The 144,179-nt window shown below is 41.9% G+C and overlaps 1 protein-coding gene and 2 pseudogenes across 1 annotated transcript; all 3 read right to left on the bottom strand.

Moving 5' to 3' along the window:
* Positions 1-35,822: 35,822 nt before the first annotated feature.
* Positions 35,823-35,940, bottom strand: LOC124597717 (annotated as a pseudogene).
* A 29,114-nt stretch (positions 35,941-65,054) lies between these two features.
* LOC124596410 lies at positions 65,055-69,663 on the bottom strand. The gene is made up of 2 exons (XM_047135542.1): positions 69,531-69,663; positions 65,055-65,586 (listed from the first exon to the last, which is right to left on the bottom strand). Exons 1-2 carry the CDS (start codon positions 69,577-69,579, stop codon positions 65,129-65,131), a joined length of 507 nt encoding a protein of 168 aa, XP_046991498.1. The 5' UTR covers positions 69,580-69,663; the 3' UTR covers positions 65,055-65,128.
* A 10,527-nt stretch (positions 69,664-80,190) lies between these two features.
* Positions 80,191-80,309, bottom strand: LOC124597362 (annotated as a pseudogene).
* Positions 80,310-144,179: the final 63,870 nt, after the last annotated feature.

Raw genomic sequence — 144,179 nt, forward strand, 5'->3', positions numbered from 1 at the left:
ACATATTCCGCCCTCACAATTACACTCTGCACATCAAGACGCTTCATTCGAACCCAAACTCGATAAGATAAAGTCAATGTTGTATGAATTCATGTAAACGATACGCAAATGACAAGTGTGCACCAAGGTTGAGATACTCGAGGCTGGCGTACACACACACACATTCAAGACGTGACAGTAACAAGAGCTTTTAGTTTGAGAGAGGCGGACCACAAGACGAGAGGCCGGTCCCTTCAGAGGGCGATTCAGCCTACCTACGTCGGACGGCGACCACCCGTGGAGCGGACAGCGTTTCCCCGAGTGAAAGGGGAGAACAACCCCCTGTTCGGCTGAAAAGCAAATTCCGCTACATTGTGTGGGAGCGCCCAGCCTATGCATTCTTTAGAAAGATAGCACGCAGTTTCAGAGGCTTTCACAGGGAGACAGAAAACGCCAAACGCCGATGCTACAGATTTCCGGATTAGTCGCCTTAAACAAAATGTCATTCTCCCGTTTTAGAAGAGCAATGTTGATTGGCAGACGATATTCCTGACACCTTGAGCTGAAGGAGTAATGGAAGAGACCAAAAGATATACCCCTTCACGTCTGGCGTGGAGAGGGGCTGTTCTGTTGTCACTCTTGGAGCGAGAACACGTAACGAGAGCGTGTGCGTTCGTACGTGTACTCAGAGAGCGAGGAACAAGTCTCTCCCCAGTACTTCATTGGGAGAGCGCCTCTGCCGAGAGCGAATCGGAGTGCGACTCTATATTGAGTCCTTGCTATTAAGCATTCGCCGCCACACTTATTGTGCGGTGTGAAGGGACAGAGTTTTAGTTAAACGCCAGCGAGCGAATTTTTGAGTGGCATCGCGGTGGACTGGTTATCTGACCGGTGTACCACGCCAATAGTTAGACTAGGGGCGAACAGGAGTTCTTAACTTCATCAAGGTGTAGGGAGAGTTTGATTGGCAAAGGTCAATCCAGATAGAACGAGAGTTATCTTATTTGTCAGCAGCGAGCGGCGCAGACAGCAGTCAGCGCAGATTACGGTATTGTGCGCTACAGCTCTTGCGAGCCCGGTATTTCCTCCACAACAATACACTTCACTGCATTTCACACACGACAGCCTTGACTGTACCTAGCAACATTCTAATGGATAATTATTCGAATTGAGTAGGTGCGGTTCTCAGTCATTCTGCCAAGTCAATAACGATCTTAAACTTTGTATAGAAATTGCATTAGCGAATCCTATCTTTAAGAGGTAACTTCACATTCCGAAAAGAACCTGGAAATAACTTGTTCAGTTCATAACTAAAAGTGCCATTGTGATTTCTCAAAATTTTTGCAAAATAAATAATAATTTTCGTTAGTTTCGTGTTTTTCTTATACTAACTAGCACTACTCCGGTGCGCAAGTATCCCACTAGTTACGTGAGAAATTTTGTGAATTTTTGTGTTACTTTCTTACAGTAGACGACTTCAGAAGTTATTTATTGCTGAAAGTTTTTCAGGCATTTCTCTTTAGAATGTTAGGAGCGTCTGTCTGACTTCTGTAGTAGTGTGGGGGTCAAAATTCCATCTTGCAGGAGCCACAGGGTAAAGGGCACATCTCAGATTAATCCGTTGCACAGAATGACAGAGTAGCACCCACACGCTCACAAGCATACAAATTACAAGAATTAACAGGATAAATCATAGTAGATGTTACATTTAACTTACGTTATACCTGTAAGAAATGTTGTGGATGCAGTATCACAGTGCTTAAGCAATCATTTGAACTACTTCCTAGGGATATTCTTATATTAAGAGCACCAGTTCTAGCATTCGATAGACGGCCAGTAATTCTTAAAAGCAGAGTGTTAAACCTAAGTGAACGCTCACAGCATTTAATCTTTCAAACAGCTCGAAGATGGTGCGTTCATTTCACCACGAATCATGTTGAAATGTGTAAAAAATTGCATTAAAACTTTTTCAATAAAAACTATGTGATTAGCAACGGTTCCTTGCATATTCCTTAATACAATTATTTCATTAGACATGTTAATTGACATCGTACTAGACTGTTGTTCGAGGGCTAAAATGCTGTCTGTAACGTCCAATAGATCTCGCCTTTTGAAAGTACCAAATACAGTACGAAGCACACTTCCTCCAAAATCAAACCAGGCACGTCTGCACCAAATCAAGTTTTTGTACGGAAAAAGAATTAGGAAACAGTTAACCTCTTTTTCATAATTAGCATATATGAGCTCTACCTGCATTTAGACAATAAGACGTTCCCATTTCCAAAATGGTGTCATTACCTTTGAATGAACGAATTAAATCAATTCGCTTCTTAACAGAATTGAATTTTTGTTGAATCTCACTCAAATTGCATCTTAGTACAAGCTTAGCATTATTTGTTGAAACTACCTCTTCTCCGTGATACTACTATTATAGCATTAATGGAACAAATTGCCATAGGAAACATTAGAATTACACTAAACATGACTAATTAGTTCTAAACACTAGAGTTAAACAATGAATACAATACAAATCAGTGTCTTGTGATAACCTGTGAAATAAGATAATAAGATTTAGTTACATTTTCGCACGCTACACTTTCGCACTTTATGTATTAGCTGCAAACTATGTTTGCACAACACATTCACATGTGCACATGGCTGAGAAATACACACCTGTTTTACACTCATTCACTCTATACACGTCTACGAATATTGGAGGGGTGTCTGGAACTGGATAGCTCTGTGTATGGAGACGTTTCGGCCTGGAAGTACGGATTGCGACCTCGCACTGCTCGTGCCTTGGATTTAGGTACAGCTGGTCAGTCCGTACGTCGGTCCTCGTTGTCGTCTTGCGATGCTACAGGAAGTCTTCACAGAAATGACTTTACACGAATGACTTGAATGCCAATCGAACGAAAAGGCAGCTGGAGCTTAAGAGTGACTGGCGACTACACCTCCAACATCGGATAAGGTCCTTTCCAAAGCTTCTTAAAATTTTTTACCAGACTTTCCTTTAACACTACATTGCTCAGGTAGACAAGATCTCCGACTCGATATTGTGCGCAACAGTTTGACTTTTTTGTTTCGCTTGCTGCAGAAAAAACTGATAATTTCGCCGTTTCACTCCCTTCGATGCCTCCTTTAACTTATGCTCTAATTCCTTTACATGTTCATTGCTGAGCCCAGCGGTTGATCGTGCCAGATCCTAGCGTGAATGCATCCTTCTTCCATATTCAATTTCATATGGACTTATGCCAGTTGACGTGTGCATTTTTGCGCTGTAAGCGCTCACGACGTTCGGAAGACAAACATCCCAGCTGTAATGCCTTTTGCTTACGTAATAGCTAACCATCTAAATGACTTTTCTGTGAACTCGTTCAATGCGTCCACTCCCTTCAGGTTGTGCCGCTGTAGTTCTCGACTGCGTTATTTGCATTAGCTTACAATTCAGTTTACGCAAGTCACTCATGAAATTTGATTCTTGATCACTGATATACATAACGGTGGTCCAGTCTTTAGAATCCACTCTTTTACAGAAATCTTAGCAACTGTCTCCGCACTCTGATCAGGTGTTAGCATTATGAGAATACGTCTGGAGAAATGACCTAACTTGGTAAATATGCATTTGTTCCCATCTTTAGTCTTAGGCAAAGGTCCAGCGACGTCAATGCCTACTCTTTCGAATGGTTCAATAGTCTCTGGCAGTTCCATTAGTGGTGCCCTAGCTTTTCCCAAATTTTCTTTTTGTTGCAGGAATCACATTGTGAAACATACTCAAAAACGTCAGCTTTGCGTCTTGGCCACCAATAAACCTCAGATATTTTAATGTTTGTTGCTTTTTTACCACAGTGACCATAGGTTAGTTTAGGTTAGGTTTGGCTAACATAACCTAACCTAACCAGATAATGCAGAATCATGTTGTTGCTTCATGATTTCCTCTTCTTGCTTCTGGAATAACTAGGCTGTTTCCTTTACTAGTGATCTTGTACAGCAATCCATCTATTTCGACAAAACGTTGACCATTTTTCCGTATTTTGCATTGTGGATCCTCCTACTAAGCTACTTTTAACTCTTCCTCACAACTTAATGTTACACCAACACGCAACTTTCGGCTCATCGCGTTAGTGGTTACGTGTAGTTTGTCATGTCGGTGAATAACTTTAAACTGTAACTCTTCCAGTCTCAAGGCCCACCTTGTTAATCTGAAACATGGGTCGTCTAATCTCAGCAGCCATTTAAGAGTGGCATGGTCTGTAATCACTGTGAATTCTCTTCCTGTCAAAAAACATGTGTTATGTGCTATACCAAAAACCAAAGCACAAACCTCTTTTTCTGTTGTGTAATTACTTCGTGCTTTATTTAATTGTCTAGAAGCAAATGATACTGGGTATTCATGCTCATCAATTTCTTGAGACAAAATAGCAAAAAAATGGCTCTGAGCACTATGGGACTTAACAGCTGTGGTCATCAGTCCCCTAGAACTTGGAACTACTTAAACCCAACTAACCTAAGGACATCACACATATCCATGCCCGAGGCAGGATTCGAACCTGCGACCGTAGCAGTCGCGCGGTTCCGGACTGCGCGCCTAGAACCGCGAGACCACCGCGGCCGGCAGACAAAATAGCACCAACAGATAAATTTGAAGCATGTGTAGAAAAAATTAAGGGATTCCTGAAATCTGAATAGACTAACACAGGAGCTGTGATTAGGGCAGCTTTAAGTTCTTCCATTATCTTTGTGCATTCTGTCGAAAAATTGAATGTAATTGTCTTTTTCAGCGGCTGTGTCAGTGGCTGTGTCATTCTCTTTTTCAGTGGCTTTGCTATATTTGCATAACCGGCTATGAAACGCCTATAGATATTTGTTGACCCCAAGAATGGTTGTAATTCATTTAAATTCTGTGGTTCCGGAAAAAATCTTGACAGCTTCAATTAATTTTGCATCAGGACGGACGCCTTCACTAGCTACGATATGTCCAAGGTAGTTCGCTTAATTTTTTGCAATGTGACATTTATCTACTGACAAGAACAGATTTGCGCCTCTCATACGCTAGAAAACTGCTTACGTCTCTCAGTACGCTACTTCATGTTTCACTGTAAACCATTACGTCGTAGAGGTATACAATAGCTTGTGTTGGTGTGAGCCCTCGTAAAGCGGAATCCATCAGGCGCTGAACGGTGGCTGGCGCATTGCAAAAACGGTATACTCAAGTATTTGTACACTCCTGGAGTAGTAAAAACCGAAGTTTTCGCTCAATCATGCGGATGCACTGTCAGCTGATGATATCCGCTCTTTAGATCAAAAACCGAAAAAATTGGACATGTGCACAAGTAATCCATGGTTTCTACCAGGTTTGGTAAAGGGTAAATGTCTGGTGTGGTTACTGCATTCAGAGCACGATAATCCACTAGAAAACGGAACTGTGGTTCTCCGGAAACACTTTCTTCTTAAGAATGACAGCCGGTGAACACGAAGCTCGATCTGCAGGATCTCTTGGTTTTATAATTCCAGCTTCCAGTTGTTCTTTAACCATTTCTTCTGGCAGCTCTCTTTGACTGAATGGTATTCCGTAAGGTCTGAGTGACAGGTGTTGCATTTCCAGTATGTATGCGAGCTGAACCATGTAATCTGAATGCTCTCGGAAAAGGTCTGCGTTCTCTAATAAAACATGCGCTAAAATCTTCTGCTCTTCAACTGTCAAACGTTCTATTTTCTGACAAATCTTGTTCTGTGTTCATTATCAATTTTGACTCCTGACTGCAGTTTTTCGGTTTCAGTACAAAAATCTGTCTTCCTAGCTCCGACGTTTGAAACTTCATTTAAAATCTGTATGATATCACTTTTACTTATGCTCGACACTTCAGCTACTTTTGTTCCTCGTGGCAATACAACGTCTTCGTTGCTTATGTTCGTTATTGTTATTGGGACTCTAGCTGCACTCTGTCTCATCATTGTAGCTATCCCTACGCTTCTGGCATCATAACAATTTATTTTGTCCAGTAACTCACATTTATCCGACCGCTCGGTTAATAAGAGTTCCCTCTTTGCATTGGGGTGACTTGACGACATAGATTATTTTTCCTGCTCCCTGAGGAATTTGCTGAGGCTGATTAATCTGTTCATCGACTCGGTGGGTTTCAACGGATGCATCTGTTGGGTTGATCGATCCCACGACGTCAGTGCTGTTGCTCCTTTCTGTGCGATCTGTAGAACGATCTTTTAGGTCGTAGTCTCAACGGCCTAGGCTCTGAGGGACAAATATTTGTGCCCCGGTAGCGGGGAAGAAATCAAAGCCAAGTACACTGTCGTACCGCGTTTCATTCTTTGTAACTAGTTGCACCCTTGCTGTGTATTTTTCTTGGCCTAAACATAGCTCTACGTCAACCTCTCCGTGGTTACGTAAATTCCTTCCGTTTAACCCCCGCACCCTTAGCTGTGGCGGTTTTAACTTATCCCTTCCGTCAATGTAAAACCACACATTACGGAGGTCTGCGCTCCTGTGTCAATAAGTAGCTTGATCTGTCGTCCACGAAATACAGCACCTACCACAAAGTCATTGTCGATCTGATTTTCTGTGGAGCTAACAGTAATCACTGCCACGTGAAGGGGGAGGACAATGTGGTGGCCCGTATGCCCCCGTACTCGTTTACCGATCTGCCGAACTCTCCGTTGCTTGCATTACTCTGTGTTTTATTGCCGCAATCTTTCGATACGTGGCCCTGTATCCCACAGTTTTAAAAAAAAATGGTTCAAATGGCTCTGAGCACTATGGGACTTAACATCTGTGGTCATCAGTCCCCTAGAACTTAGAACTACTTAAGCCTAACTAACCTAAGGACATCACACACATCCATGCCCGAGGCAGGATTCGAACCTGCGACCGTAGCAGTCGCGCGGTTCCGGACTGAGCGCCTAGAACCGCGAGACCACCGCGGCCGGCCCCACAATTTTAGCAAAGTCGTTTTTCCTTACAGTCTTTACGTTTATGACTAGGCTTGTTGCATCTGTAACATTTTGCATTTGTGTTGTATACGCGAAGCTCTTCTTTTCGTATATCATTCGGTGGTCTTAATACTTCCACGATGCTGACAGCTGCTTCTACTACTTACTGAAAGGTCTTACATCACGCCAATCTGACTGCTTTGCTTACTTCCTCGCCATACAACCCGTGAATGAATGTGCCTAAAGCTCTCTGATCGGCTTCGAACAGCTGAATGCAATTCTCATTTTCGTCTTCGAGCAGCTCGTACGTTAGTCCGTTAATGTTTCGGATTCTGTCAGAAAACTGGTCAATAGAATCGTCCCGTCGCATCTGCCGACTATAGAGTTTCTCTCTGTAGAGTCTGGTAGCATTTTTGCATTTGAATCTCTGAAAAATTGTAGCTTTGAATTCATTGTAATCTTCTGATTTCACGTGAGTGGGCTCCGTGCTGATGAAATGTTGTGCGGTTCCCTGAATTCTTAATTTAGCCACTGAAAATTCATCTGATTTAGTCCACGAACCCAACAAGGCAATTTCTTCGAGTTTACGAGAGAATATTTTCACGTGTTCCCCGGGTTTACTGCTGAAGATTGTTACTGATGGCAATAATGAGAAATTCTTTATCCAGTCAGTACTGCAAGAGTTATCATTTGACAATTCTTCTAGGTTCAAATGGCGCTGAGCACTATGGGACTTAACATCTGAGGTCATGTCCCCTAGAACTTAGAACGAATTAAACCTAACTAAGGACATCACACACACCCTTGCCCGAGGCAGGACTCGAACCTGCGACCGTAGCGGTCGTGTGGTTCCAGACTGAAGCGCCTAGAACCGCTCGGCCACTCCGGCCGGCCAATTCATGTAGGTTGCGTTCATTTGTGTCTGCTTTTAACCTCTTTCCCCAAATCGTTTGTAACGGTTTGGAGATCGACCGTGTCGCCCGGGGTTAGATTGTGCCACACTGATTTATATACGCCAACAAAATCACTTTATTACAGCAAAAATTTTACAAATCCATGACTACCTTTTGTATTGTAACCAAGTTTGAGTTGACTAACGTTAATTTCAGTCCGCCGCTCGTGGTCTCGCGGTAGCGATCTCGCTTCCCGAGCACGGGATCCCGGGTTCGATTCCCGACGGGATCGGGGATTTTTACCTGCTCCGAGATGACTGGGTGTTGTTGTGTCATCTTCAGCATTATCCTTCATCCCCATAACGGTCGCAGGAAGGCAACGGCAAACCACCTCCATTATGACCTTGCCTAGTACGGCGCTGCGGCTCTCCCGCATCGCTTCCCTTAGCTCTGTCAAGAAGCATGGGACTTCATTTCCATTTCCAACCTTAATTCTAGCGTTGGGTGACCCCTTGTTGTCAGATGATGTTCATGCTGCTGCTGCTGACACGCTATGGAGAAATGGCAGGAACTGAGAAATTCTTGAAAGTCCACACATCGCTGCCTCTCCTCAGAACTGCAGGATTTCCACAATTGATCCTAATGCTGAGACCACTTCTATATGGCTGTTACGGTTTACGTGTTCTCAGCTGAGGACCTCATTTGGCATTTGTAAGGACTATTGCGGGCACTGGGTCATGGAGGCACGGAAACAGGCGAGCTACGAGTTATTAACCATTACAACTTTACGTATGTAAGGACATTTATAAAAACGCTCTCGCTATGGCGTCCCGTCATAACTGTCCGACGTCCTGATGTCCTACCACGAGCAAAAACGGATTTTTCAAGACGCCATTGGGAGCCGAAAAAGATATGAATTCCGCATGGAAACCACGCGCGTTGGAAACAGTTCTGTCTGTGAAGGCGTCTAGACGGCCAGCAACACGACGCGACTGCTGTGTGCTTGTAGGCGCTTTGTGGCCGGTGCATACTGACACCGAGGTTCGTCACATTGCACGATAACGTCAACTGACACTTTTACTCGCACGTAGCGGCCGCGGCATAGCCTATGGCCCTCATACATATTAAGTAAGTTTTTCAAGTCCTTGCTTTATGGAACCAGGACACGTGGTACTGGAAATTCGTTACTCCAGCACAGGTTTAAAATTCTATTGTCCGACTTCTCTTTTAATTGGAACGTATGTGTGAACATTTATCGCGTGTTTATGTGTTTTAATTCTTCTACGTTTCATTTCGTTTTAACATTATGATCGCGCAGCTTTGTTCGAACGATCGAGGTGGTAATTTCATTGTGCGCAATTTCAGTTCCATCTTTGAACCATCAATTAGGGTGGTTCACAAACAACAACTCATGTACACGTGTTATTCCAAAACGTTATCGTGGAAGTAGGGCCCAGGAGGTGCTAGTGAAATAATACATGTCCTTAGGTTAGTTAGGTTTAAATAGTTCTACGTTCTAGGAGACTGATGACCTCAGATGTTAAGTCCCATAGTGCTCAGAGCCATTTGAACCATTTTTCAGCCCATGAAGTTTCATCCAGGGGAGACGGAAGGCAATTTTTATCTCTATTTCGCCAATGTTATTTCACCCTTTGAATAGGTAGTCTTTTCAAAAGAACTTTAAGTTTCATTGTGCGCAATTTGAGTTCCATCTCTGAACCATCAATTAGGGTGGTTCACAAACAACAACTCATGTACACATGTTATTCCAAAACGTTATCGTGGAAATAGGGCCCAGGAGGTGCTAGTGAAATAATACACACTGCTAAAGATAACTTTTTATTTTAAAAGACTTTCTCAATAATAATTTTTTAAGTCTGGTATTTTTTTAAAAACAATTTCATAAACAATTTCCAATAGCTGACAAATTTTCTTTATGAAAAGGAGATTGCAACAAGTTAACAACTTCCCAATAATAAGATTTCAAACTGATATATATATATAAGAATTTAAAAAAAAACTCTTTTAAATAGCTGGCAAATTTTCTCTATGTAAAGTATATTGCAAGGTATGACGTTAACAACTTCCCAATAATAAGATTTTAAACTTATCATATATATGAAAACAATTCCTCAAAAAAAAAACTTTAAGTAGCTAGTTTGTACTAAAGATAAAATAGTTGTCTCTTGCCTATTAAATAACTTATATTACACATCTCAGTTGATATAAGATAAATGTAAATAAGCCAGCACACAAACCTTCACATTAAAGGCAGTTCCACTTGCTCCACCTCCCACCAGAGGTCGGTTGCGATGCAAACAGTACGCCAAAGCGAGAGCGCCACCGCAAACGTTAGACGCGAAGCGAAAGCACTCCGCCTGGCGCGCTTTTCGAAGAGCCGGACACAACTATGAATCAATCATGTACAAGTTTATTCTTAATTCGCTGTGATACTTTATTGGTCTTTGTGTCTATACGCTTGACTTTGGTGTTCTTGAAGTATTCATGAATCTCACTAATTTTTCTTTGTTGTTGAATGTCTACTGCATTTGCGAGTGTTTCACACCAGCGTGCATTAGTTTCATGTGGAATATGATACTGATAAATTTCTTTGTCAGAAACTATTCCATTGTGTTCTTATTCATAACAATTCCATCATAGCGACAGGGATGGAGCTCTGACCACTTCACTTACTGTGATGGGCACAATTCTTTTTATCTCCACTCTTGTGTGTGCTGTAAGTGTTTTTGTGAACTTTCCCCATGAGCACCTAATATTTCCTTCTTATTTATAACCGCAATATACCTTAGCACTCAGTACAATAACAATGTGAGTGGGTTAAATAATTAAATAACAGGCAACACGACAAATCGTAGTTTGAAATTACTTTGCGAATTTTTAATATGATATTTTATTCATTAAACTGCGTTGAAGTGTGTTTCTCAAAGAAACCCGTCACCTTTTGTAAGATTATTTTAATAATTCCAATCTGGAATTTCTGAAGCGCAAAATGCTTGTCTTATAATTTTCGATTTTTGTCTGATTTTCTTATTTTTTTCGGGGCTTAAGCTTCTGTTTGCTCTGAATTATTTATTATATATACTTCAATTGTTCTCATATGCTAATGCCATTTATTATTTTGTTTCTTTTTACTGATGTTAACATGTTAGCATTGCTTACCAAATCATTGAATAATTCAGTTTTTATACTAAATTTTCTGAATTTGAATTAAATTGATTGGCGGCCCAGCTAAATTTTTTGACCCTCACGACTTACAGTAGGCTGTAAGAGTTCCACATTGGCTAACTTCCCAGTTCCCGTTTACAAATCACTTTCCAGATAACAATTCACTCACTAAAAATCAGTTAACGTATTTTCGTTAGTACCAGTACCGGAGGCGTTTCAGGGTCATAAGAGATCAGGCTGCACTAAAATGGTTTCTACGATTAAAGTATCTAACCAGTAGGCTAACCCGCTGATCCTTATGGCTTAGCGAATTCAATTTATAGGTAATGCATCGTCCAGGAAAGTCTCATGGTAACGCTGACGGATAAAGTTGCAAACTTCGCACTGTAGAATGCGTCGGAATAAGCACAGAAGAGATTAGACAGTCGACCCCGATTGTCAACGATAAGCAAAACACGCGCAGTTTAGCTCTCATGACGGAGTGTTTGACAAGCAAACACGATGCGGCCGCCGTCTCATTGAGCCAGCCTGTTTACGGAACGAACTACTGAGGGGAGCCCATGATTCCATCTTAGCTGGGCACAGCGGATGACAAACCATAGACCATCACATTGCGAAAATACAGAGAAAACACTGCATCGAGCGCTATGTGAGAAACTGTATCCCTTGCGCTCAAAGAGCGAAAACGAGTCGACAGCGAATACCAGCGCAAAGGCTGCCTGAGGCAGAGAAACCTCTCCAGTTTATTGGCCTTGACCTTCCGGGCACTTGCACAAACATCTGCAGGAAACCGTTATGTACTCACAACAACTGATCGTTCTTCGCATTACTTGGCCATGACCTTCACATCCAACCAACAAGCGGACACAGTGGCTCATTCTTTCGTTATCCATTGGATACTGAAATTCGGCACACGTAGAAACAATATTAAGAAATGAAGGCACGAACCTTATATCTGAATTGTTTAAAAAGCTATGTCGATTCTTGTGCATTAAGAAGTTACGAAACAGCACCCTTCACCCACAAGTGAGCTGTAGAACAGAGTGAATGTGTAGAACATTGAGCAAAATCCTAAGTCATTATGATAATTGGGACATCCTATTACAGAATGCCGTTAACACGTACAATTCAAAAATCCACGAAAACACGGATCTTTCGCCCTATGAAGTTGTCTTTGCTAGGAAAATGCCCTCATCTTTTGAATTATGTCAACCTACTTCAGGGGAGGTTTTGTTTGTGTTCGGGAGTTTACTAAAAGTTAAAAGTGATACTGCGTCAGGTGAAAAAAATTAACACCAAGGCCATAGAAAGACGGAAAATACTCACAATAAAAAAGTGGAATTACCTATCAAGTCCGGTAGTGCGTTAAGTTGTAGGAGACTATGTTAGTTAATGTCAAAATACAACTCCCCACCCGAACCATGGTTGACCATATGAATAGAATCCGCCTGTTTCAAGGAGAATCAGAAGCCTTGCTTCAATTGCTGGCATCTCCTTCCCTAGAGGTAAGGGAAGTAAGTAAAGAAAACAGAAGGAAGAAAGCTAGAAATAAGCCAGTGACCCCGAGTGTACCTGAGATTATTCAAACACATCCATACACCTTAAGACCATGAGGTGGTCTCACGAGCTGAATATTTGTAAGTAATAATCAGTTACTCAGTATTATGGTCATATTTATGCTGTGTTATTTCTATGAGAAGGGTTCCCGTGGAACATTTGCATATAGGTAGCAGGTTAGAGAACTGTTAACAGAACGTTAGCGTGTCTAATTTGAACCAATCGTTTTGTTTTGTTTTTCTGCAGTTTGCATAGAAGTAGACAAGAGTGCAGAAAGTGAGTCGGTAGTAAGTGAGAATGAGTGAATATATGTCAGGGATTGGTAACGAATGATACCCAGTGCGACATTTATGATCACACTTTCCCGTTACCTGCCGTCGTTACCACAACCACAACTCTAAACAGCTACTCGTTACCTTACTTACCGGATGTGTCTTTAAGAATACTGCCCAAGGAAAATCTGAGTTTCCTGAATACCACATTAGATCCAGTTCCTCAGGACACACTGAACCACATGATAGTAGCACAAAGTCTTTATTTGGCGATGGAACGTTCACTCAGTCATATACATTGAGGTTACAAAAGCAATCCGATAGACATATGCGCATACACAGATGGCGGTAGTATCGCGTACCCAAGCTATCAGAGGGCAGTGCATTGTCGGAGCTATCGTTTGTACTCAGGTCTTTGATGTGAAAAGGTGTCCAACGAGATTATGGCCAAACGACGGAAATTAACAGACTTTGAATGCAGACTGGTAGTTGGAGCAAGATGCATGGAACATTCCATTCCTGAAATGGTTAGGGATATTCTTATTCCGAGATCCACAGTGTCAACAGTGTGCCGAGAATACCAAATTTCAGGCATTACTTCTCACCACAGACAACGCAGTGGCCGACGGACTTCACTTAACGACCGAGGGTAGCGGCATTCGATTAGTCAGTGCTAACAGACAAGCAGTATTGGATGAAATAACCGTAGAAATCAAAGTGGGAGGTATGACGATTTTATCTGTTAGGACAGTGTGGAGAAATTTAGCATTAGTGGGTAAGTCAGCGGATGACTGACGCGAGAGCCTTCGGTAACAGAGCGACATCATCTGCAGCGCCTCTCCTGGTCTCATTATCATATCGGTTGGACCCTTGACGACTGCAAAACCGTAGCCTTGTCAGGTGAGTCCCGATTTCGGTTGGTAAGAGCTGATGGTAGGGTTCGTGTGTGGTGCCGAGCCTGCGAAGGCAATTACCTAAGTTGTCAACACGGCACTGTGCAAGCTGTTGGGGCTCCATAATGTTGCGGGCTGTGTTTACGTAGAATGGACAGGTTCTTCTGGTCCAACCGAACTTATCATTGACAGGAAATTGTTATGATGCGCTACTTCGAGACCATCTGCAACCATTCAAGGGCTTCGTTTACATGGAGGACAACGAGCCATGCCACCAGGCCGTAATTGTTCGCGACTGGTTTGAAAAACATTCTGAACAATCCGAGAGAATGATTTAGCCATCCAGTTCTCCCGACATGATTACAATATAACATTTATGGGGCATAATCGAGAGGTCATTCTGCACAAAATCCTGCACCAACAACACTTTCGCAAATACAGCCGGCTATAGTGGCAGCATGGCTCAATATTTCTGCAGGTTAATTCCAACAACTTGTTGAGTCCATGCCACGTCGAGTTGCTACGCCGGGGAAAAGGAGATCCGATACGATATTAGTAGGTACCCATGACTTTTGTCACCTCAGTGCACGAAAACGTCGGAACCAACAACGCAACCAACTCATAGGACTCCAACATTAACCGCTTGTCTAATTCAGAGGATAATAAGTATTGTACCTTTACCTTCCTGCAACTTGCGGGTCCACAATAGTCATGCCCCTTATCTTCCTCCAACCTGCAGGTCCACAACAGTCACGCCAGGCGTCGGACCTGCTCCATACGTTTCGTCATGGCCTCCATAAAGGGGGACTTCCGCCAGCAGGACCAGACCGTCAGCTAATCATCACAGCTGAGCCATCCGATGACGCACAACCTACGTCGCTCATCGCCGCATCGGTGACACTGCCTCCGCCGGAGCCGGCCGGAGTGGCCGTGCGGTTCTAGGCGCTACAGTCTGGAGCCGAGCGACCGCTACGGTCGCAGATTCGAATCCTGCCTCGGGCATGGATGTGTGTGATGTCCTTAGGTTAGTTAGGTTTAATTAGTTCTAAGTTCTAGGCGACTGATGACCTCAGAAGTTAAGTCGCATAGTGCTCAGAGCCATTTGAACCATTTGAGCCTCCGCCGCGCTGCGAATCAATGACCGCTGGCCGAGAGTCCAACTTGGGCACAGGGACACGGCCTCGTTGACGTACCGCCTCCCTGCAGCCGTCAGCCGACACCTATCAGCATGCTGTGGTACCCGGACCGCCGCTACCATCCATGGGACATAGCGTGTGTGCACGCTCTTATCTGTGTGCCGCGGTCTGAGAATCACGTTCCGTCGCATGTGGTCTGTTTAAGATGTGCTGAACCATGTCTGTTTATGTTCATCCCTATGGTGTTCTACGAACTGACTGGTTGCCTTTCTTGCCTGCTCCACCACTATCCTCCAGTAAAGAACCACTCGATCACTTCTGCCCTGCCGTATACCCCTTTACATTACAGGGAGTTTCAGAAAGAATAACCTGATTTCAGAACTCCATATTTATTGATAAGATATACTAGAAACACTGGATGAATTGCAAAATACTCACTAAATCTTACAGATTTAGTTATGCTATTACGAACGTTCTGTGTCAACCACCACCAGCAGTAGGGACAACATCAAGACGATAGCTAAATTCGTCATAAACATTACACAATTCATCTGCTTTTACTGAAGTTATGGTAGCTGTTATTTGTTCTTCACTTCTCCTGTGTCACAAGATAAAAGGGGCAGATGCACACCCTTTCTTTCAGATATCCCCACAAGAAAAATCGCATGGGATCATGTCTGGTGGTCTTGTAGGCCAAGAATGTGGGCAGTCTCGGGGTGCCGTGTGCCATGTGCCCTAGCCTAGATATCATCAAATGCTGCACACTGGAGCCCCACAACGCTGGTACAATCAAGTACATCAGTTTCTCAGTGTCACTCTGGCTCAACGCTGGATAGGGTGCACTGGACCCCGAGACACTGCCCTGCATTCTTGGCCATCAAGCCCACCAGACACGACCCCATCCGGACTTATTTTGTGAGGATATGTGAGGGAAAGTGTGACCATCTCCCCTTTACCTCGTGACATAGAAGAAGTGAAGAACAGAATAACGGCCCACAATAACTTCTGTAAAAGCACATATACTGTGGAAGCTTATGATGAACTTAGCTATCGTCTGAATGTTGTTTGCGCTGCTGGTGGTGGACACATAGCTAAAACTTTACAACACGGTGTGTAAATTGTGCTTAAGGGGCTCCGGAACGCCCTATACTTACAATGTTAAAATAACGCTTATAAATTACATCTTTCCTCACAAAGTATTTGAGGTAGGAAGTTGAACTTTTTACAGATTATTTATTGGAATATGGGCTACAACTTAACACAGGGATTTTACAAAATTTTAGTTCAGTTATTAAAGATGATTTTTTTCAATTGTAATGAAAATTCACAACATTTTTTGCAACTTTTTATTTATATATTCAAAAATATACAGTTTTTTGGAAAAAGGCTGTGTTAAATTATGCAGAAGGTACTGTGTAACATTTACTGGAAGTTTGAAACAAATATGTTTGGAAGATCCTTAGAAATCATGTAATTAGTATGAGAAAATAAAAGTTTTGGGAATCGAGCGACAAAGATTGGATTAACTTTTTAGTGCATTCCAGGTCCATAGGATGGATTATCTTCATTCTCTGCAAACTCCTCCTCCAGCTTCCTCTTGTTCCTCCTCCTGTTTACTCTTGCTTGTATTTCTAGACTCTTTACTGCCCTGTCTGCAGCCCGAAGGCGTTCCTTGTCTAAAGCAAGCATCACTCGTTGTTGTAATCGTAGATTTTGCTACCATTTTCTTCAGTTGCAGTTACTGCAACACTGTTCCAAAAGGTGGTCATGTACGAACACTTATCACATTTCAGTTGTATTTCACTAGCAAGTCCTACGTGCTTTATTATGGAGAGTTCCAGACCAACTTCACTACAATGAATACATCTTACACAGTTTGAAAAAATTCCTTTGAGAACCGACATATCAAATATTTCATTCACATCCGATTCGCCCATAAAACATTCATAGTTTTCACTCATTGAACCAAGCTTCTTCTGTGAAGTATTTTCTTTCCCACTTTGACTGCTATGGGCAGGTGTACTTGAGAGGTTAGGTTCACTCACTTGGTTATCGTCTTTATTGTTTACAGTAATAACACATACCTTTGGCTTTCCAACATTTCTCCTTTTCTTAAAAGCCTTCAGAGGATTTCTAATAACTTTACTTTTACTCATTATTATACTTCAACAAAACAGAGACTCAAGAAACAGAATTAATTACGAATATTTTCGAGATAACGACAGAGTAAATAAACAAGAAACAATCGACAATCACACCAGCGATATATATTGAACCATCACAGGTTAGCCACAACACATACTTTATCTCACATCACTAAAATGTACCTGATGAACACGGACGTTAATAATAACACCTTTTGACAGCAGTTTAACAGCGCCACAGTGGGTCACGCCCATGTAGAACACATTTCAAAAAAAATTTAAAAATAGTTGTAGTCTTCGGAATTGAATAAACTACATATCTATTAAAAGGTAATAGTCTGCAGATTCAGAAAACGCAAAAAGTAAAAATTAAACTTTTCATGATTTTGAGCCTTTCCGGAGCCCCTTAAAATGCACTGACGAGAAAAAAATCGCAGAACCAAAAAGTAATTAATGTAAAGTAATGAAATTTTTGGAATGGATTTATCTAAGTAAGATATTTAAGTGGTTAACATGTTTGGATCACAGCTTAATGTAAGCGCGAGATAAGCTATTGCAAATGTGAAAGGCAAGAACAATAACAACCAGTGTAACCGCCAAAATGTTGAATGCAATCATGCAAACGTACTTGAATTGTGTTACATAGGTACCGGATATCAGTTTATGGGATGCTGGATGTCAGATTGTGGGATGGAGTTCCATACCTGTTACATTTGGTCAGTCAGTGGAGAGGAGGTTAATGGTGTTTATGCATGACGCTGCAGTTGTCTGATGATATCGAATAGGTGCTCGACTGGAGACAGATGTGGTGAACGAGCAGGAAACTCTGTGGAGCATGTTCGGTTAAAACAGCCGTATATGGGCGAGCATTGTCCTGCTAGAAACCACTCTGTGGAATGCTGTTCATGAATGGCAGCATAACAGGTCGAATCACCGGACTGACATACCAGTTTGCAGCCAAGAAGCGTGGGATAACCACAAGAGCGCTCCTGCTGTCACACGAAATCGCAACCCGGACCTTGAGTCCATGTATAGGTCCATTGTGTCTAGCACACAGACAGGTTCACCCTGAAAAGACCTCCTTCTAACGAACACATGAGCATCACTGGCACCGAGGCGGAATCAGCATTCATCAGGAAACATAAAAGACCTAAATCCTGTCGTCCAATGAACTCTCGCTTGATACCAATGAAGTCGCAAATGGTGGTGGTTCGGGGTCAGTGAAATGCACGCTATAGGGCATTTAGTTCAGGGCTGTCCTTGAAATAACAGATTTGTAACAATACGTTGTGCTACTGTGGAGCGAACTGCTGCTCAGATTGGTAATGCAGATGCAGTACGATGCGACAGAGCGATACACGGAACACGATGGTGTTCATTCCCGGTGGTGATACGCGGCTGTCAAGGGCACGGTTTTCTTGTAACCTTACACTCTCGTGATCACTGCTGCCAGCAGTCACGTACAGAGGCTACGCTCCTGCCAAGCCGTTCTGCAGTATCGCAGAAGGAACGATCAGCTTCTCGTAGTCCTATTACAAGACCTCGCTAAAATTCAGTGAGTAGCTGATTATGGCGTCTTTGGTGCCTTAATGGCATTCGTGACCATCTTCAACTTACCACGGCCGGTCACAAAGGTAGCTAATGCTCACGATCGTTACAGTGTCTGAAGAAGATCTGATATGCTCCCTGAGAGTGGTGCTACTAGTACCTCTCTTATGCGACTGGCGTGAAATTTGAATACATGTCATCTTTAGACGCAGAAACACACCTACCAACTTCCGTTTATGTTGCACAACTCCTTTTGTGTATATAGTTTGCTGACTAAAAGTAATTAAATGTGATATCTGTTTATTTTAATGCTACCTACTTCCAGTGCGGATAATTACATGACTTTCGTTATTGTATCGTATGTTACAGACTGAAACAAGCGAAGTCGGTAGATCATTGTGAAGAGATGTTATGACCGAACGCGTAATGCGTTTAGTCATTAATTTGCCTTTGCTCACAGCAGTCTGCGGAGATGAGATGAAATGCCGATCGTTTTAAAGTATCTTGCATCAATTTCATGCAAGAGATGTTACAAATGATTAGTCATTAGTGCGCCGTGGTAAAAATTGCTGTTTTGAAGAGCGCGCCACAGCGCGTAGTGTGAAGCAGTCGACCTCAGTTTCTGGCGGTGGCGCCACTGTGGCAGTCGCAGCTTTGCTGTCTCCCTCTGGTAGGAAAGGGGAAAGGTTGCCTGTTCACATGCATTAAAGGGGCGCTATGAGCTCGCCAGTCGGTCGGTTGGTTAGCCGGGTCAGTGTGGGGCAGTCAGTGTCTGTCTGTCGTCCGGAGTGCTAGTATGTGTCAGGCCGCCAGTCTGCTCGAGTTTGTTCAGGCTATGGTCATTGGCGGTTGGATCGATCGGCTGGTCGGTCGCGCACTGAGACACAAGATGACTTGTCAGTCTTGAGCGTCGGCGCATGTGAGGTCGCCACGTCAGTCCAGTGGGCCGCGACGTATAGCGAGGGGTAGTGGCTTCGCGGCCGACGCGAGAGCAACAGGAGTCAACCCACGACATCGGTCTGGCCGGGGCGAGCTGCGACGCCGTGAGACGGGAGATCGGCGCGCCTTCCTGCGTCCGTTGAAGCGGCTGCCAGCGGACGGTTCGGGAGAGCGTTTTGGTGGTGCTGCGCCAGGTCTTCGCCAGACATCGCAGTTTATTAGAAGTTTAGTGATTCGTGATATGTTGTTTCATTTACTTGTTAAATTCTACTTGTTTTTTTGGTCAGTCTCCTGTCCCCAGCTTGCTCGTCTGTCTCCCGTCCGCATTTGTTAGGCAGTTAGTGTCTGTCTTTCTGTCTCTCGGTCTGCCGTACGCTAATAGCTGCGGCTGTCAAGTTTGTCGGATTCGGTGTTAACGAATTTATACCTTGAACTGTAACGGCCGAATTCCTGAAATATGTTTTTATCTAGCCTATCATCTTGAGAGGCGCTATATGTGTAATGTGGAGCATGTTTGGCCAACCTTGTATGTTTTATGTAAGAAAGCATTTCATGGGTTTCTGTTTAAATGGTCATTTTAGTATATAAAGTTGCCACCCTTCCACCGTAAGAGTTTCTTTTAAAAATAATCAAGTTGCACTTTCGGTGGCAAGTTAATCTTTTAATGTTAGTGTCTTGTACCATTTCCATCCATCCTATGGGGTGCATAGTTTATGTGCTTGCATGAGTTGAAAGAAAGGTCCTTTATAATTTAGCTACAACATAGCAGGTCAGCAACTGGAAACAGTTAATTCCGTTAGTTATCCGGGAGTAGGCATTAGGAGTGATTTAAAATGGAATGATCATATAAAGTTAATCGTCGGCAAAGCGGATGCCAGACTGAGATTCATTGGAAGAACCCTAAGGAAATGCAATCCGAAAACAAAGGAAGTTGGTTACAGTACACTTGTTCGCCCACTGCTTGAATATTGATCACCAGTGTGGGATCCGTACCAGATAGGGTTGATAGAAGAGATAGAGAAGTTGCAACGGAGAGCAGCGCGCTTCGTTATAGGATCATTTAGTAATCGCGAAAGCGTTACGTAGATGACAGATAAACTCCAGTGGAAGACACTGCGGGAGAGACGTTCAGTAGCTTTGTACAGGCTTTTGTTGAAGTTTCGAGAACATACCTTCATCGAGGAGTCAAGCAGTATATTGCTCCCTCCTACGTATATCTCACGAAGAGACCATGAGGATAAAATCAGAGAGATTAGAGCCCACTCAGAGGCATACCGACAATCTTTCTTTCCACGAATAGTACGAGACTGGGATAGAAGGGAGAACCGATAGAGGTACTCAATGTACCCTCCGCCACACACCGTCAGGTGGCTTGCGGAGTATGGATGTAGATGTAGATGTAGATGTACATCGGCGCGCCTTCCTGCGTCCGTTGAAGCGGCTGGCAGCGGACGGTTCGGGAGAGCGTTTTGGGGGTGCTGCGCCAGGTCGTGTTACGTTGTTTCATTTATTGGTTAAATTCTACTTGTTTTTTTGGTCAGTCTCTCATCCCCAGCTTGCTAGTCTGTCTCCCGTTCGCATTTGTTAGACAGTTAGTGTCTGTCTGCTGTCCGCCGGTCTGCCGTACGTTAATAGCTGCGGCTGTCATGTTTGTCGGATTCGGTGTTAACGAATTTATTGCTTGAAGTGTAAGGGCCGAATTCCTGAAATATGTTTTTGTCTTGCCTATCATCTTGAGAGGCGCTATATGTGTAATGTAGAGCACGTTTGGCCAACCTTGTATATTTTATGTAAGACTGCATTTCATGGCTTTTTATTTAAATGGTCATTTTAGTATATAAAGTTGCCACTCTTCCACCGTAAGAGTTTTTTCTTAGAAAAATCAAGTTGCACATTCGGTGGCGAGTTAATCGTTTAATGTTAGTGTTTGTACCATTGCCATCCCTCCTACGGGGTGCTTGTGTGAGTTGTTAAAATTTTTAGTTTAAAGCAATCTGGTGTGTTGCTGATTTGCACCAGTGTAGCCTTTCAGAGGTTGTTGTGAGCGGTCGTGACTACGACCGTGACAATCGGAAGTGGCAAGGTTCTCAGCTCGAAAGTTCATACTGTCAAAATTTTGTTCTTTCTGCCTCTGAATAAATTGTAATTTGATATTTAGAGGGTGCTTTCTGACTATAATTTTAAATCTGTTTCTAAAAAAAAGGCTTTTAGGAATAAAATTTCCATTTGTTGAAAGAAATTTGATTTGTTTTCATCAGTTACCCACTGGCAACTACTGCCACGCTCACATAGTGTGATTAATTGTGTTAATGTTCTTGATGAATCGCTAGTAAATAAAGTAAATTCTTAAGAAAGGACCGAGCGGGGTGGCGCAGTGTTTAGACACTGGACTCGCATTCGGGAGGACGACGGTTCAATCCCGCGTCCGGCCATCCTGATTTAGGTTTTCCGTGATTTCCCTAAATCACTCCAGGCAAATGCCGGGATGATTCCTCTGAAAGGGCACGGCCGACTTCCTTCCCAATCCTTCTCTAATCCGATGAGACCGATGACCACGCTGTCTGGTCTCCTTCCCCAACCAACCAAACTTAAGAAAGGTTTTGAAAGTAAATTCACGTTTCAATTAGTATTCGAACAGTGATGCTGTCTGTCTTTGCCCATGTGATACACTGAATCCGTATTTAATAATTAGATGATCCACCATCTTAAAATTACGTGTCATCTACCTGTGAAATTAGAAAGATAAAGTAATAGTAAAGTAAATATTCGAATGCTGAAGGAAAAGGACTTGTATGACTAGAGATGAGATATTTTATACCACCGTATTCGTTTCACCAATGGAAGAATACTGACAATTAAAAACAGCAACAAATAGAAGTATTCTGTCTATGAATTAACAGCTCTTTTTCATCTACAGATTTGCTTGGTACGGACAAAATTGATGGAATCACATTAACGCAAATAAATAACAAATGGCTCTGAGCACTATGGGATTTAACACCTGAGGTCATCAGTCCCCTAGAACTTAGAACTACTTAAACCTAACTAACCTAAGGACATCACACACATCCATTCCCGAGGCAGGATTCGAATCTGCGACCGTAGCAGTCGCGCGGTTCCGGACTGAAGCACCTAGAACCGCTCGGCCATCGTGGCCGGCTGTAAATAACAAGGTATTGTTTTCGTTTCCACTTGTGAAAAGCACTTATAGAGAGATTAGAGATTAAGATCCTTATCAGAGGAACGGTAGCCTTGAAATCAGGTTTTAATTCTGACACAGGATGTGCGCAAGCAGTGTTATCTCGCTTAAGCTATTGACGCAAACTTCAGAGTGAGAGCCACTTTACAGGAGCCGCTGCTACTTCAGACACAAATAGTGGTATCAGATATTTACAACGGCTTTTTTTCCGTACCGATACGTTTCAGAGCGTTATCTAGAAGTCTAGGGACAAGTGGCATGCGAATAATCATACATATATGACTTGGATGTATCGATTGAAGAGATTACGATTGCTTTTAATTTACTGGCGTGGAAGATGTAACGGGCTCCCGATAAGATCAAGAAAATGCTCTCTGTGCTGTCTACCGGCGGGCAGGAGCAATGGCGCGTGTAGAGCAGGGATTAGTGGTGGCTAGCTTTGGCTCCTCGAAGATCGGCCAAGAGACGTGGCTGCTAAGAACCCAAAAACGATCCACCGTAAGAAATTAGGAGATAGTCTTCTACCGAGTAACGAGTGAAGAAACAATTTTTGTGTTGTGTGCTATGGAAAAAGTGCTTGCGGCACAAGATTGTGACCCGGAGAGTATACGGAATGAAAGTGTAGTACAGCCTTTCTTCGCCGCGGCACAAGGACAGGGAAGGTGGCGAGCCAACTCTCTTACCTCCTTTCTCATCTACAGATTTACTTGGTACAGACAAAGTTGATGGGATCACATTAACGCAAATAAATAACAAATGGCTCTGAGCATTCCAGTCCCTCCGACCTGGAGGGACTGGAATGACGAAAACTCCCCGTCCCCATCCCGGATTGAACCTGGAACCTCCAGGGCCAGAGCCTAATGCTCCACTCGCTACACCACCGTGATGAGATGTACTACAATACAACACGTTTTATAATCAATATTTGTTGTTACTGTACAATTAACGAATGTTGTAGAATAATGGAACATGTTTTGTGTTCTCGTATTATGACGTTCTTAGATAATACAAATCTCCTTCATCATAACCAACATGGATTCCGCAAACAGAGATCATGTGAAACTCAGCTCGCCCTATTTGCCCAAGAAATTCACAGTGCCGTAGACACTGGCGAGCAGATTGATGCCGTATTCCTGGACTTCAGGAAGGCATTTGATACGGTTCCGCACTTACGTTTAGTGAAAAAAATACGAGCTTACGGAATATCGGACCAGGTTTGTGATTGGATTCAGGATTTCCTAGAAGAAAGAACACAACATGTCATTCTTAACGGTTCAAAATCTGCAGATGTAGAGGTAATTTCGGGAGTACCGCAGGGAAGCGTGATAGGACCTTTATTGTTTACAATATACATAAATGACTTAGTTGACAACATCGGTAGCTCCGTGAGGCTATTTGCAGATGACACGGTTGTCTACAAGAAAGTAGCAACATCAGAAGACTCGTACGTACTCCAGGAGGACCTGCAGAGGATTAATGCATGGTGCGACAGCTGGCAGCTTTCCCTAAACGTAGATAAATGTAATATAATGCGCATACATAGGGGCAGAAATCCATTCCAGTACGATTATGCCATAGGTGGTAAATCATTGGAAGCGGTAACGACCGTAAAATACTTAGGAGTTACTATCCGGAGCGATCTGAAGTGGAATGATCACATAAAACAAATAGTGGGAAAAGCAGGCGCCAGGTTGAGATTCATAGGAAGAATTCTAAGAAAATGTGACTCATCGACGAAAGAAGTAGCTTACAAAACGCTTGTTCGTCCGATTCTTGAGTATTGCTCATCAGTATGGGACCCTTACCAGGTTGGATTAATAGAAGAGATAGACATGATCCAGCGAAAAGCAGCGCGATTCGTCATGGGGACATTTAGTCAGCGCGAGAGCGTTACGGAGATGCTGAACAAGCTCCAGTGGCGGACACTTCAAGAAAGGCGTTACGCAATACGGAGAGGTTTATTATCGAAATTACGAGAGAGCACATTCCGGGAAGAGATGGGCAACATATTACTACCGCCCACATATATCTCGCGTAATGATCACAACGAAAAGATCCGAGAAATTAGAGCAAATACGGAGACTTACAAGCAGTCGTTCTTCCCACGCACAATTCGTGAATGGAACAGGGAAGGGGGGATCAGATAGTGGTACAATAAGTACCCTCCGCCACACACCGTAAGGTGGCTCGCGGAGTATAGATGTAGATGTAGATGTAGGAATGATTAATAGTTTTCTTGGGAATATAATTCGATCAAAATCATCATCAACTGGTTAACACGGTAGCTTACATCACACTTCCAGCGCCGTGTGTGAAAAGTAACATACGTCGAAAACAATGACACGATGAATAGATATTAATAAACGATTCGTAGCCAGTACTTTGTCATTAAATTCTGAAAAAACTTGCTATTTGAAATTTGGAACTTGTAAGAGGTCTCCTCCAAAATATGTCTAAAATATGACTAGCGTTTACGACAGACTGACAGTACTAAATTCTTTTGAGTACAGCTTGATAATTACGGAGTATAACACAGAACTGCTGAAGCCCGTGACATAATTTTTGAATTGTTAGATATAAGTGTCTGAATAATAAAGATGACATATATCTCTCAATTTCAACCCATAGTGTAACGCAGAATCTTTATATGGGGCACTTTGTGAAGATATATAGTCTCAACTTTATCTACTATTTTTGTTGTCATTTTTTTAAGCTTATCCCTTAGTTCGTCTGCATGTTGGGTATCAATAGTGATGTAGCAACAGATGGTTGACCTGTATCCAGCATTAAAAAATAACTTTGCTCACTGACAATTCATTAAATGTATTTACAGTTGCGATTATGGACAACCAACAGCTATCTAATGGACTCGCACCCACGAGAGGTCACCTTAGCATTCTTTTTGCCAATGTTTTATTTCAAAAGAAGGATAGAAAAGTATTCCGATTATCAGATACTCCGAAAAAAGTATCAAATGAAAAATGCCACGACCAAGAATCGAACACTGACCACCAGGGTGGTAATTTAATGACTTGACGTTTCTTTTTTTATTACCGGACTGAGACTCGAACTCGGCACCTATGCCTTTTGTGGGCCAGTGCTCTACCAAATTCCGGTTCTATTGCTTGTAGCGGCAAGAAATAACAGATAGCTTCAGGCTGGGTGAACCAAAGGTGGGAAGAGGTCGAATACCGAGAAGTCACACTGTCTTCCACCGTGTCTTACTGTGCCTGTCCTAAACATGGTACCGGGCCCTTTTTTATTTTTTAGCTTTACTTATTTTTTGTTGAAAACCTTACAACTTGCTTCTCAAAAAGGAAAGAAAGAAAATCGGACTTAAGTCCACATGATTTCTGCCACTTAAAGAGAAAAAAATTCATTTACAATCGTGGCCTGTAACATTGTTTATTTTTCTTATTAATTAAACAAAAAGAGACAAAGATGGCCACAAAATGAAAATAAACTCTCTAAAAATACTCCCGAAAAGGGAGTATCATGAAAATATCAACAAGACCAGTTAACAACTTCCTTTTTAGTTTTTTTGTAATGTTTTCCAAATGCAAGGTAACAACAATTAAACATTTGATCTGAAAAGGAATTCTACACTTCACGTTAAAAGCTCACGATAGCGTCGCATCCCTTGCTATGTTCATTGGGCCGTAACCACTTATTTGTGAAGGGCACAAGGGTACGGGTCGTAGCCGCTTCCCAGTACATAATGAATATAATGCCCAACAAGCTACATAACCGTATGTTTCTTCGTTCTAGGAAAGAAGGTTGAAATGGTACGCAGGAGAATCTCACCAGAGTCTGCCGCTTCAGTCGTCCTGGCAATTGTCGGCGGAGCCATCTCCAATGTCTGTGTCCCCATGCGACCAACCGGAGACATAATGTGTCCATTTCATGGCAACGACTGCATAAGTTTGTCTCACTAAGACTAATGCGGAAAATTCGGACGATGGTGAGGAGAAGGTTATGGACGACTTGGTGTCTGAGGATACCACTTACATCGGAAAAATAGGTAGGCTGGCGTTGGACCAAACAGTCTTCCAATCTGTCTCTGGCGACAAGGACCCCACACCAAAAGTGCGATCTGGAAACGTCCAGCGACATAACAGCATTTTGACAGAGAGATGCAACTGGGAAAGAATGTCAACCCTCAAATAACTGACACCAAGAAAAAAAATAGCGAACATGCCTTAATTTATTATTTATCCTACCAATACCTATTGGAGGGGTCAAGCTCGCAGATTCGAGAGAGGCAAAGGCGAGCTGTAGGTGACTGGGAGATGCGAAGACATGTTAGAAAAAGTGTGTCGAGCAAATCAAGCAGAAGCCTTGGCCCGAATATCAGGGAAGCCAAAACTTCCCATCAGCCTCGGTCTCGCCATAACCTCATAGCGCACTCGAAAAATAGAGCTTTGCCAGATAAATTTGTCTGATAACCGTTGTAGCTTATGGGACGTCATCGCAGGAAGGGGAAAAATGTAGGCAACAATATAGCTTTACCCAACACATAAATGTCCAAGGTCCGAATCTTATGAAGTAACGAGAGGGAGCGACTTGAATGCTCCTAGTGATGCACTTCCAATTTTGCGCAGGCATCTTCATCAGATAGTGAACAATTATAGCATCCAACGATCGATGGCGGGCGACCGCCACAGCCAATGAAATCTCAACCGCATGAAATCCTCGCAAATTCTGTAACCCATATTTCCGCTCGTTAATCTGTGATCCTGTAACATGACAAATTGCATCAACACGTCCTTGGGCATCAGTATATCGTCATGACTACGAAGAAGTACCATAGCGTCATCGGCACTTGCGCGAACAATGAATCTTTCACCCAGTAACGAACGATCAGTCACTCAATCGAGAAGCTATGGACCGTAGTAAGGGTTCCAGTGAGCACAAATAACGACATAGAGAGGGAACTCCCATGCAGGACACTTCGACACACTCCTATGGGGGAGTAAGACGACCGTTCACGTCAATAGACTCCTGAATACCAGTAACTAAAGAGGTGAACATCCGTTGTGCATCATCATTAAAACCAACAGCCGTCAACTCTTGCAACAGAAATCATGGCTAGCTCGGTCAAACCCTTGATTAAAGTAATAGGAAGTAAAGCTCCCGACACAGGAACAGTGGAAGCAATCGAGATGAGATAGCGACATTCAGCAATGGGAGTCGGGAGAGTACAACCCAAAAGACAAACTGATAACGCGCGAGCAAAACTGACAAGCGGCTATTTAACGCCCGCACTATGATTTTATAACCAAAACTGAGTAGTTTCATCGGCCGGACTTGACCCACGAACCGTCGTCACGTTTTTTCAGAAATTAAACAACTTTCCTACCTTGAAGCTGGACGGGGTGTGCACCTCTCGTGCCACTTCACTCACCTAAGATGTTAGCGTATCTCCTTTCAGAGGCCGAAGCCGAACATAAAATTCTTTGGAAGGCCCATCCAAACTCAGCATTTTGCCGGAAGGAGAGTGAACTACTATGTCAGATATTTCATCACGGTGAAAAGCCGTAACAACCCTGTCAAAGAGGGAAGTCAAAATCAGCAGACAGCATATCGTGTAATGCTACTTCAGTATGAAGATCGGAAAAACACGAGGAAAGTTCACGCCACTCGAGTCCATCTGTAGAACGAATGTATATAGTAGCCTGTGTTTTTAGTTTGGCTACATTTTTAACAGTATTATTTAATTTTATTATAATTCCAGCCATCGACCAGAAATATTTACGAGTCAGAATATTAATTTTGGACAGTGATGACCATCTTCAAACCTAAAAGCATGCATTGAGTGAAAAGCATTTTGCGTGCTCCTTTCATTTAATGTAAGAATAACACAACAATTACAGGACATTGATGGAGCAGAATACAATAATAATGTTTTATTAAACTGAATTGGAGATACATCCAGACTTCTAACTAAATTCATGTGAAATACACTTAACTTGTGGAGAACTTCCTTGGTTTTTTCTATGATTTCTGTGAGTGCGTGGGAATGGGAAGCACGGAGGATCTGTGACACGCAAGGCAGCGACCAACCAAAACGGAAAGAGTTGTTCTCCGCCATCAGCACAGGTGGGCAGCCTCTGGTGTTAACTCCATAAAAGTCGCCACGCTTAGGCTAGCCATGGGGGGTGTCAGGTACTGTCCACTTTATCAGTGAGCCATGCCCTGCAGCCCAGCTGAGGCCAGGGAAGGGACTAAGTAAGTAGGAGGCCGGTGCTTTGTCATGTTCTGAAGAGTGTTTTCAGGGGATAACAATATTACAATTTCCTTAGTAAACATGGATTGCAGGAAAAAGAGCCTATCCTCGTGCTTAGTTTTTACTTTGAAAGGGCCTCTGATGTAACGCCAGCTGCTGGGCACAAAAACCGACGACTGGTAAAAATGTTTGTGATGTCACAGAGATGGAGCAGAAGCGGCAGCTTTTTGGAAGAAGAAGGGCACATCGAAAAGTCAGTCGCGTTTTATTACTGCTTGTTTTTGGGTGGGATTTTTGTGCATGAAGGTACCTCAACTTTGACTGGCTGACTGTTCATATTCTTTTATTTGAGGGCGGGTCCTGTTTTGCTGGAAGGAATAGAACGCTGTATGGTACAGCTAAAAACATCAGAGAGTTCGCTGGAAGATGGGGAGCCATGCGGATATCATTCTCAATGGAGGAGTTGGCTGGGAGATCTGGAAGTGTGCGCAACTTGTGGATATCAGTGGAGTTCATTCGGAGCCAGAGAGCAGTGCACATTTGGAGCACATCAAAAGCATATGGGTCAGGTTCAAAACGCATGTCCACATAAGCTCGACCCTCAATCCGTACCGCAGAGCCCCATACACAGTAGTGGCATTCTGCGCATATCATTCCGATTAATTACTATGAGCATAATTAGCAGCACTCTTGGTCCACAATTGCTCAAGTCATTGCGATCATGTCTAGCATTGCTTTAGCAGATTCATGGGTTTCTCAGTATATCTGGCTAACAGTCACTGTGCTTGATAAGGTAAAAATTTGTGAGTAATTCTCAGAACGTCAGTTATGTCTAAGGGGCATGTTTCCTTGTTAGTTCAAGTAATGGTGTAAACCAATAAGTTTACTTCGATGAATTTCGATAGGGGACATTTGTAAAATGAACTGAGAATCTCTCATAGTCACATTCATTTAGTATGTGTTTTAATTGAATAAATTAATATGCCAATACAAACCTTGTCTCTGTAAACAGCTACCACTCATTTAAAATCTATTTTTTTGTAACTTTGTGCTCAGGGATGCATAGCTAGGGCCGTAAATTCTTCATGTTCCACATTCCATTCCGCACAATAATCATAGTTTGTATCTTAAAGGTGTGTCAAGACCTCAAATAACTTCCTGGGTCAGGGTAAACATTTTAACACCCACAGTGTTTTGCAAAAATTGGCAAACTTGTGCCAGGACAGTATTTTTGGATTTTGGATTTTCTAGGAAACAGGGACATTAACGTCAGGGTGAATATAAAATGGAGCTTAAAATAAAAAAAAATGTATCTAACTGCAAAAATCGTGAATTTGAGGGAAATGAGTTTTACGTATACTCCGTAATTAATGGTCATAGTTGCACTATTAATGTGTTTTGTTTGAAAGTAAGCATAGTATGGGTGTAGCTTTCAAAGCAAAATACAAACATCGTATTGTAATACCACAAATCCGAGAGTTCCGGAACCTGTACAGACAGTTGGAGTAGAGATCAACATACACACCATTTCCGCTCTTTTTATTGCTCATGAAAACCACACATTGCATGTTGTACCACCATACAACGGGACCTTCAAATATGGTGGCCCAGACTGCTGTACACACCGGTACCTCTATACCCAGTAATACGTCCTCTTGCATTGCTGCATGCGTGTATTCGTCGTGGCATACTATCCACTAGTTCATCAAGGCACTGTTGGTCCAGATTGTCCCACTCCTCGACGGCGATTCGACGTAGATCCCTCAGAGTGGTTGGTGGGTCACGTCGTCCATAAACAGCTACTATCCCCGACATGTTCGGCAGGGTTCATGTCTGGAGAACATGCTGGTCACTCTAGTCGAGCGATGTTGTTATCCTGAAGGAAGTCATTCACAAGATGTGCACGATGGGGGCGGGAATTGTCATCCATGAAAACGAATCCCTCGCCAATAAGCTGCCGACATGGTTGCACTATTGGTCGGAGGATGGCATTCACTTATCGTACAGCCGTTACGGCGCCTTCCATCACCATCAGCGGCGTACGTCGGCCACACATAATGCCACCCTAAAACAGCAGGGAATCTCCAACTTGCTGCACTCGCTGGACAGTGTGTCTAAGGTGTTCAACCTGAGCGGGTTGCGTCCAAACACGTCTCCGACGATTGTCTGGTTGAAGCCATGTATAATACTCATCGGTGAAGAGAACATGATGCCAATCCTCAGCAGTCCAGTCGGCATGTAGTTGGGTCCATCTGTACCACGCTGCATGGTGTCGTGGTTGCAAAGATGGACCTCGCCATAGACGTCAGGAGAGAAGTGCGCATCATGTAGCCTATTGCGTACACTCTGAGTGGTAACACGACGTCCTGTGGCTGCGTGAAAAGTATTATTCAACAGGATGGCGTTGCTGTCAGGCTTCCTCCGAGCCATAATGCATAGGTAGCGGTCATACACTGCAGTAGTAGCCCTTGGGCGGCCTGAGCGAGACATGTCAACGACAGTTCTTGTCTCTCTGTATCTCCTCCATCTCCGAACAACATCCCTTTGGTTGACTCCGAGACGTCTGGACAGTTCCCTTGTTGAGATACCTTCCTGGCACAAAATAACAATGCGGACGCGATCGAACCGCGGTATTGACCGTCTAGGCATGGTTGAACTACAGACAACACGAGCCGTTTACCTCCTTCCTGGTGGAATGACTGGAACTGATCAGCTGTCGTATCCCCTCCGTCTAATAGGCGCTGCTCATGAATGGTTGTTTACATCTTTGGGTGGGTTTAGTAACATCTCTGAACGTTCAAAGGACTGTGTCTGTGATACAATGTCCACAGTCAACGTCTATCTTAAGGAGTACTGGGAACCGGGGTGATGCAAAACATTATTTTTTGTGTGTAGTATGGAAAACTTCCTGTAAATGGAAATGCAATGAAAAGCTGTATGTTGCAAAACTCAACAGTCAGCAAAAGACAATAAAAGTTCATTCTGCTTTTGTAAAACTGTATGTGGTCAATGTTGATCAGGTACAACATCCCTTGAATCAAATATTTCTTCTTTTCTTCACAGATGTGGCTTGTAATATCAGGCCATGTGGAGGGGTACCTTCCCAGGCCTCAGTTCCATTTAAGCTTCTCCTGGTCTTAACTACATGCGGCTTTGTTTGTCCAACCACAGCCACTGTACTCTGTATATGTTTAGATTTGCTGCGTTTATTTTACAATCTGCAGCTTTTCTCAAGTGTAAGAAGTCAGATGCATTTATACTACTGACGATAAATGGCTTTATTTGTCTTGATTGCTGTATCATGACCTGTACATCTGCTAACTCAACAATAAACATTCTGTCCAGTTATGGTATAGTTTATCGATCAATAATGAGACTTTCCTCCCGAGCTGGACTAGGTTTTGCAGGAATACATTTATTACTTTAACTTATGTTTTCATTTTTCAACATTTTTCCTCATTTCTGCCTCTTACGTTCTCCTTTAATTCGTCGTTTCTTTCCATTCACTCTTACATGTGCTGCCTCCACCATTTTATCTAACAGTACGGAGCGCGCGCTCGGAACATAGAGCATTTCATATGATAATAGAAGTGGCTGTTAAACCTCATATTGACGTGGCTGTTGAAGATAGCAAATCGATAGACGAGGTTTTGAAATTCACGTTCAAGAAATCTTTCACACAGGAGAAGGTACTAACATATTGTCATTTAACCATCGGACGGACTCCCTATTGACGACATAGTAATAAGCATTCCGTCGTAGAGAAACAACTGAAAGGTGTGAAAGCAAATAAGTCACCAGCTCCGGATGGAATCGCAATTCGGTCTTACAAAGAGTAGTCTACGACACTGGCCCCTTACCAATCTTGCTTTCATCGTGAATCTCTCGCTCGCACGAAGTCCTAAGCGACCAGAAAAAAAGCGCTGGTGACTCCTGTATGTAAGAAGGGTAAAAGAACGGACCCGCAAAATTACAGACCAATGTCCTAACATCGGATTGCTATAGAATTCTTGAACACAGTTTCAGTTTTAATACAATAAACTTTCTTGAGACTGAGAAGCTTATGTCCACGAATCAGCGTGGTTTTAGACAGCATCGCTCGCGCTCGTGCTAAACTGTGCTTGCCATTTTCTCACATGATATACTGCTAACTATGGATGAAGGGCAACAACAGATAGATTTCTTATTTCTAGATTTTCGGAAAGCATTTGACACGGTGCCCCATTGCAGGCTGTTAACGAAGGTACGAGCATATGGAATAAGTTCACAGATACTTGAGTGGCTCGAGGACTTCTTAAACAATAGAACCCGGTATGTTGTCCTCGTCGACAAGTGTTCGTCAGAGACAAGGATATCGTCAGGAGTGACCTAGAGAAGTGTAATAGGACTCCTGTTGTTGTCTATAATCATAAATGATTTGGCGGACAGGGTGGGCATCAATCTGCGGTTGTTTGCTAATGATACCGTGGTGCACGGTAAGGTGCAGAAGTTGAGTGACTGTAGGAAGATACAAGACGACTTAGACAAAAAGTTAAGTTGGTCTGATGAATGGCAGCTAGCCCTCAATGTGGAAAAATGTAAGTTAATGGGAATGAGTAGGAAGAACAAACCTGTAATGTTCGGCTACGGTATTACTAATGGCCTGGTTGACAAATTCGTGTAAATATCTGGCAGTAAGGTTGCAAAGCGATATGAAATGGAACGAGGATGTGATAGCTGTGATAGAGAAGCTGTCGACTTCGGTTTATTGGGAGAATTTTAGGAAAGAGTAGTTTACCTGTAAAGGAGAACGCATATGGAACGCTGGTGCGACCTTCTCTTGAGTACTACTCGAGTGTTCGGGATCCGTAGCAGGTAGGATTGAACGAAGACATCGAAGCAATTCAGAGGCGGTGTGCTACATTTGTTTCCCGTAGGTTCTAACAACAGGTAAGTGTTACAGAGATGTTTCGGGAACTCAAATAGGAATCGCTGGAGGGAAGGCGAGGTTATTTTCGAGAAACACTATCTAGAAGCTTTATTGAACCGGCATTTGAAAAAAAAAAAAGGTGACTGCCCAACGATTCTACGGCGGCCAACGAAAATGCACGTAAGGACCACGGAGATAAGATTAGGGCTCAAAAGGAGGCATACAGACACTACTTTTCCCTCACTCTGCGAGTGGAACAGGAAAGGAATTGAATATTAGTGGTACAGGATACCCTCTGCCACGTACCGTACGGTGGCTTGCGAGTATCTATGTATATATAGACCCAGATGTACATGTAGATACTATCATTTGATTGCCTTTCTTATTGCATTTTCATTCGTGGCAGTTTGAGCAATTTATACATTATTGGGCTAGGCATACAGAAGAATGCTGAGAGCACTTTTTATTTCAAGTCTTAAACTGATTTCGCGTTCTCTTTAAGTAACTTGGCAAAAGACAATACATATTACCGTGATGGTTTACAGTACTTTACTGGCGCTAATAACTAACACATGTAATTCGATTTCTTTTAGCTTCGTGTTCACTGTATCATAAGTTTTGTTTCATACCTTGTTTACTGGCGTTGCATATCAGCGTTGTGAAGTTTAGTAAGGGTTTTCTGTGTGTGCAAATGTCATACGAATACGATTGAATGTGTGCAGGAAACTAGAAAACCTTATAAGAACTTTTTGTTGTTGTTTTGAGGAGCGTCATTCTTTCGCGGGTGTGTTAGTAGAAAGATTATGTCACAATATCCAGTATTTCACGTCAGGTTAGTTTATGAGACTGCTCTACCAGATTTGAGCCAGTTCAAGGGGAACTCACTATCAGCAGATAATCTACGTCCTACCAAATTTACTCATTGTCAGTGTAGTCTGACTGGCCACGACGTGTCGTGTAATCAAGCAAAACTGGAACTTCGTACAACGTGCAGACAGTATGGTCACTCGGCACAGGAAATGTGAGTTGTACTTGGTTACGTACAAGGAGGGAGAAATGATGAGAGCTGTGAGAGATATAAAGTTGAGTTGATGAACAATATGAATTAAAGGAAAAGTTAGTAGTGGTAAAGAATTTTATAGTGTTTTTGTGTCGTATTTGTACCAGAAATCCTTACATCCAGAGTGCTGAGACGGAATCAGCGTCTGGGAGATCACAGACGAATCATAAGTGTGAGGAGTAACAGGAGTATGTTTTTTGAGGAAACAGATTTACGGTTGTTTAGAAGTCAAGGCGAGATCGAAATGTTTCACGCCAAACTGAATTATAGCAGCAAACAAGAAGACCACAGTAACCTTACAATATAAGGACAGTGAATCTGCCTCGTCGTAAATGTCGTATTTTGTACCACTGAAGCAAAGTGTGAACATATCAGTACAAATCTTTTGTATTCATAATATTCGTCATCCCAATTGCGTAATTTGGGCATACACAATGAGATACAATTTCCTGAAAGGAGTGAACAACCAGATGATACCTGACACGTACTGCTCAGAGATGAAGGGTGTTCATTGCATAAACGATGAGAAGGATGAAATTATTGGTGGCCGCATGTGTCAGAAAACGGATAATGCTGTAGATTGTCAGGACGATGTGCTGACGCTACCGGGCCATGATACAAACGAGGAAAACGCTACAAGCGAGACAAATACTTTGAATAAGGAAAATGTTCTGGGCGATAAAGAAAATAAAAGTGATCGTTCTGTTATTGCTGGTCACGGTAAAGATAAAGCAGCACTCCGTCTTCAGGCCACAAGTGGCCCATCGGGACCATCCGACCGCCGTGTCATCCTTAGATGAGGATGCGGATAGGAGGGGCGTGGGGTCAGCATACCGCTCTCCCGGTCGTTATGATGGTTTTCTATGACCGGAGCCGCTACTATTCGGTCGAGTAGCTCCTCAGTTGACATCACGAGGCTGAGTGCACCCCGAAAAATGGCAACAGCGCATGGCGGCCCGGATGGTCACCCATCCAAGTGCTGGCCACGCCCGACAGTGCTTAACTTTGGTGATCTGGCGGGAACCGGTGTATCTACTGTGGCAAGACCGTTGCCACGGCAAAGATAAGGGAGTAATTAACGAGTCGAGTACCACGGTCAAACCGATTAGAAAACAGATGTGAAGAATTATAATTGAGGACAACAAGAGGAGGAAAGGAAATGCGCAAACATTGACGACATTTGCAATTATGAAGAAGAAGAGAGAGCAGGACGTTATACGAACCAGCGAGAGATGTTACTCCATTATATTCACTTCATCTTCGGAAGACAGAAGTAATGAGCTAGAGATGATAATTTTAAGATCACAAAGTTTTTGCAAGCAATGCGGATGGAAAATAAGGACATAGGAGGAAAGATACCGAAAGAACTTAAGGACATCTTATACGTAGCAACCCTTGCGTAGGGAATTCTGAAAATCGCGGAGGAAACGAAGAAAATGGTCAGGAGGCGAAGAACGATGCGCAACAAGCGAGGAGAGTAGCAATGGAAGCGAAAGAAGATTGTAAGAACACTGAGAAGAATAGTCAGGTGATAATGAAATGGGCAGTAGAGTCGAAAGATTGGAGAAGTGACACGGAAAGAGAGACGAGCTGACATGTATCGGCCAACTCTAAGATTATAAAAGACAAAATTATAAGGGCCCATGCACCGATTACAGGTAAAAACCCTGAAAAACAGCAGAAGCGATACGAAAAAGGCATGCTGGTCTAAGCAGCACACACGTGAAGACCAAGATAGAATACAGGGTAATACGGTTGCTCCCTGCACTCAAACAACTGCAGAACAAAGCCAACCATCTTTAGAACAAGAAGGCAGGAAAGTCGCACGCGGACACTCTTCAATTCCAGACACAAAGTCTATGTGCATTAGAGGAAAGAATAGATGACGTTAGGCTAGTATATTGTGAGCAGGCCATGAACAAAAATGCAAACCAAACTTGCAGTACAAAATCAATTGTTAATGGCGTTTGGGTTAGCCTTGTAGATAATGGTAAGATGCGAACGGTCGAAATCATGAGACAGGAATAGAAGAAATGTCACGAGGAAAGGAAATGCGGGACAAAGAGGCCTACACATTCCCATATATTTTCAAACAGGATGGCACATCAGTACATCCGGTGGTCTGGGTGAGACAATTCGACAATTGCTTTGCTCCCAAAACTTCAGAACCCTGTCGCCTAGATTATGTGATGACGCACCTAGACACAGAGGCACTGGATAGACTACTCCGAGTTATTAAGAAATGCTTAAAGTTAGTGGCTTTCAGCGATAAACTTCTGGAGATCTACTGGTCATAAAAGCCTCAAAACGTGATTAAACAAAAAAATGTTAAGTTTATGCGCTATAAGAGAGACGAGATTCTGGAACTTACTCCTATTACTTAAAGAGCTAGGCAAGGAGAACATTTGTCTCGACGAACCAATCTCCAATACCGAAATCATTTGGTCGTGCCAGGTGAAGCTGACTAGGAGATATTGTTGGGACCTAACCGGTCAGAAGAAACAGATCGTGGATGAACTTAAGAGACGGCTAGAAGAAATCTGGCGTGTAGAGTGCTATTAGAGAGAAGAGAGATGACGAAGGCGATTCTGTACGCAGCGGTAGGGAGCACGAACGTGAGAAAATAAACAATTCAGTCATGCAAATCACGAACCGAGAGAGTGGTAGTACATAGAACAAGATTTAAGTGCTCGCCTGCGGACACTGAGCGCCATTTGAAGATCAGACACACAGAATTATTCGTAGAGAAAAGGGAGCATCTTGCTGTGTTTTGTTTGGGATTATATTTAGTACTTAAGTAATTAGAATAAGTGGTATTAAGTAAGAGTTACAAGTAATACATCACGACACAGTGAAAAGAATTTCAGGAAAGGTTGTTGCCGTTAGTATTAATTAGAATAATCAACTTTGATTCTAAAGGAACCTTCGTGCACATCGACCGTAGATTATCAAGTAGGAGAGACACACAGCAGTCAGTCGAGGTCCCAATTAGTTTTTGTTATTCTTGAAAATCTAGATTTAGGCTATAAATAGCCATCTTCAGTGCATTCCCCCCCGTTGGAGGTTCGAGTCCTCCCTCGGGCATGGGTGTGTGTGTGTTGTCCTTAGAGTAAGTCAGTTTAAGTTAAATTAAGTAGTGTGTAAGCTTAGGGACCGATGACCTCAGCAGTTTGGTCCCGTAAGACCTTACCACAAACTTCCAAAATTTCCTTTCAGTGCATTTGAGGTACAATTCAATAAACTCGCTGCAGTAAATGTCACAACATGTTGTTACAGGTGTATATTCAACAGAAAGGTGATATGTTTTCCTTCTGCTTACACACCTTTAAGAACATATGGTGACAGGTACTGCCGCGAGTCTGTTAAGCTGTAGTTAAAATGCATTGAAGTTAACTATTTATAGCCTAACTCTAGATTTAGAAGAATAATAAAAGCTAATGGGATAGAAACTAACTGCTGTGTGCTTCTCCTTCCTCAATTAGAATAAGTTGGTTAATCATGGTCATGCCTATTTGTGTGTCAGTTGTGTGTGGTTATTTGTGCATAATTATTGATGTGTCAGGACGTCCTTTCTCAAAGTATTTGTACGGATTGTAGCCAAGTACGGAAGTGAAACATGGACGATAAATGGTTTAGACATGAAGAGAATAGAAGCCTTTGAGGTGTGGTACTACAGAAGAATGCTGAAGATTAGATGGGTAGGTCGTGTAACTAATGAGGAGGTGCTGAGTAGAATTTGAGAGAAGAGAAATTTGCGGCACAACCTGACTAATAGAAAGGACAGGTCGGTAGGACACATCCTGAGGCATCAAGGGATCACCAATTTAGTACTGGAGGGCAGCGTGGAGGGTAAAAATCGTAGAGGGAGACCAAGAGATGAATACAGTAAGCAGATTCAGAAGGATGTAGGTTGCAGTAGTTACTGGGAGATGAAGAGGGCTGCACAGGATAGAGTAGCGTGGAGAGCTGCATTAAACCAGACTTGGGACTGGAGACCACAACAACAACAACGATTATTTGTGTATAATTATTATGTTTGATTATTGACTATGATTCACTTTATATGTTTTCATTCTCCTATTCCCACGCAGAAACCTGTACGTCTATCATGTTGTCTAAATTTAGCGTGAGGAATAGTGCAAGTGGTCTTAAGAAGGGAGCCCAGAACTGTGTTTGACGCCGATTGTGAATAGCGGGATATTTTGGTTCGTGCTGATGTAAGGATTGAGACATGTAGCTACTCTTAAAGGTGAACATTTTTCGTTTTCGTGTTTAAATGGCACACTGGTGAGAGAGGAAACAAAATGGATAAAAACTTATTAATTAAAAAGAATTACGCCAAAGATTATACAGAACTCTGTGCTTATATTATAACGACAAAGGGAAAGTAAAGTATAAATTACTCGTACACAGACATGTTTCAAGAGGAAATTAAATTAAGGATGGGGCCCCTCCACGCCCGCACCAACGTGGTGACCAACACAAAAGTTCTACTGTCACCTCCGTATGCATGTTAGTTTTGAATCAAGGCGTCACAGGATGCAGGCTGTGATGTTATCCATGCGTCTGGGTAAGGCTACTCATTAACATGGTCCATCAGGAGATAGTAGTGGTCGAAAGCGATCGAAGGGTAGCGGTTGTAAGAGCAGAGGAAAAAAAGTGCCAAGGCCAGCGCCAAGGGAAAAAAATCTCTGCGACAGTAGGACGGGAAGTAAGAGCAGTAGCGGTTTGCTAGCTGCGACAGAGCATGCAAGGTGAGGGGGGTTAGCGTGAGGTATCGTGCAACGTTACCCATGTACTGCGTGGTCGTTCGCTGGGTCAGTCCGGTGCCGCGGCTGGGCTCCCTCGTTGTCTCCTGGGCCGGCCGCAGTGGCTTACTCCCTGTAACACAAAAGTTCGGCGCGGCAGCGCGGCGACGCTTGCGCGATGAAGACTGCCCTGGCGGTTTTCTTCTTTGCACCTTTCACCTGCGGTGCTGCTGGGGCAACCGCTGGGACAGGCGCGCGAACGTCCTTCTGCGAGGTCGCAGGAGTGTTCTCAGGTACGACTGCACTGAGGCCTTGGGCGAAGACTGCACGCAGTTGCCTCAAGGCCTCTTCCTTCTCTGCAGCCACGGCGGCTGCGAAGGCAGCCCTCTCCACCGCCATTACGGCTTTGAGGGCTGCTGTGGCCTCCTTCACGGCGATGCCGAGCTCGAGGTCACATCTCTTCGCGGGAGGGCGAGCTGCGTCCTGGCGGCCCGTTTCCGAGCGGCCGTCCCCGCCCCTGGCAGGTGGATCTGCTGCTGCGCCGTCCCTCAGCTGCACCGGGCTGTTCTCCGCCCTACGCCGTTTCCGACGTCGTCTTCTCTTCTGCTGCTGCGTCGGTGCGGCCGCGGCCGCTTCGCCGCCCCCGGCACGGCTGCGGCTAGAGAAAGCCGCGCAACCGCGCCAGCTGGCGACGAGCGGGCCGCCACACCGGACACAAGTCGGCAGAGCGTTGCTGCCGCGGTCGCAGGCGCGGCTGTCGTGCTCACCTGAGCACTTGACGCACCGCGCCGCGTTGCGGCAGTACTTCGCAACATGGCCCTCGCCCTGGCACCTGAAGCACTGGGGCTGAGGATCCATGGCGGTCGGGAGAGCCTCCGTCGTAACCGGGATGCCCAGCAACTTCCGCATGTCGAAGATGTCGCTCCCGCCGTCGACCGTTTGCACGGTCACGGCATAGAGCGGCGCCCTCTTCCTGTTGGTCCGGCTGTGCAACCTTGCGGCTGCATTACCAAACCCGGCTCGCAGCAGCCCTTCCCGGACCGCTGCCTCGTCACAGCACCAAGGCAACCCCCTGAGGAGTGCCTTAGTCGTCTTCATCCTTCCTACGGAAGGTGCCTTCTCACGCGCCGGCGGCGCGTCGACGATGTGGTCGGCCACTGCGACCTTGATCGCCCTGTGGTCGGCCACGTTTGCGGCTCGAACGCAGATCAGCGAGTCTGTATCGACAGACTCGTAGACCACCTCGTTCCGAGCGCATTTCGTCATGGTGTCGAACAGCGCTGTCCACCCGCCTTTGCACTTGACGTACAAAGGGGGGACAGGCCGCGACTCGTCTTCACAGGAGTTCCTTGCACGGTCGGCAGACTCAGTGAGTCGCACAACCGAAGGACCCTTCGTAGCGGCAGGTTTCCTCTGCGCACCCTTCTTTCCCATGCTGCGAGGCGCGGAACACGACAATTTGTTGTCAAAACAACGCACGACAATTTGCTCTCCGCAGCGCCCACAGCACAGAAAACCTCTTCACGAGCTCTCAACGGCCGAGTAAGCGAAGCGCGCAACAGCAGCGATGCGCTCGCCTCGCCAGCTCAGGCCGCTGGTCTTCCAAGAGGAGTACAAGGTAACATGACGAGCATCTCAGTTCGGTTTCAGATACAGCAACTTTAAAGTCATAGAATAGCTTGATATGTATAATTCGTAGTAGGATATTGTTTTTGTCTTGTGAGATTTTTGTCGCCAGATAAACCTTGCAACGTATGAAGCTCTAATGAAGGAGATATTCTATGAAATAAGGATGAACAATGGCGAATAGACTCGTATGGATGGTACCATCCTACAGTGGAAAACCTTAAATGTATACCAATATCTTAATTTGTTTAATTAATCTTTATATATTGTAGTTTATTTTCATGATCTACCTAAATAAGTAGGTTTAATACGCATGCAATTTAACCAAGAGTGTTACACTTAAGGCATGGCATGAGTAGAATGTGGATCAATACCGATAAACTAACAACCCATTAACCTTGTACTAAACCCACACTTCACCTACACTAAACTCGCGTGATTCAAATGATGCAAGGATCACGTTGCCATTAGCGGCACAGTCAGCCAATTATAAAAGCAATAATAAATACACCTGTTTGCGAAAGTCATGAAATTTTTGATGTTTTAAAGAAGTTTGTATATTTTATATTGCTTAACATTACACTTGGACCTGAATTAGTGCTCATTTTTAAATGTACTGCCTCCTGTTAGAGTACCCAATATTTGCGTAGTCATTCTCACGAAGATATTCACTAGGTTGTACGTAATACTGTAATACACTCAGGCGACAGAAGTTATCGGATAGCGATATGCGTATATACAGATGGCGGTAGGATCGCGTGCACAAAGGAATAAAGGACAGTGCATTGGCGGAGCTGTTATTTGTACTCAGGTCATTCATGTGAAAAGTTGTCCGAAGTGATTATGGTCGCACGACGGTAACTGACAAACTCTGAATGCGGTAATCGTTAGGGAATTCAATATTCTTAGATCCATGCTGTCAGTAGTGTGCCGAAAATACCATATTTTAACCATTACCTCTCACCATGGACAAAGCAATGGCCAACGACCTTCACTTAACGTCCGACAGCTGGTTCAAATGGCTCTGAGCACTATGGGACTTAACATCTGAGGTCATCAGTCCCCTAGAACTTAGAACTACTTAAACCTAACTAACCTACGGACATCACACACATCCTTGCCCGAGGCAGGATTCGAACTTGCGACAGTAGTGGTCGCTTGGTTACAGACTGAAGCGCCTAGAACCGCTCGGCCAAGTCCGAGAGCAGCAGCGTTTGCATAGAGCTGTCAGTGCTAACAGACAAGCAGCTCTCCGAGATATAGCTGCAGAAACCAATGTAGGACGTACGACGAACGTATCCGTCGTTCGTACAGTGCGGCAAAACTTGGCGTAAATGGGCTATGGGAGCAGGCGACCTACGCGAGTACCTTGCTAACAACACGAGATCGCCTGCAGCGCCTCTCCTGGCCTCGTGACCACGTCTGTTGGACCCTAGACGACTTGAAAACCATGACCTGGTTAGATGACTTCCAACTGTAGTTGTCAAGGGCTGATGATACGGTTCGAATGTCGCGCAGACCCAACGAAGCCATGGCCCCAAGTTGTCAACAAGGCACTGTGTAAGCAGGTGGTGCTCCATAATGGTGTGGGCTGTGTTCATATGGAATTAATTTGGCCCTATGGTGCAACTGAACCGATCATTGGCTAGAAACTATTATGTTCTGCTACTTGGAGAGCGTTTACAGCCGTTCATGGACGTCATTCTCCGAAACAACGATGGAATTTTTTTGGATGACAATGCACCATTTCACTGGGGTACAGTTATTCGATTTTGGTTTGAAGAACATGTTGGACAGTTCGAGCGAATGATTTGACCACCCTGACTGGCCGGCATGAAGGCCATCGAACATGTATGGGACGTAATCAACGGGTCACAAGATCCTGTCCCGGAAACCCTTTTGTAGTAATGGACGGCTATAATGGCACGATGGCTCAATATTTCTGCGGGGTACTTCCAATGAGTGAGTCAATGCTGTGTCTAGTTTTTGCACTACGCCCGGAAAAAGAAGGTCCGACACGATATATGAGGCATCACATGACTTTTATCACTCTAGCGTACAATTGTGAACCGAGACTGGCTTTGAGGACTGTGCAGAATTACACACACGCCAGTAGTTGAGACTAGAGAGGCGAGACTGACGTGCTTCACTGCCCGATGTAACATGGGAGGTGAACGGCCGGCAAATAACCCAACTGGCGGCGGGTGCGGTCGAGGTCGCCCAGGTACGACAGACAGACTACTTTCACCGGGGCGATGACATAAATGATGTACGGAGAGTTCGGAGACTCGGCAAGCGGCTACCAGAAGGCGAGAGAAGGATGACAGCACACGTAACTCCAGTATATCCGACGGAGATGAGCTGCGGTCTGCGACGACAGAGCGGCCAAAGGTTCAAAATGGCTCTGAGCACTGTGGGACTCAACTGCTGTGGTCATAAGTCCTCTAGAACTTAGAATTACTTAAACCTAACTAACCTAAGGACATCACACACATCCATGCCCGAGGCAGGATTCGAACCTGCGACCGTAGTGGTCGTGCGGTTCCAGACTTTAGCGCCTTTAACCGCGCGGCCACTCCGGCCGGCGCGGCCAAAGGGATTCGGTACATGATTCTAAGACCTGTATGTGCTCAGAATGAGCAGCAGACGTTCGTAGCAACTTTTCAATAGACTCAGATGGAAGTAGTGCATTGATTCTGTCCCTAAGGGCAGTAACGTCGCGCTTATGCGTTTCAATAATATCCTGTAATTTATTGTCAGTTACGTCTTTAAATGTGTCGATAGTTTGGGTTAATTTCGGAATGTTACCGGTAAGGTATTCATCACGTTTTGCGTTGTCAGCACACAAAGCGTCTAATCGTCCTGCTAATCTGTTGTCACGTTCTGCATGGTCTGCACGGTATTGAGCAAATTGTTCATCACTCTTTGCGTCACGTTCGCTCAGTAGTCCAAGAAAATGATCTAATTTATCTTCAACTAGAGCTGGGGATATCACCTTAGGATTTGGGTGTTGCGGCTCATATTGCTGGGGAGGGTTGCTAAAAGCTGTTTGAGATTCTCAGATGGAGCAATTTCTCTGTCTGTGGAAGAATATTGCAAGAGAAATTGGCTGTCGGAATCAACCACATGGCTTTGTGAAGATTGAATTAACATGAACGAGTCATGGGAAACTGTTTCTAATTGGCTTACTACGTTCTGAGAATCTGAAGGCAGAAGAGGAACCGATGCGGAATTTTGTGACTCTGTGGCGTCATTACTTGCCGCAGCAGTGTTGTCAAATTCCTGATCAGCTTGTGAGGTAGGAGGATTACATGACAAACCTAGGTTCATTATCTGGATGTTGTTGCTTACGAGATTTTGAGGAATTGCGTATTGTAATTTATCACCCTGTCGATTTGTTTTGGACATCTTGAGGGAGACAATATGGCGGCCAAAAATTCAAAATGGTCGTAATTCACAAGACGGTATTTTGTACACAAAAAGTAAAAGAATTAGAATAGACACATAAAATCAGTAGAAGCAGAGCTAAAAGCAGCTATTCACAAGCGTAGCAGCAAACGCAATATTAGGCAACTAGCAACGCAGCGCACAGCTGAAACAGTGGTGGCGAAAGGAATGCTCGAAAACAAAGTCCACAGTTACGGAAAATATATCCAAGAACGTCACCACACAGGAAGTCGCCAAGTGAAAGTATCCAACCGAAATTGTTTCCTTATTAATTGGTGAAAGTATCAATGATAAAATTGTTCCAAATTAATTATTCAACAAACCTGCATCTGACTGCACCTGCAAACTTGTTTCTTGCACTCCTCCATTTTGCCAGTAACGCAACATGTGTTTGACTCAGCATTCAAGTTTAAGATAATAATGCCGTTTGTGCAATGGCATTAAGATGCTACTGAAAAATTAACTTTTGGCCCTGATGTTTACTTAAAGAAATTATATCTTGCCTTGAATAATGTCAGTTGTGCAATGGCATAAAATTTTCTATTTGAAATAACTTTGCTCCGATAACTTTAGTTATACCAAAATCGATTTCAAACCATGAACTGCACATACATTTTGCCTAGAGGCTTCATTTTCTTTACTTTCTTTCATTGGTGGATAACTTTACTTTACTACTCATTTTCATATTCAGTACAGGCAAAGGATGTGGATTATGATTCAGGCTGTTAGATTTAAACGTATTGTTGATCACAATATATATATTGTTAAAATTTTAAGTCACACATAAAACCTACCATTTCCAACATTTTTGTAGCACGAATCACTCTTACAAAAAATTTTATAAAACGCTTACTGCGTCAAACCTTGGACATACAAATCCTAACTGTGAACATAATTTAACAAAAACCCATTTTTGAAATCATTATATATCCTCTCTCCTTTTTGCGCTAAAGTTTGCTCAGTGTAACTGCGCAGCGAGCGCGTGTCCTACCTTAAAGCTGTCACCACACGTCTGCTTCCTCCGGGCACCTAGCTGCGACTCGCGAGTTTTTTACTGCACACGCCCGGCTCTCTTAACCATCAAAGGTCCTCCTACTCAAAGATATTATACCCATTGCACCTTGCGGTTGGCAACTACCGACTTTATTTCCTGAATCTACCCTGATCGGACCTTAGCACATACCTTTCACTGATAAGCAATAATTTTAAGAAATTTGTTATGGTACTTTGATCAAGAAAGGCTAATTTTTGTTTATTTATTGTGTTTACCAGACATATTATATACACATAAATACGGGAGGCTACAGTAATTAGTTTATTACGTTCAAATTTGCTGTTACGCTTTTCTTAAAAGATATGTACTTACTTTTTCGTTCACACAGAAACACACATATGTTTATAAATGTTGTAAAATAAAGGTTAAGGTAGAAAAATGCTGCCAAATAGATTAGCAGGACTACAGCCGGATAAGTTTCTCTGAACTTTAATTTTTCCTTCTGTGTAGAATATGGAGATTATTTTTGTTGGAGATACATTGACACAGTTATTAGTGTTTGGTGCTACTTGCTACACTATGCGTATATGGTGTGGCAGGTGAGGGTTTTGTGACGAAACAGCGAGCCAAAACTTTGAAGAACAGACGTTACTGAGTGCGCATGTATTTGGCAGCTCTAGGGTGAGGAAATAAAGGGCGGGAGGGGGGGGGGGAGGGGAGCGTCCTGGCATGTGCGAACAGGAAAGCGCCTCCTCCATCAATGTAGCAGATTGTTTTTAAATTATTCTTTATCAGAGGTTTTACAGTGGAAGTGAACTTTATAACACCCCACTGCTTCCCGGGATTTACGAAATTACAAGTTAACAATGACCGTGAATTATGAATTTTGACCCGCGTCGGGATAAGGAATCCGAAGTAAATAATGATTATTCCGCGGGGAAACAGGAGACGTTATAACTTGATCGTTATTGAATGAGTAATTTCATTCAATAACGATCGGTAAATGAAATAATGGAAATAATTTGGAAATGAATTTTGGCAGTGGAAATTTTGCCGAGAGAAATGATTAAGTTGTAAAAGCAATTAAAAAATCGGTCACCAGCTGAACTGATGAGCAACAGTACTGTTGAGTACGTGAATAATTGTGTCAAATATAAAGTTTACCTGTTTGTAGCGCAGCAGGTGGAACGGGAACTTTTAAGTAAGTGCTGTGTGAGGCTCAGTAGTCATATAAAACAATGTCATAACAATCTAACTACACTTATTTTGTTCATTATTTGTCAGCTAAGTGCAATGCTGACAACACAGATAATTATCTATCGAGATTTTGAATAATGGACTGTCATTCTGTCTTTAAAATGAGGTACTTTGCACAGTTTAATCTACTGATAAATGAAATATATTGCCAATAATTGATTAACTATGTTTGAATGATAATAATTCATTAATTGGGGGATTGTCAGGTGGAATGAGCTTTATAGTTTCATGAAATACCCTTGAATTAACTTCAGCTGAAAATGCATTGAAATAAATCTTAATAATCAAATTTATTACTTCAGTCTCTTATTACGTTACTACGGTTGGCGTAAGCTTATTAAGAGCAACAATTAACTACGATAACCAGTCTGAAATTTACTCATCACCGTCTATGCAAATAATTTGTTAATTAACATATTTTCTCTTGATAATGGCGTGACACGCTCGGTTCAATAAGGTAAGGATTGGGAGGAACCTACTTGGTGTTATTGTCGGGTGGAATGTAACTGGAACACTTCGATTATAAAGTGCTTGTTATTAATTGTTCAACTTCAGAGAAAAGCACAGCCACTGGCAAGCCTTCTACAATTTTATCCTACGAAAATTACGTAGATCTTACTTCCCTCGTTGTCGGTGGATCGACGGAAGTCCACAGCGGCGACACAACGTGGCAGTGGGCTTTTACTGTTACGACTTGGGCCCACAGTGCGCTTCACATTTAAGTCCTCGTTTCTTCAGCACCGTGCCCATTAGTCCATAATAACTTGCCCGGCCATGCTTCCAGATATGCCGACCATTACTTAGATCCACACACTAGCCGTTAGATGTAACACAGCTAGGACTAGCAGCACTCGACTGTACGTCTTACTCCGAGCACGGCGTCACTGCTACTACTGCCTGCTGGCGCGCTCCCGCGCCCAGAGACGCGACAAAACAATCTTTCTGATTTCAACGTTAACTAAATATGCCCTGACTTGCCAGTGTTAAATATTACATAATTTAAACATAGTATTTACAATACATATTTACACTAGACAATACATCGTATACAAACAGTTTCATGTGTTAAGTATGCGTAAAAATTCATAAGAAGGACTGCGTTGTAGCGTCACAACTTTAAAAATTAGTATCTCCCAATGCCTAGCGTGACTTCTTTTATTGTGTCCACGGACAGGGCTCACGAATATCTATCGGAACATCCTTGTCGAACTTAACAAACACTGTTCACTAGCTGACACAAGGGACATTGTCCTGTCCAAATTCCAATAAATTTTTTTGTGATAGTTTTGTGTGAATTTGTGAAAAGCCGTTGGAAATGTGTAAACAAAGTAAAAATTAGAAAAAAACGTATTTCTATATCTATTAACTATTGTGGCCATGGATATTCGATTTGGGGAGGAATACATTCAGAAGTACGCCGATGGGAAATTCATAAGCAAACTGCGTTCTCACGCATTTGTTGCGCCAAATGAAGTAATTTGAAAGCAACTGCTGTATTTCTGGATTTGTGTTAGGTAATGGGAGGAATCTATTACTTTTCCAGCAAGCAATGAGCGCAATGGCTCTGGAGGCGGGACCAATGGCGCCAATTTGCAACGCAGTCCACGGTTCTCGTTTACGTATTTCAGTACCTTATAATGTGCGCACGCAACGATCATCAATCCACTAGAACGGATTGGTCTGCACTATAATCCATTGTCACGCCGTAACGGAATGCAGCTCGATGAGTATTCAACGCAACATTTGTTTGTCACAAATTCATTGTTGGCTTTAACTGATCGATGACGTCGCATTCGATGGATATCACATCCGTTCGCATTTTCTCTTTCTTCTTGTGTAAGTGCTGAAAGTGTTTGTGGAAATCGATTCCATTCAATTTAATTTCCTTCATCTCGTTGCACTGCAGTCCGATCACATCCAAAATTCATTTGGTTTGTAGCGTTGTGGGTTCTGAGGCATAACTTGCTCCATCTTACTGTCTGCATCGCAATGTGATTAAATAGTGTCACTTCAATTCAAATAGTGTCGATTGCGACACAATGTGCGATGCGACTAATCGCAGTCCAATTAAAACGAACAACTGATTCACTTCGTTGTTACTGTATACCTGTCTGTCACTTCACAATTCACAATTTGGCTGTCAGCTGTCAAACTACATTTGCGCACGTAGTAACGAAATAAATCGGAATTGGGTATTTTAATTTAGGATGGAACGCGTTTTCCCAAATTTTTGTCTAGATCTTCCACAGGTTTTGTTTCAACTGAAAACATTCAATGGAGTAATTTCCATCCCGGGAGCATAGCGAACACAGTAAGGAAGAATCAACCAAATACATAGTTCCTTATAGTCAGCTATGGCCGAACATTTATACGAAACTTACGATTTTTGATTTTCCGACTTTCCCTTCTAATTTTCCTGAATTTTTCCTCATACCTTTTCCAGGACCATAACGAACAAAACAAAAAAGAATTACGCGTATCCTTCGTTCGAATCGTGGATTATGGTCTTGAATTCATACAAAAGTTTCGTAGAAAAAAACACTTTCAGGTTTTCCCGAATTTTCCATTTTTTCGGCAACTTTTCCAATTTTTTTCACTAAAACTTTATTCTGACTATTACGAACACTTAAAAAATTAATTTTAAATTAACAACAGCCTCATTTGCAACTGAGGCTATTGTTAATTTATAATTAATATTTATACAGTAGCTGACAGGGTCGCGAAATGTTGAAAACTTAAAAAAAATAATCAGATCAGTCGAGCAGTTCTAAATGATGCGCTTACCAACGAACAACATTTAATATTTATTTATGTTGATTTTAAACTACGTGTTCGTATATGTATTCTGAACATAAAACGGCCTTTTTTACGCAGTATGATTAATAAAATAATGAAAGTAGCAGCAGAATACGAGTTTAGATATTTACTTAGGTATTTATGTGTAAATGAAGCTAGTTCTATTTGTTTATAATTTTTTTGCTGCAAAACAGGCTAGAGCAGCGCTTGCTTACACGTACAAGAATTTGATTACAGAACTAACTAGTGAACTGGACCAAAAAAAAAAAAGACAATGTCGGTAAATTGAGAAAATTCCCGTCTAATCTGTTGTACATGTGTATAGAGTAAGATAAATAGTAGTTAAGAATGTATGGTAAATGTATGTATGGAGATTTTCGTAAACGCTGTACGAGGGCATAGAAGGACGTAGGCTGACTTGACCGGAGTTATTCGTATGCAAGAGCTGGAGCAGTGCAAACGTATGTATCTATGGACGATGATTTGGTAACGTTTGTAAACTGTTCAGAAATTTTTTGTTTACGAATCGCTGACTTGTAAAATACGCGTGGATCGGTGGCTCACCCCTAGGATGTCTACGGGCACATAGTCGTGTGGACTCATAAAGAGTCAGCAAGGTGAAAAGTGTCTGAACTTAGAAACATGTCCTCGAGTTTACAATCGTTTTCGACTAATTGTTAAACTGGTTAGCTAGTGTGGAGCTTTCAGTGTGAACAGACTCGGTTGAACTTAGAAACATTTTCAATAGTTCACTGGGACCCATAACTGGCTTACGAAGTGTACTGCTGTCGTTTATTCATTAGCTTTACTTGCTATATTTAGGTTGATTCAGTGAAGCAAAAGGTTTAATAAACTTCTTCGCATCTTAATGAAAGTTTTAGTGTGTGGTTAACATAATTTTTCACTCCACACTACCCTTCTGTCTGCATTTTATTAATTTTTTGAGCAATTGTATGACTGATTGTCTGAGTATAGCAGCAAGCGCGTTGGGAGCCAGGAAAATAACAGCAAACAACGGAAGGTACAGGTTCCCATGTCCACAAGGTGGTTAAATATTTTTTGGCTGTTAACGTAACTTTCCATTCGAGAGATGCTTTGTGTGTGTGAAATAAAGCCGAGTGTACCTTAACTCATATTATAAGTTGAAGTGTAATGAAGTATCTGGTATATGGGAGAGAAACAAGGGTGCCTTCGTAGCCAAATAGCCAAAAGCTACCACGCTTCCTGAAACACAGGAACAGTTTAACTAGCTTTCGCTTAATATGATCGTTATGTTTCACTTTAAGTTGAAATCGCGCAGTCGCAAAATGTTATTAAGACACGAATTCGTGTCAGACCGCATCAAACCTGTCACAAGTTTGATTACTAAAAAACAAGAAGTATCTGACATGCTCTGATATCAGTGGCAGATACGAAATGTTATTCACACGTGAACGCGCTCCACTCTCTGCCGCAGCTACCACATTGTTATCGATGGCCACTCTGGCATACCTGACGTCAAAATTGGCCTCTCTTAGTTGTATAAAAAGCGTTGTCAAGCTCGTGGCTCTACATTCAGTCCCTTCTTAGTCGAGACAAGAGATCCAGATGTTCATCATGTTAAAGCAGACGGTGTCTCTGCTGTTGTTGATAGCGTGTGCAGGTAACTACACCACCTGATTCCTATCTTCCTTCCAGATGCAGTCTCTTCACAAGTGTATCAAATGACGTCACCACTGTCTCACTTAGTTTATTTTCCTCCTCTATCTAACGTTGATTTCCAGATTCACGGCCGTCTATTAAGATCGTTACAGGGACAAATTCATTACGAGTAACTGTATTTCTTGCATGCAGGTGACTGGTTTAGGCACTGGATGGTCATCATATGTATTGCGTGTCAGTTTCTCCGTGTTGCGCAACATTTACACAAATCTGATGGCTCTAAGGAATCTAATCACAATTTGGGGGCTTCGTGTAGATATCGCATACCTGATGTAGGATGTCTTCCTGTGTGAACTGAGGTCAAAGTTAGAGCCGGTGTTGCACGGTGTCTGTGGGACGCCTCCTGGGGGTAACTAATTTTTTTGTGTCGTGAGATTACGAAAAGTTTGACAGGTGTTTGCACAGGTTATTTCGGTGAGCACAGCAACTGAACGAATAAAGGTAAAACTGCGGACACACCTTCGTCTTTCTACCATCCACGTGCCATATACTGAAGTACACTTCAACGTGTAGTATGAACAAAGAAACATTCGCCTTTATTACGCACAGACAAAGCATCTCACCGGTGGAAAGTCACGTTGTCTTCCAAGAAAAATTCAACCGTCTTCTGGACATCGGAACCTCTAACTTTGGTTTTGTGTGGTTATTTCGTTAACCACCAAACCAGTTGATGGGAGAAACTGTAGTCAAATGTTTAAAGGAAAAGTTCATTGGTTGACAGTTGCTACGGAACAACCGATAATTGTCGTGGAACAATCGATAATTGCTACGGAACACCCGATCAATGACAGGAGAAAATGTGGAGACCTGGACGTGGTAGCTGCAGCGAAGCCTATCCAGAAACATTTTCTATGCATATGACAGTTCTTGCCGTACTCTGTTTGACGAAGGTTGTTGTAGAACCAATTACTCCAACATTCCGTGTGGTACGGCAACAAGTCTGCAACACATCATTTGAGTGCTTATGATCGCGGACGAGCAGCCGGACGGCTCGAAGCCAGCCAAAGTGTCACTACTGTGGCCACAGTAATCAATGAGTCCGAAATAATTCAAATGTGTGTGAAATCTTATGGGACTTAACTGCTAAGGTCATCAGTACCTAAGCTTACACACTACTTAACCTTAATTATCCTAAGGACAAACACACACACACCCATGCCCGAGGGAGGACTCGAACCACCGCCGGGACAAGCCGCACAGTCTGTGACTGCAGCGCCCCAGACCGCTTGGCTAATCCCGCGCGGCATCCGAAATCGTGATCTCGCGATTAAAAAGGCCGATGCCGGTGTAAATGTCATGCGGAAGCATGCTCGTGGCCTTAGACGAATCACCACACCGCAAGAGGATCGATACATAGCCTAAGTGGTGAAAATGGATAGACGTCTCATTCCTAGGCAGCTGGCTGCAAACGTTGCAGCAGCTACCGGTACACATGTCTCAGCCAAAACCATTTCTAGGCAAATTAATCAGGCTTATTTGTATGCTCGGAAACATGTTAAATGCATCCCACTTAAATCACTTCATCGTCGAAAAAATGTTCTAGGTATATGCTGCTTGGGGTCTGCAACGGTGGTGGAGAGTGATGTTCTACGACGAATCACGCTTCACTGTGACAAGTGACTGTGGCCACAGATTAGTGTGGAGAGAGGGGAACACGTACACTCCACAGTGTCCATGAGCGTCGTCGGTATGACCTAGGCGTTATGATGTGAGCAGGCATTACGCACAGTGACCGAATACTGCTGCATATCTTTGCACAAGGTAAGGCTCCAGAACGGTGGTATTGCAGGGAAATTATTCTAGATAATGTTGGTCACGACTTTCTCTTTATGGACGACCAAGCTCGCCCAAACAGGACCGCTGCGGTGTAACTGGATATTGGAGATACTGAACTTACGATGTGGTCTGCGTAATCCACAAATCTAAACCCTAAAGAGCATACCTGGAATGCTCTGGTGAAACGTGTTTCTCAATGAACACCCTCTACATGAATCGTAGAAGAAATGCATACTGCCTTGAGAGCGGTATGGGACAATACCATCCGAGAACTCCTCAGCAGTGTGGTACCCAGCATGAATAGAAGGCGAAAAATGTGCATTCGTGCGCGAGGAGGGCATATTCCTTACTGAGAGTCAGGCATCGACCTTATGTTGCGAATCTGACCTGTGTCAAACACGAATGTTACGAACGCTATGTGATCAAACGTATCCGGACACTTGGTTGAAAATGACTTACAAGTTTGTGGCGCCCTCCATTGGTAATGCTCGAATTCAATATGGTGTTGGCCCACCCTCAGCCATGACGACAGCTTCCACTCTCATAGGCATAGATTCAGTCAGGTGCTGGAAGGTTTCTTGGGGAATGGCAGCCCATTCTTCACGGAGTGCTGCACTGAGGACAGGTATCGATATGGGTCGGTGAGGCCTGGCACGAAGTCGGCGTTCAAACATCCCAAAGGTCCGGTCAGGACTCTGTGCAGGCCAGTCCATCACAGGGATGTCATTGTCGTGTAACCACTCCGCCACACGCCGTGCATTATGAACAGGCGCTCGATCGTGTTGAAAGATGCAACCGCCATCCCCGAATTGCTCTTCAACAGTGGGAAACAAGAAGGTGTTTAATACACTCCTGGAAATGGAAAAAAGAACACATTGACACCGGTGTGTCAGACCCACCACACTTGCTCCGGACACTGCGAGAGGGCTGTACAAGCAATGATCACACGCACGGCACAGCGGACACACCAGGAACCGCGGTGTTGGCCGTCGAATGGCGCTAGCTGCGCAGCATTTGTGCACCGCCGCCGTCAGTGTCAGACAGTTTGCCGTGGCATACGGAGCTCCATCGCACTCTTTAACACTGGTAGCATGCCGCGACAGCGTGGACGTGAACCGTATGTGCAGTTGACGGACTTTGAGCGAGGGCGTATAGTGGGCATGCGGGAGGCCGGGTGGACGTACCGCCGAATTGCTCAACACGTGGGGCGTGAGGTCTCCACAGTACATCGAAGTTGTCGCCAGTGGTCGGCGGAAGGTGCACGTGCCCGTCGACCTGGGACCGGACCGCAGCGACGTACGGATGCACGCCAAGACCGTAGGATCCTACGCAGTGCCGTGGGGGACCGCACCGCCACTTCCCAGCAAATTAGGGACACTGTTGCTCCTGGGGTATCGGCGAGGACCATTCGCAACCGTCTCCATGAAGCTGGGCTACGGTCCCGCACACCGTTAGGCCGTCTTCCGCTCACGCCCCAACATCGTGCAGCCCGCCTCCAGTGGAGTCGCGACAGGCGTGAATGGAAGGACGAATGGAGACGTGTTGTCTTCAGCGATGAGAGTCGCTTCTGCCTTGGTGCCAATGATGGTCGTATGCGTGTTTGGCGCCGTGCAGGTGAGCGCCACAATCAGGACTGCATACGACCGAGGCACACAGGGCCAACACCCGGCATCATGGTGTGGGGAGCGATCTCCTACACTGGCCGTACACCACTGGTGATCGTCGAGGGGACACTGAATAGTGCACGGTACATCCAAACCGTCATCGAACCCATCGTTCTACCATTCCTAGACCGGCAAGGGAACTTGCTGTTCCAACAGGACAATGCACGTCCGCATGTATCCCGTGCCACCCAACGTGCTCTAGAAGGTGTAAGTCAACTACCCTGGCCAGCAAGATCTCCGGATCTGTCCCCCATTGAGCATGTTTGGGACTGGATGAAGCGTCGTCTCACGCGGTCTGCACGTCCAGCACGAACGCTGGTCCAACTGAGGCGCCAGGTGGAAATGGCATGGCAAGCCGTTCCACAGGACTACATCCAGCATCTCTACGATCGTCTCCGTGGGAGAATAGCAGCCTGCATTGCTGCGAAAGGTGGATATACACTGTACTAGTGCCGACATTGTGCATGCTCTGTTGCCTGTGTCTATGTGCCTGTGGTTCTGTCAGTGTGATCATGTGATGTATCTGACCCCAGGAATGTGTCAATAAAGTTTCCCCTTCCTGGGACAATGAATTCACGGTGTTCTTATTTCAATTTCCAGGAGTGTACATCAATGTAGGCTTGTGCTGTAATAGTGTCATGCAAAACAATAAGGGGTGCAAGCCCCCTCCATGAAAAACACGATCACACCATAACACCACAGCCTCTGAATTTTGCTGTTGGCACTACACCCGCTGGCAGGTGACGTTCACCGGCTGTTCGCCATACCCACACCGGATCGCCACATTGTGCACTGTGATTCGTCAGTCCACACAACGTTTCTGCACTGTTCAATCGTCCAATGTTTACGCTCCTTACACCAAGCGAGGCGTCGTTTGGCATTTACCGGCGTGATTTGTGGCTTATGAGCAGCCTCTCGACCATGAAATCCAAGTTTTCTCACCTCCCACCTAACTGTCATAATACTTACAGTGGATCCTGATGCAGTTTGGAATTCCCGTGTGATGGTGTGGATATTACACATTACGATCCTCTTCAACTGTCGGCGATCAGTCAACAGACGAGGTCGGCCTGTACGCTTCTGTGCTGTATGTGTCCCGTCACGTTTCCACTTCAATATCACATCGGAAACAGTGGACACAGGGATGTTTAGGAGTGTGGAAATCTCGCGTACAGACGTGTGACACAAGTGACATCCAATCACCTGACCAAATTCGAAGTCCACGCGGAGGGCCCTATTCTGCTCTCTCACGATGTCTATTGACTACATAGATCGCTGATACTGAGTACGTGGCAATAGGTGGCATCACAATGCACCTAATATGAAAAACGTATGTTTTTGGCGGTTTCCGGATACTTTTGATCACATAATCTATGTCTGTTATCTTCATTCCCTATGTGGTGAAATCTGTACCATTTTTTGTTATCTACATACTACTCCACCTCTGTTACGTATGTATTGTGTTTCATATCGTTCATCATAGCCTGTGATTAGTCCTGTCCAACAACGTCCCTGTTTCTTAGCAACTGTCAAACAGCGTATAGTTAGCGTTAGTAATGCCATTTTGTGAGCATGTATGTGTGTTTGCAGCCGCTTACCCCAAGGTGTCGATGCTGTTCCGGGATACACAGAACTATGTGGGCGAGGCGCAGTGCTGCGTAGGCATCTTCAACACGCCGCACACCTACAAGGACGTGTACAGGGTGACTGCTCTTTACCTCAGCTCCCACCTGCGCAACTTGGAGAACAACACGGTGGGCCCTATGCAACAGGACATCCACATCACCATGAGCCAGCAGACTTCCGATGGCGTGTGGCACGTGGTCTCCGCCTACAACTACACAGAAGTTGCGGAACCCCTCCAGCTCCTGAGGATACCCGTCGACTACACCACCAACACGCAGTCCGGGTTTATATTCGAGATCTGGTACGGCGGACCTCTCAGCTATCCGTTGTATTCGCCTTACAATATCGCCGTTGCTCCGTACAACACCTCATTCAACTACTTCATTCTGGGTATGGATTACGAGTACCTCGGTGTGCCTGTGTGAGAGATGACCCATACGTCAAACGTTTGCTTTCTGTCGTCACTGAGAATTATGTGCGTATCACAACTGTGCCAATCTGAATGTTTCCATGGAATAAAACATTAAAATAAATTGTGTTACAAACAAATTTTAACCTGTTTTCGGTTCACACATATTTGTCATGCATTCTGTCTAATAACGGTACTATTCCCTTTCTTTGTTTCGATTAAGAGTTAGTTGTTACATGGATATCTGACGAAATATTAGCACACAAAGCACAAAGAAGTCGAATTAAAAGATCGTCACCACACGATGAACTTACTATAAATTTCTCAGTGTCTACATTCATTGCGTAATGTTAAGAGGTAAATTAGACACTTCCAACCGACTAGTAAAAGAATAATTTAGCACAAGGTATTTAGAACAAAAAAATTATGCGTTCAGAGCAACAACTATACTACTCCAATGCATACACAGGAGTGGTACACAAGATATATAATTTATCCTTGTGCTTATAGAACCTAATTTGTACTGTTCCAAATGTATCGTTGTTTATTCATCTATCATTAACATTTCTCATATCGGCGGCAGACTAACAGTGGCCAGGTTACCGCTCTATATGATTTTGTTTATAAATAAAAGGAATACAGTAAATTAATTTTGGGATGGTAAAACAATGATGTTATACATAACATGTAGGAAGTTTCCTCTGTTGCTATGAGGGCTCTGAGCGTTCACGAAATGGAAACCATTGTGAAAATCAAAAATGTTTGATTTGTAACAGTTAGCTACACCTTTCAGCTACTTCTCTGTATAGCTGTCGCTCCGACATAGTCATTTATCGCAGCGTTGTACCGATTTTTCAGTACCCTCGTAAAAGAAGGCAGCCACCTGTGCTATATGTCAATTTTTTACGTTAGTTTACAGCTCATTGTTTGTGCCGAAATGTTGTCTTCGCAGCCAGCGTTTCATATGAGCAGAGATGAAATGCCAGGCGGCCAATTGCTGGCTCGATTTTGGGTGATCAAATACTTCCCATCGAAAACGCATCTTCATTGTCCCTGTGGAGTGTGGCCAAGAATTGACATGAAGAAGGAGACGCACGACAGTTACGTTATGTTGGCTGCATGACATCAGGCGAAATCTCTCACCAGGGCCTCAAACTTTGCGGGAACGCTATTTATCTAGGGATCTTTACATGCTCGCTAAAATGAAATGATCGTACGGCATTGTTGACTGGGAGACCCCAAGCGGGGTGTTCGGCCGCCGAAATTGCAAGTCCTTTTTAGCTGACGCCACTTCGGCGACTTGCGAGTCAATGATGATGAATGACACACAACACCCAGTCATCTCGAGGCAGAGAAAATCCCTGACTCCGCCGGGAATCGAACTCGGGATCCCGCGTGCGGGGAGCGAGAACGCTACCGCAAGAGCACGAGCTGCGGACTACATTCTCACTGTGGCCTCAGAACTGAAAAGAATGACGTCACGCGATCGACGGGAATACTAGAGACACTGCCTAACACGTTTGTGCAAAACGTCATCGTATTTTCACCGTGATTTCCATTTCACACCCGATAGGACCAAACAGTCCTCGTATTTGTCTGTAGTGCAACCTTGTATGCAAGTCAAATGTGGACATACAAACGGTTCAGACAATGAGAGACTAGATGCTTTTGAAATGTGGTGCCACAGAAGTACACTGAAGATGAGATTTGTTCGGATAAATAATGAATTTAGGAATAGAAGTAATGAATTTAGGAAGGAAAGAAATTTATGTCACAACTTGACTAGAAGAAGGAATAGGCTAACAGAACATATACCCTAAAGCATGACGGATAGCGCAGGCAACTGTGAAGAGTAAAAGTTATTGAAGGAGTACGTTGTAATTCATGCGTGAATTACAGTAGTAGTTGAGAGATGACGAGTACTGCACAGGACAGCCTAGAGTGGAGCCTATGAAAGCCTATGAAACGAAAAGCAAGCAAGGACACTTGTTTTTTTTCCGTTGAGGGTCTCCTGGCAACTGTTTGGTATGGACTTCAGAGAAGAAAGGTATGGCGCGGAATGTTATGTGAGGGTTATTCGGTAAATAAGGAGTGATCGGTCGCGAAATGGAAACCACAGTGAAAATCCGATGAAGTTTTTCACAGCTGTGTTGGTCAGCGTCTCTAGTACGCCTATCGATCGCGTTACGTCGTTCTTTTTGGTTTTGAGCGTACTGGGAGCACATAAAGATACCTAAAACAGTAGTGTCTCCCGCCAAGTATGAGGGCCTGGTGAGAAATTTCGCCTGAAGCTATGCAGCCAACATTACATAACTGTCGTGCGTTTTCTTCTTCAAGACAATTCTCAGCCGCATTCTGCAGGGGCAATGAACATGCTCCTGCATCGTTTTCAATTATAAATGTTTGATTACTCACAATACAGCCCGTAGTTGTCTCCCTCTGAGTTTCATCTCTGCTCACATGAACTGCTGGCTATTAAGACAACATTTTGGAACAGACAACGAGCTGTAGGACAGCGTAGAGAATTGGCGGAAAGCACTGGCGACTGCCTTCTATAACGAGGGTATTGGAAAGTTGGTACAACGCTACGACAAACGTTTAAGTCGGATCGGCGACTATGGAGATAAGTAGCTGGAGGTTGTAGCTAACTGTTGCAAATAAAACAGTTTTGATTTTCACTTTTTTTCCATTTCGTGACCTATAGTTCCTTACTTTCCGAATAGCCCTCGTACACCATCCTTCATGAAGGTATTGAGCTCTTTTTCCGATGATTGATACTAACATGGTCTTCTGGCGACTGTTTAGTAGGGACTTCAGATAGCGAAAGTATGAGTAGTATAGTCTACACTACCCTTCATAAGTATGGAAACACCATGTTGCATATTACAACGCAGCAAGGTGAGAGCGATATGTGTGAGTTATTGGATTAGAATACAGAATCGTATGCTGAAACAAAGATTAATAATGACACTTAAACAAAGTACATATACTTATTGTGCATATACGTACTGACTGGTACATATTGGTATTGCTTGACCAAACAGTCCTCACGTGGTGCCAGTAGACAGCACGACTGTATAGAGGTATTTCGCTTACAGTTCTGTTCAGATGTCGTTTCGTTTGTATGAAGGGAGGACACGCAGCCAAAGTAATTGAAAATGGTCCCAGAGTGCTAGATTCCCTGTGATTCACGAGATAATCATTTTACCCAAATAAGGCAACAGTGTCCGATAAGTACCAAAGAAATTGAAGATATCCTTCCGTAGAGTAGTGAAGAGTTCAAGACTATACACCGACATCGAGATACAGGTTCCTAAGGTGATAGTCGTCGCTAAGAGGCATGCAGGAAAATATCAGAACGCCAGAAAAAGTATTTGGTAGTGACCAGTAAACGTAACAGATTCAAAACTGTCCATGAAAGGACTGCTGAACTAAACACTACTGGGGATACACCAGTGAGTGAGTCAACAGTAAGACGGCGCCTGGCAGAAAACAATCTCCAGAGTTATGTAGCAACCAGGAAGCCACTGTTGCGCCTTTTAAAAGGAAGAAAAGGATTCAATGGGCTAGGACACACCAACTTTGGGCAGCAGAGGGTTCGGAAAGAGTCTTATTCACTGATGAATCCAATTTGGAAGTAAACTCTGTCAATTCTTATGCCATTTCCCCCATGTACACTTGAAACCTCACTGCATAATTGCAACTGTGAAGCAGAGAGGAGGTTTTGTGGTGGAATGGGGATCTTTTAGAGGCAATGAAGTCGGAGGTTTGAAGAAAGCAGACAGAAAAATGAACCAAAAGAATTATTATGCCATTCTTCAGCGACATGCCAAGACATCTGGTTTGCGTGTTATTGAGCTGCAGTAATCGCGGTGATAGGTGATAGAGAAGGATAAATGTATAAATTTAAGATAAGGGACCCTGGTAGGGAAATTACAGAGTCGAAAGTTACAAGCGAAAACCGTTCTTATACCTCTGACGTCTTATACTGAAAATACGAGGGCTATCCATAAAGTACATTACGTTTTGGAATTAAAAATAAATAAAGTAATGGAATTTTTTTTGTTATATACAGATGAAAGCCACACTTAAATACTACTTTTCTACATAGTTGCCATTTAAATCAAGGCACTTATCGTAGCGATGGACGTGCTTGGAAATTCCTTCGTCGTAAAATTCGGCCGCCTGCGCCTTCAACCACGTGGTTACCTCTTCTTTTGGGACAGAAAAGGTGTGATTTTTGTGGATTTCCTGGAAAGAGGCACTACAATAAACTCTCAAAGGTATTGCCAAACTCTGCACAACCTCAGAAGAGCAATACAAAACAAGCGCAGGGGAAAGTTGGGCTCAAAGATCTTGCTGATTCACGACAACGCCCGGGCCCACACGGCAAATGCCACTCGGGAATTTCTCGAATCTTTTAAGTGAGAGTTGTTTCCTCATCCGCCGTAGACTCCCGACCTGGCACCGAGCGACTTCCACTTATTCCCAGCAATGAAGAAGTGGTTGGCAATGCAGCGTTTTGATGACGACGCACAGCTTCAAGAAGAGGTAATCACGTGGTTGAAGGCGCAGGCGGCCGAATTTTACGACGAAGGAATTTCCAAGCACGTCCATCGCTACGGTAAGTGCCTTAATTTAAACGGCAACTATGTATAAAAGTAGTATTTAAGTGTGGCTTTCATCTGTATATAATAAAAAAAAATTCCAATACTTTATTTATTTTTAATTCCAAAACGTAATGTACTTTGTGGATAGCCCTCGTAAGTTTAACACTAGAGTAGCCACAGGTAAATAATTATACATAATTTATTCACAGATTCATACAATAGAACAGGTGTTTACATTCAGATGTTAAAACTATTAAAATACAATATAAATGAAAGGTCCGACAGTCTGCTGTAATTTTGTTTATTTAAGTCGATTAGAGACTCACTCAACCGCTTTACTTTGTCGTATGGTATAGGTAATTATTACACACACTGCAAAATAACAGTGGGCGTGGCTAGGCAAAGTTCTCCGCCTTCTTCAGTTGCTAAAAACTATCATCAATGATCGTAAGATGAGTCTTGATTTCAGTTGGTAAGAACTGGTGATGGGATTCGAATGTGGAGCAGACCCCACGAAGCCATGAATCCAAGTTTTCATCAGTGCACCGAGCAAGCTAGTGGTGGCTCCGTAATATCCGTAATCTAACGATAAGTTGAATCCACACCACTTCGAGTTGCTGCACTACGCTGGGCAAAAGGATGTCCCACACGATATTAGGAGGTACCTACATCTACGTCGATACTCCATGTTGATGTTAGATTTGACTATATTTGAGGGCTGATTGGAAGGACTCATCGTCTGAGTTCTCTCATTACATAGGTTGTTGTTACTAATAATGATTTTCAGTCATACTTCCGTTTTGGCCTCTTGAGTACCAAGGAAAATAAAGGTCGATGGTGACCGAGCACTGCACAACGTTGCTGCCGCTGGGGTGCAGAAAGTGTCCGCAGCGGTGGCCAACAGACAGCTGCGTCGCCTCAACGGCCTCCACCGCGTCTGCCTGCAGCACCTTATTACTTTTTTGTTAATTATTTATTCTACGGGCTCGATTACATTTTAAGCGTTCGAAGGTTAACTTACAATGTTATCTTTAGAATTTTATATTAACAAAGATACTATCACTTAAGCCGGTGCATCAGGTGCCTTACTAGCCAAATACAAAATTGGAGTATGTCAAACTTGGTAATTTACTTAAATGGCACATTTATATTTACAAATACAGATATTTGCCTTCAAGATACTTACAAGTAAAACTGGACATTGGAATATGGATGCTGAGCCGTGCTGGCCCGGCTTGTGCGTTGGTTTAACTTTTACTGTTACTCTGCATTTGGTTTCCCATGGTTATTGCGGTTATGCCGTGGTTCTTCCTCATTCTACGTGTGGCAGCAGTGGTGTGTATCGATATTCACACCTTGTACTATCTTTGGTCTGGTGCTGATAGTTTCTGGCTAGCCGGTGTGCGGCAGTCGGTCGGTTGGTGTGGATCAGCAAGGAAATCTTCCCGCGGCGCAGTGGGCTGTGCCCGCTGGCGGTCTCTACACAGTGTCGGAGTGTGTGAGAGCTGTTTCGATTGCTACGAGGTTCGTGGCTCACCCACCCACGACATCAAAGTTGAGTGGTGATTTAATTACCGAAGCCAGACTGTTCACATTGTGCTGTTGGTTTTCATGGTTGCCTGTTGGGGGTATTCCCATGATCAACAGCGAGTGTTCGAGTTGGCGAAGGTTTGGCCACGATCCGGTGGAGTTTAACTGTATTTTGGTTATTTCAATTCCAAGCGCACCAGCGGGATTTTCTGCCTTGTGGCCATTAGCCATTGACTGTCCCTTGGTTGCGTTGCCGGCGGCTCGGATGTAGTTGGGCCGACTACCTGTCTCCCCTAAGCGAACATTAATATTTCAAGTGCAGACCGACCCTCGGAAACTTCTGAGCGCCGCTGCCTGTACTGCCTTTTCTTATCGGTGTTTCATTGTGTATTTTAATGGCTTATACCCGATGGTTTGAATTTGTATTCTTATAGTTGGGCTTTCACCCACTTTAAAATTGAAAGTTCGTTACTTGTCAAGTCTTGCACTGTTTGCGCCTTCAGCCTCATTTAAAATATTTTCTTGGATAAAGCTTTGGGCCTTCTGCCTTTTGAAAATTTATTGAGTTTTTCAATAATGAGCCTTCAGCCGCTTTAAAATTTAAATTCCTTTCTTGTTAAATCTTAGATTGTTTGGACCTTCAGCCTGTGTAAAATATTGTTTAAGGATGAAACTTTGGGCCGTCTGCCTACTAAAAATTATTATAGTTGTTTTAAGTAATCGGCCTTCAGCCGTTTTCTAAATTAAAGTTCTTGTCTTTCAAGTATCAGCCTGACTAAAGATAAGGTCTTCTGCCTTGCGTTTTTTTTTAAATTAATTTTACCTGCTATCTTAAATAATGGGCCTTCAGCTGTCTTTAAATTAAACTTGTTTGCTATTCAAGAGAGATTTGTTGGCCCTTCAGCCAAGTTATAGAACTTACTTACGTGAGGCCTCCTGCCTTCTAAATATTCTGTTTTGAGTTTGAATTTTAAGATTTTAAGTTAATGGCTTTCAGCCGTTTTCAAATTTAAGTGGTTGTGCCCTTAATGCATAAGATAGTGTGGCCTATTCAGCCGATAACTAAGTTCAAAATTTTTGCTGTATTGTTTGGACAACTAAATAAAAGTTATATGTGTTTGAGTGTAACTGACAGCCCCCTTTTGGCCCCTTTCCACAATTCCAGCTACCTGTTCTGTCCTGAGGACTTAAGCAGGGCGTATCAGATATGTTCATTTTCATTATATTATTCAATTTAGTTACGGTGTCAGAGAATGCATGAGTTTTTATTACAAATTTGTTAGCCTCCTAACATACACCGAAGTGCATAAGAAGTTACTGTCGTAAACATACGTTTGTGATAGAATCGAGAACCTCACTGAGTAACAAAAGCCGTAAAATGCTGTAGTGAATTTATGTTCTAAGTCTGAGTCATTGATAGACCCCCCTCCCCCCCTTCCTCCTTTTCCAGTTACTTGCTTCCCGAGAGTGCCACTTCCAGGCTAACAGCAGGTAGTCAGGAGTATGGTCTGCTCCATTACGTGTGCACAGTGCGCCTTCAGACGCTCTGAAAAGTTTGTAATCGGGTTTCAGTTTTCCATAGACTGTTAACATGACTGCAGATGTCCATGATAGTGATAACTTAACAGTTCAACATTGACAGATCTCAGGAAAATATGGTTTTGTGTCTCCTCATGTTTCATTCAGATTTCATGAGATAGCAAGCATCTTGACAAGAATCTCAGAATGGACTCTAAGACTGCTGAGTATGTGGAATGAAAAGTTCAGGAAGAAATCCGCAGTATTTGGTGACGACTGAAAATCAGCTTTTACTCAAATTCCAACAAGAGTCTTTCAGGAAAATCAATTTTTAACTAGAATTAGTTTTTTATCTAAAAAAATAGTTCAGGATTCCATCCCCCCTTAACAGTCCAATAAATTTAAAGGACAGTGGGTCTGTTAATTAGAGGACAAGGTATTACTTTCAGGAAAGACTTGCAGTGAATAAATAACATGAGAGAATGATTTATTAGGTGTACCACATGGAAAACTACAACAGATAGATGCACATAATTAGTCTTACAAATACTCGTACTCAATACCGATTATAAAAGGATTGGAGTTGTATGTTGTGTTGTATGGGCCCGCAGATACATCCATGTACCAGTACACAGGGTAAGTGTAGCTCCCGTAGTAGATGATCTCGAACAGATAGGTTGCGTTTGGTGTCGTCTTGTAGCTGATGGGGACCCTCAGCAGCTGGACGGGGTCGGCGAGTTGCGAGTAGTTTCCAGTGCCGACGACGGTCCATCCGTCGGCACCCGCCAGCCACTCGCTCATCTTGATCCTGATGTCCTGCACCTCTGGGCCTATCTCCAGCGTCACGTAGTTACGCACGTGGCTGGTGAGGTACAGGGCGGTAACCTGGTATTCGCCATCGTAGCGGTGCGGAGTGTCGAAGGCGCCCATGCAGCACTTGGACTCCGCCTGGTAGTCCAAAGGGTCTTGGAACACCACCGTTATCTTCGGGTACGACGCTGCAATAGCACAGCAGAAACGTGATGTGTTTGATTACAAGCAGCACACAATTTTTGTATTGTTTAACAACGCTACCACTTAGATGTTCTTGGTATCCACAATATGGACTACCCTTTTTGTCACTGTTGTAAGTAATATGAAACTAGCGTAGTGACACATCAACTTGTAAAATTACAATTTTCGGCTAGGTTTTGTAAGATTGACAGAAAGGTATATCACCTGATTAAGGAATGTTTATCCCACCACCAGAGGCAACATGTAAAATGAGTCCTATGTACTGGTTCTATATGGCTAGCTTTCACTTAAAAAGAGCCAAAACTATGATTATTTGCTTCTAAATATGTATTTGTACCTTACTTTTGCAGCTCCCTTTGCTTTAGTCAGTTACCAACTAATCAGGACAAATACACGGAGGAAAACCAAACGGTTTTACATCCATTCCTTCTTGAAGCACTAATGATTCGCATTTATTTTTATGTTCTCTCTTTCAGTGTGGAGCAAGACAGTGACCTTCTCAACTAAAATTTGCAGGTATAGCTTCACGCTATGCTCGAATCTGTCTAATAGCATGTCCCAGGGGAACCTATTACCCTGCACTTGTAATCCTTCCGCGAAAACACCCATCATGAAGTGGGCAATTCCACTTTGGACGTTTGTTATGCTTTGTCATTTAGATTCGATAAATATCAGAGGAAAACATAGAATACTCACGTCTACATTACACAGTTATTCAGGATGCGGCCTCTGTCGCAATAATACTTTATTGTATCAAAAAATTCGCCATATCGTGCAGGAAGGCATCGTCCCGCCACACGATTATAGGATCCTTCATTCTTATGTACTAAGTCGGAATTACTGATTGGAGCTTATAACCTATAGAGAAGCTATGTCTGTTGCCTTGCTTCATGAATGACGTAGGCTGGGATTAGTTTCACTTTGCACAGTTGTCTCGATACATTAACCGACAACTATAGTGATGATTTATGGAGTCAGAGGTAGGTGGAACAATAGCGTCTGCACTGCCGTTAATTAAGTGAATCTAATGCCTGAGACCAACTCAGGTGCCATAGTCACTGTTTCAGTCACAGTTTTGTACGGGATGTGAAACACATGATACTCCATTACATTTAACAGCATCTAAACTACACTCCTGGAAATTCAAATAAGAACACCGTGAATTCATTGTCCCAGGAAGGGGAAACTTTATTGACACATTCCTGGGGTCAGATACATCACATGATCACACTGACAGAACCACAGGCACATAGACACAGGCAACAGAGCATGCGATACCCCAGGAGCAACAGTGTCCCTAATTTGCTGGGAAGTGGCGGTGCGGTCCCCCACGGCACTGCGTAGGATCCTACGGTCTTGGCGTGCATCCGTGCGTCGCTGCAGTCCGGTCCCAGGTCGACGGGCACGTGCACCTTCCGCCGACCACTGGCGACAACATCGATGTACTGTGGAGACCTCACGCCCCACGTGTTGAGCAATTCGGCGGTACGTCCACCCGGCCTCCCGCATGCCCACTATACGCCCTCGCTCAAAGTCCGTCAACTGCACATACGGTTCACGTCCACGCTGTCGCGGCATGCTACCAGTGTTAAAGACTGCGATGGAGCTCCGTATGCCACGGCAAACTGGCTGACACTGACGGCGGCGGTGCACAAATGCTGCGCAGCTAGCGCCATTCGACGGCCAACACCGCGGTTCCTGGTGTGTCCGCTGTGCCGTGCGTGTGATCATTGCTTGTACAGCCCTCTCGCAGTGTCCGGAGCGAGTATGGTGGGTCTGACACACCGGTGTCAATGTGTTCTTTTTTCCATTTCCAGGAGTGTATAAGAGGTGACATTCCACCTTACAATTTGTTCATGCACTTATGTCCTAGATTTATAAGGTTTTCACCTCAGCTGAGAAAATCAGTGGTCAATAACTTATGGATAATGCTACAATTCTGGCGAACACTCACTTCAGTACTGTGCAACATTTAAGAATGAGTAGCCAGACCAGGTCTTCACCAACAAATAGAGACAGCATTAACTGACCTGAGAAAGTGTGAGAATGAAAGGTGAGGAGATTTAGGGTGCCGTCGCATCACCCTCCAGGTAGTGTCGGAATGCTTCGATCAGTGCTCTACAAGGTGTCTATAAAGTCGCCATCCATTTCCATGAAAACGCAATTTTTTTCTCGTTCCTTCAGATACTGATACCCTAGTGTGTGTGTGTGTCTCTGAAGTCACTATCCATTTCCATGAAAACGTTAATTTGTTTTTCTTTTCTCTGCAGATACTGGTGCCTTCGTGCAAGACGTTTTCCACGGAAGAAGGGGTTGCAAAAATGGCTCTGAGCACTGTGGGACTTAACATCTGTGGTCATCAGTCCCCTAGAACTTAGAACTACTTAAACCTAACTAACCTAAGGACTTCACACACATCCATGCCCGAGGCAGGATTCGAGCCTGCGACCGTAGCGGTCACGCGGTTCCAAACTGAAGCGCCTGGAACCACACGGCCACATCGGCCGGCCAAGGCGTTGCAATTGTTTGTCCACGAGTACGCGAATTGTCATATGAAGACGCCAAAGCGAAATTTACCCGTAAATTGCACAAACGAGCCCTATCAACGGCACACATTCGTCTGTTCGTCTGCTTGTGAACAAATTTAAGCGTACTGGTAGTCTGTGGTGAGGCTTGGCATGGACGACCACGCGTGTCGGTAGAAACAGTGCAGCAGGTTCAAATTTCCAATGATAAGAGACCGAAGGCATCAACTCGACGCCTCAATAGGGAACTGAATGTCCCTCGCAGCACAGTGTAGAAAATCCTACGTTTCACTCTACGAAAACTTTCTTAATGAGGTTTTTGCACCACCTTGAGAACGAGGATTTCGCCTGTCATCAGGCAATGTGTTATGACCTCCTGGAATCTGTAGAGACCGAAAAATTAGTGGACAATATTTTATTCTCAGATGAGGCCGCATCCAGATTTGTGGGAAAGTGCACAGAAACAATAGCCGAATCTGTGCATATGGAGAAGCACAGGAGCTATCGTAGTTGGAACGTGAAACACCGAAGATCAGCGTTTGGTTGGGTATGACAAAAACAAAACTGCATGGCCCATTCTTCGTTTCCGAAAGATCAATAACAGGTAACAGCTATCTCGACATGTTAGAACTGCTCCTTGAACCGCTGCTTCAGAGGCAAGATGGATCGTCTCCATAATTTGCACACAACGTCCATCATTACCCGAACACAACCTTTCCAGGGAGCTAAACCCGTAGAGGGTCACCTCGGCTGTGGGCTTCCCGTTCACCGAACGTTACTCCTTTAGACTTTTTTTTTTTACATCGGGGTACATCAAGTGCAAAGTGTACACTTAGCAAAGTGAATGGTCCGCCTGATCTATGGAATTGTATCAGGGAAGCAGCAGGTCACATTATGGTTGAAATGTTAAGGTCTACGTTTCGTTCCACTACTGAAAGGTACAGTATATGTTTTGACGTAGATGGTTGTCATGTAGAAGGGCAGCAGAGTATGTGTAAAACTTCACAATAAAATTGATTTTTAAATAGCTATATTCCTTCAGTGAAATTGATAGTGTCTTTAGAGACACCCTGTATATTCATGAGCATCTCACTGAACCCAGAATTCAATCAGTGACCCCACTGGGACGCTATCAAGGACGATGTGTAACAATAAATGAAGCCAATGAAAGCTTTATAATCAAACGAAAAGTAGTACGCTGACATAATACCGAAATTTCTCCCAAGGAAAGGTCTCCTACGTTAGAGACTACTGTCTGTGCAATTTTCGTGGTATGATTCGAAAATATAATAACAAGTTCGTTTTCTCGGCCATGTAATAGTTAAGCTGCTAAATTTTCGCATGAAGTATGACAACAGGCTTGTGTAATTGCTGATACAGTATTGAGAGAATGGCGCACTTACCGCTGGCTATGACTGCCAGGAACATCAGGGTGACAGCTTGTCTCAGCATGGTGGTCGTCTCTGTCGGTCTGCAGAACTCTAGGAATGAATCCGGTGGCTTCCACAACTGTGCTACTGGGTTATATACCCGACAACAGCCGCCTTATCAACGTTGTTGATATCAGTTACACGAGTTACGAGTTGGGAAATCTCCATGAACTACGCGTCACTGCGAAAAACATGGTTTTTGTACCCACTTGTTGCGACGCGATTGAAGTACTTTAGGTTTGGAAATGTCGTTGACCGCGACCCTGCAGCGCTGTCTTCATCTGGCAACAGCAACTGCTTATCTTATCTTATTCTCGTTCGCCGCTCGTGGCCACATTTGCCTCGCTCAGCCACTAGCGGTAATACTGTCTCCTTTCCTACATGTGGCACCTGTGAGACCCCTTCGTACTCCGCTGTTGAACAGCCAACGACGAGCGATATTCCACACATTTATCAAAGACCAGATTTAGGACGTGTTATATGGCTGTCTCCAATCAATTCATCACCCTAGTTACCACACGTTCATTTGTAACATACTGACACATTCCAGTCTCGCCCATTTCGTCGGGCCGCGTACATGTGCGGCAACACACGGTCTCAATCAAAGAGAGAGATACTTTATAAGTAACAATTATTCTATGTAATCAAAGATTCTGTACCATTCACTAATGACCAACTCACAACTAAATTCACTTTCGAGCTTCCACTTTTACACTTTGGTGACAAAAGTTATGGGAAAATATACAGACGGAGGTAGTATTGTGTACACAATGTATAAAAGGGCAGTGCATTGGCGGAACTGTCATTTGTACTCAGGTGGTTCACGTGAAAAGCTTTCCGGCGTGATTATGGCTGCACGATGGGAACTAACAGACTTGAACGGTGGATGGTAGTTAGAGCTATACACAGACGACATTCCATTTCCAAAGTCGCCAGGGAATCCAAACACACTGTCAGGAGTGTAAGGAGTGTACCGAGAACCCAAAATTTGATGCGTTACTGCTGACTACGGACAGAGCAGTGGCCGACCGCTTTCACTTAACGGTGTTTGCGTAGAGATGTCAGTGCTAACAGACAAGCAACACTGCGTGAAATAGCCACAGAAATCAATGTGGGATGCTAGATGAACGCATCCATTAGGAAAGTGAGGCGAAATTTGGCGTTAATAGGTTATGGCAGAATACCACCGATGTGAGTGCGTTTACTAACAACATGACATCGCCTGCAAGGCCTCTCCTGGGCTCGTGATCATATCGGACGGATTCTAGACGACTGTTAAACCGTGGCCTGGTCAGATGAGTCCCGATTTCAGTTGGTAAGAACTGACGGTAGTGTTCGAGTGTGGCGCAGACACCATGGAGCCGTGGAAAAAAACGGTTCAAATGGCTCTGAGCACTATGGGACTCAACTGCTGTGGTCATAAGTCCCCTAGAACTTAGAACTACTTACACCTAACTAACCTAAGGACATCACACACATCCATGCCCGAGGCAGGATTCGAACCTGCGACCGTAGTGGTCGTGCGGTTCCAGACTGTAGCGCCTTTAACCGCTCGGCCACTCCGGCCGGCATGGAGCCGTGGACCCAATCATCAACAAGTCATCGTGTAACCTGATGGTGGTACCATAATGCGTGAACTGTTTTTACACGGAATGTACTGGGACCTGTGGTCCATCTGAACCGATCATTGCCGGCCGGGGTGGCCGAGCGGTTCTAGGCGCTTCAGTCTGGAACCGCGCGACCGCTACGGTCGCAGGTTCGAATCCTGCCTCGGGCATGGATGTGTGTGATGCCCTTAGGTTAGTTAGGTTTAAGTAGTTCTAAGTTCTAGTGGACTTATGACCTTAGAAGTTAAGTCCCATAGTGCTCAGAGCCATTTGAACCATTTTTTGAACCGATCATTGACCAGAAATTGTTATGTTCGGCTACTTGTTCCTAAACAACGATGGAATTTTTATGTATGGCTATGCACCATGTCACTAGCTCTAATTTTTCGCGTCTGGTCTGAAGAACATTGTGGACAGTTCGAGAGAAAGGTTTGGCCACCCAGATCGACCGACATGAATCCTACAGAACATTTACGGGGCATAACCGAGAGGTCAGTTCATGTACAAAATCCTGCACCAGCAACACTTTCGCAATTTGGGCAGCTATAGAGGTGGCATGGCTCAGCATTATTGCAGCGGATGGATTTCCAATGACTTGTTCAGTCCATGCCACGTCGAGTTGCCACACTATACCGGGAAAAAGGAGTTCTGACACTGTATTAGGAGGTATCGCATGAATTTTGCCACCTCAGTGTGAAATTTGGTACTTGCTCCACATCCCTCGCTACAATTTTTCTGTTAATTTGAAAAATAGTAGTCACACAGTGCCCCATTCATTCATTGCATTCGCAGTTTTTCGTAGCTTTTGATTTCTCCTATAATAAATAGCGTATTTATGCGAATCTAATGGGCCATTGAATGTAATGCGCATCCCAATTTTAAAAATTAAATTAATAAAAAACGAAATTTTGTCACATGGCTGGTAGGGTATTTTTGTATTGTTGAAATCTGTTTTGCAATGCTAACCTTATTTCAAACAATAATGAATGTACGCAAGAATTATAGAAAAAAAACAGTAATTTTTTTTAAAGTTTCTCATAACGGTAATAAGTGACATTTTCATTATTAAAAAAACGCATAACTTGATTACCTGCATGACATACAAAGAAACTTACTGTAAACAACAGGCGTTACTCATCATTACTCGCTAACGTCATCATTACTGAAATCCTCGGAAGAGTTTACATCAGAAATAGATTAATTTCCTCCTTCCCCGCCATCTTCGATGTCATTCCAGAGCGCATAATCTTGTGTCATCCAGAGTATTTGAAATACATCTACAACTACATCTATATCGATACTCTGCAAATCACATTTAAGTGTCTGGCAATTCTCTATTATTCCAATCTCGTATAGCGCGCGGAAAGAACTAACACCTATATCTTCCCGTGCGAGCTCTGATTTCCCTTATTTTATCGTGGTGATCGTTTCTCCCTATCTAGGTCGGTGTCAAAATATTTTCGCTTTTGGAGGAGAAAGTTGGTGATTGGAATTTCGTGAGAAGATTCCGTCGCAACGAAAAACGCCTTTGTTTAGTGAAGTCCATCCCAAATCTTGTATCATTTCAGTGACACTCTCTCCCCTATTTCGGGATAGTAAAAAACGTGCTGCCCTTCTTTGAACTTTTTAGATGTGCTCCGTCAGTCCTACCTGGTAAGGATCCCACACCGTGCAACAGTGTTCTAAAAGAGGAAGTACAAGCGTAGTGTAGTATGATGTATCATGCAGCGTAACTTGCTGTGACAGTGCGAGAGAGAGACAAAGATATTGTTTATTACTCTGTGGCGGTCAGCGCTCACATAATTATTTTTAGGATATAGTTTTTGTTTTGTTCTTGTTAAGAGTAATTTTAGGTGAGGATAGCCATTCTTGTGATGCAAAAAATCGACGCCATTGCGAAGTTTTGATTCACATTGTAAAATATAAGTGCATATGGAAGGAAATCAGTTAATAGAACAATAAAATATTGTTCATTTCAAGAAGGTACGTCTTATTTTACATCCAGCGATATACTGCTATTGTGATTTACTAATAAACAACAGCTGAGAACAGTTCCGACGGGAGCGTTCAGTTCTAGTGAAATAGTTCGATGTTTTCTTCGGAAAAGAAGTCACTTCATGGATCATTCAAATCCACAATAGTAACTGGACATTTCTCAGAACTGAAAGCAATCTGATTGCTATGCAACAGAGCCCCGAAGAATATTTCTCCAAACAACTTAAATCAGAAGTTAAAGAGATTAAGGAGAATATAGGAGATGAATTTCCTGCTTGGAAAGCAAAGATAGAAAATACATTAAAAGCATGCCAGCAAGGTCTAGTTAATACTAGAGGGGCACATACTACTTGCAGTTTATCAAAAGCAGACATTATTCCTGATGAAACCAGTGAAACCGAATCCATGCAACAATATCCATGTATTGGTGCATATTTACGTAATCAACCAGAAACAAATTATCGATATTATCATTCGCCGCGAAGTAGCCACCAGAATACGCCTGTGACTATGAATGAAGAAAAAATGCTTAAATATAGTCAATTCCAGATATTTATTCCCGAGTGGAAGTCGATCAATCCCGTGATATTTATCAAGCAATTTAAAGGGATATTGCCGCGAATGTGGACTGAGCAACAAAAAATTATGTACGTTGCAGGATTCATACATGGAGACGGATCGATGTGGGCGTCAGAAGCATCCGATTGGTGTCAAGATTATGACCAATTTGAACGCGCTTTCTTGCACAAATACTGGAATAAGGGAGTACAAGAAAGACTACGTAAGGAAGTTTTTGACCCACAACCTTTTTCTTTCAAAAATAGATCTTTAAGAAAGTATTTCGAGAAGTGTATAAATAAAAGCAAATTCTGGAATGAACCAATCCCGACGCAGGATATCATTCGAATATTAAAGGGCTAACTTCCACTTGAAGTTAAGGAAAAACTTCTACATGTGCCTGAACAACAAGTGGAAGATTTTCTAGCCACATTGGATTCAATAGACATTCTGTTCGAAGAATCAGGTGTGCGCTATAACCAGCCAAGTTACCAACCTAACAAATACAATAGTAACAACAAACAGTATGGAAACAAACCTTTTGCACACAATTCACCAACCCCACAGGTGAATTATTTCCAGAAAAACGTGAAATTTGGTAACGAAAATCCCGACCAGTGTAATCATGACCAACAATGTGAACAAACATATAAACGGAAATGGAGGAAGAATAATAAGAAGAGGAAAGGATACTATCAAGAAGGGAATTATCAGCAAAATCGCCGATATCAGCAACCAACCCAAGAATATCACAACCAACCACAAACTTAAGGTTGGGTACCAAATGATAATGCAAATGAATGGAGAAATCAACCACCAACAATAACCGACGTCACGGAGCAGACATCTATTAATAATGGACAATCGTCAAACTAAACTCGACTGTCAGAAGCCCCGACGGTGCAGTCGAGGAAGTTTTCAGGGGCGAAAATTCAAGCGTCAATTTCTTTCGGTACAATGATGGCAAATTATTAATAGAAGAACTTCAGCAGGATATGATACCTTGTCAAGAGGAACATATCACTGAACCTGTTGCGAAAATTCATGCGGCAATTGAAGGCATTACTGTGTAAGTTACTTTAGATACAGGAGCAGCAGTAAATGTCGTTTATGAGAAGTTATTTCAACGAATACTTCAGAAAGCAAATCCACCGATTTTTCCTGTTCAATGTTGTAGAATTGTAGGTCCTACTGGTCATAAGTCTTCACAGGTTAAAGTGCAGACTCAACTCCAGTTAGATATAGGAAATGTAGCTATAAATTGCACGTTCCTTGTAATAGGAAAATTGGTTGAGGACTGTATCCTGGGTATAGATGAATTTAGAGAGAGAAATTGGCATATCGATTTTTCTCTAGGCCGTGCCAGTTTTACAATAATGGATCAGAAACATCAAGTGAATCTTCTCAGGGAATATAGTACCCATGGAAAGTATTGTCAGGGACGAAAGCTGCAAATAAAGTGGGTACATAGCAAACCTGTACGGTATTACCAAATTAATTACTTGCAACCAGTTTTAAACCCTGAAGATATGGTATATGAAAAGGTACAAGAACCTGAATATTTGCAACAACACCAACGAAAGCAATTATATGATCTTCTACAGGAATATCATGAAGTCTTCCAAGAAAGACCTGGTGTAATCAAGGGATACACACGCCATTTAGATGTGATGCCACACCAAGTTTTCTGCCGTATTTTTTATCCAGTACCGTGGCACCAACGAAAGGCAGTTGATGCGGAAATCCACCAGATGCTTGAATGGGATCTGATCGAACCTTCGACGAGTCCATACTGTAGTCCGCTTCATGTTGTCTCGAAAAAGGGAGGAAAAGTTCGTCTCGTGCTAGACGCACGGCAGATAAATAAGATTATCGTGTCCGTGCGAACTCACCCGGAAAATATCAATGAGCTAATTCAAAAGTTCGAGGGGATGAAATACTTAACAAATATTGATTTGAGAAGTTCATTTTGGCAGGTGGCTCTAGACGAACCATCAAAAAGGTACACCGCACTTGTACATGCAGGTAGAAGCTATCAATTTAAGGTTTTACCTTTCGTGCTAAACGTGAGCTCAAGAGTTTTTATAAATGTTCTAGATTATGCATTGGGACCTGCACTTCGAAGCGATTTAACTTTATTTGCGGACGACATGCTCATAGCTACGACCACATGGAAGGAGCACGTTGATTTATTGAGAAGAGTGTTAGAACGTTTCAAGGAAGCAGGCATAACCGCAAATCTGCAAAAGTCCCATTTTGCTCGAGATAAAATCAAATTTTTGGGTCATCTTAGAAATGGAAAAGGCATCTTACCGGACTCCGAGAAACTAAAGGCAATCAAAAACTTTGCAGTTCCAACAACAAAAAGACAGTTAAAGGACTTCCTCGGAGTTGTCTCTTTTTTCAGGCATTTCATTCACGACCACTCTATTAATGCAGAACCGTTGTACAGCTTGTTGCGAAAAAATACTCCGTGGGTGTGGACGCAACAATGTCAGAATGCATTTGAAGCAATAAAACATGCCTTAGTCAGTTCACAAATATTATATCATCCAGATATGAGCCAAGAATTCGGTTTAGTGGCAGATACTTCGGAAATTGGAACAGGTTCATGCCTCTTCCAAGTAAAGATGATAGACAGAAAATCAACTTTCTGTCCAATAGCCTTTGCTAGCCGACTCTTAACTGCTTGTGAAAGAACATATACGACTACCGAAAGGGAAGCATTGGCCGTAGTCTGGTCATTTAAGAAATTTTACTATTACTTATATGGAGCGAAGACAACAGTGTACTGTGACCACAAAGCGTTAAGTTTTTTGCAACCATGTAAATTATTACATCCAAGATTAGCAAGATGGACGCTCTCACTCCAAGAGTTTCAATTTGAAATTAAATACCTAAGCGGACAGGACAATTTCATCGCTGATGCACTGTCTAGAATGCCAGATGGAGATTTGTCGACTATCAACATCACGGACAATCCGTCCGAATTTAATGTTCTTATTATGACTGATGGAATATACAGGAAACATTTTCTTGACATGTGTAAGAACATGGGAAAACTGCAGAATGAAGATCCTCGTTGGCATTCAATAAAGGAAACTTTAGCAAAGCCTGGAAACGATGATCTGAAGAGACTGTACAAAGTTGAGGACGACGTGTTATTTTTCAAAGGGCATCTTGATTCAGATAATTGGAAGGTGTGTATTCCCGAGAAGAATGAGAATGACTTAATTTTGCACACGCGCATCACTTGGGGACATTTTGGGGTATTAAAGTGTGCTCGGAAGATTCAAGCATATTGCTACTTCCCAAACATTCGCAGGAAAGTGCACAGACAGTTAAGGAAACGTAAAATTTGTCAGCTAGCCAAACCAGGAAATTTTTGTGTGAAAGATTTCCTACATCCTATTATACCCACTAAACCGCTGTCAATCATTTCGGTCGACGTCTGTGGTCCTCTACCATCATCAAGGGGAGAATGCAAATATATTGTAGCTTTTCTTGATATATTCACTAAGTATGTCAAACTTTATCCATTAAAATCAGCTACTGCTGCATCCATAGCCAAGAAGCTGGTCAAGGATTATATAGTCAAGGTAGGCAAACCAGAGGCTATTCTTTCTGACAATGGGTCAATGTTCACTGGATTTCGTTGGAGGCAAACATTAGCCAGTTGTGGTATAAAACAAATTCTAACATCAGTGTACCACCCTTCGGAGAATCCCGTGGAAAGAATTTTTCGTGAATTAAACCGGTTCATGAGAACATATTGCCACAACCAGCAACCCAAATGGATCGATTATCTTCACGATTTTCAGGAAATTGTAAACAATATGCCACATACTACGACAGAATACACCCCATACGAACTGATGTTTGGAAAACAGGACCAGAATGACTGGATTCGACCAATTCCTAAAGTAGCTATTAACAAAATAGACCTACAAAATAAAGTACGACAATCCTTACTCAATATAATGGACAAGGCAAGAAAAAGGAAAATATATTTTTACAATCGACTTGGAAAAATAAAAACATATAAAGTGAAAGACCAAGTTTTAGTAAAAACTCATCCTAAGGCTTCACTTATACAGAGGAAGAACACAAAATGGCAATTATTGTATCAAGGACCATTCGTGATTACCAAAATACCCCATCCAAGAACTGATGTTTTGAAGGATGTGAAGAATGGAAAGGTGAAAGGAATGTATCCTCATCACTTGTTAAAGCAATTTCATGATGACTGGAGATTCTGAAGATTGAAAATACTATTCTTATCAAATAATATTGATTAGAGAATTTTCAGTAAACCTATGAATAATACTTAGGATAGTTTCTTTCTTTTTGCAATTTAGTAGTTAGTTTTTCTTTTCAGGCATAATGTACGAGAGATATGCAGACATTATGTATTTGTTTTCCACTGTAAAGATAAGTTTTCTTTTCAGTATGCAGAGAATTTAGCTATAGTATGAATGATTTCTTTTAAAAAAAATTTTATGTTGTTGATAGTAAATTCAATCAGGTTTCACAATGCATAATGACCATGGGTTAGAGACTCAAATGAATCTGGTCTATGGCAAGATATTTTTTCTTATGTCAATTTAACAATCTCAGTGTATGTTTGTATTTGCTTTTTTACTCGTTGAGCTGAAGTCATGCTGTTCAGAAGGGGTAACCCGTTCTCAGTTTTAAAAGGACGCCTATTACTTTGTTTCAATCTTTTGTGATGAACATTCTCTTTAGAATTGTACTATTGTTGTAACATACCTGCGTATGTAAATTATGTTATATCAATTGTTGCTCGCGAAGTTACCAACTGAGCAAATGCCTTTCAGCTATAAGCACATCAACAAGTGTTAAAGTCCATCTGAAAGATGACGAGCATAAGTTGACACGGTGGCACCAGTTGTATTTGTGTATAGTGCATTCTAGGGTTGTTGATAGAAATGAAGAACACCTTACGACTTCCGAATATTTCGAATTCAGGACAGAGAATTAGAAAGAACTTTAGATTAGATTCTATTTCAGCTCAGCATAGATCAAACACCTTTTCCACGGAACTTACACTGACTCTTATTTTCGTGTTAACCTTATGCGGATAGAAGGCAATCGTAGATGGACTTAAACCAACGCGTCGACGGTTCACCTCAAGACACAGAAGATTAACAGTGTTGTGTTTCTTTTGTGAACAGTGTTTAAATTCATTCAAAAAAAAATCCATATTGTAAATATTTTTTTTATTTTCCATTGTAATTCAATTAATTTTCTTTGCAAATGAGAAATACGAGGATGGTAAATCTACCCCGAGGTGTTCCTTGGTTTTCCTTTGTGGGGTTTGGCCGAATGGCTAGATTATTCGTTTGAGACATCCCAAGGCGAGTGACAGAAGCTTTGAGTGATGATGAAAAAGGTTTCTGATCACATCTCATGCCATCCTCGACAAATGAATAAAAGCAAGCATGTAAGCTATGCATATAAGCTGCATCAGGAATTCAGCACAGGCTTTGTCAGCAGTATATGCACCCAAATCTATAATTTACATTTAGATAGTCATTCACTAATACCAAAATATCATAAGAAATACAGTGGACATTAATACTCTAGTGGACATTAATACAGCGTCATAAACAATCACCGATATAGTGTTGTGTGAACGCTCGTGTTTGTTTTTGCCCAATAACGTTCGTCCACAAGAGGGGCATATATGATGTATCATGCAGCGTAACTTGCTGTGACAGTGCGAGAGAGAGACAAAGATATTGTTTATTACTCTGTGGCGGTCAGCCCTCACATAATTAGTCTTAGGATATAGTTTTTGTTTTGTTCTTGTTAACAGTAATTTTAGGTGAGGAGAGCCATTCTTGTGATGTAAAAAATCGACGCCATTGCGAAGTTTTGATTCACATTGTAAAATATAAGTGCATATGTAAGGAAATCAGTTAATAGAACAATAAAATATTGTTCATTTCAAGAAGGTACGTCTTATTTTACACCCAGCGATATACTGCTATTGTGATTTACTAATAAACAACAGCTGAGAACAGTTCCGACGGGAGCGTTCAGTTCTAGTGAAATAGTTCGATGTTTTCTTCGGAAAAGAAGTCACTTCATGGATCATTCAAATCCACAATAGTAACTGGACATTTCTCAGAACTGAAAGCAATCTGATTGCTATGCAACAGAGCCCCGAAGAATATTTCTCCGTGTTTTGGTTACCACTTTCAGCTCAACACGGTATCTGCAGCATCTGGAGCAGATTTCAACAACAGCGGAAGGGTGTAATCGCTATCAGTTTCACACACCGCCCTGTGTACGCTGTATGTATTTACCCACAACAGTGAACATACAGCTACTCACACACATAGAAAGACAATACTAGGTGGTGTGGGGAAACATTTCAGTATAAAGGCCCTGTAGAGCTAAACAGTAATTAGCCAAGTAAGAGAAAGGAGTCTTTATATATGGCTGTGAGCCAACAGCATCCGGTGTTCCCAGGCGGTCACCCATCCAAGTACTAACCGGGCCCGATGTTGCCTAACTTTGGTGATCGGACGAGAACCGGTGTATTCAACATGGTATGGCCGTGCGAGCTCTGATTTCCCTTATTTTATCGTGGTGATCGTTTCTCCCTATCTAGGTCGGTGTCAAAATATTTTCGCTTTTGGAGGAGAAAGTTGGTGATTATAATTTCGTGAGAAGATTCCGTCGCAACGAAAAACGCCTTTGTTTAGAGAAGTCCATCCCAAATCTTGTATCATTTCAGTGACACTGTCTCCCCTATTTCGGGATAATACAAAACGTGCTGCTCTTCTTTGAACTTTTTCGATGTACTCCGTCAGTCCTATCTGGTAAGGATCCCACACCGTGCGACAGTGTTCTAAAAGAGGAAGTACAAGCGTAGTGTAGGCAGACTCCTTAGTAGATCTGTACATTTTCTAAGTGTTCTGCCAGTAAAACGCAATCTTTGGTTAGCCTTCCCCAACACATTTTCTATGTGTTCCTTCCAATTTAAGTTGTTCGTAATTGTAATTCCTATGTATTTAGTTGAATTTGCGGCATTTAGATTTGATTGATTTATCGTGTAACCAAAGTTTAAGGAATTCCTTTTCGCACTCATATGGATGACATCACACTTTTCGTTATTTAGAGTCAACTGCCAATTTTCCCACCATTCAGATATATTTTCTAAATTGTTTTGCAACTTATTTTGATCTTCTGATATCTTTGTAGGTTGATTAACTAAAGCGTCATCTGCAAACAACCTAAGATGGCTGCTCTGATTATCTCCCAAATCGTTTAAATAGAAAAGAAACAGCAAAGGGCCTGTAACACTACCTTAGGGAACCCCAGAAATCACTTCTGTTTTACTCGGTGACTTTCCGTCAATTATTACGAACTCTGACCTCTCTGACAGGAAATCACAAATCTAGTCACATAACTTAGACGATATTGCATATGCACGCAATTTCACTACAAGCCGCTTGTGTGGTACAGTGTCAAAAGCATTCCGGAAATCCAAAAAATACGGAATCGATCTGAAATCCCTTCCAACAGCACTCAACATTTCATGCGAATAAAGAGCTAGTTGTGTTTCACAGGAACGATGTTTTCTGAACCCATGTTGAATGTGTCAATAGACCGTTTTCTTAGAGGTGGTTCATAATGTTCGAACACAATATATGTTCCAGAATCCTACTGCATATCGACGTTTACGATATGGGCCTCTAATTAAGTGGATTACTCCTACTACCTTTCTTCAAAATTGGTGTGACTTGTGCAACTTTCCAGTCTTTGGGTACGGATCTTTCGTCGAGCGAACTGTTGTATATGATTATTAAGCATGGAGCTAATGCGGCAGCGTACTCTTAAAGGAACATAACTGGTAAACAGTCAGGACCAGAACACTTGCTTTTATTATGTGATTTAAGTTGCTTCACTACTCCGAGGATATTTACTTCTACGTTACTCATGTTGGCAGCTGTTCTTGATTCGAATTCTGGAATATTTATTTCATCTTGTTTTGTGAAAGCAGTTCGGAAGGTTGTGTTTAGTATCTCTGCTTTAACAACACTGTCTTCAATAGTATCTACATTGCTATCGCGCTGAGAAGGAATTGATTGCTTCTTGCCGCTATCATACTTCACATACGACCAGAGTCTCTTTAGATTTTCTGCCTGGTTTCGAGACAAAGTTTCGTTTTGGACACTGTTATAAGCATCTCGCATTGAAGTCCGCGCTAAATTACGAGCTTCTGTAAAATATCTTGGGGATTTTGCGTGTATTTAAATCTGGCATGTTTCTTTCGTTGTTTCTGCAACAGCGTTGTGACCCGTTTTATGTATCAAGGAGGATCAGCTCCGTCGTTTGTTAATTTATTTGGTATAAATCTCTCAATTGCTGCCGACACTATTTCTTTGAATTCAAACCACATCTGGTCTACACTTATATTATTAATATGGAAGGAGTGGAGATTGTCTCTCAGGAAGGCGTCAAGTGAATTTCTGTCTGCTATTTATGAATAGGTATATTTTTCGTTTATTTTTGGAGGATTTGGGGGTTACAATATTCAGTCTCGCTACCAAAACCCTGTGCTCACTTATCCCTGTATCCGTTTGATGCTCGTTATTAACTCAGGATTATTTGTTACTAAGTGTGTTTTCACAACCTTTTACTATTCGCGTGCGCTCATGATATAAATGCTCTAAATAATTTTCAGAGAATACGTTTAGCACAATTTCGGGTGATGTTTTATGCCTACCTCCGATATTAAACATGTATTTTCGCCAACATATCGAGGGTAAATTAAAGTCACCACCATGGTATGAGTCGGGTACGTGTTTGAAATCAAATTCAATTTTTCTTTGAACCTTTCGGCAACTGTATCACCTGAATTGGGAGGTCGGTAAAACGATAAAATTATTATTTTATTCCGGTTGCGAACAATAACCTCTGCCCGTACTAACTCACAGGAAGTATCTACTTCAATTTCGCGACAAGAGAAGCTACTTCTAACAGCAACAAACACGAAACCGCCAACCGTGTTTAGCCTGTCCTTTCAGAACACCGTTAGGTCCTTCCCAAAAATTTCGACTCAGCTTATCTCCGGCTTTAGCCAGCTTTCAGTGCCTCTAACGATTTGAGCATCGGTGCTTTCTATTAGCGCTTGGAGCTCTGGTACTTTCCCAACACAGCTACGACAATTTACAACTGTTATACTGATGGTTCCTGTATCTACGTTCTTCTTGTGTTCGGCCTGCACTCTTTGTGACTGAAGCCCTTCTTGTGTTTTCTCGAGACCCTCTAACCTAAAAAACCGCCCAGTCCATGCCACACACCACCTGCTACCCGTGAAGCCGTCTCCTGCGCATTGTGGACACCTGACCTATTCAGCGCAACCCGAAACCCAACCATCCTTTGGCGGAAGTCGAGGAATCTGCAGCTTACACGGTCGTAGAACAGTCTAAGCATCTGATTCAGACCCTCAACTCGGCTCTGTACCGGAAGTCCGCAACTGTTCCTATCGACTGTGCTGCAAATGAACAGCTCTGTTTTCATCCTGCAAGCAAGACTGGCAGCCTTTACCACTTCTGTTAGCTGCTCAAAACCAGAGAGAATCTCTTCTGATCGAAAGTGACACACATCATTGGTACCGACGTTAGAAACCGCCTATAGTTGGGTGCACCCTGTGTTCCTGTACTCTTCATAGCATCCGGGAGGGGTTTTCTTTCCCTTCTTGGCAGCCATGTCCTTAGGGGGCCACATAACGCTCCAAACGTTGGAGCTCCCAACTATCAATAATCACACCCTCTGTGATTGTCCGGATCTTGCAGGCTGAGAAGTTTCCTCTGAAATAGGACAGGTGACAGCATCTGCCTCAGTGACAGTGTCAGTCACAGACAGCACCTGGAACCTGTTTTTCAGACAAACAAGGGGGGCCTTACGTGCTGCCTCCTGGGAAATCTTTTTCCACCTGCTATGCCCCTTGGTGACCTCCCACTCAACAACAGGTGAGGGGTCAACCTCAGTGCGAGCAGTAAACAGGCTGGGCACCGGTGATGAGCGATCGAAGACTTCGACGTGCCAGACGTCCGTTGTATCCCCATTGCTGGGTGACAACAGCGGAGCCCATCCACTGCAGCTTCAAGCTGTATAACCGAAGCCAACACAGCCTGGAGCTGAGAGCTAAGTGTCACCAACTCAGCTCGCATCCACACACAACAATTGTAGTCCCTATCCACACTAATGCCGTGGAAAACTGAACTACCGAGATAGACTGACTATCGGCACATGCTGCGAAACTCTACTGCAGACTCTGACGAAAACGCAGGAACTGTGTCCAATAAATTAGATAAATTCAAAAACCGAACTACCGAAGCACTCAGGTGAAACTAAATAATTCGCCCCTGATTAGGAACTTGTAATATGTCACAAAATCGGTTTACTTTCCGACGCAAACGAAAACGCGAGAATTGTGGCTATTAGATTTTAAATTAACACGCAGAAACTCAAGAAACTAAACTATTAAGGCACACAGATGATATTATAAAATTCGCTCCTGGTTAGGAACTCGTGAACGTCACAAAATCGGTTACTTCCCTGTTGCTGCTTGTGTCTCGTCCGGCTACAGCATTTCTTCAATGATTTTGCGATCATTGGCGTTTCGATGTGTTTCCAGGCAGTCGAAACCCAGTCTGAAACAGTGGCAGATACAGAAAAACCTCAAGGAGGGGGCGCTAAAGATATCTTGAACTACCTTTACTTATACCATAATAAAAAAAATAATCAAGTCACATGCAAAGTTTAAGAAAGTTGAATTTAAAATGATTATACACATATACAAAGCAACACCATCTTATGACTCAAAAAAGTTACAATTGTGATTCTCTTCCTTAAATGACGAATTCTATGCGCCTATTCTTCCTGGAACATTGCTTAATTACATCGTCAGTAGGAAATTCAATGTCAGGGTGAGTGTTCTACAGGGTTAAGCCATTAAGTCGATCCTCTTTCATTGTCGTCCTCAGCCATGTCTTTGTACGCCGCAATGTTGAAAAGCTTCTTTCTACTGTAGCAACAGAGGCAGCAAATATTTTGTACAGCATGTGCAGAGTAGGATAGTCCGATCTAGGACAAACAGACAATGCTCCCACAACAGAATCACTATCGTTAAGGGCAATTATGCTCGTTTGCTTGTACTGACGAAAGAAACGAACGAATACGTGCAGGCTGACTGGCAGGGTCGACGCGGGTGGCAACGCACTCCCCCACCACACACACACACCCACATGTATCTCCACCACTGATGCGTAATAATGTAGGGTGCAGCAATTTTAATTTTTCCTGTCGAAGTCAGATCACGATATGGTTCGCAAAACCATTTTTCGCACTGTTCCTGAACGTAACCTTTGAAAGGTTTATTTATAATATCGTCCAGGGGTCGTAATACAGAAATCATTCCTCCAGGAACAACAACAAGATCACTGGGTAGGCTGCGGATCTTCTTTTTTACGTCGTAAGTGAGATGACCACAAAATGCACCAACACAATTGATTGATGTTTGCTTGGAAAGCCCACGAGGACGGAGTTCCCACACGTTTCGGAGCCAGTCAAGCATCATAGTTTCAGTCATCCATCCCTTCTCTTGATTCCGAACAATGACGTCATGAGGGAATAGGTTTTTATTCTTTAGAGTCTTAGGACTTGTTTTTCGCTTGAAGATTAATGATTACCAGCATTACTGTTACGCGCTGTTTTTCACACCCAGATGTTTTGATGGTAACTTCTTTTGTACCCTTCTCGTCAATCGTGTAATTAAGTGGCATATCAAACGAAACTGGAGTCTCATCAGCGTTGCGTATTTGGCCCATCAAAAAATTCTTCTCTTTCCCAAATGTGACAAAATTGTTGAAGTTTCTTCTCAAAATCCTGTGGAAGCTTTTGACATATTGTTGTACGGCGTCGCAAAGATAAGCTCGCTTGTTTCATAAAGCAATCAACTCATCTCCGGCTAGCCTTAAACTCTTGCTTCGGTATATTAAGAGCTGCAGCCACCTGTTCTGCTTTTTTTATTATGGGGTCACTGCCCAGAAGTGGCCCATTCTTCCTCCTTTCTCGGACGAATTCCAAAACATTTACTTCAACGTTAGGATGCCTTCCTTTGCGAGCTCCAGTGAATTTCTTTCTAGTAGCGGTAGTTGCAAGTAATCCCAATTTCCGCTTCTTCGGTAAACGAACGTTACTCTCAACTACATTGAACTCTCCTTCAGCATAAAGAATTATTTTACGCTTGAAAGTAGCTTCATACGATATTCTCCCCAGCTTGCCTTCTATTTCGTGACTACCTAATGTAGACACAATGCGAAGTACTGTAGTAGCGCACCAATAATGAAACGAGATTGAGAAGTGCAACAATGCGTTGTAACGTTCGGGGCAGTACCTAAATTTCAACGAACAAATAAAAAACAAAGAAAAAAGAATAGCGACACGTCGTATTTGAGCCGGCGAGTAAAGAAAATTTTCTCTGGCGCAATAATGGATTTCGTTCTGACGTCTGCGAACATAATTCAGAACTGGAAATATAAACCAGCTCTGTTAACCTCTTACCCGATTTAGTCTTCCTTTCTTTAACTAACGGATATCGTACCAATATTTTCTTGCTAGAGTTTAATAAATGTTTTGCTACTTCAGATGACATAGGGTAAGAAATACCGGGTTTGTACTCTAATCCAATGCACCATCGAATCTTATGCGCAACCCAATTTTGAGCACTGTGTATGGAAAAAAAGGCACACTAGATTCGGGTACGTACGGCAATTTAACTTCTGAAACGGGCAATTTTCAAATCGCCATCATTATGTGAGATGCACACGAGCCTACCATAAATGTACTTTGTCCTGGTTGGTCGAGAAGCCTAGCAGGCGCTATTACACAAAACCTTACGGCTGGTGTATACGTGTTTGTAACTGGCACATTCGTTAGATAGTTAATTTTTAATCATAATAAATAGAACCGTTAATTGTAGATGAAGTAATATTACCAGTAGTGGTAATAGTTGCAGTTGGTACTGTATTTCTCTGAAGTTAGTAAACCTATTTCTCTGCTAATTTTTTTTCTCTTTCTCTCTTGAATGACAAAGATACTGCACCTGTGTGTTTTTAAACGTACAGTAAACTACCATGTGAGAGGTTCACGTTTTTCATTTCTACATTACGTAAAGTCAAGCAGTACAATGTTTATCAGAGTGGAGAGGTACTGTATAGACAATGTAAAATGGGAATGGCCACAGAGTTAATCAGTAGAATGAGATTCAAACTTTTGCACGTGTGTTGGTCAACTTATATCCCCGAAAAATAATAAACGATTTTATAGTTCGCACTGTCCAAACGATCCTTCCGAATCTGTGCTATAAACAACGAAAAGTGATGTACTTACTGTTACAGAAAAGGTTTTTTAGTGCTCTGTAATGATGTAATGAAACAAGATTTCTTTCGAGTGCGCAAGAGGTCCTTATAATTTTTTATTTATTTCTCGCTGTCATCGATACTGTCACTTCATTAGATAAGATACGAATCCAGTGGAAACCAATTACTTTAATAGGCTAGAATAGCTTATGAATGTCGTCCTGTGATTATACGTATGTGATCGGAAGCGTCTTTTAAGAACTAATCGTCTACTACGAACATGGGAGACGTAGTGCTGCTCATACACTGGTGGACGCTCTGTGAGATTAGCAAAGGCATTACAGAGTCCTTGGTCAAACGACGCGCCGTCTTCTTCGCAGACGATATGAGAGATTGCATTGTCTTACATAGGAGAATTAAAGCATTCCGTTCTAGAAACTGCAGCTACTTTCACAAAGGATCGGAAAAGCTTTCGATAGACAGGTATAATCTGATAACATTATTGCTCAAAAGGCTTTGCCGGAAATACTCCCTAGTGTGCGTTATCCACGGGTACACATCTTTAAAATACTTAGAACATGGTTGCCCTCAAGTTTGCCTCCGTAGCTGAGAGGTAATGCAAAGGTCCTGGATTCTATTCGTGGTACTGCCAGGGATTTTTTTTTTCCGTGATGAAGGGACTGGGAAGCAACAAAACTACGTCCTGAAAAGGCAGCCGCCGCAGCCGGTCGAACGAGACATCTCCCCACACCACACGGCGTCAGCTTACAGTTTCAAAACATCTCCACTGTACAAATTCAAAATTTTGAATGAACAACAAAAATGCATAAGATAAAATTAGTTTGAAAAAACGGTGTGCCCTTAGCCTCCTGTGGCAAGTTGAGGAGATACTGGCGTGAGGAAGAGCGGTTCCAGTTTCTGAGAAGCCGACAGCGGCGGTAAGAACGGTGTCCGCATCCCACGACCATATATACCGCGTACATATGACTCCACAAATTAGCGGAGAAACATGGCGGGCTGTCAGCGCGGGACGGCTCGTCACGTCTCTAACACTAAACTGGGTACACAGAGTGTAGCCCCGGCCTTGAAGGAAGTTAACTAGAATGTGGGTGCAAAAAGCAATAAAAACTTTTAGCCGTTAGGACATGCATTAGTCTTAGCTAGCAATACAAACATCTCATTCTTGGGTGAGAAACAATAAGTAATTTAATTTTTGAAGTCGTATTGGAACTACAGTGATCCTCAGAAAAAAGTCAATCTAGATCGTAACTAATATTTGCTGAACAATTGTTACTGTGGATGGATACCTTTTGGTACACGCAGCAACTCCGTACACCGGCTCCACATGTCCCCAAAGAGGTAATGGTCTGAAGATGAATTTGACTGTAGCCAATTAGCAGAATAAACAAATATTAGTTGCAATCCAGACTGGCAGTTTTTATTCTACCAATTGATAGCGTGGGAGATAGGCAGCCCACTCTACTGTCGTAGGTGTCGTTTGAACTTATCTCCCACGTAAAGTTGTCATCTTTAACAAACAGGTTCACAGCGTGAGTAGTTAGTGTGGATACACCCTCTCTTTCGTGTTTTATGACTGTCGTCTCAAGTAGGAGCGAGAATGTGTGTTCTTAAGCACTGCAGAGGCAGTTTATACTACTGCATGCGTGATGTTGCACCAGCACATGGGTGTCATACAACGAGGTAGTTCATGAATGCAACTTCATGGTGTGATGGACTGACTCAAGTGTGTCAGTAGTTGTAATACGCAGACTCAGCTCAGATTTACGTGTAACCCTACTTGAAGAAAAAATGTGTTCAACTGAGGTCGACAATCTAAATGCAGAGCATCTATGACTACGGGCTCTGAATGGTTGCCTTGTAAGCTCCCACCCATTTCAAAACGAGAGTGATGAATGTAATTTATGCACTGAAATCTACTCCCAGACACTGAAAGTTACCCATTGCGGACACGATCTGACTTTTTGAACAATGCTAGGAGATGGCAAGCTCACGGCAATCCAATCGCAACACAGAAGACGAAAGTTACTCGGAAGTAGCACAACTGAACACTGAACACGTCCATGAACTGAAAACCCCATACTAAACATCTTCAAAGTGTATTAAACCACACTTTATTGGTCCGATCTGCGCAAGCACAAATGATTTTGCCGTCTGTTACATATATTGGCCGGTAACCTATGAACACCTCCCATGTGATGTGGATACAACTATTTGAAGTTACGTAGCCTCAGGCGCAGGAAATCTCCCAGCGAAAAACGAAGATGGCTTGCTGAAAGTCTTTTACAAAACAAGAAATTCTCATAGGCAACGCATGTGCAGTCAATACTTAATCAAGTGCAATGCAACTGCTACAAACAGGATATCCCATGAAAATTGGTAAGAATTTCAACATGAAGTAAATATACGTGACGGAATCGGTAATTCCAGAAAAAGCAAAGTCGAAGTCTAAATTCCTGTCAGAAGTTCACTGTAAATTACGAGTAGATCATGTAAATATCTGTCATCCCTTCGCAACAACATCTTAGGATCACAAAAAGAATAACATTACAAATCACTTGAAGGTATCGTCACTAGCAGGAAAAGCTGCTAGTAAGTCACTTGAATTTAGAGATGGATAGCATCGATGGTATTCCGATCACCACGTGTTATGAAGCAATTGAAAATGTGTACATATATTAAGCATCCTTTACACGAAACCCACATGGTAAAAGAGAATACGAAAAGGAAATAACTTTACCTAAGACGAACAACTGCTCGCTACAGCGTGCTGCCGTGGGCGAAGTACCAGATTGTTTACCTTCATCATCGTAGCCTACTGGAACTAAAACTAATTCTGCCGTCTAGTGTTCGCACTGGTCTACTCCAATCACAGCTTTTGGTCTTGGCGTAAGGTGTACTAGCATTTCCTTGTTTCTAGCAAAGGTGAGTTCCTCTCACCATGAGTCGAAGCCAGTGACTGACTGATCAACAAGTAGCTTACCCAGGGCATGGTGCAATTTGTCGTTGCATGGAAAGCGCTCATTCCAAAACAGCTTCCTTTCAGCCTCATTGTACTAGGGACTTCCAGTTTGCCACAGCTTGTTCTCAAAGTGTATGACTCATGTAATCTTTTAACCACGTTGTATACGAAATAAACTAAACGAAACACTAGTATTGGAAACTGACACGAATTTTTACAGAAGAAGGAAAGACTGGTAGAAATCCTGCAGCAGGAAGATGAGTTTCAATTCTGGAGAACTGTAGAAACACCCAGGGAAATGCTGTCCATAATAATTTTCTTAAAAGATAAACTGAGGGAGGGCTAACCTACATTTGTAGCATTTGTAGAACTGCAGAAATCAGTTGTTAATGTTGACTGGAATACCATTTTTGAAATTATAAACATAGCAGACATAAAATACATATATCGAGAGCTAATCAGTAACCTTTGTAACCTTTTCAGAAATCAAATGCAGTTGTTGCAGTCGCAGGAAATGGAAGAAAAGTAGTGTTTCAGATGAGAGTTTAGTCAGGTTTATATACCAAAGCTGATGTTATTCTGTATGTACACTGAGCAACGCGTTAAGGAAACGAAGGAGGAAATTAGAAAGAGAACTGTAGCTTAATGAGCCGAATTTAAAATTGGCACGTATACGGCAAAAGGTTTACTAGAGCAGTGGAACGGAGTGGTTCGCACCCTGTGAAGAGGTTATAAGATGAATATCCAGCAAAAGACGAGAGTAGTAGGATCAGGCTGAATTAAATGATTCGATTACAGTCTGTTAAAGCATGACAGAACGTATTTTGGGTTCGCATAATATGACATTGCTGGAGGCCGAAAATTTTCTCTAAAGCAATCAACATGGATTCCGAAATCAACGATACCGTGAAATCCAGCCACCACTGTTCGTCCACAAGACCTAAAAAGCAGTTGGTACAGTTGCGCGGTTTAATACAGTGTTCTTCGTATTCCGTAATTCATACGATGTTGTTGAGCACTTCGTCTCTTTCTTATGGAGAGAAATCTTCTGACAGAAAAGTAACTTCGAGCGTGTGTAGTAGAACTACTACTTTTCACAGTACATATAAATGATCTACTTTACAACGTCGGAAGTTTCATTAGACTTTTTGCTAATGATGCTATTGCATATTTCGAAGCTGCAACAGCAGAAAATTGTTGCAAAGTACAGGAAGACCTCCAACGAACCCTCCCTTGTTGCAGGTATTTGCAGTTGCTCCTCAACGTGGGAAAATGTAATGCGTTCCACTTAAAAGGGCAGTTTGTGGAACAGGTATACTAGAGTGGAGACTCGAGTGTCCGGAACTCAGTACACGGATTCACGAGTATCCGAATTATCATCAGCGACCAAATCTCCGTAGTTTGGTCCGTGCGATCATGGACAGGTCGCTCTGGCTCTATCCGCCCGCGTCCCCTCGTTTGAGTTGACATTTGCCAATCGCTGCGCCGTGTCGCGTCTTTGGTTCAAATGTCAAAGTGCAAGAGATTGATGGTATCGCTTAAAGATAAAATAAATATCACTGCTTCATTAAAAACAGGAGAAACTGGTCATAAGTTAGTCGATAAGTATGGAGTAGGTACTTGTACGATAAGCGGTATTACATGAGTAGCAATTCAGTTTTGAAGCACACCTGCTAACTTGATGGTGAAGACAGGAGTAGCCCTCAAAAGTGTCGAAGAAACCGAAAGATGAACTTTCGGAAGAACCTTGGTACTACTGCGTTTCGCGAAAACGATCATGTGGGTAACCTATATCTGGTCCTTTGCTTTGTAAATAAGGCGTTACACCCAAATAAATAACACTAATCAACAACAATTTTGCATCTGGGATGTGATACAGCAACTAGTATGTATTTTGGTGTGTAGAATCCGAATATACCTTTCAAAATGTTTAGCACGTACCATTTTTGATTTTTAAGGGTTTTTATTTTTCGTATTCAGTATTTCGCTTTTTGCTGTTCTTCTGTTTTGATGTTTAATTGTTTATTTTTGATTTGCAGAGGAGAGCTGGAAGATTTACAAATCGTCAGTAGATGGTTGGTGTGGTAATCCAGTGGTGTGAAAGAGATCCTCAGTCAGTGTTTCCTGTGAAAAACAGTGCAAATTTTTTGTGTTTCAAACGTACACTAAGAAAAATGGCAACTAGTAAATCTCGTTACTGTCTAAACCACCCCGACAACTTTTGTTATGTGTGTGGGAAATTCACTCCAAAAGCCCAAAGAAAACGGAAACAGACACCATGTAAAATGAATTAGAAAGTATTGAACATATAGAAGAGTACCGCCCTTAAAATCACGACGCTTCGCCTCAGTTCTTTAATGGAAAGGAACTCAACGATTTGGTTCGCGGTCTAAAACTTTTGAAACACTAATCTGAACTCTTGGGGTCATATTTCGATATGCAGAATTCAATGCGTGTGTGTAGAGATATCAATGGTATGATGGTGCAGCTAGGTGTGCAACATAATCCACAGAGTGGCGACTATTTATTGACTCCAGTAAAACCAGCTTGAAAGCAGTACTACCGCATAATGCCAAAGCATTTCCATCGGTACCTTTGGCATACTCAGTAGACATGAAAGAAATTTATGAAATCATGGCTCTGCTGCTAGAGGCAATCAAATATGAGGATCATGAATGGCAGCTTTGCTGTGATTTAAACGTTTTGCACTCCTTACCGGTTTACAGGCTGGATTCACGAAATACTGGTGCTTCTTTTACCTTTGGGACAGCCGTAACACCAAGAACCACTATACAATCAAGAAATGGCCTATACGGACGTCATATGTTCCTGGAAACGTAAATATGAACAATACCCCATTGGTTGAGCCCGATAAAATCATTTTGCCTCCCTTTCATATCAAGTTGTACCTTATCAAGAACTTCGTAACAGCTCTGTATAAAGAAGGTGAGGCCTTCAATCACTTAAAAGAAAGTTTCCCAAATTACGTGAGGAAATGCTGAAAGAGGGTATATTTGTTAAACCACAAATAAGAAAATTGCTGAAAGATCCATCCTTTGATACCAAACTCACAGATATCCAATTAGCTGCTTGGTCTTCTTTTAAAGCAATTGTGAATGGCTTTTTGGGTAACAGAAAAGACAAAAACTATGTTACCACTGTGAATGATCTGCTGGACAACTATAAGAACATGGGGTGTAGAATGTCGCTTAAAATTCACTTTTTACATTCTCACCTTGATTTCTTCCCGGAAAATTTGGGAGCTGTAACCGATGGTCATGGTTAACTATTACACCAAGACATTCTTACCATGGAACACCGTTACCAAGGCCATTGGAATCCTTCAATGATGGGTGACTACTGCAGCGGTCTCGTTGGGAGAGTGATGAAACGGCAAACAAGAAAGCACCACCGTCGTCGCATTTGTCAAAAACCAAAGACAATTAAAGGTGAAAATATCTTCTGAACTAATTTGGACCTTTTATTGGCATCATGCCCATATATACATACAAAATAGTATTGATTTAAAACTTTCTGAATGTGTATTTTTGTTTGACTTAATTGTGCCAGACTTCGCCATTACCATTTTTTAAAAACTGATTTTACCAGTGTATTCAGCACCCCAAAATCAGGTAAATTCACCCATTTAAAAGCCAGATATAGAAAAAAGTTTAAATTTGTTAACTAGTGTAATACGTGTCAATGAATTGTGTGTGGCAAGTAACAGATGGTTGTACAGACTCAAATCAAGTAATGGAATTCGCGAATTGGAAATACTAGGTGCAAAAATGTCAGCTATGTACATATAGAAAATTCTGTTAAAGATGGTTTTAAAATAGAAACGGACAATGATTGTGATTTGGACTTTGTTTACAACGCTGATGAAACCGTAGTAAATTGGAAATCATTACCATCAAAATCTTTAGCTTCTTGGCGAGAAGGTTCAGCACCAGGATAAAGAACAAGTTAAGAGCGAGTAACAGTGTTAGAAGATGAAACAGAAGAACACATAGGTGCACAAAACGATTCACGACCATCCTATGCGGAAGTATTTCAACTCGTGGAAACTGCTTTCAAATAGTTCGAAAAACAGCCTGTGACACCGTGTGTCCACTGCAATTAAAACGAATTCGTGATGTAGAAGGAATTTACGTCAAACGACAATTTCCACATATTTTAAAAAAAATGAAATTCTATCAAGAGTCCTATGTGACTTTTGTTAGACATTTCATGAATAAGGTTGCAGCATTTTAGTAATTTTGAAGAAATGTGCACGTGTGTTCGGAAATGTCTCTGTAATCTCTTAACAATCACTGATTTTCGTTCATTTTAATAAGTTTGTCTTTCTTGTTTTGAATTAACACCTAACATTACGTATTAACTCTAGAATAGCAACCGAATGTTAACGAACGTAATAGATAATCATACGCGAGCGGCGTAGGTTATCTTTCTACAGTTGTTAACACAAAAATCGCTTTTCTTCAAACATTCAATTATCTTGATTTTCGATTATGCGGATCACTTGCAACAACTGTTAGTCCGATTAATAGAGTCTCCACTGTAGATATAAAATGCAAACTGGCTAAAGCAACATTTGCTTTTATGAAGCAGAAGAAAATTAGTTAACTTTGAATATAAATTTTAGTGCTAGAAGTCTTTTCTGAACGTATTTGGAGCGTAATCTTCTACGGTAGTGAAACGTAGATACAAAAACAGCCCAGACAACAAGAAGATTTGGTAATGTGGTGTTACATAAGAATGGTGAAGACTGTACTGTTAAATCAGGAATCTAATGAAGAGGTACTGGTTAAAATTGAGAAAAACAGAAATTTATGGCACAACATGACTAAAGAAAGGGACCGGTTGATAAGACACAACATAAGACGTAGAGGTATAGTCAGTTTGGTAGTGGAGGGGAGTGTGGGTTGAGTGTCAAGCACAAAAGGAGACTAAGACGTGACTACTGTAAAATGGTTCAAATGGTTGTATGTTGCTGAGTTAAACAGAGATGAAGAGCGCTGCACAGGATGCATTGGAATGGAGGACTGCATCAAACTGAGTCTATGGACTGAAGACTCCAACGGCAAGATCGGAAAGATGTGTTAGCCTTTTATATAGGTTGCGCATCTTTATGTGATGGGAGCGATCTGCCGATTTAATGGAAAGAAATTTCTTCTGAAACCAGAATCGCTAAATATTATTTATTTCACGATGACTGGTTCCGACAGTTACTTGCTGTCATCATCTGATCTTTGGAAATTTGAAGTGTGTATATCTCAGTCACATTCCACTCATAACAAAGCGTAAGCACGTTGGTTTACCAGCAATAAGGATATGGAAATGTAAAATACACATCGCGCCAAATGTGTTCGCTAAAGTCAAATGACATACAGTAAGTGTAAAATGTAATGTTTTCTTTCCACCAGAGATAAACAATAAAAAGTATTTTACACACACGATCAATTGCAACACGCGTATGGGCTTTTTGTATGGAATTTGTGTGTCCTACCAACCGACTTGACAGGTAATTCAGATACCATCAGTTTTGTCACAGCTCTCTCTCTCTCTCTCTCCCTCTCTCTCTAGCATAACTAAATCCATGCACGTTTCCTCTCCAAAACACAGTACCATTAGTTGTTAGTTTTGTTCACGTAACTTTGTATCTTTATGTATCACTGCTGTTGACTTTTGTTTAGTATCTCTAACAATATAACACTCTATTCTTAGTATTGCTAAATCGTTAGTGAAGCTGCTCTCAACTCACATGTTTGTTATATTTAAAATACAACTCTTTGTTAATCACTAGCTTTTTTAAAAAATGAGTTGTGCTCTCTATCTACATAGTTCAGTCTCGTAATTAATCAGCCTCGAGGACGATGCTTTCCATTGTCGGGACTAAATAGGAAGTTAATTTCAAATTTCAGTGGATTGGTAATCTTACTTCTCCGGTAAACTGGAGAAAGCCCTTTTTCAAACAACTGACAGAGGTGTAGCAGCTACTAACAAAAGCAAGGATAGAAACGGCATTGTACCACTTAGCTGTGCTGTTACATTGTTGCACTTGTGTTGTGTCTTCGTATAGCTCTGGCGGCACGTCTTAAGTACTTGTGCCGGAAAGTCGTCCAAGGAACCGCCTGTCAGAGGAAATGTCGCCTAACGTGTTCTTCGTTTGGTTTCCTCAAACGGAAGAAATGTAACCTTTTCTCATCTAGCTTATATTTATCACCTCCGAAAAAGGGACATTTTAACTGGGGTTTAGGATTTGAACAATTAGTAACTCACGGACCCAGAGATGTTCTATGCGTTTCTGCTTTGTAGCGCATGCAATTACTTGACTTTGCGCACGCAGCGACCTGATTGGTCAACTTCAGCGCTAAATAACTCGTAAACGTTTCTCATTTATAATTATTTCTCAGCACAACCTCCCCTCCAAAACCCTTCAAACCTCTTAGACTGTTTCGGGTAGTCCTGTATTAATATTTCTTTTCTCTCCTTTTATTATTTTCTTTCATTCAATATACTTCGTAATAAACGTAAATAAATTCAGATGTGACACATAAATCCATTTGAACATAAATGTTTGAAGTTATTGTCGTTAGAAGAGAGCATGCTTTGACAATCGAACTGAAGACTCGAGTGTTAGGGTCAGCGAGGAATGATACTGACTATCGACATGACGGCGTGTGTGGTGGGTTGGCTTTCGTGTGTGAGGACACAGATAAAACATTTAATTTAATATTTGCACCTAACGAACGTGGACTGCAGAAAGACAGTGATTGCTAACGACTAAACTGCTGTGTTCTCTAATGTTGTTTTTTGATGAATTAAGAAAATTTTCATCTGTGTAGTGGAGAGTCCCTGTTGAAATAATATGTGTGCACACTATCCGATTTGAAAATTAAGAGGATTGTGCTTCGATGGGAATAAGCGTATAGCCTTGTCGTGTTTCTCACTGAAATGAAACAGTTCCGCGGGTGTCACGGAGTAAGAGGTCATCCGATTTGAAAATTAAGAGGATTGTGCTGCGATGGGAATAAGCGTATAGCCTTGTCGTGTTGCTTACTGAAATGAAACAGTTCCGCGGGTGTCACGGAGTAAGAGGTCATCGTATAGACAAATATACTACATAAGTATGTCAGTGCCGTTTGTTTCACATTGTCCGCACTCTGGAACTGCGATCTCACGACTTCAGGCTGCCGTCGACAGCTGCGACAGCTCGGCAGTCTTAGCACTGCCTGCTGCAGACGTGTAACGGATCTGGATACAAACGACACCATCGCGGGTCATCATCGGTACACTATCTCGGAATCCTGCAATGGGGAGAGGTGCAACCAATGCAAACATTTTTGAGACAGGCTGCTCAGTAGCAAAAGTTATGTATTGTTTTCTGTTCAAATATAATGTTGTTCCACTTGTAATACAGTCTTAAACTGACAGTACTGTTACGATACGCCTCAACTGTACTAACACATACACTGTGGTGACAAAAGCCATGGTAGAGCGATATGCACATATACAGATGACGCATGTATCGCTCACACGAGGTATAAAAGGACAGTGCGTTGGCGGAACTGTCATTTGTACTCAGGTGATTCTTGTGGAAACGTTTCCGAAATGATTATGGCCGCACGACGATAGCAGACTCCGAACGAGGAATGCTAGTTGGAGCTAGACGCATGGGACATTCAGTTTTGGAAATCGTTAGGGAATTCAGTATTCCGGGATCCACAATGTGAAGTGCGTACCGAGAATACCAAATTTCAGGCATTATCTCTCACCACGGACAACGCAGTGGCCGCCCGCATTCACTGAAAGACCGAGAGCAGCGGTATTTGCGAAGAGTTTTCAGTGATAACCAGCAACACTGAGTGAAATAACCACTGAAACCAATGTGGGACGTACGACGATCGTATCCATTAGGTCAGTCAGGCGAAATTTGCCACAAATGGGCTATGGCAGCACACCACCGATGCGAGTGCGTTTACTAACAACACGATATCGCCTGCAACGCCTCTCCTAGGCTCGTGACCACATCATTTGGACCCTAGACGACTGGGAAACCCTCGCATGGTCAGATGAGTCCCGATCTCAGTTTGTAAGAGCTGATGGTGTGGTTCGAGTGCGAAACAGACCCCACAGAGCCCTGGACCAACGTTATGAACAGGCCACTGTGCAAGCTGGTGGTGGCTCCATAATGCGTGAACTGTGTCTGCATGGAATGGACTGGGTCCTCTGGTCCACCTGAACCGATCATTCACTAGAAATGTTTATGTTCGACCACTTGTCCCAAACAACGATGGAATTTTTATGTATAATCATGTATCATGTCACCAGGCGCTAACTGTTCGCGACTGGCCTGAAGAACATCCCGGAGAGTTCGAGAGAATGACTTGGACACCCAGATCGACCGACCTGAATCACAGCGAACATTTATTGGATATAATCGAGAGGTCAGTTTGTACACAAAATACTGCACCGGCAGCGCTTTCAGAATTATGACCGCCTATAGAGGCAGCATGGCTCAGAATCTCTGCAGGGGATTTCCACCGACTTGTTGAGTTCATACCACGTCGACTTGGCGCACTACTCCGTGCAAAAAGAGGATATTAGGAGGTATCCCACGACTTTTTTCACCTCAGTGTAAAATGTGGTACTTGCTCCACAAATTTTCTGCTAATTTGCAAAATAGTAGTCACACAGGCTCTCACTTTTGATCGCACACGAACAAAATTTTCAAATAGCCATTGTACGGGATGCACAGGAACCTACCATAAATGAGCTTTCCCCTAATTGATCGAGAAGCGCAACAGGCGATATTTTATCAGATCTGACGGTTGCTGTACACTTTTTTGTAACCGGCACATTCGTTACATAAGTAATTTTTAATCATAATATACTGCATCAGGAATTCTAGATATAGTAATACCAATAGCTGCAGTTATTCCAGGATTCCTCCGTGCGTAGTAGTCCGTCCCCGGTAGCTGCGAGGTCAGCGCGACAGAATTTCAATCCTAAGGGCCCAGGCTCGATTCCCGCCGGCTGGCATGGAGATTTTCTCCGCTCAGGCACTGGGTGTTGAGTTGTCCTAATCATCATCATTTCATCCCCATCGACGCGCAAGTCGCCGAAGTGGCGTCAAATCGAAAGACTTGCAACCGGCGAACGGTCTCCCCGACGGGAGGCGCGAGTCACACATTTTTTCGTAGGCAGTGAACCTAATTCTGTTTTCATTTTATTTGTTGTTCATTCTCTCTTGAATGACAATGATACTACACCTGAGTTTTTTAAACGCACACTAAACAACCAAGTGACAGGTTTGCGTTTTTTTTTTTTTTATTTCAGCATTACTTGAAGTATAGCAAGCAGCAAGAATCGAGAGGAACTGTATAAGCAACGAAAAGTAGAACTAGCTAGAGAACTAAACAGTAAAATAACTTTAAACTTTTGCATCAACTTATGCCCATGAAAAATCATAATCGATTTCATAGTTCGCATTACCTGAACGATCATTCCGAAAGTATGTTCAAAGAACGAAAACTGATTTAATTACTACTACAGCACATCTCTTCTTATTGCGCTGTAATGATGTAACGAAACAGTACTCCACTAAGATACGCAAAAGGACCGTATATCATTTATTCATTTTTCGCTGTTGTCGATACTGTCACTTCATTAGATAGAAGACGAATGCAGTGGGAAACAATTATTTTAGTAGGGTAGAATAGCGTGTGAATGTCGTCCTGTGCTTATAGGAATGCGAACGGAAGCGTGTTGTAAGAACTAATCGTCTGCTACAAACATGAGTCGCCTATCGCTGTTCATACACTGACGGACGCTGTGTGAGATAAGCAAAGGCATTCCAGACTCCTTGACCAAATACAGCTCCTTCTTCGCAAACGATATCAGAGATTACATTCTCTTAAATAGGAGTATTACAGCATTCTGTTCTAGAAATTGCAGCTGCTTTCGTAACCGATCAGAAAAGCTTTCGATAGACAAGTATAATCTAACAACATTTTTGCTCAACAGGCATTACGGGAAATACTCCCAAACTGTGCGCTGTGCGTTATCCACGGGTTCACATCTTTAAAATGTTTAGAACTTGGTAGCCCTGAAGTTTGCTGAGAGGTCATGCAAACGCCCGGGGTTCTATTGCTGGTACTGCCAGGGATTTTTCCCTTGCTCAAGGGACTGGGAAGAAACAAAACTACGTCCTGAGAAGACAGTCACTGCAGCCGGTCGAACGAGACATCCCCTCCCCCCCCCCCCCCCCCCCCACACACACACACTACCCGACATCAGCTTCCCACGAACACATGACCACGACTAACCTCGAGCCGCAAATTACGCCAATGGAGAAGGATCAGCAATATGCAACTTGAAAAACTTTTCATTAAGTGAAACCAAAATACCTCTTTTTTGTGCGTTTATCTTTTCGTCATCACTTTCATTGTTCCATTTATGCCATTACTGTGCCAAATCATCTCCATTAGATAAATCATGGTTTTTGAATTAACTACAAAAAATATGTAAGATAATAAAAGTTAGTCTGATAAAACGGTGTGCTCTACGTCTGCTGTGGAGAGTTAAGGAGATACGGGCGTGAGAAACAGCGTTTCAAGTTTCTTGGAAGACGACCACTGCCATAAGAATGGTGTCCCGACCACACGGCCATCCATACCGCGTTCAAATAACGCCACGTCGTTGCGGAAAACATGACGGGAGGGCAGCGCGGGACGGTCCGTCAAGGCTGTAACACTAAAATGAATGCACAGACTGTAATCCCGGCATGAAGGAAGTTAACTAAAGCATCGTTCCAAAAAGCAGTAGCCGTTAGAGCATGCATTAATCCTAGTTATCAGCACAAACATCTCATTTCTTGGTGAGAAAAAATAAGTGATATAATTTTTCAAGTCGTATTGGAACGGCAGTGATTTTCTAAAGCACTATAACGAAAACAGCCAGTCTAAATCACAACTAATATTTGCTCAACAGCTGCTGTTTTTGACTGTATCTTTCGGTACATACAGCAGCTCCGAGTACAGGCTCTACATCTACATCTACATCTACATTGATACTCCGCAAGCCACCCAACGGTGTGTGGCGGAGGGCACTTTACGTGCCACTGTCATTACCTCCCTTTCCTGTTCCAGTCGCGTATGGTTCGCGGGAAGAACGACTGTCTGAAAGCCTCCGTGCGCGCTCTAATCTCTCTAATTTTACATTCGTGATCTCCTCGGGAAGTATAAGTAGGGGGAAGCAATATATTCGATACCTCATCCAGAAACGCACCCTCTCGAAACCTGGCGAGCAAGCTACACCGCGATGCAGAGCGCCTCTCTTGCAGAGTCTGCCACTTGAGTTTATTAAACATCTCCGTAACGCTATCACGGTTACCAAATAACCCAGTGACGAAACGCGCCGCTCTTCTTTGGATCTTCTCTATCTCCTCCGTCAACCCGACCTGGTACGGATCCCACACTGATGAGCAATACTCAAGTATAGGTCGAACGAGTGTTTTGTAAGCCACCTCCTTTGTTGATGGACTACATTTTCTAGGCACTCTCCCAATGAATCTCAACCTGGTACCCGCCTTACCAACAATTAGTTTTATATGATCATTCCACTTCAAATCGTTCCGTACGCATACTCCCAGATATTTTACAGAAGTAACTGCTACCAGTGTTTGTTCCGCTATCATATAATCATACAATAAAGGATCCTTCTTTCTATGTATTCGCAATACATTACATTTGTCTATGTTAAGGGTCAGTTGCCACTCCCTGCACCAAGTGCCTATCCGCTGCAGATCTTCCTGTATTTCGCTACAATTTTCTAATGCAGCAACTTCTCTGTATACTACAGCATCATCCGCGAAAAGCCGCATGGAACTTCCGACACTATCTACTAAGTCATTTATATATATTGTGAAAAGCAATGGTCCCATAACACTCCCCTGTGGCACGCCAGACGTTACTTTAACGTCTGTAGACGTCTCTCCATTGATAACAACATGCTGTGTTCTGTTTGCTAAAAACTCTTCAATCCAGCCACACAGCTGGTCTGATATTCCGTAGGCTCTTACTTTGTTTATCAGGCGACAGTGCGGAACTGTATCGAACGCCTTCCGGAAGTCAAGAAAAATAGCATCTACCTGGGAGCCTGTATCTAATATTTTCTGGGTCTCATGAACAAATAAGGCGAGTTGGGTCTCACACGATCGCTGTTTCCGGAATCCATGTTGATTCCTACATAGTAGATTCTGGGTTTCCAGAAATGACATGATACGCGAGCAAAAAACATGTTCTAAAATTCTACAAGAGATCGCCGTAAGAGATAAAGGTCTATAGTTTTGCGCATCTGCTCGACGACCCTTCTTGAAGACTGGGACTATCTGTGCTCTTTTCCAATCATTTGGGACCCTCCGTTCCTCTAGAGACTTGCGGTACACGGCTGTTAGAAGGGGGGCAAGTTCTTTCGCGTACTCTGTGTAGAATACATGTCACCAAGAAGGTACTGGTCTGAAGATGAGTCTGACTGTAACTTATTATTAGAATAAACAGATATTAGTTGCAATCTAGACTGACTATTTTTATTCTACTAATTGATACCGCGGGATATAGTTAGTCCATTCTACTCCTTTGTCTCGTGTGAACTTATATACCACGTAACGTTGCCATCTTAACTCAGAAAACACCTTGAATAGTTAGTGTGGATGAATCCTCTCTTTCGCCTTTAATTATTATCGTCTCAAGCAGAAGTGAGGCAGAGTCTCGTTAAGCGCTGTAGAGGCAGTTAATACAAGTGCATGCGTGATGTTGCACCAGCACATGGGTGTCATACAACAAGGTAGTACATAAATGCAAATTAATGGTGTGATAGACTGACTCAAGTGTGTCAGTAGTTGTGCCAGCCAGACCAAACGTAAACGCAGCTCACCTTCACGTGTGGCCTTACATGAAAGCACGAGTGTGTTCAATTGACGCCGACAACCTAAATGCTCAGAATGGTTGCCTTGTAAGCCGCCACGTCTTTCAAAATGAATGTCCATGCAGACTGGTGAATAAAGTTTGTGCACTGAAATCTGCTCCCACACGGTGAAAGTAGCCCACTGACAATGCGATTTGACTTTTCGATCAATCCTAGGAATTGGAAAGCTCAAGCCAAGCGCAACACAAAAGATGGAAAGTTACTCGGAAGCAGCACAACTGAACACTGAACACGTCCATGAGTTGTTAACCACATACTACATAATTTCAAAGTATTTAAACAATACATTTATGATCCGATCTGAGCGGGGACAAATGTTTTTTTTTCGTCTGTTATGTATATTTCCCGGTAACCTGTGAACACCTCCCATGTGTTGTCAACATAACTATTTGCAGTTATATAGCCTCAGTCGTGGAAATCTCGGAGAAACTGCATCAGCGCCAACTAAGCTGGTTTGCTGAAAGTCTTTTACAAAACAAGAAATTCTAATAGGCAACACATGTGCAGTCAAATACCTAATAAAGTGCAATGCAACTGCAATAAACAGGATATCCCATGAAAATTAGTAAGAATTTCGACATAGAAGTAAATATTCATGTCGGAATCGGTAATTCCAAGAAAAACAAAGTCGAAGTTGAAATGCTGTCAGAAGTTCACTGTAATTTACGAGTAGATCATGTGAATATCTCTCATCCCTTCGGAACAACATCTTAGAATCATGAAAAGAATAACATTGAAAGTATCGTCACGAGCGGGAAAAGCTGCTTGTAAGTCACTTGAATTTACAGACGCATAGCACCGATGGTATTCAGATCAACACGTTTTATGAAGCAATTGAAAAAGTTTGCACATACCAACTATTCTTATCGCGAAACGCACATGTAAAAGAGAATACGAAAAGGAAAAAACTTTACCTAAGCCGAACAACTGCTCGCTACAGCATGCTGCCATGGGCAAAGTAGCAGACTGTTGCCCTTCATCATCGAAGCCTACTGGAACTAAAACTAATTCTGCCGCCTAGCGTTCCCACTGATCTGCTCCAGTCACAGCTTTTGGTTTTGGGGTGAGGTATACTAGCATTTCCTTGTTTCTAGCAAAAGTGAGTTCCTCTCGCCGTGAGACGAAGCAAGTGACTGACTGATCAACAAGTGGCTTACCCAGGGCATGGTGCAATTTGTCGCTGGACGGAGAACGCTCATTCCAAAACAGCCGCCTTTCAGCCTCAGTGTACTAACGAATCCCAGTTTGGCACAGCTGTTTCCCCTTAAGAGATAAACTCAAGAAGGGCAAACCTATGTTTGTAGCATTTATAGAACTGCTGAAAGCATTCCTTAACGTTGACTGGAATACCATTTCTGAAATTATAAACACAGCAGACATAAAATATATACATCGAGTGGTTATCAGTAACCTTTGCTGAAATCAATTGCAGTTGCTGGAGTCGAGGGAAATGAAAGAAAAGTAGTGTTTCAGATGAGAGTTTAGTCAGGTTTATAGACCAACGCTGATATTATTCAATATATACATTGAGCAATCCGTTAAGGAAACGAAGGAGAAAATTAGAAAGAGAACTGTAGTTCAATGAGCCGAATTTAAAATCGGCACATATACGGCATAGGTTTTACTAGAACAGTGGAACGGATTGGTTCGTACCTTGTGAAGAGGTTGTGAGATGAATGTCAACAAAAGAGATGAGCAATGGGAAGCAGTTGAATTAAATCATCTGATACTGAGGGAATTAAATTAGGAAATTATACACCAAAAACAATAGACGAATTTCGCTGTTGGGTAGTAAAATATTTGACAATGATTGCATTACACTCCGTTACGGAATTACGCAATTTATGTAGTCATAATAATAGGTTTCTGGAGGCCGAAAATCTCTTCTAAAGCAATCAACATGGATTGCAAAAGCAACGATCCTGTTAAAGCCAGGTTGCACTGTTCGTCCACAAGACCCAAAAAGCAGCAGATAGAGATGCGCGGCTTAATACAGTGTTCCTTGACTTCCGTAATGCATCCAATATAGTTCCACACTTCCGTTTAATCAACAAAAACGGTCGTGCGGAATATTATACCAAGTGTGTGAGGTGTTTGAAGAGGTGCTAGCAAAAAGAGCACTACATGTCATTCCTATGGAGAGAAACCTTCTGACGTACAAAAAACTTCGAGCGTACCCCAGCAGTTGTAATAGAACCATTACTTTTCACAATACATATAAAGGACCTCCTAGATAACGTCGGAAATTTCATGAGACTTTTTGCGAAGGATGATATTGTACACTGAGAAACTGCAACGGCAGAAAATTGTAGCGAAATGCATAAAGACTTCCAAAGGGTGCACACTTGGTGCATGTATTTGCAGTCGACCTCCAACTCGAAAAATTTAATGTGTTCCGCTTAAATGGGCAGGAAGACCTTTTATTGTTCGATTGCACCAGTTGCGGAAACAGTCGCATCCATAAAATATGTATGGTGAACGCATATCGAACGATTTAAAGTAGATCGACCAATTAAAACCAATCGCTGGTAAGGCACATGCCAAACTGAGATTCATTGGAAGAATTATCAGGAAGTGTGGACCACCCACAAAGAAAGTTGCTTACAAAACCTTTGTTCATCTACATATGCTTATACATATATAGCCTGCAAGCCACCGTTGGTGCGTGCTGGGGGGGGGGGGGGGGGAGGGGTGTACCATCTACTACTGCCAGTAATTGCCTTTACGGTTCCACTAGCAAATAGAGCTAGGGAAAAACGACTGTCTGTTTGCCTCCTTACAAGCCCTAATCTCTCTAATCTTATATTCACGGTCTTTACGTGAAATGTACGTTGCCGGCAGTAAAATCCTTCTCCAGTCAGCCCCAAATGCCGATTATTTAAATTTTCTCAATAGCCCTCCACGAGAAAAACGTCACCTTTCTTCCAATGATCCCCACTTGAGTTCTGGAGGCATCCCCGTAACACTTGCGTGTTTTTCGAAGCAATTGGAAACAAATCTAGCAGCCCTCTTCCAAATTGCTTTGATGTCTTCCTTCTTCCTTTAATCCGCCCTGATGCTGTTTCCAAACACTCGATTGTTACTCAACAATGTTTTGCACAAATATGCTATACGCTATCTTCTTTACAGATGAACAACACTTTCCTAATATTCTGCCAATAAACCGAAGCTGACCATTCACCTAGTATACTTTAATCCTTACGTGCTCATTTCATTTCATACTTCTGTGCAACGTTACGCCCAGGTGTTTAATCTGGGTATGAACAACCCTTTCCTAATATTCTGCCAGTAAACCGAAGCTGACCATTCACCTAGTGTACTTTAATCCTTACGTGCTCATTTCGTTTCATACTGCTGAGCAACGTTACGCCCAGATGTTTAATCTGCGTGACTGTGTCAAGCAGAACACTTCTGATGATTCAGTCGAACATTACAGGTTTGCTTTTCCTACTAATCTGCATTAACTTCCATTTTTCTACATTTAGAGCTAGCTACCATTCACCATACCAAGCAGAAGTTTTGTCTAAGTCATCTCGTATCCTCCTACACTCAGTTAACAACGGCAACGTCCCGTACACCACAGCATCATCAGAAAATAGCCGCATACTGCTGCTTATCATGTCCGCAGGCCATTTATGTGTATAGAAAATGACAGTGGTCACATTACACTTCCCTGGGGCACTCGGAACGATATCCTTACTTCTGATGAACACTTACAATCGTACTGGGTTCTGTTACTTAAGAAGCCTTCGAGCCACTCAGGCACCTGGGAACATATTCCATATATTTTATCTTCTTGGACAGTCGGAAATACAGGAATATAGAATCTGTTGGTTGTCCTTCATCCATGGTTCACAACATCTCATGTGAGAAAATGCCAAGCTGAGTTTCACGTGAGCGACACATTCTAAAACTGTGCTGATTTGTGGACAGAAGCTTTTCCATTTCAAGGAAATTTATTGTATTCGAAATGAGAATATGTTCAAGGATTCTGTAGGAAACCGATGTTAAAAATATTAGTTTTTAATTTTGTGGGTCCTTTCATTTACCCTTCTTACGTACAGGAGTCACTTGCTCTTTTTTCGAGTCACTTGGGACTTTCCCTTGGGGACAGATACGCGGTAAATGGAAGCTAGCTTAAAGGGTCAGTGTTGTGGAATACTCTCTGTAAAACCGAACTGGAATTCCATCAGGACCTGACGACTTATAAGCTTCCAACTGTTTCAGTTGTTTCTCTAGGCCAGGGATACTTGTTACTATGTCCTCCACACAGGATGCTGTGCGATGATCAGACGACGGTTCAGTTCTCCTGGGTGAACGATTTCTTAAGTTACTTTTACTGTCTACTCCTGGCGCACCAGACTGGTCAACGAGCGACTGGATAGAAGCCTTGCTCACAGTTAGCGACCAATAGTCGAATATTGCTCGTCAGTCTGGGATACATATCCGACAAGATTGATAGAGAAAACAGAGATGATCCAAAGACGAAGAGCACGTTTCGTTACATGTTCGTTTAGCAAGCACGAAAAGGTCACGGAAGTACTCGTCCAACTGCAGTGTGCAGCTGCTATAAGAGAGCTGTGCATCATGCTACGGTTTCTGTTCAAGGTCTTCCGAGAGTGTACGCTCCTAGAAGAGTCAACCAATATATGGCACACGCTTTCGCATATCTGGCAAAAAGAACTTGAAAATGAAATCAGAGAGCTTCAGGCCCAAGTGATGGCTTACCAACAATCGTTCTTCCCGCGACATTGGTAACTGGAACGAAAGAAGGGGAAAGTGACAGTGGTACACAAAGTACCATCCGCCACACACACTATAAAGTAGCTTATGGAACTGGTATACTACAGTGGAGACTCGATTGTCCGGACCTCAGTTACACAGATTAGCAAATACCCGAATTATCTTCAGCGAGCAAGTCTCTGTAGTCTGGTCAATGCATGTATGTGCATGTTGCACTGGCTCTAACCACTCTTGTCCCGTTGTTTGAGTTGACAGTTGCCAATCGCTGCGCCGTGTCGCGTCTTTGCTTGAAATGTCAAAGCGCAAGGGACTGATGGTATCACTTAAAGATAAAACAAACATTATTGAGTCATTAAAAAAAGATAAATTTATCATAAGTTAGCCAATAAGTATTGCAGCGGTAGTTCTACGATAAGCGCTGTTAGAAGAGTAGTAGACGAGTGCTGACTTTACAGAGAAGATATTGGTTTTTACAAAAACGATCTGGTCCTTTGCTTTGTAAAAAAGGCATTGCACTCATTTTTTGTGTGTTTGTGTGTTGTTGGTGTATGTGTATCATTGCGTTTTTAATAATGCATCATAAGATAATTTAAGACTACACACAACATATTCTCTACAATATTTCATCACGGACTATTATTGTTATTTTTGATATTGTGAAGTCTTTATATTTTCAAGTGCCTGATAAATAAACCAGTCTGGAATGTCGGTGTATCCGTAAAATAAATTAGGAACAGATCACTGTGAAGCACTAAATGCTTGTTCCCAACAAATAAGTAGGATTCTCAGACTGAAATACGCTATTGTTAAACCATTGCATAATGTCAGTTTGGTTTCCAGAAAGGCTTTTCAGCAGGAAATGCTATATATGCTTTCACTGATCAAATATTAAATGAATTGAATAACCGAACTTTACCCATTGGGATATTTTGTGATCTCTCAAAGGCTTTTGATTTTGTGAATCATGAAATTCTTAAGCGTCATGGTGTGAGTGGGGCAGTGCACAAATGGTTTAATTCATACTTAACTGGAAGCATGCAGCAGGTTAAAATTAACAGTACAGATAGTCTGCAAAAACCAGCAGAGTCCTCTAACTGGGGAGGTATCAAGAATGGTGCCCACAGGGTTCAGTCTTGGGTCCCCTATTGTTCTTAATATATATTAACGACTTGCCACTCTATATTCATGAAGATGCAAAGTTAGCTCTTTTTGCTGATGATACAAGTATAATAATCATACCCAAGAAGCAAGAATCAGCTGAGGAAATTGCAATTAATGTCTTTCAGAAAATTATTAAGTGATTCTCTGCAAATGGACTCTCACTAAATTTTGAGAAAACACAGTTTATACAATTCTGTAGAGTAAATGGCATAACACCATTGATAAATATAGACAATGAATGAGAGTCTGTTCCCGAGGTAGAATACTCAAAATTTGTGGTTGTGTGAATTGATGACAAATTGAATTGGAAGAAACACATCGATGAACTGCTGAAATGGTTAGGTTCAGCTACTTATGCAATTAGGGTTATTGCAAAGATCAGCAAATTAACCTGCTATGCCTATTTTCATTTTCTGCTTTCATATGGCATCATATTTTGGGGCAATTCGTCATTAAGAGAGAAAGTATTTATTGGACAAAAGCGTGCAATCAGAATAATAGATCGAGCCCACCCAAGATCACCTTGCAGACATATATTTAAGGAACTTGGGATATTTACATTAACTTTGCAATATTTCACTTATGAAATTTGTCATTAATAACCCATCCCATTTCAAAAATAACAGCGAAGTGCATAGCTACAACACTAGAAGAAAAGATGATTTCACTATCCTGGATTAAATCTCACTTTCGCACAGAGAGGGGTGAATTATGGTGCCACAAAAATCTTTGGTCATTTTCCAAATAGTATTAAAAGTCTAACAGATAGCCATGTAACATTTAAAAGCAAATTAAAAGAATTTCTGTATGGCAACTCCTTCTACTCAATAGATGAATTCTTAGAGATGAAGTAGTAACTGCAAAAAAATTTAATTAATTAATTAATTATTTTGTGTAAAGAAAACTTATGTTAAAGTGACTAGTTCCACAGCATTACGAAATGTCGTATTCATGATCTATGGAACAAGGAATAATGTATGCATGTCTGTATGTACCTTAATCTTTTACGTTTAGAAATATCTCGAGGTTATAATTAACTATTTTCTCATTCGAATAATAATTTATACTTCTGTGGGTTTGTGTGAAGAAGCAGCTTACACATGGTGCACTTATTATTATTCCAAAACTGATAACTTGCGTAACTGTGGAAATCACGTCACTTGAACAAAAGATGACTGTGAAGCGACAACTACAAGAAAGTTTAGTATTGATACGATTCTTTGCAAAATGAACGGAATTAACTTTACTTTCGTATGTTTAGTCAGAATTCCTCGTAACCCCTCTCTATTTTTCGTCACGCGACTCAATATTGGATTAATTTGAAGAAGAATCTGCCGTCTTGCAAATAGCGGCCAACAGTACAAATTACAATGCGCTCTGTATTGCACGTTATTAATCTCTGCGAAAACGTACAATTAAATTTTCACACATGTATCGATGCTAGCGCTACTGAAAGAAGTGGTTTGGTTATAAATACCAGCATATATTTATCAGAAGTGCGTTTCAAGGTACTTAGTCTCAATCCACGTCTTTCTCATATGAAGGTACGAACAAAAGTAGTTAGTATAACTCTGAAAATTAATTTCTATTGTTTCATTGTTCTAAAACCACAGATTATCCTGCAATATCGATACTGCTTGTCACCTACATCACAGAAAGATAATTAATATCTTTTAGTCTTATTCTTTTGCACAGAAAGTAACAGTTCATTTAGACATGTCATATCAATCATAAATAAATAATTACCTTTCCCACAGGACCAGTACAGAATTACTGTTAAATGAACAATATATGGCAATGAATCGTTTGTGACAACTAATGGATGGTTGTATAAATTTAAACCTAGGCATGGAATTCGCAAATTGAAAATACAAGGTGCAAAAATGTCAGCTATGTAGATATAGCAAATTCGAGTTCGAGTCTCGGTTGGACACACAGTTTTAATCTGCCAGGAAGTTTCAACTTGGACTTTGTTTACAACGCTGATGAAACCGAAGTAAACCGAAAATCACTGCCATCAAAATATTTAGCTTCTTGGTGAGAGTTCAACTCCAGGATATAAAATAAGTTAAGAGCGAGTAACAATATCAGGGTGCGGAAAGGCTACTGTGACCAATAAAATGTTTTTGCTCCTCATTGAAAAATCCAAAAACTTCAAATGCTTTAAAAACATCACGGTTGTCTTAGTTTAAAAAAGCCTAAAAAGGGAATGAAAGAACACCGAAATACTCATTGACTGGTATGATAACGCTTTTATCCCTGAAGGAACAAATTTCAAAACAGAATTGGTAAACAAAGAAAAGTCCTATTTTTACTGGATAAAGCGCTAACTCATCTTTGGGCAGGACTGTTAGACAGAGAAAAATACAATGTTTACAGTAAGATTTTTGTCTCCTAATGTGACATCTTTTCTACAGCAAAATGGGTCAAGGTGTTCTTGAAACATTAAAACGACTTTATAGAAAACAACTTTTACCTAGATTGTCATCTGTTGGTGAAGGTAACGTAGAAGTTGTTTTGTCTTTTTTAAATCTAAAGAACTGTTGATGCATGGGAACTGATGGAATGGAACACTTTGATCAAAGCTTGGAAAATAATGTTAACACGGGAGCACGACAATTCAGTAAGCGATACGGATGATTCTATTTTGGGGAATATAAATGAGCTAATGGCAAACTTACATATAAACCAGGAACGCGTTTACAATGGTGTGGAAGAGTGGCTGACTTGTGACAGTAACGATCAAACATTTCAGATCATGTCGGATGACAACCATTTATACATTCAATTACCCGGATTTTAGATTATCCGGATAACTTACGACAACGATTATTCTGATTAATGGAGTCTCCACTGTAGACATAAAATGCAATCTAGCTCCAGCAATAAATGCTTTCATGAAGCAGAATAAATTTGTTAACACTGAATATAAATTTTAGTGTCAGGAACCCTTTTCTGAAGGCGTCTAGAGTGTACTCTAGCACACAAGTGAAATATAGACAAAAGAAAAGTTCAGACAACAAGAATATTTGTTAATATGTTGCTACTGAAGAATGAGGAAGATTTTACGGGTAGATTAGGAATCGAATGAGAAGGTACTGATTCAGATTTGGGAAAATAGACATTTGTGGCACAACACGACTAAAGAAAGGGATCAGTTGATACGACACAACCTAAGGCAAAGAGGTAAAATCAATTTGGCTGTGGAGAGAAATGTGTGTTGAGTGCGAAGCATAATGGGAGACTAAGACGTGACTACCGTGAAATGATTCAAATGGTTGAATGTTGTTGGGTTAAACAGAGATCAAGGGTCTTGCAGAAGACGGACTAACATGGAGAACTGCGTCAAACTGAGTCTGTGGACTGAAGACTGCAACAGAAAGATTGGAAAGATGTCTTAGCCTTTTATACAGGTTCCACATGTTTTTTGTGATGGGGCCAATCTGCCGATTTAATAGAAAGAAATTTCTTCTGAAGCCAAATAAATATTATTCATTTCACAATGACTGATTTCCACAGTTGTTTGCTGTCATCGACTCATCTTCGGAAACTTAAACTGCGTGTATCTCAGACACACAGCGGGAAAAAATTCCATTCATAATCTGTATTATGCACATTTGTATTAAGCACATTTATTTGCTAGTAATCAGAAGGTGAAAATACAAAATATACAAAACCCCAAATGTGTTCACTGGCGTGAAATGAGGTACGTGTAAAACCAACACCATTAATGTAGTGTTCTTGCTATGTGACTGATACGTATGCGCTTCAGATTTTCAAAGATCAGATGATGACCGCAAGCTACTGCTGAAAACGGTCCTCATGAAATACATAATATTTAACGATCTTTACTTCAGAAGAAATTCCTTTAACTGTCTATGATTAACTACCTTGTGAAAGTCATCACCTTTGGACGTCTAGACTCTCAGAAACTGTAGACTTTGTGCTGCATGTACACTGGTGACCTTTGCAAATTACAACACTAACCATTGTCTAACGAAAAATGTTAGCCATTTGAAGATGGGCATGGTAGCCCAAAACCGATTATGGCACTAAAAATCGTTTAAAAAGCATTTGTTGCTTGTTGCGTCATTCACCAGCTAACAGCAAGAAAGACAGAAAATCATGAAATTTTATGTATACAGTATAGTGAGCAATACATGTAGATTATTTGGGGGATACTCAGGGTACGAAATTTAATGAACAGAGATATCACCTCAGGCCCTGACAAAGTCCCTAACCTGGTTAGGCATCCAGTCGAAATGACCATGGTTGACGGATAAGGTTACCGTCATGCTGATTCAGCTCTATACTATACTATATTAGGCATAGTGGCTGACTAGTGGTGGCATACCAACCCATTACCAGATGTTTTCAGCAGGTGAGCTACCTGGAGAACGTGCTAGCTAGAGCAACAGTTAGACACCCACTGGGTCGAGGAAGGTCTTGACGATACTAGCAACATGTGTTTCTAGCGTTAGATAGCTGAACCACGTCGTCATGGATATAGGGCAGAGCCATCGGCCATACGTGATAGAAAATTAGCGACTACTGTTCAAATGGGCGAACCAGAGGTGATCGTTTTGTGTACCTGTTGGCAAGCCTTACCTTTACGCCAAATGCTATGCTCGTATGTTGATGACATGTGCAATGTGGCGAGTTTAGTTCTCCATACATTTACAAGTCCATCATGATGTTCTACGCACAAACGGATGTCATCTGAACAGACGTAGGTGTCAGTACCGTTAAAAGATGCCCACTGTTCTTGATTATTGAAAACGTCTAAATATTAGTAATTAATTTCTTCTTTGATGGGAGTATCTCTTGTCCTATATCAGGGAATTTTTAAAGCGACGCGTTTCCTATTCTCTATGCTCCCCCGAGTTCCAAGTAGTCTAAAGTCACAGAAATATTAACAGGATTCTACCCCTACGTTCTACCCCAAAGAAAGCGTGCAACGAAAGTTTAAATGCCGGACTTTAAAGATCGACGCTCAGGGATTGAACTTTAAAAAATGCTTTCTAGTAACTATCTCTTAAAGCATATTTTACTTGTCGATCCTACAACTGTCGAGTTGTTGTTGTTGTTGTGGTCTTCAGTCCTGATACTGGTTTGATGCATCTCTCCATGCTACTCTAACCTGTGCAAGCTTCTTCATCTCCCAGTACCTACTGCAACCTACATCCTTCTGAATCTGCTTATTGTATTCATCTCTTGGTCTCCCTCTACGATTTTTACCCTCCACGCTGCCCTCCAATACTAAATTGGTGATTCCTCGATGTTTCAGAACATGCCTACCAACCGATCCCTTCTTCTAGTCAAGTTGTGCCACAAGCTCCTCTTCTCCCCAATTCTATTCAGTACCTCCTCATTAGTTATGTGATCTACCCATCTAATCTTCAGCATTCTTCGGTAGCACCACATTTCGAAAGCTTCTATTCTCTTCTTGTCTAAACTATTTATCGTCCACGTTTCACTTCCATACATGGCTACACTCCATACAAATACTTTCAGAAACAATTTCCTGATATTTAAATCTATATTCGATGTTAACAAATTTTTCTTCTTCAGAAACGCTTTCCTTGCCATTGCCAATATACATTTTATATCCTCTCTACTTCGACCATCATCAGTTGTTTTGCTCCCCAAATAGCAAAACTCCTTTACTACTTTAAGTGTCTCATTTCCTAATCTAATTCCCTCAGCATCACCCGACTTAATTCGACTACATTCCATTATCCTTGTTTTGCTTTTGTTGATGTTCATCTTATACCCTCCTTTCAAGACACTGTCCATTCCGTTCAACTGTTCTTCCAAGTCCTTTGCTGTCTCTGACAGAATTACAATGTCATCGGCGAACCTCAATTTCTTATTTCTTCTCCATAGATTTTAATACCTACTCCGAATTTTCTTTTGTTTCCTTTATTGCTTGCTCAGTATACAGATTGAATAACATCGTTGATAGGCTACAATCCTGTCTCACTCCCTTCCCAACAACTGCTTCCCTTTCATACCCCTCGACTCGTGTAACTGCCATCTGCTTTCTGTACAAATTGTAAATAGCCTTTCGCTCCCTGTATTTTACCCCTGCCACCTTCAGAATTTGAAAGAGAGTATTCCAGTCAACATTGTCAAAAGTTTTCTCTAAGTCTACAAATGCTAGAAACGTAGGTTTGCCTTTCCTTAATATTTCTTCTAAGATAAGTCGTAGGGTCAGTATTGCCTCACGTGTTCCAACATTTCTACGAAATCCAAACTGATCTTCCCCAAGGTCGGCTTCTATCAGTTTTTTCCATTCGTCTGTAAAGCATTCGTCTTAGTATTTTGCAGCTGTGACTTATTAAACTGATAGTTCGGTAATTTTCATATCTGTCAACACCTGCTCTCTTTGGGATTGGAATTATTATATTCTTCTTGAAGTCTGAGGGTATTTCGCCTGTCTCATACATCTTGCTCACCAGATGGTAGAGTTTTGTCAGGACTGGCTCTCCCAAGGCCGTCAGTAGTTCTAATGGAATGTTGTCTACTCCCGGGGCTTTGTTTCGACTCAGGTCTTTCAGTGCTCTGTCAAACTCTTCACGCAGTATCGTATCTCCCATTTCATCTTCATCTACATCCTCTTCCATTTCCATAATATTGTCCTCAAGTACATCGCCCTTGTATAGACCCTCTATATACTCCTTCCACCTTTCTACTTTCCCTTCTTTGCTTAGAACTGGGTTTCCATCAAAGCTCTTGATATTCATGGAAGTGGTTATCCTTTCTCCAAAGGTCTCTTTAATTTTCCTGTATGCATTATCTATCTTACCCTTAGTGAGATAAGCCTCTACATCCTTACATTTGTTCTATAGCCATCCCTGCTTAGCCATTTTGCACTTCCTGTCGATCTCGTTATTGAGACGTTTGTATTCCTTTTTGCCTGCTTCATTTACTGCATTTTTATATTTTCTCCTTTCATTAATTGAATTCAATGTTTCTTCTGTTACCCAAGTTTTTCTACCAACCCTCGTCTTTTTACCTACTTGATCGTCTGCTACCTTCACTACTTCATCTCTCAGAGCTACCCATTCTTCTTCTACTGTATTTCTTTCCGCCATTCTTGTCAATTGTTCCCTTATGCTCTCCCTGAAACTGTGTACAACCTCTGGTTTAGTCAGTTTATCCAGGTCCCATCTCCGTAAATTCCCACCTTTTTGCAGGTTCTTCAGTTTTGATCTACAGTTCATAACCAATAGATTGTGGTCAGAGTTCACATCTGCCCCTGGAAATGTCTTACAATATAAAACCTGGTTCCTAAATCTCTGTCTTACGATTATATAATCTATCTGATACCTTTTAGTATCTCCAGAGTTCTTCCATGTATACAACCTTCTTTCGTTATTTATCGAATTACAACCGCTGAATTGAGAATTCTCTTAGCATTTGGCGTGTACGGATGGCCTAAATGGTTAAGGTGACCTCTCGCGCTAAGCAGGGAAATCCAGGTTCAAATGGCTCTGAGCACTATGGGACTTAACATCTGTGGTCATCAGTCCCCTAGAACTTAGAACTACTTAAACCTTACTAACCTAAGGACATCACACACATCCATGCCCGAGGCAGGATTCGAACCTGCGACCGTAGCGGTCACGCGGTTCCAGACTGAAGCGCCTAGAACCGCACGGCCACACCGGCCGGGAATCCAGGTTCCAGTTCCGGTCAGGCACAAATGTTCATATCACTGATGTATAGCTCTACCCAGAATGGTTGATGCTAAAAGAAGTCGCAGTTCAGCGAATATATTTCGAAAATAGAGGAGAGAAACCGTTCTGGTAATCATTGCGAAAAAGTTCGACGAACTAAATTGATGATTAGAGGACATTTATTCACAAAGTGGAACGTACTCCTGAACTTAATTAAATATGGAACAAGCATGAAATCCTACCACTATGGTTCTGGTTGGGTAAACTGTATTAATCATCATTATTCAGAAAGGATCAGGCTGGCTTAGTACTGCAATATGGACGCACAGATGCTCAGAGGCAAAGCATCAAATATTCACGAAGTAACTGAAGGTAGTACTCAAAATTTTCTTGTGAAAGTTTAGTCGTCTAAACTGGCTTGTGTCTCGCAGTGTAAAAACAAAAAAAAACAAAAAAAACCTCAATTGGAATCACTATGCATGAGGTAAATCGTGACGTGGTAAGCAACAAGTACTGCTACGTCTGAATTTAATTTACTGGCAGAAAAATAGTCACTCATGAGATCAGCAGAGCGCTTCTAGCAAATGAATTTAAAGTGACATGAAGGTCCTTACTCAAAGAATTTCAACTAACTCCTGTCCAAAATCACCTTCTAAGTGCGCGTGGAAGCGACACAACATACTTACCACGCACCAGCTGACTAGTCCTGCACGAAGTCTAGCCTACATCGCCTCCATTCACACAGAACAGATGAAATGCAATGAAATGTGTGGCTACGGTCTCCTGTCGCATAGACCGGTCATCTGGTGCAAGTCTTTTGCGTTGACGCCACTTCAGTGATTTGCGCGTCGATGGGGATGAGATGATGATGGTGAAGGCAACACAACACCCAGTTCCTGAGCAGAGAAAATACCCGACCTAGCCAGGAATCGAACCTGGGCCCCTTAGCATTGAAGCGGACACACGGAGCAAAAAAACTTGGAGGCGATGCATAACACTATACCCCAACAGAACAAATAGTCCCGCTGCTGGAAAAGCCAGGTATAACATTATTACACGTGGGGACAGTACCAATAGTATACACCCGTCGTGTAACGTTATCCCTTTTAAAGGATCTGACCGTGATTATGACTGATGTGCATGGAAATCAGACTATTAGTTGCTTTTCCTAAGAGTTCTCTAGCTGTTAGAAAGAAACTCAGTAAAATGGAATAATACTGAAGGCAGGACCTTTCTGTATCAAGTTCATTAAGTTGTTTGTCTAATGGATTTACAGTCGCCAGCCTACTTTGGCAAAGTTTCAGAAAAGAAGAAGAGGTACATCAGTCTTACTTTCCTGCTGTTCCCTAACATAACTTCACAAATAAATATAACCTTTCTGAATATGGTTCTGAGGAAGACACATAAATCTTTTAGCTACTACAGTGGCATACATATATAGTTTTGATCTAGAAAGGCCAGGAATTTTTATCAGCACTATGTGCTTAAAAACATTCGCAGGGAGGACTTGTATGCTTGCATTTTGTATAACCAACAGATCAAATACTTAACTATTCTAATAGTATAACACACATATTTAAATTTATTAAGGCATTTTGTTTATACCTTTCTCTTAACAAATGATCTTTCAAAAGCCAAAAGTAGGTTGTGGTCACTCTATATTGTCATTTAGTATTTTTATGCTACGTTACTTCAGTGTTACTGAGCCACATAAGCAATTTTCTTCTTCTAACTCTTTGTTCTTTACCGAATTTCATTTATAACTGCAAGAACTTATCTTTACTTTACTGATATCTTATTTACAGATTTTTACTGTACTTAGTGCCACAAAGAGGATAATAATATTAAAATCGTTAAATTCGTTTGAAAACATCTACTTCAATACTGAAGCAAAATTTCACTTCAGCACTTCTACTACATAGATCATACAGTACTTTTATTTTCACTTTAAAAGTTAGTTGACAACAATTATTTTCAAACATTTATTCAGAGATGGAGATTACTGCTTGTAGATACCGAATAAAGCACTTCAGATGTTTTTAAAACAGGTTTACTCGGTATAATCAAATACAAGGAAAGGACCCTTTCAGATGAATCAATGGGAATAAAATAACAGGGTGAACCAGATTTTATGTTTAACACAATAATTATTAAAAAAACTAAGTTTGATTTAATAGTTACGCTTCTACAGTTCTAATTATACAGTTCGTATGCTGCTGGCTGCAGCTGTTTTGAGTGTGATGGATAGTAATGATGGCAGTGTATAAGTTTCTTGAAGAATGGGCCAATTAATTCTTCTTGGCGTTGTTTTAACGACCACGACACAGCCGAAAAACTTGTACCAATGCCGTAATAATTCAGCAGTCGCCGACTGATTATATTGTGCAACAATTTTCAGGCAAGGCAAGACATCGCCTGCTCCGTCCGAGTTTTGCTTCTTTCGCTGTTGCCTTCAGACTGTGTCTTCTCATTCCCGCTCGCTCTACAGGTAGCGCCCCAAAACCCAAGCCACCTTTCACGCTTCCCACAGAAGCTTCTGTACAGCACAAAAGCACTCCATCTTTTGCATAATACATATCCTACACATTGTCCCAAAGGGTGACCACCTTATGCAAATGACAACTTATACAAATAAATGAAATTATGAGCAAAGACACGAACTTTTTTATTTAATTTATCAGTGACAAAATATTATTCAGTAAGATACACATTTCACATATTTCTTTACATACATCACAAGCATACATTAGCAAAACACTATAACATCACATTTTTGATATAGTCTTTGCATATCAAAGTTATGTTGCGACAAATTTTAAGGGGAAATTTTTTTTTTATAAATTAGATGACTGGTTGAATAATAGTGTTATATATGCCGCTGTTTCAATTATGTGTACTAACAAGTAAGCATAATTGAAATATAAAAGATAAGTTTTGTTCATCAGTTCATCTGCTTTCAAGCTTTGTCATCCTGAAAACAATTTCTATCCATTATACAAATTATACAAACATTACACACTGAAATTCCGCTATAAAATTTATCGTAAAATCATACTTTACCTAGAATACACTTTTACATAAATTACACAAAATATTACGTATTACTGAAAAAGCTTGCTGCCTCCAGTGTGGGTGTTTTTGCAGTCCTTCTGGTTCCTCTAAACCATATTGCATAAAGATCACTTTTTGGCTGCCTCTTAATAAGATTATAAGCAGTCTATTTTCCATCTTACTTATTTACACTCTATATGACTTTGTTTGTTGGCTGCCTTTTTACATACTTGGGCAGTCATTTGGCGTCAAAATTGTATGTTGATATACCTCTTAGGCTGCATTATTTCATTTAACATTCGTCTAAGTGACACATTTGTTTCGCTCATTCCATCATACAGAAATAAAAACAAGTACTTCATAACCTAAAACTTGATAGGTAGTAGTACAGGTATAAAAATATTGCTCACAACATGCAGATTTGTATCATTAATAGTTGTTGAAGTTCTTATATTTGTCTACCTACATAAAAAAATTTCTATAGACCAACTATATTTCTGACTCCCAATGATTCTGACTGATAGTTGTTTTCTGGATTTAAAATATACCAGGAAATATGCATTTGGGTGTGGTATTACTTGACTTTCAAAAGCAACATGGTAAATGTGATTCAATATGGATATCTCATAGCTTACCTCATTGGATTTTTCGCGAGCTTTCGCATGACTGTTCCATCAATATTAAATTTTGTAAATTTTAATTTTTCATTGTGCCTTTTGGCTCTTCTTCTTAACTCCCATACCAAATCCTTTTTTCTAACCAAAGCTACCTCTTTGCTGCGTGGGTATTCCAATATTTCCTCTATTTAACTCACTTGAGCAACCTACCATAACTTCTTCAAGAGTGAAGACAGTGGATTAATTTTGTAATAAATTCATGATTACTTTAAATATTGGAATGAATTTGGCCCAAGTTCTATGATTTTGGCGCGAATAAGTCTTACATAGTCTTCCTAACTCTCGCATACAGAGTACCAAGGGATTACAGGATGGATGGGAAGCTGAAATGTGTGTTTCTTGTACTCCACTTTGTTCCATAACTTCTAGCCACAATTTAGAAATAAACTGTAGACCATTTTCAGGTAGTACTCGTTTTGGTATTGCTATTTCATTAAAGTACTCTAATATTTTACTGAACACTGCTTTAGCTGTAGCTCTTCTGAGAGGATGAATTTTAATAAATTTAAATAAAAGTCTAAAATTACAAGTATGAATGTGAAATTTCCAGTAAATTTTGGTAGAGGCCCATACAGATCTACAGACAGTAACTCTAAGTTATCTTCGGGTTTGAGGCTCTGCATAGCTCCTCTGTTAGTATTTTTGCCACTTTAGCCCTTTCACAAACATCACAAGATTTTAATCCTTCTGTAACCATATTCAATGCATTACTCCCAATTTTAACTACACTTGATATTTTCTCATGACACGTTTTTGTTCCACAATGTTCATATGCTAAATGGAAGTAATTAGGTAGTTCTACTTCGAATTGTGATGACCAGAAAACTTGCTATTCTTCACTACTATTTCCTTTTCTAATATACAGTGAACCTTTAAAGATTATGTGTAATTTTAGTATCTGTGGAGAATCATCACTCTCAAATATGACCTTCACTGATTTCCACACTTCGTCTACATTTTGAAACCTTCTGATATTTTAACATATAGTAGCTACTCTGGTACTACCAGCTACTTCTTTCAACTATAACAATTTAAAGGTTCCTTCATCATTATTTTGAAGATTAATTTGCCCTTTACCTTCAGGTAGCTCGAAAGTGCATCTGAAACATGATTTTCGGATCCTTTTACATAAAGTATCTCACAGTCATTTTCATTTCATTTATCCATGGCAAAATATTATTTAGTAAATTATACATTTCACATATTTCTTTACATACGTTACAAACATACAATAGTAAAGCGTACTAGTATCGCATATATATGACACTTTTCATGTAGTCTTTGCATATGACAGTTACATTGCCACGTATTTTAAAAGAAAAATTTTTTTATGAGTTATATGACTGGCTGAATAATAGTATTATAGACGACCTAACCAATCAACAGGACGATTTTTTCCTAGTCCTCAAAATGTTCTGTCGGTTCAACGTCTAAAATCTGAACAAAGGCGCCCATCGCCTGTGGCCCTGAAAGAGCCTATTACGAGGGAGCCCGTTGAGAAAACCCACGTAGACAACGTCCACCTGATTGGCACCTCGAGTCATCTTTGAAAGCTAAACTCAACTCTTGTTACGTGATATTATCAAATTGGAGATAAGTGATCTGTAATTGTTCACATTTACTGAATGCAGCCATCCTCAGATCTAAAGATTGCTAACAACTTTAGCCAAAAACACAAACAAGTAAAAGTAATCAACTGCGATCATGGCCAATAAAAGATTTTTTTCTGAAACCAATAAATTTAAACTCCTTTGCTGCTCTCAGGTCTCTGCTGCAAACTGAGTCAAAGAAGTCCACCTGAATTCATAAAGTTTAATACTACTGCAGTTAATCGACATTCATTCCACATAGCGACCATCCACGTTTAGGACAGGTAGTTATAGATACAAGGTATGCTGAACACCAAATACAATAAAAATGGAAATAAAACACGCCCAGATTTCAGTTTTCAGCTTGATTTTCATCCATGGCGAGGAAAAAACTGAGAAAACGTAGGTAGTGAAGCGACTATGTAGAAATTTATCAAACGACAAAATTTCATGCAAAGTGGATGACTGTGTTCACTTTCGCGCCAGCACCGACCACTGTCGCTGCCCCCCTCTCCCTACTGCTGCGTCAGGGGGAGATGCGACAATGGTCGCCTTGCTGACCCCCATGACGATGTGCGTAGATGTCGGCGCATTGTTCGAGAGGATAATTGTCTTACGGCAAATAAGCTAATTGTTGAATCTAAGTACATGACCTGGCTGTACGACGCTTCACTGCCGAGTGAATAACATGTCTGTCCTCTTGGGAGCTAGTCGCTCGGGGCCACTTTGATCAGTCTCTCCTGAAACCATCAACTGTATAACCGCACGGCGGTCTTAGGATTCCGACCAACCTGAGCAGCCATATTGCGGAATGAAAAAGCAGAATATCCATTAACAATAATCTTTTCCCTGTCGAATTACGACTTATTTCCCCTTTACACGAAACAGAACACGATATTCTCGCAAACAATGAAGTGCTCTCTACTCAAACGATATTCTCGCAAACAATGAAGTGCTCTCTACTCAAAAACAATCTTTCTTAAACATACCCCTTAACTTCTCCCAGAGGAAGACGAGAACGATTGAGCGTAGCTACTGACACCAGTATATCATTTGGTAACAGAATCATGTATTCTTGTTACACACTGAGATGATGAAAGTCATGAGATAGCAATTGCGCGTATGATGTTCGTAACACGCAGGGTATAAAAGGGTAGTGCATTTCCGGAACTGTCATTTGTGCTCAGGTGATTAATGTGAAAAGATTTCCGACGTGATGATGGCTGCATGAAGTGAGTTAAACGACTTTCAACGCGAAATGGTAGTTGAAGCTAGATCCAAGGGACACTTCATTTCGCAAATCGTTAGGGAATACAATATTGCGAGATCCACTGCGTCTAGAGTGTTCCGAGAATATCAAATTTTAGGTGTTACCTCTCACCACGGACAATGCAGTGACCGATCGTCTTCATATAACGATCGAGAGCAGAGGCGTTTGCATAGAATTGGCAGCGCTAAGAGTCAAGCAACACTCCGTGAAACAACCGCAGAAGTCATTGTGGGACGTATGACGAACGCAGCTGTTGCGACAGTGGGGCGAGATTTGGCGTTAATGGACTACAGCAGTAGACGATCGATGCGAGTGCCTTTAGTGACAGCACATCATCTCCTCTCCTGGACCCGTGACCATATCGGCAAGACCCTAGACGAGTGGAGAACCGTGGTCTGGTAAATCCAGTTTCTTCCGGTAAGAGCTGATGATAGGGTTCGAGTGTGGCGCGGACCCCACGCAGCCATGTCACTGTGCAAGCTGATGTTGGCGCCATAATGGAGTGGATTATGTTTACGTGGAATGGTTTGTGTCCTCTGGTCCAACTGAACACATCACGTGCTGGAGATAGTTACTTTCGGCTATTTGGAGACCATTTGCAACAGTTCAAGGACTTCACGCTACCAACGATATCATGTCACTGGGCCACAATCCTTCGCTATTGGTTTGAAGAGCACTCTGGACGATTCGAGCGAATGATATGGTCACCCAGATCGACTGCCGTTAATCCCATCAGTGATTTGTGTGACACATTCGAGAGGTTGTAACACTTCCGGCCGCTTCCAAATTGGCACTCACCAACAGTGTTACACTTAGCGCCACGTCACAAAACGTTTTATTGGCTTCTACATCTACATCTATACTCCGCGAGCCACCTTACGGTGTGTGGCGGAGGGTACTTATTGTACCACTATCTGATCCCCCCTTCCCTGTTCCATTCACGAATTGTGCGTGGGAAGAACGACTGCTTGTAAGTCTCCGTATTTGCTCTAATTTCTCGGATCTTTTCGTTGTGATCATTACGCGAGATATATGTGGGCGGTAGTAATATGTTGCCCATCTCTTCCCGGAATGTGCTCTCTCGTAATTTCGATAATAAACCTCTCCGTATTGCGTAACGCCTTTCTTGAAGTGTCCGCCACTGGAGCTTGTTCAGCATCTCCGTAACGCTCTCGCGCTGACTAAATGTCCCCATGACGAATCGCGCTGCTTTTCGCTGGATCATGTCTATCTCTTCTATTAATCCAACTTGATAAGGGTCCCATACTGATGAGCAATACTCAAGAATCGGACGAACAAGCGTTTTGTAAGCTACTTCTTTCGTCAATGAGTCACATTTTCTTAGAATTCTTCCTATGAATCTCAACCTGGCGCCTGCTTTTCCCACTATTTGTTTTATGTGATCATTCCACTTCAGATCGCTCCGGATAGTAACTCCTAAGTATTTTACGGTCGTTACCGCTTCCAATGATTTACCACCTATGGCATAATCGTACTGGAATGGATTTCTGCCCCTATGTATGCGCATTATATTACATTTATCTACGTTTAGGGAAAGCTGCCAGCTGTCGCACCATGCATTAATCCTCTGCAGGTCCTCCTGGAGTACGTACGAGTCTTCTGATGTTGCTACTTTCTTGTAGACAACCGTGTCATCTGCAAATAGCCTCACGGAGCTACCGATGTTGTCAACTAAGTCATTTATGTATATTGTAAACAATAAAGGTCCTATCACGCTTCCCTGCGGTACTCCCGAAATTACCTCTACATCTGCAGATTTTGAACCATTAAGAATGACATGTTGTGTTCTTTCTTCTAGGAAATCCTGAATCCAATCACAAACCTGGTCCGATATTCCGTAAGCTCGTATTTTTTTTCACTAAACGTAAGTGCGGAACCGTATCAAATGCCTTCCTGAAGTCCAGGAATATGGCATCAATCTGCTCGCCAGTGTCTACGGCACTGTGAATTTCTTGGGCAAATAGGGCGAGCTGAGTTTCACATGATCTCTGTTTGCGGAATCCATGTTGGTTATGATGAAGGAGATTTGTATTATCTAAGAACGTCATAATACGAGAACACAAAACATGTTCCATTATTCTACAACAGATTGACGTAAGCGAAATAGGCCTATAATTATTCGCATCTGATTTATGACCCTTCTTGAAAATGGGAACGACCTGCGCTTTCTTCCAGTCGCTAGGTACTTTACGTTCTTCCAGCGATCTACGATAAATTGCTGATAGAAAGGGGGCAAGTTCTTTAGCATAATCACTGTAGAATCTTAAGGGTATCTCGTCTGGTCCGGATGCTTTTCCGCTACTAAGTGATAGCAGTTGTTTTTCAATTCCGATATCGTTTATTTCAATATTTTCCATTTTGGCGTCCGTGCGACGGCTGAAGTCAGGGACCGTGTTACGATTTTCCGCAGTGAAACAGTTTCGGAACACTGAATTCAGTATTTCTGCCTTTCTTCGGTCGTCCTCTGTTTCGGTGCCATCGTGGTCAACGAGTGACTGAATAGGGGATTTAGATCCGCTTACCGATTTTACATATGACCAAAACTTTTTAGGGTTCTTGTTTAGATTGTTTGCCAATGTTTTATGTTCGAATTCGTTGAATGCTTCTCTCATTGCTCTCTTTACGCTCTTTTTCGCTTCGTTCAGCTTTTCCTTATCAGCTATGATTCGACTACTCTTAAACCTATGTTGAAGCTTTCTTTGTTTCCGTAGTACCTTTCGTACATGATTGTTATACCACGGTGGATCTTTCCCCTCGCTTTGGACCTTAGTCGGTACGAACTTATCTAAGGCGTACTGGACGATGTTTCTGAATTTTTTCCATTTTTGTTCCACATCCTCTTCCTCAGAAATGAACGTTTGATGGTGGTCACTCAGATATTCTGCGATTTGTGCCCTATCACTCTTGTTAAGCAAATATATTTTCCTTCCTTTCTTGGCATTTCTTATTACACTTGTAGTCATTGATGCAACCACTGACTTGTGATCACTGATACCCTCTTCTACATTCACGGAGTCGAAAAGTTCCGGTCTATTTGTTGCTATGAGGTCTAAAACGTTAGCTTCACGAGTTGGTTCTCTAATTATCTGCTCGAAGTAATTCTCGGACAAGGCAGTCAGGATAATGTCACAAGAGTCTCTGTCCCTGGCTCCAGTTCTGATTGTGTGACTATCCCATTCTATACCTGGTAGATTGAAGTCTCCCCCTATTACAATAGTATGATCACGAAACTTCTTCACGACGTTCTGCAGGTTCTCTCTGAGGCGCTCAACTACTACGGTTGCTGATGCAGGTGGTCTATAGAAGCATCCGACTATCATATCTGACCCACCTTTGATACTTAACTTAACCCAGATTATTTCACATTCGCATTCGCTAATAACTTCACTGGATATTATTGAATTCTTTACTGCTATAAATACTCCTCCACCATTGGCGTTTATCCTATCCTTGCGGTATATATTCCATTCTGTGTCTAGGATTTCGTTACTGTTCACTTCCGGTTTTAACCAACTTTCCGTTCCTAATACTATATGCGCACTATTTCCTTCAATAAGAGATACTAATTCAGGAACCTTGCCCTGGATACTCCTGCAGTTTACCAATATTACGTTAACTTTTCCTGTTTTTGGCCTCTGAGGACGGACGTTCTTTATCAACGATGATAATGTCCTCTCTGGTAAGCCGTCAGGTATTTTATCGTTTCGCCCAAGGGGGGGTCCCTCTAACCTAAAAAACCCCCGTGTGCACGCCACACGTACTCTGCTACCCTAGTAGCTGCTTCCGGTGTGTAGTGCACGCCTGACCTGTCTAGGGGGGCCCTACAGTTCTTCTGTCTTCAATGGAAATGAACTCCCATGCTTCTTGACAGAGCTTGAGCGAGCGATGCGGGGGGCTCAATGAGGTCCCATGCTTTGCGGCAGAGCGTGGGCACTTAACCTGAACACTGATCAAATGGCTTTTGACGAATTCAATTAGATAATTACTAAAGAATAATCATCAGAGCAAAAAAAGAGATTGCTTATGGTGAGAATTTACTATGGTTTAACTTCATGACAACAGAGGCAGGAACTCTGAAGGATTTCTGTGAATATCACTACCGTAAACTGACTCATTTAAGAATCAGACGATCGGAATCAGAAATTATCTGGAAATTATGGAAAAAGCACCCAGAAGATTCTAAGCAATCATAAAGGCTTGTCCGCTCTCTAGAAAGAGTTGAAGACGAAGCTCACTGGCGAGGAAACCGTGATCATCGCCATCCATAATAGTAGCAATAGGAGTAATTACAACCAATAGTAACAATAACGAACAAAATTACGGCGATGGATATCGTGTAAATATGGTTTAGAGAGACAGGAACAGGAGTCGAGGCACCTATGCAATGCGCGGTAGAGGATTCTCCGCGTGAAATAGCAACAAGAACAGCGCGGAAAACTAAAATCCGCTTACTTCAAGGGTCAGATTGATTTGGGCAGAGTTAACAGGCCCAGACGTAGAAAACTTTACCGGAGTAGACACAACAGAATTACAACGCAGGAGTGTGGCATCGCGCGACAACATGTCACAGGCAGCGAAACGCCAGGTGTTTCTAGAGGTGAATCGGCGCACGCAGGCAGTATGCTATTTGTTAGCTTGTTGTCCAGGGGTTCCGCTAGCAAAGGACGACACAAACTGACCAACTGTTCCGAGGCAAGCCGCAAGTAGGGGAGCGCAAGCAAATGAAGGCATCACAACAGAATTCATGGAACCCCCTATGGGGAAAGTTAATTCCGTAGTCAGGGAAAACGTGTACGGATTAGTGCCAATGACTGCGTGAACAGTTCTGTAGATGGGGAAAATGAGTTATCAGAGGTTACGGTTTGATGTGTACAGACAGACGATCTGTACCGAGGCTTAAAACAATGCGAGTGGGAGGATTTTAAGAAACGTTATGCGGTCAAGAAGTCGAGTGGTGATAAGAGGAGACGAAAGTGCGTCGAGAATATAACGTCACCCGACTTTAGGGAGGAGAGGAAAGTACGAGGGTCAGCCAAAAAGTAATGCCTCCTATTTTTTTTTCTACGATTAATTGTCAGGAAATTTAAATGCAATTACATAGGTTGAAAACCACAACATTGAGGATCATTTTGTCATTTTTCAATGTAATCTCCGCCCATCTCTACAGTTTTGGTCCATCTTTGAACAAGGGCATGTATCCCAGCACGGTAAAAATCACAGCTCTGCTTCCTAAGCCACTGACGCACGGATGTTTTGACGGCCTCCTCATCTTCAAAATGAATCCCACGATGAGCTTCTTTTAGTGGCCCGAACAGATGGAAGTCTGATGGTGCCAGGTCAGGGCTGTATGGGGGATGAGGCAAAACTTCCCATCCAATTTTGACAATCTCGTCAGAGGTGTGACGACTGGTGTGTGGTCTTGCATTGTCATGCAAAAGAAGAACATCTGCCATTGATTTTGTTGGGCGAACTCGCTGAAGACGTGCTTTAAGTTTGTTGAGGGTTGTGACGTATTGAACAGAATTTATTGTGCATCCCTGCTCCAAAAAATCAACCAGAATCACACCCTCTGTATCCCAGAAAACTGTTGCCATAACTTTCCCTGCCGATCGCACAGTTTTGAATTTTTTCTTCCTCGGCGAGCTTGTGTGACGCCACTCCATTGACTGCCTCTTTGATTCGGGTTCAAAAAAATGCACCCATGTTTCGTCCCCGGTCACAATTTTTTTCAGAAACTCATCTCCCTCCAAACGGAAGCGCTGCAAGTGTTGGGAGGCTATTGTTTTCCTTGCCTCTTTATTCTGATCGGTTAACATTCTTGGAACCCACCGTGCACAAACTTTTGAGTACCCCAATTGTTTAATAATCGTGATCACACTGCCTTTACTAAGAGAAATAATGCGACACACTTCATCTGCAGTCACCCGACGGTCACCACGAATGATGTCATCAACTTGCTGAATGTTGTGTGGAGTCACTGCACTCACCGGCCTGCCGCTCCGCTTTTCGTCAGTCAACGGTGTTTGCCCTTCAGCTTCCTTACAACGACGAACCCATCGTCTAACAGTGCTGACATCCACTGTCACAACACCATACACCTTCTTCAGTCTTTCATGAATGCGTATGGGCGTTTCACCTTCTGCATTCAAGAATTCAATCACACAACGCTGTCTCAAACGAACATCGATGTCGGCCATCTTACAAACTTCTGCTGTGCTGCCACCTGTTGACACAGAAAGTTACTGCTGCAGTGGATTGCAGAAGAAGGTTTGAGGAATGGCGCCAAATTAAAATTTTTCACTTAACTTAATTTCTTTAAGTAGAAAAAAAATGGAAGGCATTACTTTTTGACCGACCCTCGTAATTAACGCCGCGCAGAGTTCGAGTGCTGTTGGTATGAAGGGAGAGATAAAAGGCGCCGCCCAAAGTACGGGTGTCGCCAACAATGTGGTTTCTAGGAATAGCACTATGTTGAAAAATGAAACCCTCTGCATTGATAATGAAGCAATCTCTGTTAACGATTCGCAAACAGAACACACTGTGTACTGTAGATGCAGACAGTTGTCTACGTATTTCTTGAAACCTACGAAGATTATACGAAATACGCAGTAACTGTGGACGTTATTAAAGCTGATGAGGACGACAGATCAACAGGAGAGCATGAACGAACAGGAGCCAATACAGTTCGGATTGAACTGTGAGTTCAGTTTAAAGCCTGACGGATGGCCAGAGGAAGAGCTTATTAACTGTCTTTAGAAAAGCTTTCCTGCTAGAACCATAGAGGGACCCGGAATGGTCGGAATCACATGATAGTTCGGAAGATGAATACTTCGGTGTCCCCAAAACTAATAAATGTGTAACTAAGAGTAATGTTGTAGAACTTGATGATGATATTTCCAAAAAAAATCCAGAAGCAGATATTGAACACAAAAAGGAGAAATCCACGAACGATACAATATCCATCTAGCAACGACTTCAAGTAATTAAAGACTTTAAGCCCCATAAACCGAAGAAACCTCGAGACATAGATGATCTGCCGGTTAAAAATCCGTCTTGGAACGATATTATGGTCGACCAAAATTTGTTGGATATTATGGTCGACCAAGATTTGTTGAGGGAAGATCAAAACATGCGAAAGGTTTAACCATTAAACAGACCACTATTCCTGTTGACATTATGGTCGGTTTGAAGTGCAAAGTATCCCTCACAATAATGCCTACTAACTGCTGTACCTAAAATCAAAGAAGCCCTTAGGTGTACGTAACATGCTTTGAAAGAGGTGTAGCTGCTTTACAAAACTCACATTACCATTCATTGTATGTTGTCACGATGATTATACTGTCGTAAAATTATAGTTACCACTCTAAATTTGCTGAAGTGTTTCTGTAAATTTCAGATTCTATACACCGTTTGCATGTAAAATAACCTGTTGAAACGACTGCAGTGTAAATTGTGCTGCAACTAAAAAGAAAAACACCAATAATATGGGAAGCATGAAGTTCTTGCCAAATGAATGGGGCAAGGAAAACACACGTCACATGGACTGCCATAACCCTGGGTGGGCAGCCAAAGACTGTGATGTAAAAACTAAAAATAAATGTGAAAATGGTCTGCCAAATTTAAAACACAGGCAGCGAGGAAGCTCTACATTTAATTTTGATAGTTCTCTATGTTTAATTTTTTCCTTTAAAAAATGGACTGCCAAAATTTAAACCTCGGGAGTGAAAAAGTTCTATGTTTATATAAATGATTCTGTGTGTGACATTTTCCCCCCCAAAAATGGACTGCCAAACTTAGAACTCAGGCAGTGAAAGCGGTCGTTGTTCATCCTAAATTCTGCCATTACGTCTTGATTAATGGATTGCTCTAAAGTCAAAGCAGCCACAAATGTCTTTATTAACAAAAATTTAGTTACTTGAAACTTTTAAGGATTTAATGATATTTTAACGAAATAATAGAAACATTCAAGGGTTCTTTTAACAATTGTGACTGTCGAAGACTGTGTATGCTATGGTTATGTAGGGGTATGTAACGTAAGTTTCTTTTTTTTTAGTGTAGTATGCTGTATTTATAAGTGTTCTTATCCTGTGTTCGTCACCTGTGTTACCCAGTTTCCTTTGTAAGACAGATGTTTTTCTGTAAATGATAATTATTTTGATAGGTGTGAATAATACGATAAGTGAAAGATATGCCAAAACTATTCCTTGTTCCCTATGATATTTATGTAAAATGTATTAGTGTAAATGTGTTTGTAGTGAATGAATTTTTTTGCTCAATTCTGGTTGGATTTAGCTACTTTTTATGCCCAGCACTGCTTTGGTGTTCTAGATGTTTCACTGATGTGTCCTTAACAGGAACTGGCAGCCAGTGGCCAGCTAGTGTGGCATAAATTGAGGGTAGAAGAGCTTGCGAGCTTGTAAATTAGCCTCCGATGGAATGAAAAGTGGCCTATCGACCATGGTATCATCATCGGCCCTGTCTGATTAAATTTACAACGCCAAGAAGAGCTACATCAGGGCGTGGCTAACATCAACAACAATCGTTGCTTTACCGCCAACTTTATACCCACTGTAATTTGCCACAAACGCTAACGCCTTTAGCAGAATTATTATCTAAAAATGTACATCCGATGGACCAGGTATTATGTACTGAATAATAACTTTTTGTGGAACCTATAAATTATGCGTGCACGCCCGTGTTTACCCCAGTCACATTCCTAGACATGATTCTTTCCAAGTGAATTAATTCCGAGTATCCTGTTTGTTATAATTGTGGCAGTAAACATTTTGCACTTCTTATTAATTTTGCAGAATATGAAGTCTGGTTAGTTTTCTGTACAATAGGAAATCATTTGTTCCACATAATCTTCTATCTTAGAGTTTTCTAAACTGTGTTCACAAAGAAAGATTTTCATTAAATAAAAAGCCGCTATTAAAATAACCAATAATAAAAATACAAAGTACTTACAGCTGTCTGTAACTAAAAGTTATAAAAAGCCAACAGTATTATTTTCACTTTGAACAGATTTCTAAACTTGTAGTTTTGGCATGTTGTTTTGAAGTGGGTTTTCAAGTTGTGCAGTCACTTAGTAAGCCAGTTTGACTTTGAGTCCAATGAGACTAGTTGCTATGTCCCCTCGTTAACTGTTGAACTAAATTTTGCATTATTCATTATACTACAAGTTATTGCTAAAGGTGTTTGCCACCTTAATTTTGTGTGTTACCATTTACAATTGATGATGATTCTTCGAGCCATACCCATTTAAAGAATCCCATAAGACACTTATGTCTTAAATGAAAGTAAAGGCTCTTTCTGATAAAGGATAGCAACCAGTACAATCATTTATTCTGCACCAAATCTTTTCTTATAAATAGTAGCTGCACTGCCCATTTGTATACTGTAATTTCATGTGTAAATTTCTGAAGTCCACAGCAATCAGGAATGTGTCAAAATCATGATGTTTTTTGTAATAGTTAATTAAAATAATAGTAGTTCTTGCTAATGCCAGGCATACTTTGTTAGTAGGTTCTTATGTTTTTTTGTATTTTTTCATTATGCTGCCTAGTAGTTTTAGTGTTGTTGTGAATCTGTGTATTGCTGCATTTATGGGCCATTCTATGTTCTGTATAAGGGTTAGCTGCTGTTGTTTGCTATGGCCAGTTACTGTATAATATAGGGAGTAAATGTGTTAGAAGAAATTAGTTAGGGTATCAAGGGAGGTTAGATTTCTTACAAGTTAGATGAAGTTTGTTTCCGCTTTACCATAAAGCTTGATACAGCATTGCCTAATTAGGCTGGCGATCTCGTGTATATATAATTACAGTTTATTTTCGTGTTAGCAGAACGTCAGTTCAAAGCCAGTTTGCCTTGCTGTTGTTACCCACTATTTTCGCGATTAAGAAATTATAGTCCGATTTCTTATCATTGGGGTACAGTCACGGTCTGCCTAAATCCCTTCACAGAAGTTTAACATTATCAGTGATTGCCAATTAGGTAGGCATGACTGCAGATGTCAAAGAAATCTAGAGATACATATTCGATGGCAGGGAATATACAAAATCACATTTAAAACTCTCTCAAGCTACAACATAGGACAAACTGGCAGAAATTTTCAAATCAGATACACTGAACGCATTAACTGTTACACACATAACCAATTTACTATATCATCCGTAACAACATACATAAAAAATACTGGACACCACTCGAAAACATAGAAGATCTTAAGATACTCCACCATTCCAAAAATCACATACAATTTATTTAATGGAGCAGACTAAAATTTTTTTACATCAGAAAAACCAAGGAGAAAACATTTTCAGTGACAAACTGGATAGTGAATGAGTTCATTTTTTCAAACGTTTCTCCTCCAAATGATAACTGTAGGAATTTTCATAAATATCTACACTTCTTCATAAACATACAGGGTGTTCAGAATTAAAGTTCCAGTTTCAAAACGGCGTATAAAGAGAACCAGTGTTCCGAATGATGTCAAAGTTGAGCAGCGTATTATTGTCACGTAGACGAAGGTGCAATTATATGAATGACGAACACCAACTTCACTTAACGAAGGTTTATTCAGCACTTGCACATACAAGAGCGCGTAGCGAACTACCTCCGGCCAGAACATATACAGTATATATACAGCTACAGAACATTCCAGTACAATGATTATTGACATTTGTGGATACTTCTAGAATTTAACCGAACCGAATATGGAAATTAAAATTGTACAGTCGACGTTAGTTTTGAACTTACGATCCTCCATGCAACAGTTTTTTTATCATAACCACTACACCACGGTTTCTTATGCGACATTGATCCCTCCTTAAGAGAACAGCGTCTCGGTGTTACGTCGTCCTAGTCCGGGAACGAGTCATCGGTCCTACATACTCCGACTCCCGATGAGTGATTCTCGCCCTGGTGGTGATCTTCGAAGTTCTTTTGCCGTTACGCTCTTCGTCATCTTTCCGCTTGTTGCTTGTCGCTGGAGCTTCGAATTTACCCTCGGTTGCAGTATTCTTATAGGACTTCATTCGAAGGACGTGGACCGTATCTCTGACCTTTCATCGTCTTGTGTCGGGGACGAAATCTTCAACTCCATAAGGAACATAAGACAACTGTCTTACAACCTTATAAGGTCCAAAGTAACGCTTGAGGAGCTTCTCAGAGAGACCAACCTTCCGAAAAGGAGTGAAGATCCAGACGAGGTCACCAGGCTGGTAGACAAAAGGGCGGCGGCTCGCGTCATACCTCCGACTATCGTTTTCTTCAGCCTGCAGCGTGCGGAGTCGAGCTAACTGCCGAGCTTCCTCAGCTCTGGTTAATACCTTGCCAATGTAGTCGTCCTCCACGTCATCAGGATGTAACGGAAACACAGTGTCGATCGTCGTAGCCGCATCACGACCATGCACCAGGAAAAATGGCGTACGTCCTGTGGTGTCTAGTTTGGCGGTGTTGTAGGCTAACTTCACGAAAGGTAGCACCTCATCCCAGTCGCTCTGCTCAACACAGACGAACATTTATAGCATGTCGGCCAAGGTCAAATAAGGCGTTCAGTAAGCCCCTTAGTTTGCGGATGGTAGGCAGTCGTCATGTGATGAGTAATGTTGCAGCGACGGTTTATCTCTGTCACAAAATTCGATCCATAATTAACGACCTTGAGGCACCGTGTTTTAATACAGTGCCTTCCACGATGAATTTCACTACCACGAATGCTTCGTCTGTTTTCACGGCTTTTGTAATGGGATAGCGTGTCAGATAATCAGTGCAAACAATAATCCATCTATTGCCATTATCAGACGTTGGAAATCGTACGAGGAGGTCAATCCCAACACGCTGGAAAGGCGTTTCGGCTGGTGGAATTGGTATGAGTCGGCCAGGTGGTTTCTGAGGAACTGTCTTTCTGCCCTGACACTCTCGACAGTGCGAAACATAGTTACGGACACTCCTAAATAAACCTGGCCAGAAAAACCTCTTGCGGATCCTATCGATGCCTTAATAAATCCTAAATCTCCGGCCTCAGGTGTGTCATGGAATTTCTGTAGAACATCTAAGCGCATGTGTATAGGAATCACTGGTAGCCACCTCTTTCCAAACTGATCAAAGTTTTTCTTGCAAAATAATTCATTAACTACCTTAAATTGTCCTTTCACATCCTTTGACAGATTTAAGGCAAGCATAATTTGATTTATTTTAGCGTCCTTCTTCTGCTGAGCGGATAGATCGTGGAGTGCAGCGAGACAGTCACTATCTTAATCAAAGTCTTGATGGTCTTGCACAGGGTTTCTTGAGAGACTGTCGGCATCTTGGTGTTTTCTTCCACTTTTGTACACTATGGTAGTGTGTAGTTCAGTAGGTGCTCTCTCGTCATACAGACCAAGTACAGGGTCAGTCGTCAGAGCTTTTCGCAGCACATCGAAAGAATCTTGTTGAGCACCAGCCCAGACAAATTTAGCATCGGATTTTAACAACTCTTGGAGTGTCCTGGCTTAGATACAAAAGTCTTTGATAAAACGACGGTAATAAGAACGAAATCCGAGGAAGCTTCTCACATCTCTAATACTTTTACGAATAGGAAATTCAGTTATATATCTCACCTTTTCTGGGTCTGACCGCACACCTTCGTTTGACACAAGGTGTTCAAGTATTTTGACTTCTTTTGCTACAGAGAGACATTTTCTTGGATTAAGTTTCAGTCCGGCTTGTTGGAGACACTTAAGAACGGCCCTCAGTCTTTTTATGTGTTCATCAAATGTCTCTGAGAACACTATAATGTCGTCTAAATAACAAACAAACATCGTCCACTTCAGGTGACTTAGAAGATTATTCTTAATCTGTTCAAAAGTTGCTGGTACATTGCACAAACCAGACGGCATTACCTTAAACTCATACAGGCCCTCAGGGGTGATGAATGCAGTTTTCTCACGATCAACCTCATCTACATCGATTTGCCAGTACCCCGAGTACATGTCCATGGTTGAGAAAAACTGAGCCCCCTTGAGACAACCTAGGGTATCGTCAATTACTGGAAGAGGGCAAACGTCCTTTTTAGTTATCTTATTGAGCTTCCTGCAATCAACACTAAAGCTCCAACTGGCATCCTTCTTCCTCATGAGAGCCGCCGGTGACGACCATGGGCTCTGCGAAGGCTGAATGATGTCATTCTTCATCATTTTCTCTAACTTGTCGCGAATTATTCGACATTCCGTTGCTGGCACACGGTATGCTCTCTGGCTTATTGCTTGATGGTCTTTAGTGCTAATCCGGTGCTTCATCGTCGATTTGTCTAATTTGCTCCTCGCTTGTGGACTGAAGAATTCAGAGAACTCATGAAGAATGGCAAGTAGCTTCTTTTGTTGATCCTTAGTGAGATCTGGTGATAGTCGAGTTATAAGATCTTGTAGTGGCAGCGCTGATTTCGCTCACAGACTCGGGATGGGAGGTTTCTATGACGCTCAGCTATTCTTCAATTAACGGCTCAGCGTTTGCTATGAACATGCGTCTTGGAAGCATCTACGGTTCTCAGCGATAGTTAACTACTCACAATTCACCGAATCCGTTGTTAAACGAGACGACAGATGCTGGGGTGACCAAGATATTCTTCTGTATGTCCACCCTTTTAGCAGGAGGTCTCTGGGCCGACGGCCGTTTACTATCGTGCCAAATAAATAAAAACACCTACATCCGTCCTTATGATTTTATTTTATTTTGTCGCTACCCGTTTCAACGATTCAGTGAGTCATCTTCAGGCTGTTTTTGATGCGGTACAGGTTGATATGGCCCCCATGCATAACACATCAGTTGCCATAATTACTGGATACGCAGATAATGTGTCAGCAAAATATGGTTCAAATGGCTCTGAGCACTATGGGACTTAACATCTGAGGTCATCAGTCCCCTAGAAATACTTAAACCTAACTAACCTAAGGACATCACACACATCCATGCCCGAGGCAGGATTCGAACCTGCGACCGTAGCAGTCGCGCGGTTCCGGACTGCAGCGCCTATAACCACGTGGCCACCGAGGTCGGCATGTGTCAGCGCTCATCTGAGTTACTGCCCGCCAGCCATGTGGAGCACGTATTGGACTCACCGCGGACTGCTAGTACTCAGCCACACGCAACTGATATCATCAAAGTGTACGGGACTGAAGATGGCGTTGACGCAACGTCGAAACTAGTAGCCAAATAAACATGAAATCGTAAGTGCAGCTGGAGGAGTTTCATTTTTAATAAAAATTATACCAGCTGATTTCCCATCAATATCAATTTAATTATGGTTGTACGAAGATTCTCTAAATATGGGTTAGTGCGAGAGGTATGAAGTTCTTAGGGGTGGGAGAAATTAGGAGTCGGTGCAACATAGGCAACTCAGCAATACAGGCAACTCAGCACAGCACTGTGTGATAGTGAATCGTGGACGGTGGGAAAACCGGATAAGACGAGAATGGAACGTTTGAGGTGTTGTGTTATAGAACGATGTTGAAATAAGGTGGACTGATAGGAGTAAAAATTAGTTTCCCCTCAGAACCGGCGAGGAGCGTAACATGTGGAAAACATTGACAAGAAAACTGGACACCATGATAGGACGTGTCTTTAGCAGTCAGGGAATAACTTCCATGGTCATGTAACTTACGGGAATGCAGCCGGTTGACGTTCGTCGACAACCGCCGACCATCTTGTCATTTTCAAGGCTTAACTGCAGCAAGTAAGTGCTGTGCAAGTGAATTTAAAACCTGCACCGCGTTTACTTGTTGCAGTTTTGCCTTGAAAATATCAGAATGGTCTCCTGTCGAAATATCGACGGTTGTCGACGTAGTCACCCGGCAGCCTTCCCGTAAGTTACTTAAACATTTTATACCCCTCATTAGTTATGTGATCTACCCATCTAATCTTCTTGCATTTTTGTATTTTCTACTTTCATCAATTAAATTCAGTATCTCTTCTGTTACCCATGGATTTCTACTAGCCCTCGCCTTTTCACCTGCTTGATCCTCTGCTCCTTTACTATTTCATTCCTCAAACCAACCCATTTTTCTTCTACTGTATTTCTTTCCCCCATTCATGTCAATTGCTCCCTTATGCTCTCCCTGAAACTCTGTGCAACCTCTGGTTTAGTCAGTTTATCCAAGTCCTATCTCCTTAAATTCCCACCTTTTTGCAGTTTCTGCAGTTTTAATCTACAGTTCATAAACAATAGATTGTGGTCAGAGTTCACATCTGCCCCTGGAAATGTCTTACAATTTAAAACCTGGTTCCTAAATCTCTGTCTTACCATTATATAATCTATCTGAAACCTTCTAGTATCTCCAGGGTTCTTCTATGATGGTCGAAGTAGAGAGGATATAAAATGTAGACTGGCAATGGCAATGAAAGCGATTCCGAAGAAGAGAAATTTGTTAACATCGAGTATAGATTTAAGTGTCAAGAAGTCGTTTCTGAAAGTGTTTGTATGGAGGGTAGCCATGTATGGAAGTGAAACATGGAATATAAATAGTTTAGACAAGAAGAGAATAGAAGCTTTCGAAATGTGGTGCTACAGAAGAATGCTGAAGATTAGATGGGTAGATCACTTAACTAATGAGGAGGTATTAAAGAGAATTGGGGAGAAGAGGAGTTTGTGGCACAACTTGACTAGAAGAAGGGATCGGTTGGTAGGACATGTTCTGAGGCATCATGGGATCACCAATTTAGTAATGGAGGGCAGTGTGGAGGGTAAAAATCGTAGAGGGAGACCAAGACATGAATACACTAAGCAGATTCAGAAGGATGTAGTCTGCAGTAGGTACTGGGAGATGAAGAAGCTTGCACAGGATAGAGTAGCATGGTGAGCTGCATCAAACCAGTCTCAGAACTGAAGACCACAACAACAACAATCATGGGAGGAAGGTTTCGCAATTTCTATGGTACTTCGGAGAGCTGTACAGGTTAAAGCAGGAGGGGAAGGCAGGGTATCATATGCAACAAAAAACTGAGAATGTAGGTTGCAAGTGTTACTGTGGATTGAAGAGTTTGACACGGGAGTGTAATTCGTGGCGGGCCGCATCAAATCGATCAGAAGACTGCCAACCAAAAAATATTTTAAAAAAATGAAGAGGTCTAGGTATGCATGTGACCCTAAGATTATGTCGTCCACAATGTACAGCTCGTGTAATGCGCTTGATGCGGGTTACGGTCTTCTGGACAGCAACGCCCCAACTTAAAATTATGGGAAACATTACTCCTTCTATGTTGCCGTACCCTCTAAGACCTTGAAGTGTCAAATTTTGTGGTTGCATTGGAATTCATCCGTTTTCGTCTTCAAAACTCCCTTTACTCGAATTGTCGGATAATTCTAAAAGCATCTATTTCTGGAGTTCACCTCCTTCTGATTTATATTTGCTAAGTCCATTTCATTCCAGTATTTTTTATTATACGAATGCTACCATTGACCAACCCTTCCTAGACCTTAAAATTCATTTACAACGCGACTCTATCACCAACTGCATTTTTTATTGAATTTAGCAGTCCTCCCGTACAATTTGTATCTTGCGGAACAGAAGCTTTATTGGGTTTTCGACCAGAAGTGCAGGCTCTTTGGATTCATCGACAGCATTTAACGTAAAAATGTTTACTGGTTTGGCCGTTATTGCTATCATTTTGTCGTTACAGTCATTAACTAAAAAAAATAGGCACAGCTTCGCCTTCGGCAAAATCATCAGCCAAAGACGCACGATATCTTTCAAACAAAATCTCCTACTGCTCAGTACTCAGGTCACCTACTTGAAGATTATTAAGAAGGTCTATCATTGTGTTGTCAGACGTTGATTTGTAGCTCGCAAAGCTTAATGTAATGCCACCAGTGCGGCTGTTCTTGGGATATAATTGGTTTCTGAAGCACAAACTGCCCTTAAAAGGTGACACCTGGATTATATCTCTGAAAAGATATTTTTAATTCTTGCAAACGGAGGTGAATAGATCTTAGCAGTTCATAAGAAACTATTATGTTTTGTCTGTTACAAGCCAACGAGTGTGAAGTCATTTTCTTCTCTTATCCTTCAGGCGCTGTCCTGTATTCTGTCTGTTGACTGTTGCTCTACCGTTCTCGATGCCTAAAGGAAATGCACTATGAATGGTTTCTCCGTTGACAAGGCGGCTGCAGCTTCTGTTGATTCGGTTACTTCAACGAAAGTTGTATTTAATAACTGCTCTGTTACTGGAACATAACATAGACGAATATGATGTACGTACTACAGTTTTCAGCAAAAACGATTTTCGCTGCCAGTTGCTCTATTAAGAAAAATTTTAAAGGATTGTTAGCGCTAGGTTAGTTGATTACCTTACGTGGAATTCGTTATGTTACTTCATCATTTTCTTCATTCTTTGTTCACGCTGCTGGCCCTGGCATAAAATCCTTCGTCTGTGGTACTGAGATGCATTTCTTCATTGTGAATGAAACACACACATCACTGGTGTGATATTCTACGATATTAATGTTGTACGAAACTGTTTTCGGCTGTTATGACATCATCAGGTACAAAGATAAGTATGTGATGCAGTGAAATTTTTTTTTTTGATCAAAGATTTTATTTTAAACTAGTGCATCTACAGTGTATCTCCATTTCCAGATATGAAAAATGTTAGTGTTAGAACTAGAAATAAGACAAGAGGGATTATTTCAGCGTAAATGCGATGTAAGATTATTTAATAGATGTAAAATATTTGGGACATTAACTAATGAGCTATAGACTAATTACAGCAGTTGTTCACAGAAGAAAATAACTTAACGATGAACTTTGGCCGCAGGTTCCATAGATGTGGCTGAACAAAATAATCTTGTCTTAAAAGCGAGTGAGTCAAGCAGCCTTGATTCTACAAAGTAAAGCTTTTAACGCATCGAGAGAAATGATAGTAACTGAAGTAAAGGAAAAATGGCGCATGTGAGTAAGAGGGGTAATCTGCAACATGACCTGGATGGGATTCTGAGTAGTGTCTGCAGTTAGAAGTGGTGGGCTATAGAATTGTGTCTGGTCATTCAGTACTAAGTTCGAGCTGATGAACATTGTTTATTAATTTACTTTATTTCAAGATAATTCAGCTTCCTTCTTTTATTAATGCGATGTAGTGCTTCATATTTAACCTTGTAATTATGTTCTTCACCGGACGGAGTGGCCGAGCGGTTCTAGACGCTACAGTCTGGAACCGTGCGACCGCTAGGGTCGCAGGTTTGAATCCTGCCTGGGGCATGGATGTGTGTGATGTCCTTAGGTTAGTTAGGTTTAAGTAGTTCTAAGTTCTAGGGGACTGATGACCACAGCAGTTAAGTCCCATAGTGCTCAGAGCCATTTATGTTCTTCTTTCAGCAGGTAGTGTGCAAAAGTAGAATCTTCGTTTCTAAGTTTTCGACTTGTTAAGTGGTCCTTCTAGACTGACCTCTATAGGATTCGCCACAGTTGCAAATAATTTTATATATTACACTCTTACTTGCGCAAAAAGTGTCCAACGGCAATGTGCACATAAAATGATGTTTTTCCTTTTACTGGATTTAAGCTTTCAGGATACATCCAGTGAAACTTTTCCTAAATATGGAATTATGCACTATTTATTGCGTTCTTGAGATGATGTGTCCAAAACAGGATAAAGAAGAGAGTACATCTGGTGTTTGCGCTTTTTGAGAGTTATGGAATCCAGTAAGGAAGGAAAGCGATTGTCTGATGTTATTTGTTTGGCTGCATTTAATTCCTTTTTGAAGTTATTTTCACTTATAGGGATGTATATTAGGCCATGTGTCACTGAATGAAATTCAGCATTTTTATGGGTCACTGGGTGTTGAGATATGACCGGCATGAAGGTATGAATCCTGAAAGTATGAATACTGTCACCAATTTATGCAGTTGCCGCCAAACTCAATTGTGTATTTTATACAACTGTGTTTAGAATTTAGTTGCTTGAGGAATTTTTGAAGTTGTGTGGTAGTACCTGTGCATAAGCACAGCACATCATCAACATTCATAAACCAGTATCCAACCTTGGAAGAGAGTGGATTATTTACCAAAAAGTGAGTTTCAAAATTGTCGATGAAGATTTCAACAAGGACTTGACTGAGGGAGGATCCCTTAGCTGGACCATCCAACGGCTCATATATCCTGCCATTGAAACAGAAACAACTTTATGTTATACAAGTTTGTGCAGCTAACCCTATGTCATCTGTGACCACCAGGTTAACTACTAATTTATCTAGTAAGTCTGTGAAAAGGTTGAGGCACTCCTGAACAGGTGCATTAGTATATAACTTGCTGGTGTCAAAAGAAATTAGCCTAGTTGCATGTCTTTTAACTTGTTCACTACGTCAACTGAACTATGGGTATCATACCATGTTTGAACTTTATTTTGCTCTTGATTAGGTCCTTTAACTCTCTAGCTAGTTTGTAACATGCAGCTGAGGATGAAGACACCACAGGCTTGATTGGGATATTACCTTTATGGAGTTTAGGGAGGCCTAAAAGTCTGAGAGCTATAGGATCCTCCTTGTTTTACTCCTAAATCTAAGATTAATATCTTTAACCTCTGAAAATGGAGATACTCTTTGGAGGCACTACTTTAAAATCTTTGATACAACAAAATTCACTGCATCTCATATTTTTCTTTGTACCCGATGATGATTTAACCGCCGAAAACCGGTTCGTATAACAAACAATAAGTATAATATTACACCAGTGTTTAGTGTGTTTCATTCATAAAATACTGTACCAAGAATCGACGGATCATTCAATCAGCGCAACGGATTTCTTCTCCAGCGTTTACTATTTCGATATAGACATCAGCCATTCTCGCGTCGTATCCACCAACAATTGCCGCTACATCCTGGTTTTCTGTACTGACTTCTTACTCAGGGGCGTCGTTAAATGTTGCAGTTTCGGATAGTGCAAGCACTTGGCCAATAACTTACTGGAGCTTGGGTTCAATGTGTTCAACTTGCTCAACAGAATTGACGCAATCGATCTCGTGGTGCCATGAAAGCTTCTTCGCGCGTTTCGTAGCCCTCTAGCAAATTGCTTTATCTCTAAACGGCACATGGGCAACAATATAACTATACAAATAGCTTTCTCCGTCTCCCCTTTACGTGTAATAGCAATTCGTCGAAATGGCAGTCTTTTTCACAATGTTTCTGTTTATTATACAATTCTGGTGGTTTTTCTAGTTCTTCATAAGCTGCCGTGTCGCCATCTTCTTCGTCAGTAACATGTAGAATTCACTGTTCATAATTTATGGCTAATTCTGCCAAACTGAGATGCTCTAGATTGGTTGACCTCTTAATATTTCTGTTAAAATTTTTTTGATACGTTTGACCTTGCTCACTGTCAAAACACAGAGTTCTGTATCGTTCATGAGGTCGGCATGTGTTGACGAAAATTACATTTCAAGAACTGTCTTTTAATTTCAGGTGGCATAATCTTTATGCGCATCAAACGCTGATACTCTACGATGTTTTAAAATTTCCACAGTAACGGCAAACTATTACCTACCGATATCTCCATGGCAGATTCGCGCTCTACTAACGGCATATTTCACTGCTTGACCTACGTTCTGGGGCTCGTGTTTGGAAGTGTATTTGGCGATATAATAAGATACAGCGATCACATTTCCACAGGGCCGGATTTCGATATTCCCTTTCCAGAGTTTAAGTGTCTGCGGATTGTAATTATTTACGTACTGTTGTTCAGGATTTCTTCTTAACTTACAAAATCGTCCATTGTCACACGAAGTTGCGTCAGATCATGTTTGGTTGCTTACTGGTCTTGAAAGATTAAATCTATGGGAATGATCATTTCTGTTCTTATAGCACGTTTTTGAGTGAGAGTGTATTTCAACCCGTTTAACTGTTTTGTTCAGCTCGCCATCTTCATTATGTAA

Source organism: Schistocerca americana, chromosome 2 (assembly GCF_021461395.2).
Source record: "Schistocerca americana isolate TAMUIC-IGC-003095 chromosome 2, iqSchAmer2.1, whole genome shotgun sequence".
Classification (NCBI taxonomy): domain Eukaryota; kingdom Metazoa; phylum Arthropoda; class Insecta; order Orthoptera; family Acrididae; genus Schistocerca; species Schistocerca americana.

What these genes read in the sequence shown, in the direction of transcription:
- LOC124596410 (XM_047135542.1), bottom strand. Translation starts at nt 69,579, where the DNA reads ATGCTGAGACAAGCTGTCACCCTGATGTTCCTGGCAGTCATAGCCAGC. An exon ending in CCTGGCAGTCATAGCCAGCG is followed by an intron (nt 65,587 to 69,530) that starts GTAAGTGCGCCA and finishes GTGCTATTGCAG; the next exon opens with CGTCGTACCCGAAGATAACG.